The 130,916-nt window shown below is 41.7% G+C and overlaps 2 protein-coding genes across 3 annotated transcripts in view; both read left to right on the forward strand.

Moving 5' to 3' along the window:
* ak1 (adenylate kinase 1) overlaps positions 1 to 4,301 on the forward strand; it is a 12,996-nt gene extending 8,695 nt beyond the window's left edge. The window contains exons 3-7 of the mRNA XM_056290784.1: positions 429 to 464; positions 688 to 851; positions 1,235 to 1,351; positions 2,459 to 2,650; positions 3,202 to 4,301. Coding sequence (XP_056146759.1) covers positions 429 to 464; positions 688 to 851; positions 1,235 to 1,351; positions 2,459 to 2,650; positions 3,202 to 3,267 — 575 coding nt within the window. The 3' untranslated portion in view covers positions 3,268 to 4,301. The remainder of the gene's footprint in view (positions 1 to 428; positions 465 to 687; positions 852 to 1,234; positions 1,352 to 2,458; positions 2,651 to 3,201) is intronic.
* A 40,358-nt stretch (positions 4,302 to 44,659) lies between these two features.
* eng (endoglin) lies at positions 44,660 to 121,620 on the forward strand. Of its 2 annotated transcripts, XM_056290324.1 has the most exons (14): positions 44,660 to 44,727; positions 45,971 to 46,210; positions 64,022 to 64,164; positions 85,765 to 85,881; positions 96,873 to 97,047; positions 100,025 to 100,205; positions 100,768 to 100,873; positions 101,067 to 101,262; positions 106,773 to 106,924; positions 114,965 to 115,195; positions 116,257 to 116,323; positions 119,025 to 119,135; positions 119,247 to 119,294; positions 119,504 to 121,620. In XM_056290324.1, exons 2-14 carry the CDS (start codon positions 46,153 to 46,155, stop codon positions 119,623 to 119,625), a joined length of 1,707 nt encoding a protein of 568 aa, XP_056146299.1. In that variant the 5' UTR covers positions 44,660 to 44,727; positions 45,971 to 46,152; the 3' UTR covers positions 119,626 to 121,620. The 2 variants fall into 2 exon arrangements, with proteins under 2 accessions (XP_056146299.1, XP_056146300.1); XM_056290325.1 differs by lacking the exon at positions 64,022 to 64,164.
* Positions 121,621 to 130,916: the final 9,296 nt, after the last annotated feature.

Raw genomic sequence — 130,916 nt, forward strand, 5'->3', positions numbered from 1 at the left:
GGAGGAGAGATGCTGGGTATATTGGGAGAAGGATGCTGAAGATGGCGCTGCCAGGGAAGAGGAAAAGAGGAAGGCCAAAGAGGAGGTTCATGGATGTGGTGAGGGAGGACATGCAGGTGGCTGGCGTGACAGAGGAAGATGCAGAGGACAGGAGGAGATGGAAACGGGTGATTTATTATGGTGACCCTTAACGGGATCAGCCGACAGTAGTGGCAGTAGCAGTAGCAGTGTTAGTAGTAGTTGTTCCACCGCTGACACCAGTGTATGTTGTGGCTCCAAAGTCAGACCCGTAGATGGTTTGTAACTACATTCCTTGGTTTGAAAATTATGCTTTTGATTAGAAGAAAGCCTCATTTCAATTTTGTACCTATATATAACATGGAGGAAGACATTGCATTAACAACCTGCTCTGTATATGCTCGTTTCAGACAAAATTAAAGATTCCAAGATCATCTTTGTTGTTGGTGAGTAGAGTTCACATGTCGTACCATCAATGGTGAGACACCATTTAAGATACAGCTTGCATTAGTTGAATATTGCATTACTCTTAACCGTTAACAACAACAATTAGAGACATTTACGTGACAAAATTTTACGTGACAACATGTGCACTTACATTAATGCATGTAAATATGTGTACTTGTGGACATGTGTTAATTGTGTATGTGGAAATGTGCTCCTTTTTAGGTGGGCCTGGCTCTGGTAAGGGCACCCAGTGTGAGAAGGTGGTGGCCAAGTATGGATTCACCCACCTGTCATCTGGGGATCTGCTGCGTGCAGAGGTAGCCTCTGCCTCTGAGAGGGGCAAGCATCTCCAGGCTATCATGCAGAAGGGAGAGCTTGTGCCTTTGGTAAGACAGTGGGACAAAACTAGATCACAAAACCTTATACACATTATACCTATGATCACAACCAAATGACGTTATATTATCTGTACAAATTTAAGGCAAGAAAGATCAAGTATTAAGTTAAGCACTATATGCTTGATTCATTAAATAGTATTTACAATTATCTCAATCACCTCAACTTTAAATGTTCAAACCTATTGGTACGCTTATAGATCATTATTGCATTAATTAATCTGCATGTGTGGTACCAACCTGAGTTTGTGTTACTACACAAATGGAGGAATGATACAAATGTATCGTTCCTCCATTTTACAATACATTTTCCTCTCAATATTTGCCATTGTGATGTTGTTGATTTCAGCAAAGTGTTCGATGTCTCTTTTCAGGACACAGTCTTAGACATGATCAGGGATGCCATGATTGCCAAGGCTGATGTCTCCAAAGGTTTCCTCATTGATGGTTATCCCCGTGAGGTGAAGCAGGGCGAGGAGTTTGAGAAGAAGGTAGGAAAGGGATAGGATGCTAATAATAACAATAACGAACGGTGTCTGGGTAGCGTAGAGGTCTGTTCCGTTGCCAACGAATATGGGGTCGCCGGTTCGAATCCCTGTGTTACCTCCAGCTTGGTCGGGCGTCCCTATAGCCACAATTGGCCGTGTCTTCAGGTGTGAAGCCAGATGTGGGTATGTGTCCTGGTCACTGCACTAGCATCTCCTCTGGTCGGTCAGGGCGCCTGTTCAGGGAGGAGGGTGAACTGGAGGGAATAGCGTGATCCTCCCACGCGCTACGTCCACCTGGTGAAACTCCTCACTGTCAGATGAAAAGAAGTGGCTGACAACTCCACATGTATCAGAGGAGGCATGTGGTAGTCTGCAGCCCTCCCCGGATCGGTAGAGGGGGTGGAGCAGCGACCAGGATGGCTCGGAAGAGTGGGGTAATTGGCTGGATAAAATTACGGAGAAAAAGGGGGGAAAATAATAATAATGATGAAGTTTATTTGTATTGTGCTTTTAAAATCCATATTTGCTTTGTAAAAAAAGATTAAAATGTCATAAAACACCAAAAGAAGAGTTGAAAATGATATAATTACTTGTACTTTCAGAACTCATGGCTTTTGCGTACACAGGGCATGAAAACATTTTTCTAATTCTTTTCATGAAATGTCTCCGTAAAGAAGGAATAGAAGGCAATGTATCTATTCAAATGGCACATTACATAATCTTTTTTCCCCACAACCTTTTTATTGAAATTTTACAATCAAAATATTGTACATACATACATGAAAACAATGTTTATGTTTACATAAAAAGATACAACAACCAACATTCAATAGAGAACAAAGAACGAAAAGAAAGAAAGAAACAAACAAAGAAACAAACAAACATATAGCCAGGCCGCATAGCCAATTAGAAAAAAAAGACACAACTTGTATACTCGGGACAAACTAACAATAGTATATAAAAAATAAATTATAGACTTATGCAGAAAAAATAAAATGGCAAAAAAATAGTTAAGGGAAAAATAGTTAACCTTTTCAGGTTGCCATCACACTTTCAATCCATATTATCGACTTGTTGTAGTGATTTTCTTTCTCTTTTCCCCCACAAAAGATTGGCAAACCCTGCCTGCTGCTGTACATCGACGCAAAAGCAGAGACCATGGTGAAGAGGCTGATGAAGCGTGGTGAGACCAGCGGCCGTGCTGATGACAACGAGGAGACCATCAAGAAACGCCTGGACCTGTACTACAAAGCCACTGAGCCAGTCATTGCCTTCTATGAGGGCAGGGGTATTGTCAGGAAGGTGAGAAGATGAAGCCATGCGGGAAAATATATTATTTACCAAAAGTGTAAAAAATAAAAGCTTGAAAAAATTCTGTCCTGGGCATCCGGGTGGCATGACGGTCTATTCCGTTGCCTACCAACACGGGGATCGCCAGTTCAAATCCTCGTGTTACTTCCGGCTAGGTCGGGCGACCCTACAGACACATTGGCTGTGTCTGCGGGTGGGAAGCCGGATGTGGGTATGTGTCCTGGTCGCTGCACTAGCTCCTCCTCTGGTCGGTTGGGGCGCCTCTTCGGGGGGAGGGAGAACTGGGGGGAATGATCCCCCCACATGCTACATCCCCCTGGTGAAACTCCTCACTGTCAGGTGAAAAGAAGTGGCTAGCGACTCAACATGTATTGGAGGAGGCATGTGGTAGTCTGCAGCCCTCCCTGGATCTGCAGAGGTGGTGGAGCAGCGACCGGGATGGCTCGGAAGAGTGGGGTAATTGGCCAAGTACAATTGGGAGAAAAGGGGGGGGGGATTCTGTCCTATACTGACACGTTCTGTCTCTGTCTCTTGTCACGTAGATTAACTCTGAGCTGCCGGTGGACGAGGTCTTCGGCCAAGTTGCAAAGGCTATCGATGCTCTGTAGTGAAACACCTTGACTGGATGAACTTTGTCTTTGGTTGTTTTTTCTCTGTGTTCATCTCGTGAGAGAACAACAGCAACAATAAGGACAACGATAACAAAAGCAACAATAACAACCTTCCTGGTCATCCTGGTTTATCATGAAAGGCCATAAAGCAAAAGAGATGCCTTAGCTAAATTCCACTCCTAACCCAGCAACACAAATCTGTGGTGCAAGGCTCACCACCATCAATACACATCCATCAGTCTGCTCACGACAATATATCTTAAAATCCATTTGTATGTCCATGCCTATAATTTTTATGTGTGCACATATTCATATGTGTGTAGATGTGAGCATGCAAGTGACATCCTAAATTGATAGGCGCATTCAACATATTTTTTTTATAGTTTTACTCATTCATTACATTATAATCTCCACTGGACCCCAATATACCTGCTTATCCAGGCTTTATCTGACTGAGTTTCCACTAAAGCACACTTCACTGTGGTAAAATTTAGAAGAGGTTCGTGTGATAATGAAAGTAATGAGCAATGCACACAAGCGGCGGGGTGCTAATTTCAGCTGCGAGTAATTACACAAGCCATCGACAGCTCTGCTAACCAAGACACCTGAAAAGCTGAGAACCCATGACACTGAAGTCCAAAAGTACCAAGTCTGCACTTTAACAGCATTTTCATTTTCAATTACCTTCATGCTGCTGTTTACAGAGCCCAGACTCTTCTGGGGGTTGTATGTTATAGATATGTTATAGATATATAGATATGATGTTATAGATATTTGGTTATAAACTCAGCAATGACTAAAAACAACTTTTCTAATGCAGCAGGCATATTGGCAAATCATTGTTGAATATACTTTGCACTGTAATCCACATTGTACTTAATAATGCATTTATATGTATCTAGCAATCAGTTTGGCACATTATTTTCCTTCACACATCACGATGTATAGTATGTAACATATACATGGATATCTGCAGAGGGGTACCTGTAACACTGGGAATATAAGGAATTAAACAATGAGAAATAATGAAACTTCGTTTTGTATTAAATATTGAATTGTCTTAATCATGGGATGGCATGATGGCGCAGTGGTAAACGCGGTTGCCTCACAGCAAGAAGGTCCTGGGTTCGAGCCCCGGGGTACTTCAGCCTTGGGGGTCGTGCTCTGTGTGGAGTTTGCATGTTCTCCCCGTGTGTGCGTGGGTTTCCTCCGGGGGCTCCGGTTTCCTCCCACAGTCCAAAGCAGCCCAGGCTCACGGCAGTTCGTGAAATAGTCACAACATTTATGTGTCCATGGACACAAATTTTCCATTTTTTTTCGTGGCGCTCAGCATGGATTTAAACTCGCTGAGACTCATGGGTAGGCTAACGTAGCCTTCCACTATTGAAATTAACCCTAACCCTAACCCTAAAAGTTATTCACAACATGTTGTCCTCGTTTTTATTTCTTTATTTTAATTTTATCAGTCCGGTGGGCGGGCCGGAAAGGATTCATCGCATGTCGACCTGTGGATATTAAAGACATCTTTAACATTTCTCAACACAAAAAACGAAAGTGTCCTTGATACCTCAACAATTAGACCAGCTAATGTTACGCCCATCCGTTTTCATTAGTTCTCCTTCGATTCTGAGAAATCATGCTTGTTTTGGTCAGTTTCAGTAGTGGAAGGCTAAATTAGCCAACCCATGATCCTCAGCGAATTTACAGTGGCTTGCAAAAGTATTCATGCCCCTTGAACTTTTCCACATTTTATCACGTTTCGACCACAAACATAGATATATTTTATTGGAATTTTATGTGAAAGACCAACACAAAGTGGCACACAATTGTGAAGTACAAAGAAAATTATACATGATTTAAAAAATGTTTTACAAATAAAAAACTGAAAAGTGCAGTGTGCAAAAGTATTCAGCCCCCCCTGAGTCAATACTTTGTGGAACCGCCTTTTGCCGCAATTACAGCTGCAAGTCTTTTGGGGTATGTCTCTACCAGCTTTGCACATCTAGAGACTGAAATTTTTGCCCATTCTTCTTTGCAAAACAGCTCAAGCTCAGTCAGATTAGATGGAGAGCGTTTGTGAACGGCAGTTTTCAGATCTTGGCACAGATTCTCAATTGGATTTAGGTCTGGACTTTGACTGGGCCATTCTAACACATGAATATGTTTTGTTTTAAACCATTCCATTGTAGCCCTGGCTTTATGTTTAGGGTCGTTGTCCTGCTGGAAGGTGAACCTCCGCCCCAGTCTCAAGTCTTTTGCAGACTCCAACAGGTTTTCTTCCAAGATTGCCCTGTATTTGGCTCCATCCATCTTCCCATCAACTCTGACTATCTTCCCTGTCCCTGCTGAAGAGAAGCACCCCCAGAGCATGATGCTGCCATCACCATGTTTGACAGTGGAGATGGTGTGTTCAGAGTGATGCGCGGTGTTAGTTTTCCGCCACACATAGTGTTTTGCATTTAGGCTAAAAAGTTCAATTTTGGTCTCATCTGACCAGAGCACCTTCTTCCACACGTTTGCTGTGTCCCCCACATGGCTTCTGGCAAACTGGAAACAGGACTTCTTATGGTTTTCTTTTAACAATGGCTTTCTTCTTGCCACTCTTCCATAAAGGCCAGATTTGTGCAGTGCACGACCAATGGTTGTCCTGTGGACAGATTCCCCCACCTGAGCTGTGGATCTCTGCAGTTCGTCCAGAGTCACCATGGGCCTCTTGGCTGCATCTCTGATCAGTGCTCTCCTTGTTTGGCCTGTAAGTTTAGGTGGACGGCCGTGTCTTGGTAGGTTTGCAGTTGTGCCATACTCTTTCCATTTCCGGATGATGGATTGAACAGTGCTCCGTGAGATGTTCAAAGCTTGGGAAATCTTTTTATAGCCTACCCCTGCTTTAAACTTCTCCACAACTTTATCCCTGACCTGTCTGGTGTGTTCCTTGGACTTCATGATGCTGTTTGCTCCCCAATATTCTCTTAACAAACCTCTGAGGCCATCACAGAACAGCTGTATTTGTACTGAGATTAGATTACACACAGGTTGACTCTATTTAGTCATTAGGTCAACATTCGATCATTCAGCAATCATCAGGCAACTTCTGAAGGCAATTGGTTGCACTCAGAGAAAAGGGGGCGGAATACTTTTGCACACCGCACTTTTCAGTTTTTTATTTGTAAAAAAATTTAAATCATGTATAATTTTCTTTGTACTTCACAATTGTGTGCCACTTTGTGTTGGTCTTTCACATAAAATTCCAATAAAATATATTTATTTTTGTGGTCGTAACGTGACAAAATGTAGAAAAGTTCAAGGGGTATGAATACTTTTGCAAGCCACTGTAAAAGTCATGCTGAGTGTCACGAAAAAAAAAAGAAGGAAATTCGTGTCCATGGACACGAAATAAATAGATTAAATGCTGTGACCATTTCACGAACTGCCGTGAGACTGGGTAGTCCAAAGACATGTGGGCCAGGTGAATCGGTTGTACTAAATTGTCCCTAGGTGTGTGTGTGTGTGTGGGCCCTGTGATGGTCTGGCGGCCTGTTCAGGCGCCTGCTGCCCTATGACTGCTGGGATAGGCTCCAGCATCCCCGTGACCCTGACTGGGATAAGCGGTTTGGATAACGGATGGATGGATGGTCTTAATCGTTTCATGAAGGGGTATAAGGTGAGGTTCAGCACACATTTGTTTTTTTCAGGCTGGTTGATGAGATGACTGATCGCAGACACGAACCGGAGCAAATGGAAAGTACATAAGCAGATAAGCAAACACTTCTATGTACACACGTGAAATGCTTTCAGACATGTGAAGGAAAGGCTATTCATGCTGCTGTTACAGGGTCAAGGTGGCGTTCCACGTAGACACAACAGGAAACATGACACATTGCTGACATCATTACTCAGGGCTATTCCTGTCATTTTTCCTCTGGGCTCACAATTATCAACGGATCTTTTACTTTACCAATCCCTCGCTCTCTCTCTCTCTCTCCCTCTCTCTCTCTGTCTCTTGCTTTCTGTCTGTCTGTCTGCCTGTCTGCCTGCCTGCCTGCCTGCCTGTCTCTCTCTCTCAATTCAATTTTATTTCAAAGGCCTTAATTGGCAAGAAAGTTTTGAAAAACAATGTTGCCAAAGCCTCTAAGTGCAACTTGTCCAAATATTTGGACAGTACATAATAACACCAATAATGAACATCAACACAACTCTCTCTCTGTCTGTCTGTCTCACTTGCTCTCTCTGTCTGTCTTTCTCACTCTCTCTGTCTCTTGCTCTCTCTCTCTTTCGCTCTCTTTGTCAGTCTGTCTCTCTCTCTTTGTCTCTCTCTCGCTTGCTCTGTCTGTCTGTCTTTCTCTCTCTCTCTCTCTTGGTCTACTTGGTTAAAGGTCAAGTATATCTCTCTCTCTCTCTCTCTCTCTCTCTCTCTCTCTCTCTCTCTCTCTCTCTCTCTCTCTCTCTCTCTCTCTCTCTCTCTCTCTCTCTCTCTCTCTCTCACACACACACACACACACACACACACACTAAACATCCCATTGGTCTCGCAAACACTCTCTAACAGGTATCCGGACTATCCTCCAAGGAACTGTCTGATCATGACTCGGCGCGGTAGGGATGAGGAAGAGGAAAAGTGGTGCTGCAGGGGGACAGGATGTATCCATTGGAAAATCAATCAAGAGAGGGCGTCAGTAAGCACATTCATAAAGCTGGCTGGGATGAGGCTTGAATGCTAGGAATGCTGCCGTCTTATCTAACATGAAGGTAGGCTGCCAAACAAAGGAGAAGGAAGAAGCTTGTAGTGATATTTGTCACGTACGGAGAAGAAAGCGGAAAAGAAAAGATGTGTACAGGAGAGAACACCATGTTTCAAGACCTAACAAAACCTGGAAAATATATATATATATATTTATATCCATCTTATCTAGCTTGTGCTCGACTAGGTTTCCATAAAATTAAATATGATATCACTACACAAAAAGTACTAAGGGAAAGTCCAGTCCAAAAAACAAAAAAGAAAAAAAAATCCTCGAAATTCCAACGGGTACTATGAAAACAGTGACAACACCACAAACCCCCATGTTTGAAAGGCCTTTCATATCTTATCTTAAAAATCAAAGACAGGGGAAAGCACCCTTTTCCATGACAAAATGTTATCCAATTTTGTTCTCTATCTTAATTGGACACCCTATGCAGATGCCTTATCTCAAATCAACATCCCATGCTATTCAATTACGACTTCTTTTCCTGTCTCAGTGGGACATCCAAACTGTCATTTTGAGGTTTAGGACTTGTTTATATTTATCCTTATGCCTATTAGCTTTGAACAGTAAATGCATTTCATTTGAATGCAGCTGACATTGTGTGTGCTCCATGCTTGTGATTGTAACCACCTGTTCGGAGACTAGCAATGACATGGTGCTGAAATGACCCCAAGAAGCCTGCTGCCACATAGCCCAGCTTCTTGCTGTGTGTAGATGTCAATATGAGCTTATTCTGAGGTGTCCAGTCTTCAAAGGTAAAGACTATGAATGGTAAGGGAGCTAGATGCTGCCCCAACCTGCACAGGGAAGACCAGGAATCGAGGTAGCATTGGAGAAGGTGACGACTTATTTTTCAAATGTTGATAAACTCTTGACGGCACGGTGGCGCAGTGGCTAGCGGTCACCTCACAGCAAGAATGTCCTGGGTTCACGCCCCGGGGTAGTCCAGCCTTGGGGGTTGTCCTGGGTCGTCCCCTGTGAGGAGTTTGCATGTTCTCCCTGTGTCTGTGTGGGTTTTCTCCGGGGGCTCCGGTTTCCTCCCACAGCCCAAAGGCATGTAGGAGTCAGGTGAATCGGCCGAACTAAATTGTTCCTAGGTATTTGTGTGTGCGTGTGTGTGTGTGTGGGGCCTTGATGAACTGGTGGCCTGTCCAGGTTGTCTCCCCGCCTGCCGCCCAATGACTGCTGGGACAGGCTCCTGCATCCTTCAACCCTAAGCAGGATAAGCAGCTTGGAGAATGGATGGAATGGGTGATAAACTCTTGGACCTTGGTGAAAATTATCAGGTGGCTTGTGACTTACACAGATCATACTGCCCCACGTACACTTGGAGCAGTGGCTTTATTTTAAAACGTATGAAATTGACCATATCTTGGTTCAAAAAATTGTTTTTTGTGTCTTTTTTTTTTAACAGACAGAAACTGTGCTTAAGGAATGGAGACCCAATGCAAAATTGAACTACAATGACCGCGATGGGGTGTATGTGTGTGTATGTGTGTGTGTGTGTGTGTGGGGGGGGGGGGGTTCGGAGCAAACTTAAATCTAAAATGACTTACGGTCAATGGAGGATTTGCTCAAAACACAAATTATGACTACTTAAGTTATTAACATGAAAGTGTTGTGGGGTTTTTTTTCAAATAGCTAATAATTGCTCTCAAATTGTCAGGCTGACCTGAAAATAATCTTAGAATTTCGTCAATAAATCTATCGACCATGCACACATGCATTAACAGTTATGAGGACAATAGCCATTAAAGGTCTCAGTCCTCGTAGCATCCAGAAGACCAGTGCTACTTGGAATACAAATAAAACCAGCATGCATCTGAAAGTTTTAAATTCCAGTGAGATCATTTTGAAACTGAAACTGACAGAAACAATTGCGAAGGCTTGGATGCATGGCGGAGAAACTTCGGGTGGGAAATGTGAACGTCCTTGAACTTCCTGTGTAGACCTGGCAAAAAAAAAAAAAAGCAATGAGATATAATAATCTCAGCGTTATAATAGCATCTGGGCATCCGGGTAGCATCGAGGTGTATTCCGTTGCCTACCAACATGGGGATCGCCAGTTCGAATCCCTGTGTTACCTCCGGCTTGGTCAGGCGTCCTGACCCTACGCCTACGCCTGGTGACACATACTTGGGTACCAGGACACATACCCATCTCTTGGGTATGTGTCCTGGTGGCTGCACAAGTGCCTCCTCTGGTCTGTCGGGGGTGCCTGTTGGGGGGCGTGGTGACTCGGGGGAACGGCATGATCCTCCCACGCGCTACGTCCCCCTGGCGAAGCTCCTCATTTTCAGGTGAAAAAGAAGCGGCTGGTGACTCCACATGTATAGGAGGAGGCATAGTCTTCCAACCCTACCCGGATTGGCAGAGGGGGTGGAGCAACGACCGCGACAGCTCGGGAGAGTGGGGTAATTGCCCGGATATAATTGGGGAGAAAAGGGGCAGAAAATATCATTTATTAATTTGATACATCAAGGGCCCTATTTACATGAATAAAGGCACAGTGCAAATTGGCACCAACTGCGTGATGCACACAGCACAAGTGTGTGGTGAATGTACTTGTGGTATTTTTGTAGCAGGAGGCTCGCAGTACTCCTTGGATGCATTTGGGATCGGGGTGGCTAGGAGGAATACATCATCAGGAATGGTAGGGGCTGGTGTTAAATGAAACTGAATAAACCTCCTCTTGTCTATTTCTTTGAAAGGAGCATATTCTGTGCCGTAGCACCAATTCGGTGATGGAAGCAACAGATCACAGTTCAGAGCTTTTCACACAAAGGACGTTTCTCCCGAACTAGCGTACCTCTACGGGAAGAGCAGAATTGCCAGCAAAACTTCATATTTATAGATTTAAACCTTAAGAAACGTTCACTTATTTAAACTTTACGATATCACATTTCAATAAACAACAGCAATCGGCAAAAATTAGTTTTCATGGTGGAACTAGCAAAAAAAAAAAAAATCTGATTTGCTAGTTTAGAGGCCACTGATGTCACCAAACAAGATGGTTGGAGAAATCACATCCCTAAAACAGCACTGATATGGCTTGTTAACAGTCTTACTCAATATACCAAGGCGACATTATTTAATTCACCTGAGACGGTCGAAAGAAAGCCAAAGCTCAGAGCTTGAACACTTGAGTGTTTAGGATATATTTAGCAAGGGAAAACCCTCTCAACAACATATTTCAAAATGTGAGCCACTGATCATGAGAATAGTGTTTTATTTCTCTTTGTCTCACTCTGTTAGTCCACTGTCCATTTCTGCAATCACATCTCCTACGGATTACATTGTACATCTCCCCATTTTTCTCCCCAGTTGTACTTTGCCAATTACCCCACCCTTCAAGCGTGTGTGGTCGCCAGCCGCTTCTTTTCACCTGACAGTGAGGAGTTTCGCCAGAGGGACGTAGCACGTGGGAGGGTCACGCTCTTCTCCCCCAGTACCCCCCCCCCCCCAAAACGGACGCCTCGACTGAGCAGAGGAGGCGCTAGTGCAGCGACCAGGACAAACCCACAATCCGGCTTCCCACCTGCAGACACGGCCAATCGTGTCTGAAGGGACGCCCGACCAAGCCAGAGGGAACACGGGGATTCGAACAGGAGATCCCCGTGTTGGTAGGCAACGGGATAGACCGTCGCGCCACCCGGATGCCCAGGGCAGAATGTTTTAAAACTTCTTACATTTTTGATGAATAATCTATTTTCTTGCATGACCTCATCTCCTGACCTTCCTGACAATACCCCTGCCCTCATAGAAGGCAATGGCTGGCTCAAGTCCGGCGATCCCTGTGTTGGTAGGCAATGGAGTAGATTGCTACGCCACCCGGACGCCCATATTCGACAACTATTTTGCAGTAGCAATAACATTTTGCCCAAACGCTGGCCACAATGCATTTTTCTTCAACATATCAGCGATGACCATCTGATTATGTTTGTTATGATGTATCAGAGACATTCATAACAACAGCTTGCAACTGTGTATCCAACGTGTGTCCACACGCAATGTGGATATTTGATATTCTGCATTCAATCTTCACATCTAATTTAGATTTTTTTTTTTTTGCTGGAAAGATAGGCAATCAATTATTCTAATTACACAGGAAACACATTGCTGCTGGGAGAATAATTAAGTAGGCTGGGTTACATCCTAAAGCTCAGAAGCAGTGGCAGATTTGCATTTATGGCATTTATGTTCCAATCACACTAGTCAAGTCACGTTAAACTTTATCTATATAGGACGTTTCATACACAGAGCAACACAATACGCTTTACGTTAAGTGACAATACATCCATCCATCCATTATCCAGACCACTCAACCTGCTCTCAGGGTCATGGGAGACTATCCCAGCAGTCATTGGGAGGCTGGCAGGCAGACACGCTGGACAGGCCCCCAGGCCATCGCAAGGGCCCGCCCACACACACACACACACACACACACACACACACACACACGCACGCACGCACGCACGCACGCACGCACGCACGCACGCACACACACACACAAACAAACAATTTAGTCCAGCCGAATCACCTGACCTACATGTCTTTGGACTGTGGGAGGAAACCAGAGCACCCCGAGGAAACCCACGCAGACACGCAGAGAACATACAAACTCCACACAGAGGATGACCCGGGATGACCCCCAAGGTTGGACTACCCCGGGGCTCGAACCAAGGACCTTCTCACTGTGAAGTGACCGCGCTAACCACTGTGCCACCGTGTCGCCAGTGACAATACAATCGAAACATAATCACATAATCATAAAAGTGCAAATGTAGAAAATAAATATGTAACAGGTGTTAGTGCCGTTATACAGGAATCGGAGCAGAATATAAAATCACACACACACACACACACACACACACACACACACCAAGAACGTAGCCATAGGCTGTTGTGAAAAGTAAGGTTTTTAACCTGCTTTAATAGTATTCAGTGTGGGGGCTTCTCTCAGGTCCTCAGGCAGGGCATTTCATCTACTTGGGGCCTAAATACAAAAGGCAGCTTCCCCAGCTTTAGAGTTAGTTCTAGGGATGATTAAAAGACCACTGCCTTTGGACCTGAGAGTTCTTGCTGATTTGTATCTAATTAGCGTGTCTTTGCAAGGCCGTTTAGAGCTTTGTATACAAGCAACAGAATTTTAAAATTGATTGCAGTTTTGACAGGGAGCCAACGCAGAGCTCTAAGAACAGGTATAATATGTTCATACTTTTTAGTTCTGGTAAGAACATCTGCAGCCACATTTTGAATTAACTGTAGTTGCTGTACAACTGATTTTGGGAGGCCAGTGAATAGACTATTACAGGAGTAGTCTACTTGTCATTAATGCATGGGTTAATTTCTCAGAGTCTGATTTTGATAGAAAGCCTCCTAGTTTTTGAAATGTTTTTTAAGATGGTAAAAAACAGATCTTATGAGATAATGGCCCCGTAATGGACTCGCGGCCTGTCCAGGGAGTCTCCTCACCTGCCGCCCTATGACTGCTGGGATAGGCTCCGACCCTGAGAGCAGGATAAGCAGTTTGGATAATGGATGATGGAATACCCCAGGCAGAAAGGAGGTATGACATAGAAGGATGGGTCCAGTATCATTACCAAACCCTGTTGAAGGCCTACCAGCATGTGGTGGTCCAGGTGCAGAAGCAACAATGGGACAAGAAAGATATGACTCCATATAACACAGCCTGTCCCTATGCTCCCAAGAGAAAGAGTCCCCCTGTGTAACCTCTGGAGACAAGCCCAAGGAAAACTGGCAGCCCACTGGCAGCCCTGCCCCTTGTCATCATTGGCCAAATGGGGCCAATCCAGCTAGCCTACAAAATCTGCGCAGAAAGAAGGAACGGGCCAGAAAAGACTGCCCACCTGAATAATTTGTGGCTGTGATCCCTCAGACCTGACCTCCTCCTTCCTCCAGTCTGACCAAGAGGCAAGTGAGGTAGAACATTTTGAGAATGTAGACATGCCCAGAGCTCCAGCAATAGCCCCCACAGGCAGATCCAGAAAAAGGGCCAATAGCTGCTCCTGATCTAGGGCTAGTAACAGCACCAAACTGGGTGAAGAACCCCCCCCCCCATGTACCGCATACAAACTTAGAAGAAGGTGAGCAAGACATGACTAACATATTCATAAAACAGTAGTAACCAATTGTCACATTACCCTTTAGACATGCTGCGCTAGAAGTTGGTCCACCCAATGATCGGGTCCCCTGGCACAAACAGAGCAATATAGTGTACACAGCTAAGTGCCAGGAGGATTGCCGTGACTTATACATCGGTGAAACTAAACAGATGCTGGCCAAAAGAATGGCACAACACAGGAGAGCTAACACATCAGGCCAGGACTCTGCAGTCTACACCCATCTACAGGCCAGTGGCCACTCTTTCAAAGATGAGGATGTGCACATCCTTGATAGGGAGGAACACTGGTTTGAACAGGGAGTGAAAGAGGTCATCTATGTTAAGAGTGAACGACCATCCCTGAACCGAGGGGGGGGGGGGCTAAGTGTACATCTGTCACCATCTTACAATGCTGTGATCGCAAACATTCCCAAATCCTCTGTCAATAGTACACATAGCCATCGAAATTCTAGTTAATGGTCACACCCATGTTTGCATATGAAACTGGTCATTGGTTTCGGTCGTTATGCAACTGTATTGTGCTGCATTATTTATAAGGGGTGGGAATACCTGCAGTCAGTTTAGACTGAATATGTCATTTAGTTGAATGATGAAATGTATCTGGCAATTAAGGTTGTATCCAGATGGACTGATTCAACCTTCTTTGATACTCATTAGACAGTTTTGCCCCCCAGTTTTGCAGGTCTGATTCTTTGGTGCCAGTTGATTTTGGGAATCAGAAAATGTTTTCACTATATTGCATATAAATGGGCTTGAAAAACAGCATGTTTGTTATTCACACCTGCCCCCTTCGCCCATAGTTTGTTCCATGATGAAATAAAGAAATGTGCCCGGTCCCGCTCATTACAGCAAAGACTTTCCATCTCAGTTGTTATTGCAGCACAGTTTCTACACAGGCACATCTAATCATCCTCATCCCGAAGTGCCCTCGTGGTTGTTTCTTGTTATTCTCCAGCAGGAGCCAGACCAGCAAATTCATGTCTTTGCCTTATCTCCTCCACTGTGTATTTGGGTGCAAAATAGCAGCCTACCGTATCAAACTCGATTAAAATCTGATGAACTGTGTCCTCATTCAATCCTCAAGCTTCTTTGAAGCCATTACTTTCAAATTAGCAAACTCTGCTAGTAGGAGCTCGCAAACTGTTTCTCTCAACTCAGTGAAGCAGTTTCTTAGTCTACACCCTCTGAACATTTAGGGGGAGGCAGCTCCCCACATTGCTCATTGCAGTTATTCAACTCAGAGAAACGGTAGAGATGTATACGTACATCAAAATAAGGTACAACTTGACCAAAATCTTTTTTTTTCATGACAATTCTTTCCAGCGATTACTTTGGGGAGCCACACAAAGACACTTCAAATGTTTGGCATATTTGTTTAATGTTTGCATTGGAGCATCCCTTTAATAGACATATAAGAATTAGCAGGAATAGTGACATTAGTATTGAAATTTCTGGATCACTACACTGGGATACTCTCTTGAAATTCTGAGCAGTTGTTTTATAAAGTAAATATGTCTTTAGATATATTTTTAAATATTTATAAAGTGATGTACTACAACTTAATGTTACTACCAGATAGATATAAGGATATCTACTTATCCTGCCTATATTACTGAGCGAGCTAGCTATCATCTCTTGCATGGCTTAGTTTACTTGAATAACATAAAGAAAATAAATAATGGACACAGATTATAATGCGAGGACACATATTGTATTAGTCTATCATATCTATATTGCTAAAGCCTCTACTACTACTACTACTACTACTACTACTACTACTACTAATACTACTTTCGGCTGCTACCATTAGGGGTCACCACAGTGGATCATCCATTTCCATCTCTTCCCTGGCAGCTTCATATTCAGCATCCCTCTCCCAATAAACCCAGCGTCTCTCCTCCACACGTCCAAGCCATCTCAATCTTGCTGCATTGCTAAAGCCTGATATCTCATATAAAATAAAATGATATAGAGGGTGTAAGAATCTGATATGGCTCATTATATTAACTTAATTCCACCCTTAGAGACTGACTTACAAGTTTGCGGCTTTCATGCTTTTAGCTACAACATCCACTTATCAAGGGATGTGATGGCCTGATGGCCTGTCCAGGGTGTCTCCCCGCCTGCTGCCCAATGACTGCTGGAATAGGCTTCAGCATCCACGTGACCCTGAGAGCAGGATAAGTGGTTCGGATAATGGATGAATGAATGGATCCTTAGAGATGGCAGTGCAGTTTTAACACAATCTTGGAAAGTGAGAGGACGCCTGAGGAGTAGAGAAGAAGTATACTGGTACCGACTTTCAAGAATAAGGTTGATGTGCAGAGCTGTAGTAACTACACAGGTATAAGGTTGGTCAGCCACAGCATGAAGATATGGGAAAGAGTAATAGAAGCTAGGTTAAGAGGAGAAGTAATGATTAGCGAGATGCAGTATGGTTTCACGCCACGAAAGAGCACCACAGATGCACTGTTTGCTTCGAGAATGTTGACGGAGAAGTATAGAGAAGGTCAGAATGAGTTAAACTGTATCTTTGTTGATGTAGAGAAAGCATATGACAGGGTGCCAAGAGAGGCGGTGTGGTATTGTATGAGGAAGTCGGGAGTGGCAGAGAAGTATATATGAGTGGTGCAGGATATGTAGGAGGGCAGTGTGACAGTGGTGAGGTGTGCAGTAGGAATGATGGATGGGTTCAAGGTGTAGGTGGGATTACATCAAGACAGGAGGGTACCAGCAAGAGAGAAAGGGAAGGTTTATAAGATGGTGGTTAGCCCAGCTATGTTGTATGGTTTGAAGATGATGGCACTGATGAAAAGACAGGAGGTGGAATTAGAGGTGGCAGAGTTGCAAAGATGCTAAGATTTTCGGTGGGAGTGAAAAAAAATGGACAGGATTAAGAATGAGTATATTGGAGGGACAGCTCAGGCTGGAGGGTTCGGAGACAAAGCAAGAGAGGCGAGATTGAGATGGTTTGGATATGTACAGAAGACAGATGCTGGATATATTTGGAGAAGGATGCTAACGATGGAGCTGGCAGGTAAGACAAAGAGGAAGGCCAAAGAGAAGGTTTATGGATGTAGTGAGGGAGGACATGCAGGTGGTTAGCATGAGAGAGAAGGATGTAGCGGACAGGAAGAGATGGAAACGAGTGATGTGCTGTGGCAACCCCTAATGGGAGCGGCTGAAAGTAGTAGTAGAAGTAGTAGTAGTAGTAGTAGTAGTAGTAGTCTAAAACCTCCTTAATGGCTGATTAGCGGTCTATAGAATAGTTAGCATGTATGCATCTATGTGTCTATAGAGCAGTTAGCACATGTGTCTTGATTAAAACAACGCTACATTGGCATGCATTTGGGAATTTTAGTTGCAATCCTTTTTTCAAATTCTCAAATGGCAAACCGTTTTGTGCCCCAGGATGTTGGCACAATGGAAAGGGACATGTTGTTTTTTTTTTAAATTACATCCCATATGATCCTAAAAAAGGGAAATAATGGATTACTAAATTAAGAGGAAGTGTGTGCAAGTGGGTGAGTGTAAGAATTAGAGCCACAGAGTGACAACCACTCTGACTCTGCAGATGTCAGGCTTTTTGCTTCAACTGTAGTGTTTTTAACCTTGTGTATTTTAAACAGCTGTTGAGGATGTAAAGTAAGGGTCAGTGATATCTAGTCAATGATATCTAGATAAGGGTCAATGATATTCAGTCTGTTAAGCTTATTACTTTATTGATCAATGTCCTTTTGATTGAAGAGTGTCATGGACTCAAAGGGGTTGAAATTGATACTGGCACCGTTCATTTTGATTCATTTTACATGGCAGCATTCTTGCCAAAAAGGTGGCAGAAATAGGTCAACCGTAAATCTAGTCACGTGACATCCAGAGCTCTGTAGGGATCCACTAATTACCTTTTTACCCTGTCACTAGGGGCAGGCTGACCATCAGGAGTACCGGGCATTGACAATTGGGCCAAGACAACAGAAAATGTAAAAATACAGGTTAAAAAAACCCAACAACAACAACAACAATTTGAAAATCGATTGGTATGTGCCTAAAGGTTGACTGTCCCATAGGGCTGAAGGTATTGGCCCACACTAGTGGGGAGGGGGTGCTTATGTACATCTGATAGGCTATACTCTCCCCCTCCAACAACAGAACATCTCCCTACCTCCGCTTGCCAATTAATTTTGGTCCATGTGGGTCTGTCCCACCCCTTTCGCTTCCCTATTGACTATTGGACACTGCAGATGGTCACTTGAGTGGAGGTATGACATGTCAGACTGGAAACATATTTTGACTCACCAACTAATTTGTGTGTCACATCATGGGTTTCAGTCACGTGGTTTTTGTTGCTATGACCGCCATCTTGAGGACCGCGGTCCCCGGGAAGTTGGAAAGACTGTCCAGAATCGCCCACTTCACCAGAGGAGAAGCAGCGTTATCTGCAAAAAATCGAGTTTTTAGAATTGGATCCTCATCTTCTATCCAAATACCAATTAATCCCATTTCAGTCTGCTATAGATCGTCCTAATTTTACGTTTCACGACGTTTACGTGTACCTCGTCCACAATCCCTCGCCATACTCAGGCGAAGCCCTGAAAGCCTTCAAAAGTCTGTTGATAAATGTCATATTATCATCAGTGCACAGGACACATCTATGAAGCTAGCTAGCCTTGCAACAAGACTGTCTTGTTACAAGGCTATGAAGCTAACGCGGTAGCCAGCTAGCTAACGTTAGCTAGCTAACGTCAGCTACTTACCCGAACCAAAGTGCTCACTGCATAGCCTGGAGTGTTCTGTGGGAATCCAGTGGTCCCTTTTGATGGCTGCGATCCATTTATTTAAACGATCATGGTTTTTAGGCATTCTGTAAAATTGTAATCCATTTGTTTGTGACTTTTTGTGGTCACAACCCACAGCACAACAGATCGAAGGCATCTTGGCATCAGTTGGTCCTCAAGATGGCGGTGTGACGCACCACTCAAATGACGTGAAACCCATGAATAGGTGGTGCCGAAAATTTGAGGGAAAAGAGATTAAAATCCCTCCAGGCTGATGCAGCAAAATGCTTCAAATTGACAAATTATTCATTCAGTGGAGATGGCATTCTTATGGATGGCCCCAGTGCCGGCAATGAAATACATGGTTGTGAGAACAGCAACGACAGAGACAGCAGAGATGAGGCCAAAGGCAGAAAAGTAGATTCAGAGCCACTACATCCCCCAGAACCCTGCCAAAGCAACTATGAAGTGATAAGATGGATGACTATATAGCTATGCATATTGAGGTCTGTGTACAAACATTTGTGTGATCAGTCAAAAACACTTTATTCCACATTTACCAGGTCAAGTGCAAAGCTTCTATCTGGCCAGCAGTAAGAAACAACATCTTTTTTTTCTGTTCTGATGGCCAGGTGTCTCCAATGAGAACAAGTATTCCTATACAAATAGAATATATTAATAGAACACGTTCTTTTTGTGTAAGAGGGTAAAAAAAATCAATAAAAAGATCAATAAAACATTAAAAATAATGGTGTGAAATGCTTGAAAGTAATCTATAACCACAGCCATAAGAAAACACACACAAAAGCTTACAAAACAGGAGCTAAAACATAACTAAATTACATTTCTGAAATTCACCAGAAGCCACAAAATTGCACTTTTTTCAACTTCCCGGGGAGCATGCCCGCAGACCCCCTAGATCAGGGTTCTACAATGAGTTTCACCAAGGGCCAAATTATGTCATGCATTGCCAAGCCAAGGGCCAATTTTCAGGGATTTTTTCCCCCATTGAGCTAGCAAAAATTGTTTTATGTACAGATGTTGTTGCTGCTATTATTATTATTGTTATTGTTATTATTATTATTTATTAATATTAATATTGTTATTAGTGTTATTATTACTATTATTAGCAGTAGTAGTAGTAGTAGTAGTAGCAGTAGCAGTAGTAGTAGTGGTAATAATAATTCAGGCCTGGGATTCTCAAAGCCTGTGTTGAGGTTTACTCAAGAAAAAAAAAAGAAGCACTCTTGGAACAAAATAAGTCCAAAACCAACCATTTAATTATGGACAAACAGACAAAAATGAATTCAAATTCATTCACGAATCAATGAGATAAGTGAGAGCAACAGGATGAGGCATTCCTTCTGATGACAGGCCTGTTTTCTGTTGTGGCAATCCTGAGGCAATGGCCAATCTGTGCATTTGAGAGTCTGTTTCCTGGTTCTTGATCGAGTTCACTGAAGAAAATGATGACTCACATATGCAAGTGGTGGGGAAAATTGTGAGTAGGAGCATTGCAATATATTTTTGAATCAAGCTTGGGAAACCACGTTGATCCAAAAGTCACTAACCCCAGCATCCTTGTGTTGTGCTTTGAGCAAATCAGATGTTTCCATCTCCAAGACCTCCATCTGAAGAGTTGCGTCATCTATGGAAGGTACCAGCCTTTTGCCCTCTGCAGTCCACTGGCCTTCAGATGAAATGGGTGTAACCCGGGTGTAACCCAAGCCTAATTCCTCCTAATAATTTCAAAACTATGTAAATATGTGGAAACCAGTTAGAAAGCGAGAGGTTAAAATTTGTGTCCGTTCAAATAAATCAATAAATTAGTTCCTCGGTATTATTCAACTCCTAGTTTAAAATAGATGGGAAGGGTAGTATTTGTAGGGATATCGTGAACTCAATCATATAAAATGGTGCTGAGTGAATGGCTCGCAAGCAACCCTTATGATTATTGGTTGGTAAGTTCATGTGGTCAGGTATCAAGACGTTACATTGGCTGGGGGCGGGGCAAGGAGAAGAGAGGAAAAAAAATAAGACACGAGGAAGTGAGGGCAGACTAGAGAGCTCCTCGAAGTGAGAGGCTGCTTACAGTAAAAGGTAAATTTAGATAGAGAAAACTTAGATGTTGTGTGCAGTTAATGTCTATAGAAAGTGTCTGTGTGAGTAAGGGACTACGGATGTGTCATACACTTGTACCGTGTGTGTGTGTGTGTGTGTGTGTGTGTGTGTGTGTGTGTGTGTGTGTGTGTGTGTTTTAGTTCGCTTAGCACAGAGCTAATAACATAGCTTACTGCTACTGAGCAGCGTCTAACACTAGCCTTAATATCTAACAACGAGCAGAGTGCAGATAGACTTACTAACTGTATGATAACTGCTGGAAGCAAAGACCATATGCGCTCGTCTGTGCTAGCTAGCAAATGCAAAGTGAACTAGTTAGCGCCACAAACTACCGGGCACGTTTGTAGTTCCACTGAGTAGCCGACGGACGTGGGAGCAACGCCACCGGATGGCGCCACTGATGACCTGGAGAAAGCCAGTGGTTCCTACGAGGGAACACAATTTGGAGCAGCACTTCAGTACTGTGAGTACCGTAATTACTTATTACCGAGGAAGTACAGCTCAACGCGAACTGCTAACAGGCCTGCAACGTTTTTGTTTAGTGTTCTGAATACAGCCGGTATTTTTTTTTGTCCTTTATTTTCTGTTGCACCAGTGCAATTGTAGCCTATGAGTGTGCCATATTAATTTGAGAGGTTGACGTGCTTATAAGGTTTACTTGTTTTATTCCTGTGCCTGACGTGGAGGTCTAAAGATATTTTTCTTAAGGGTTATATTTCAGATTTGTTTGTAATTGTTTTTATTTTATTTTACATATATTCTGTAAAACTTACTTGCTGTTTATAAATCAATGGTGCACAGCATTTGATTTAACATATAATCTGTAGCATAACAAAAACACGTTGAGGTTGTCAATAAATACTTTATTTTGTTGTAAAAATTATTAGTTTGGTGTTTCTCCACTCACTGTCTTAGGTTGTCATATAAAGAGACCCAGTCATACCAACATTGTTTGGCTTAAGTTAGTCTTACTGTAGCGATCCCAGTTAAGGTCCATCTATTAACCTGGAAGGTGGTAGGAAGGGCTACATGGAGAACGGCTATCACAGGAAGAAGAGGATGTCACCTGAGAGTTTAGGAGAGCTTTAAAATATTTCCTTGGAAGTTTTCTGCCAGGCTTGTCACGACATCCTTCATCTCTGGATCCTCCCGCAATTCATGGGAAGTGCAACTTTCTCCCATGAAATTTTCCCTTCAAAAGGTTGAGTTTTGATGGGAAAGCTTTAACTGCATTGCACATGTCTGCAACGGTGTAATTCTTGCCTTGTAATTGCAGATTAAGGTGATTTAGATGAGACGTGATGTCACACAAAAAAAGTGTATATATATGCCATCATCTTATTGTCGCTAAGCTGTTGCCTACCAACAAGGGGATCACCGACTCGGATCCTTTTGTTACTTCCGGCTTGGTCGGGCATCCCTACAAACACAATTGGCCGTGTCTGCGGGTGGGAAGCCGGATGTGGGTATGTGTCCTGGTCGCTGCAAGAACACCTCCTCTGGTCGGTCGGGGCGCCTGTTCAGGAGGTAGGGGGAACTTGGGGGTATAGCGTGATCCTCCCACGTGCTACAACCCCCTGGTGAAACGCCTCACTGTCAGGAGAAAAGAAGCGGCTGGCGGGGTGGATCAGTGACCGGGAATGCTCGGAAGAGTGGAATAGTTGGCTGGATACAGTTGGGGAGAAAAAAAAAAAAGGGGGGGGGGAGAAAAAAACCCCTCTGATATTCTTGGGCTTTTTGGCTCCACAGTCCGGATGAAAATGGCACAAGCTCATCGCACAGGTCGCATACTCTCCAACTCATGGCCTTTGCTCAGCAAGCGAACATCATGAAGCAAAAGATCCTTGTGTTCTGCTGACATTTCTTCCAGCAATGCTCTGAAAAGGCTATGTTGCAGACTAGAACTCTTGTGAACGAAATTTACCAGTCTTGTCACAGTATCTAGCGTCTCTTTCATTCCCCACACAGTTTAGCGCACAACACTGATTTGTGAATAATTCAATGAAATGCTAAGAGTGCTGAGTTAACAGCATCAAGCCTGCTTGCCCCCTTGTGTTGTCCTAGCATTGCTGGAACCCCATCAGTGACAACGGACACAATTTTTCTCCCATCCAAGCCATTCTTCTCAAAGAACTGTTAATTCATTCAAACTAATTTCCCCAATTGTACGCCCAGGCAGAGGAAGCAAACAAAGCAGATCTTCCTGAAAGGTCTTCCCATCAAAAAAGCTTGCCAACACAGATAGCTCTTCCATATCGGTTCGGTCACAGGACGAGACTATGGCTAGTAATATTGCTTCTGCTTTCTTAAATCAGTGAGTAGATTGGAAAAATACTTCTGCACTAACAGTTCTACTCTTCTTGTGTCCATGTTAGCGGAGAATGGCACATGCTTTAATAACTCCACAACCGTTTTCTTGTTTTTCTCATGATTTTAAACATATTATATACATCATATATATCAATCACACACGCCAAAGTGTACTGAAGACCCAAGTATTTAGACTGTCTGTGTCTGCTACTCATCCATGGTGATTTTTTGGAGTATATCTGGGAAAAATTTCAGGTTGTTGTGTTGCTGTAAAGCCCCTTGAGGCAAATTTGTAATTTATGATATTGGGCTATACAAATAAAATTGACTTGACTTGACTTGACTTTATATTTCACCTCTTGGCCAAAATACGCAGTTATGGAATACATTTCCATTACTATGCGGATGATACTCATCTCTATGTGTCTATAAGGGCTGATGATTGTACTCAAATGACTAATTTAGAGGCCTGCTTGGTTGCTGTGAAAAATTGAATGTCACAAGTTTCCTGCTTTTAAATTCGGATAAACTGATGTACTTGTCATTGGTCCTGGTAGACACGGGCCAGTTTGGTCAAGTAACAATAAAAATCGACAACTTTAATTTCACTAAATGTGGCAGCCAAAAATGTTACATTTGATCCCAACCTTTCCTATGATAAGCACATTAAACAAATCACCAAGACTGCCTTTTTCACTTAGGTATCACAGCTAAAATTCCATCTTTCCTGTTCATGGCTGACACAGTTACTCTACTAATGCTACTACTACTACTACTACTACTTTCGGCTGCTCCCGTTAGGGGTCACCACAGCGGATCATCCGTTTCCATTTCTTCCTGTCCTCTGCATCTTCCTCTGTTACACCAGCCACCTGCATGTCCTCCCTCACCGCATCCATAAACCTCCGCTTTGGCCTTCCTCTTTTCGTCTTCCCTGGCAGCTCCATATTCAGCATCCTTCTCCCAATATACCCAGCATCTCTCCTCCACACATGTCCAAGCCATCTCAATCTTGCCTCTCTTGTTTGTCTCCAAACTGTCCAACCTGAACAGTCCCTCTAATATAATCCTTCCTAATCCTGTCCTTCTTCATCACTCCCAATGAAAATCTTAGCACCTTAAACTCTGCCACCTCCAGCTCAGCCTCCTGTCTTTTCGTCAGTGCCACTGTCTCCAAACCATATAACATCGCTGGTCTCACAACCATCTTGTAAACGTGTCTGTGAATGTTCTCATTCATCCAGGTCATGGTTATCCAAAGGAGTTGAATCAAGTGCAACTGATATACCATATATACCAAGTCCAGTTGCACTTGATTCAACTCCTTTGGACATCTTGTAAACCTTGCCTTTAACTCTTGCTGGTACCCTTCTGTCACAAATCACTCCTGGCACTTCTCCACCCACTTCACCCTGCCTGCACTCTCTTCTGCACTTCCCGTTACTTTGGACAGTTGACCCCAAGTATTTAAACTCATACGCCTTCGCCACTTCTACTCCTTGCATCCTCACCATTCCACTGTCCTCCATCTCACTCACGCATAGGTATTCCATCTTGGTCCTGTTGACTTTGATTCCTCTTGTCTCCAGTGCGTACCTACACCTCTCCAGGCTCTCAACCTGCACCCTACTATCACTACAGATCACAATGTCATCCACAAATATCATAGTCCACGGAGACTCCTGCCTGATCTCGTCCGTCAACCTGTCTTTTACCATTGCAAACAAGAAAGGGCTCAGAGCCGATCCTTGATATAATCCCACCTCCACCTTGAACCTTTCTGTCATTCCAATCACACACTTCACCATTGTCACACTTCCCTCATACATATCCTGCACCACTCCTATATACTTTGCAACTCCCGATTTCCTCATACAATACCACACCTCCTCTCTTGGCACCCTGTCATATGCTTTTTCTAAATCTACAAAGACACAATGTAACTCCTTCTGGCCTTCTCTATACTTTTCAATCAATATTCTTAAAGCAAACATCGCATCTGTGGTGTTCTTTCAAGGCATATAACCATACTGTTGCTTGCTAATTGTCACTTCTCCATTTAACCTAGGTTCTATTACTCTTTCCCATATCGTCATGCTGTGGCCGATCAACTTTATACCTCTGGAGTTGCTACAGTTCTGCGCATCAATGCAGTAACTCTCATACATGCATTTGTTTCATCCAGACTTGATCACTGTATTGTTCTGTTTTCAGGTCTGCAACGTGCTAGTACTAAAAGTCTTCAAGCAGCTGATTCAAAATGCTGCAACTAGAATCCTAACTACAACTGGAAAAGTTGACCATATTAAAGTTGACCATATTACACCATTTTTCTTGCCTCCCTGGATTGGTTCCCTATTCACGTTAGATCAGATTTCAAGGTGCTTCTGCTGACTTATAAAATCCTAAATGGGCTTGCCCCATCATAAGTGTCTGAATTCTTTAAACCGTATATTCCATCTCGATCTCTCTGCTCTGAAAATACAAGACTCGTGTGTACCCAAAGTTAAAAAATACGTCAGCTGGTAGCAGGGCCTTTTCCTATCGCCCCTGTTCTTGTGGAATAACCTGCCTGTGACGTCCAAAAATGTATGTACATATGCAGGAAACGGGATTAAAATCGATTTTTTTTATTTGTTGTTTTTTTGTTGTTTTTTATTGCTGCTCTCACATCTCACATATTCGATCGCTGCTTCTTCTCTGGTGATCTGTCCCTTACTCCCATTTTTACTGTTCCTGTTGACTTCTTTGTGATTGCTTATTTTGCTGTAACCAAACAACAGAATTTCACCATGAGCATTGTTATCATTATTTGATTTTTTTTAAACGTTTGAAGAATTATCTGAAGTTATTTGACTAATTTATAGGTTCTGCCTCTCCTTCTTTCCCATCCCTTAGCCAGTGCTATCATGTTAGCATGTGCTAAGCTAAATTTCACAACAGACAGAGAGGATCACTGTGGCCATTTAACACAATATTTCTTATTCTCTAGCTTAATAAGCAAACAAACGTCTGTGAAAGTTATCTTAACAAATATATCCCACTAACATATGAAAAACAAAATGTAAACACAGCTAATGGTACGCTTACTTATTGTCATTAAAAAGTGAGGCTAAGACATACATCATCCAGATTGAAAACTTTTTCGGTCTTTCTCCTGGATGCCATAACCAGCTGTGCAAAAAAACAACAACATTTGCTCCTCTATATGCATGTAGGTACAACTTGGTTTATGATTGGTCAACTCTGCATTCATTCAAGTTTATGATTGGATGGCTTACAGAATCCTTTAGGGCCCAGACACACCAAATTGACAAGTGGCGACCGAGGCCGACTTTTGCGTCGCCTCACGTCCCCTGCCATCTGGGCCAAAAAGTAGCACTTGAACAGACCGCAAAGACTACAGCCGACGGCCAACTAGCATGTATGTTCTGCACTGATTCTGTAAGCTGTGCAGCCAATCAGTGATCTCTCTCACCGCCGATTCAACATGCTGAATCGACTGAAAAGCTCCTGACTGGGGACCAACTAGTGCCTACGGACACACTGCAAAAACTAGCATCACAGACGCTCACCGACGCCCCGACATGTGTCATGGAGCTTTTGGAGATAGAAATTTTCTTTTTTTTTCTTTCAAATATTTAATTGAAAACCTGATGAATCGAAAAAAATTCAATTCAATTTAATTTAATTCAATTCAATTCAGTTTATTGTCATTAAAAACAATGTGCAGGCACATTTTAAAAATTAATCTAAAAAAACCCCCCTCATAAATAAAAAGTACCATCCACTGATTAAGTTCAGATGACAAAAGTCAAAAACACAGGCAAGGACAAAACCACGAATCACAATAACAAACACATTGGATTTGGGAAACATAACCTTGTCATCTTGTCATCACACCACTATTCCCATGCTGGAACCAGAAGTATACAAAGACTGCTCATCACTGCCAGCTTTTTCCGGCTTCCACCTTCATGAGATTTGGCTCACTGATTTCACGATTTTTGTGCTTAGTTCACTTATCGGTAGATTCTCTAGTTTTCTTTCTCAAACGACCCATGGTTGTGGGCAGCCTTTTGTAAAATGTTGTCTAAGTTTATTTACTAGCTTCGAGCTTAACCTACCTTAGAAGTTAGCTTTATTGCTTTTGCAGTCAAAGCAGCCTCATTAAAACGATGGTGTGTGGTGAGTGTTCCACAGTTACAGAGAGGTTGTCTCTACTAAATAGATGTGGGTTTGAGATAGCGCATCTTATTTCAGCTAGGAATACGTTAGACGTGACGGGCACTCCAGATAGCCTTAGCTCCGGGCCTGACAGCCGACCAACTATTGTTAGCACTAGCTCAGCCTCATTTGCGATGGCTGATATATCATACATATCATATACATATATGATGCATAATTCCCTTTACTTTTGTTATATTATTTATTCTGTGCGCCCCAAACCTGACCAGCAAATATGTATAACCAATGTATTTCCTTTAACTTTTAACTTAATGCCCTTTAAAATCCAAATAATCGGAACACGTGACAATACGGTTTTCCCTTTATTTCCACAGGTACCTAATTCCCGCAGGTAAGTTAAACACTTCAAGTCAAGGATATCACACAACTCAGGTATGTATAAAAATAATATGATTTACTTTGCAAATAATAGTAATAATGACAGTAACAAAAGTGTTCTCTCTCTTGTTCCTCCTTTTACAGGAAATATATACCCTTTAAAAAAGACAATAATACAGGTAAGTAACCCAAATAAAAATGCTTCTAATGAGTAAACACAAAAACTGTCAGGGGTTTTGATCAAAAATCCTTCCGAACAGTAATTGCTTAAAGTATTTGGTTTAATAACTCTTGTATAACTTTCACATTAAATGCACCGTTGCTACCTTCAAATTCGCAGTAAACACTGTAATAAACCTTAGGTACCTTTTAATTAGATTTGTGGGCCCACCTTAAAACAGAATTATACACCATAAATACCATAAACCTAGGTTGTGTCAAGCCGGCATTTAAATAAAATAAAACCCTCGTTGCAGGCCTGAATCGCTGCTTGAGTTCGGTGTGGCTGCAAACTAAAATGGCCCCTTTGCTCACTGCCGAGCTAGATAGTCCATGGGCCAGACGATATTTCGGTACACTCAAGGTGGCAAAACTTACTTATAATTTTTGAAAGGATCCATGTCTGTAGATGATATTTTGGTATGATAACCATTCCTGAGTGGCAGCTGTATCACAGTTATCAGCTCATGAAGTTAACCACCCGCTAAAGTAAATTGCATTTTAGACGCTGGTGCATATCCTGGTTTAGCCTCATGGTCAGGACATTTTTCAATGTTCTATAATATTGTCTTTGGTATCATTTTAAAGGGGACCTTCTTAGCGTTCATTCAAGCCCTGTTGTGGATATTTCTCACAAATATAGAGGTCACTTGAGCTCTTCAACCCGTCAATAACACACATCTTTCTGCAATGTTCGCCTAAACTATATACTTTCTTTTAGCCCTGTGGCATCTAGGAATATCAGGGACACAAAACACAAAAACTGGAATACTCACAGGACTGTAAAGATTCAGAAAATGTATAATATACCCATACTATTTCATTGTGTGAGGTGATTGTGAGCCTTAAATGAGAACTAGACCAAAGCCAGTTAGGTCACAAACTGGTCTCTATACATTTGTTTAAATACACAATCAAAATACATGATAAAAAGGAATACCATAGTGAGGTAATGAACTATTTTAATATTTTAAACAACATTGACATTTACATATACTTAGTCAATGATACATGTAATCCCATATCATTAGTGGGTATATGTAATGGTAATGGGTAGGGTAATGGGTATATGTGAATATGGTTACATTATTGTTATCAAGCTCTGGGTAACCAAGTCCAGAATCAACATCCTGTGCATCAATAGACTACTACCACAGTAATACCATCAGAATCATCACACTGTCATTCATCAAACTGCTCGTTTCTCTCATCATCTGACTCCCCAAGTTCAAAGTCCAGTTCTGGACCATCCTGCTGTTTTTGGTTACTGCAGGTCTGTAACCTGCACATGTCTGTGCATGGAAGTCCATTTGACAGGCACATGCAGCTTGGCATTTTGCATGAATGCACACACTTGCATGTTAGCATTTCCAAGACCACATCTGGTGCAGGTGGGGAGCGCATCCAGTAAATGGCCAGCTTGCCTCATTGTCTGTCCATCCATACTCAGTAGGGCTTGGCACCACAGGGTTAGCCTGCAGACAGCACTTCCATATTGCTGCCTGATAGTTGGCTCGTTGAACATGCATAAAGAGACAGTCTCTACATGGTGGCAGCTGGCTGGACTCAACCTCTCCCCTTTTGGTGCAGAAGAGCTGGTAACGCAGTTTGTTCACCTCAGCAGTGCTGCTATTAGCAACATACATCCGACAGGTGAACTGCTCAATTTTCTGGAACAGCTCATCACTCACATTCCATGTCTGTCCCAGTTGACTAAAAGTCTCTTGGCAGGAAGTGTGCTTTCTCACTATCTTCAGGGCATTCAGCTTCCCTCGACCAGCGAATGCACTGACAGTGTCGCAGCCTGTGAAGGCATGTAAGCCAATTAGGCTGTCACAGATGCTGTCTCCAAGTGAACTTGCCAGTTTGGTGATGTCGACAAACCGTGTGCGGTTCTGAGTCCCACACTTCTGGTAGATGGGACAGGTGATGTCCTTCTGGAAGCCAAGACAAAGCACCATGACATCAGTGTCCTCAGCTGTGATGATAACTGACTTTGAGCCCGCATTTGCTGCATGCAATGCATGCAGGAGCAGACGGGTGTCAGCTTCTTCATGTGTGGAGTGCAGTTCTGCTGCTTCCTCACACCCATCTTCTGTCAACTTGTAGCAGGTTTCCTCACAGGTCATGTACAACACCTTGCCATGCAGCATAGCTCTGTATCGTGGGAGTTTCCACTCTTCCACCAGAAACTTGATGAGACTGGTCTTGTTGGAGGAACTGCACAGAAATTTTCTCCACTGCTGGACGTGGTGTCCCCCTGCAAGATTCTTGTACTGGAGAGTGATGTCTCCACCCCGGTTCAGTCGTTCAGCATCTTTGATCGAAGTCTGGTGATAGACATCAAAAACAACATCAATCCTCCCACTCTGTGCTCCCTCATGGAGGACCTGGGTCAAGACTGACTCTGCCACCTGTGCAAAGGTTTTGTTGTTGCCATTCATTTTTTGGACCAGGCTCATCCCATCAATGATGGAAGTAGATGGGATTGGGATGTCTTCTGCAGGAGATACATTCTTTTCAAGCTCTCTGGCAAGTGCAGCCTTGTTTGTTTTTCGTAAGGACCCATCAGCATTTGCCAGTGCCCATGGTAGTGGGCCCAATGGGTAGGCAAGGACATCCTTCAGATTCACCTTCCTGCTTTCAGCCACCAGGATCATGTGACTGAAAAGGTTTCTTTCTGCCTTCAGAACCACATCCTGTGCTTTCTTTCCATGAGCTTGTTTTGTGCTGACATTGGAGAATGTTTTCAGACTTTGCTTGGTCATCTTGTCGTGGAATTTCACAGGTGGTGGGTCTGCATCTAACCTTGTTTGCTGGAATGCTTGGTAGGCCTCTTCTCCTTTCTCAAGAGCTCTCAAGAGATCTATGGTCACATCAGGTGGAGCCATATTGCCAGTGGAGAGGCGAACCAAATCAATCTCATCAGGGGACATAGGATTGAGCCAGTTATTCTCCATAAGTTCCATGAGAGACTGGACATCTGCTTCATCTCTCTTGATCCTTGGACTCTGTAGATCTGGATGAGACCATTTGCACCTGCCTTGACCTGTCAGGTCTCTCAGCTGTCTGAGATACATGCTTCTATACTCAGCTGTGAGATAATATTTGGTCACAGCTCCTGGCTTCAAGCTGAATCCCTTTGTCCCTCCAGCTGTTTGGGTGTCTTTGTTCACCGTTTCTTCTATAGCTTGGTCAACAGGGATTCGGCCAAAGGGATTGGTGGAGCCCAGTTGGACTGAGAAGCCTCCTTCCATGAATTCTGTGTACACATCTGGGTGTGTGATGGGCAGCTCAGACATCTGGGCGTAGTAGTAGGGGAGGTAGCGTGCATAATTCATCCTGTCATAAGCAAAGCACCATGGGATCATTGCTCGAATGATAGCCAAGTGTAGCATCCAGTCTCCCTCTCTGGATGCTCGGATGAGCCCCAACAAGATTTCAACCATGTCCAAATAGGACATCCAGAAGTTCGAGAGGCTGCCGTTTCCACCTCTAAGGAACTCACGGTAGACTTCAAATAGATCCATGATGCGTGTACAAGAGCTGTTCTCGAGGACCTCCTTCAAAGCATGTTATGAGACTTCTTTCCCAAGGCTGTCGATGGTCTTCAGTGTCTCATTCAGGTGAACCATGTCATTCCTGTGAGTTTCTTCCAACCAGGACAGGAAACCATTCAAGGTCAGTCGCATGAGAGCCTCATACAGGAGCTTGTGTAGTCGCACTGCCCTGTTGTACTTGCGGCCATCCATAACACCAGCAATTGAGCCTTCTGCAATCATGCCAGACTCAATGCAGAGGTCTTTGAGTCCAGCATCTTGGAAACGCTTTCCTATTATTGCCAGCAGTGTGCAGATGGTGTGGAATACCCCAAGCCTAACGATGATATCATGGAACTTGTCATGGTGTTTCCATGTGATCTCGACAGCCTTCGCATACAGGGCTTGGTCAAAGACACAGACAATCTTCCTCAGGCCTAAGCACTGCATGATGCTCAGTGACTGGTTAAGCACCTCGTTGACAGTAGACATTTGTGTCGCTGGAGCATTGATGGTAGGCAGATAGCCTATATTGTCGGGGATGACCGTCATCTCTCCTCGAGTCAGGATGTTGAAGCCTGTCCAGCTGCTGACTGACTGTTCTTCTTGTTGTGACACGCGTGCTAGGACCCAAAGAAGGTTTTTCTCTCTGGCAAGCTTAGTATTGGCTGCAGTATCGGCATCTGACTTTTTGCTTTGTGGTGGCCCTACCCGTTGCCCAGCATTGTAAGTTGGTAACATTGGTGGGGGTCCATCAATGCTTCTCTTCTTTGTTTTGGGAACAGTGGGCATGGGTTGGACAGGAAGTGGGTTGACTGGCTTTGCTTGCACAGCAATCCCATTGACTCTGTGAGATGTTCCCTCACCACTGACAGTTTCTTCAAGACGGTCGATATTGTCCCAGGCTAAAGTGGTGAATATGCCAGGATGGATGTTAGCTGGAAGGGCAATGCCACTCCCTGATGATGAGAGTTTCTGGAGACACAGGGCAGTGTTGATCTCTTCCATCTGTGAATAGGACACACTGTGACCAAGTCGGTTGAGGATGTTTATCAACTCTACATTTCCTGTCAACGATTTGACACTGAATGGCAGAACAATGTGCTTGGAAGGCTTGGTATTTCCACATGTCACTGCATATACTATGTCATGGCCAAATGACTGCAGAAGGCACTGCACTCTCTGGGATGCATGATCAGGATCATTTGAGCCTGTGAGTAGAGAGTACAGGAAGATAATGAGCGACTCTGGAATGGTAGGACATTCTGCTTCTGGTTTGACTTCAGGCGGCCAGGTTTGAGGAACATCTTGACTTTTAATGTCTGCTCTCAATTTGATGGCTGCTTTGGCTATAACATCTTGTGCACTGACACTTTTCAGGGTCTGCAGCTCCCTTTTGAGAGACTGATTTTCTTTGGCAAGTTCCCTCATGGACAAGTTATCGGGATAGAGGAGGAATTTTCCTTTCTCATCAGGGAATATCTGCAAGGCTCCAGCAAACTCACTCTCCAGGTTTCGCCTTATGTGCTTGGTTGATTCCTTGACTTGGGCAATGCCTTGGGAGTTCATTGAAGCTACCAGTCTAGAAGAGAGATCAGTCATTGTCATCACTTGAGGATTGCCAAAAAGCTCCATCCTGATGAAGAGGAACAGCTCATTGTATGCCTTATTCACAGCAGCTTAATACTGGGCTGCAGCATCATCATCTTCATTGCTGGCAACCTCTCCTTTGGAAACCTCTTCTTTGGTGTAAAGTCTATAGCATGACCAGTGGTAGTGCCCTTCAGCTGCTACAAGGTCTCTACTCACAATGGCAAGGATTCTGCTGTCCCTTTTCTTTGTGGCTGCACTCCTGATCTTTGCATCAGCTCGCAGTTCTCGACACTGCACCAGTACTTCTCTCGTATTCTGTCTCTTGGAATATTTGCTGTTTTTCTGACAAAATATGCACTCTGCATCATAAGTCCTAGATGTACTTGGAGCATGTCGAGCTACTCTCTTAGATTGTTTCTCTTCAGCAGAGACACAACTTTTCTTTTCTTTTGCAAGGAGGCCATCAAGAATTTGCTTCATAGTGAAGATACTGCGACACTTTCTGTGGTAGTAGATTGCTGGAATCTGTCCCTCAGGAATGTCTTTTGCCAGTTTCAAAACTGGTGCATGATTTCGTATCTGAGCTGCCCTGAGCAGAGTTCTCCATGAGTCGACACTTTGTAGTGAAACCAGCTTATCTGTATCATCAGAACAGTGGATAATGCACTCCACCCGTGGGCGCTTTGGTATTGGGTAAAAACTTGCTTGTTCACCAGTGGCCATATTCAGTCAGTTTTCACCTGCCACATACAAACAAATACATGTAACTTAGGTGTATGAACACTACTAAAACAAAGTTTACTTTGCTTCACCAGCGTCATATTACCATTATTTATCTTACATAGCCACAAATAGATACATTACCTAGTTGCTATGCAACAGCTGTATTTTGTCCACATGAGGCCGCTAAAATCAACACAAGATGAAAGTTCCTCGTAGCCACTTTAACTAATCATATTAACATATACATTAAAAGAACATGCTAACATTATGGGAAATTAGCTTACAATCTTCTCCAGAGTGAGACAAGAAGATAGATACCAGTTTCCTCTATATGTGTTTAGTAGAAAGCTATCTGGCTGCACGTTAGCCTAGCTTAGCACAATGAATGGAAGTACACAGTACTGGTTATCCTTGGTTGTTGGCCAACTAAGAACTGTCCCAGAGTCTAAGCTAGGCTAATCAGTACCAGGGGTGTTGAAATGCTATATTTGTAAAAATCTGGGCAAATACACAATCGTGAGAGGCACAGAAACAGGTTTCCTGAAAGAAAAATGAAATAGCTGCTCATTTGGAAAGGTTATCATGTATTATTTTACTTCTGTTAGTGTACCAAATAAAATGGCACCAGTGAAGTTGTGTCACCTTGGGTGATATCGATATCTGGTCTGACCCATGGACTAACTGGCTTTGGTCTAGTTAGTTTCTTAGTAATAATGCCCTTCTAATTTAAGGTTCACAATCACCTCACACAATGAAATAGTATGGGTATATTATACATTTCCTGAATCTTTACAGTCCTGTGAGTATTCCAGTTTTTGTGTTTTGTGTCCCTGATATTCCTAGATGCCACAGGGCTAAAAGAAAGTATATAGTTTAGGCGAACATTGCAGAAAGATGTGTGTTATTGACGGGTTGAAGAGCTCAAGTGACCTCTATATTTGTGAGAAATATCCACAACAGGGCTTGAATGAAAGCTAAGAAGGTCCCCTTTAAAATGATACCAAAGACAATATTATAGAACATTGAAAAATGTCCTGACCATGAGGCTAAACCAGGATATGCACCAGCGTCTAAAATGCAATTTACTTTAGGGGGTGGTTAACTTCATGAGCTGATAACTGTGATACAGCTGCCACTCAGGAATGGTTATCATACCAAAATATCATCTACAGACATGGATCCTTTCAAAAATTATAAGTAAGTTTTGCCACCTTGAGTGTACCGAAATAGGAAATTTTGGGCTCTGGCCCATGGACTAAGAGTAATAACTGCAAAGTGCCTTTAGTGATGGCGACCAAGACGAGTTGTTACCGTCTGTTCAGTATCAGTGCATGCAAGTCCAGGCAGGCAGCTGGTAAACACTACTGTGTGCGCAGATACAAGTCGATGTCCCTTTCCTCTGTTCTTGGGATGGGTGGACAGTGGGAATGACGAAATAGATCATCTTTAACTGCAAAATGGCTCACTGATGTGGCAAGCACCAGCTATCGATGACACCCACTTGTTGGGCAAACAAATGGAATAAATGGCGACTATACTGTTTGGCTAGCGGCCAAAGCTAATCGTCCGACCGTTTCCAACTTGACTTTGTCCAGTAATAATCCTCTTCAACAGTCAATGCACCTTATTCTCAAAAGTCCTACTGTTGACAACTCCAGAAACCACTGCAATAACCGTGCTTTTAGACTTAAACTTTTTTGACTAAACCTGCTTCCCATCTCTGCCTGATCACCACTCTCTCGGACAAACCCCCGTGCTGCAAAACCACACTCCTACACCACTCCCTCTCCTCATGCTGCGGCATTTTTTAACCAATCACACCGCTCTGAACTCCTTGGCCATGGATACTGTGGCACTTTTCAACCAATCACATCAAGGTAAGTTACATTTCAGTTAGATAATCTTTTCTTTGAACTGTGTTTAACCCGTTTCTCTTTTGTTAACTTTTTTTCATGTTACAGCCTTTAGCATATTACACACATACATTTATTTATTTTATTTTACCTTTATAACACACGATCAGAAATAACCGAACAGAAAGTCACCTTTTCCAAATAAAAGTCTTCTTTTCAAAATAAAATTATTTTCTTTAACTTTTTCAACTAAGCTTAAATTTCACACCGGGTTACATGTATATGATATGTTTTGCCCAATTTCCCCTCGGGGATGAATAAAGTATTCTGATTCTGATTCTGCGGATGCTGCGGAGTTTGTTTCCGACGTGGGGAGCCTCTCAAGAGCAAGTCACCAGTCGTGTGGCCTGGCCTGCAGTCACCTCTCCCGACTGCAAACCAGTTTTCGCCTCTCACCAGCCCTGTTGGTAGTTCTACCAGCCAACATGCCTCTCCCGCTCCTGCTGACAGAGTAAAATAATGCACGCTAGTGATAAGTGACTCCATCACCTGCAATATCAGTTCAGCTTCGCCAGTCTTGGTTCACTGTTTACCCGGGGCCAGTCTCCGACATAGAGGATAATCTTAGGGTGCTGGCATTACAGAGGGAGAATCAGGGAACCCAGGCACACAGTACCACTACTTCCAACGACATTGTTATTCATATTGGGACCAATAATGCTAAGATGAAGCAATCAGAGATCACAAAAGTCAGCCTAGTCAGGATGCTTGAGTTGGCGCAAAAGATGTGTCGCACTGATTAATTGTCTCTGGTCCCTTACCTGTAAGGGGTAATTATAAGATGTATAGTAGGCTCACCTCAATTAACCATTGGTTGGCTCATTACTGTAATGAGCAGGGATTCGGTTTTGTTGATAACTGGCCGTCTTTCTGGAGCCACCCTTACCGGCTGAAAGCGAACAGCATTCACCCCGCTGGGGACGGTGCCGCTCTTTAGTGGAGCTGTCTACGTGTAGTTTGACACCAGGGACTTATGATTCTGCAGGCTGCAGGTGTGGATGTGGAGTCAACTAGTTTAATTACTATGTTTAGTCAGGGAATTTATAGGTATCAGACTGACAACTTGGTCTATAACATTGAGACTGACTCCTTACCCCGCTATATTGCTCCTAAGATCTCCTCTCTTAAATGTGTGACTCACAATAACCTAATAATCATTCCTAACACTGATGGTGGTGAAATGTGCAACAAAGTAAGCTCTGATCTTGAACAGAGGAGATTGCAATCAGTTGGTGAGTAATTTGAAACCTTTTTGGAGTTTTGATTTGGATTTACAGTGCCTTGCAAACGTATTCAACCCCCTTGACAGTCATCACCAATTTCTGGATTATAAAATATACTCACACATCTGTTCTCGAACAATATTATTTTTGTGAGCCTATAAGCTCAGAGAGCATGTTCCCAAAGCCAGTCTGGCTCTAAGCAGAGTCACTCTACTGAGACTGCACTCCTGTCAGTAATGGAATCACTGCGTTTGGCTAGAGCTGCTGGTCATTCCTCAGCTTTATTTTTACTAGATCTGTTAGCTTCCTTTGACATTGTTAACCACCAAATCCTCATCTCCACACTTACTGAGCTTGGTTTCTCAGAATCTGCCTTCTGCTGGTTCATGTCCTACCTCTTAGGGAGATCTTTTAGATGAGTATCTTGGAGGGGAGAAGTGTCCAAACCGCACGGCTTATCCACAGGGGTGCCTCAAGGGTCAGTGCTCTGTCCCCTTCTCTTCTGAATATACACCACCTCACTTGGTGCAAGCATCCGCTCCCATGGTTTCTCACACCATTGCTATGCTGATGATACCCAGCTCTTCCTATCATTCCTGCCAGATGACCTCACAGTCTCTGCAGGGATATCATCATGCCTTGCTGATATCTGCATGGATGAAAGAATGCCACCTTCAACTTAACCTATCTAAGACTTAGCTCCTTTTCATCCCAGCCAGTCCATCCTTACAACAACAGATCAATATCCAGCTTGGATCAAGTCAAGTCAAGTCAATTTTATATGTATAGCCCAATATCACAAATTGCAAATTTGCCTCAGAGGGCATTACAGCATCACAACATCCTGTCTTTAGACCCTCACATCGGATAAGGCACAACCCAATTCTTGCCCACAAAGTCTGCCTGAAACCTGGGTGTCGTGATTGATACCAACTAACCTTTAAGGTTCTTGTGGCCTCGATTGCTCGGTCGTGCTGATTTTCCCTGTACAACATCAGGCAAGTTAGACCCTACCTGTCTGAGCATGCAGCACAACTCCTGGTACAGGCTCTTGTAATATCAGACATTGACTACTGCAACTCTTTACTGGCAGGCCTCCCTGCATGCACTTTCAAACCTCTGCAAATGATCCAGAATGCGGTGGCACATCTGGTCTTCAACCAACCCAAAACAGCACATGTCACTGTTCATATCCCTCCACTGCCTGCATCAAATTCAAAACCTTGATGTTCGCTTACAAAACAGCAATTAAAACGGCTCCCGCCTACCTGAGCTCCCTCATTCAGGCCTACACTCAGTCCTGCTCACTAAGCTCTGCCAATGAAAGGTGCATGGCACTTCCGCCATACCGGGGCTCTAATTCACTAGCCAGACTCTTCTCTTCTGTAGTTCCCCAGTCATGGAACGAGTTACCAAACTCCATTCGATCCACTTAGTCCCTCGCTATCTTTAAGAAGATGCTAAAGACCCAGCCCTTTCATGAGCACCTCCACACCTGATGGTAGTAATAAAAATAATAATAAAAAAAAAATGCTTCCGTGTGCCCTGTGCATTGTCTTTGTGCGCTGCCTGTTGACACCTGTGTCCTATGGACTTGAATTTAGTTTTTTGGCACTTGAGTTGTCTCCTGACTAGATCCTTGCTTGTGTTGTATTGACTCTCAGATGTACGTCACTTTGGATAAAAGTGTCTGCTAAATGAAATTGTAACTGTAAAAAAGTAATTAAGACTCTACAGAACCAAACATCTAATATTATCAAAAGTGTGACCACACATCGTTCAAAGCGTAGGTCTTCAAAATTGTCAACTAATAATACAAGGTGTCCAATTCCAATTAATATTTCATTTATTGGTAGCTCTAAATTTCTGCCTACTACTGATCAGTTTAACAAGATGCTTAAATTTATTTTCATAAATATCAGATCACTGTCTACCAAAACCTTACTAATAAATGATCTGATTCTTCAACATAGTTTTGATATGATTTGGTTATATGAAACACTGCTGAAACCAAAAATTTTCCTTCCCTTAAATTAAGTTTCCCCAACTGACTATACTCATGCCCATGTAGCTCGGGTGAAAAACAAGGTGGGTGTGTTGCCTTAATATTTAAGCCTATTTTCAATTTAACTTCTAAACTTAAATCTAAATTCCAGTCTTTTGAGGCTTTTATACAAAGTCCATCTCCCTCAGCCACGAATAGACTCTGCTCAGTCCAGATTCGACTGTATCGACCTCCTGGCCCTTACTCACTATTTCTTGAATAATTTGGAGAATTTGTCTCAGGTCCTGTTAGGCATTCTGATGAGATTCTAATTCTTGGTGATTTCAGTATTCATATGAATAAGGCTGCTGATCCTCTAAGTAAAGCCTTTCTGGTGCTTGCTGATACTTTTGGCTTCGCTCAGTTTGTTCAAGAGACGACTCATTGCAGTGGTAACACCCTTGATTTGGTTTCTGGATAGCAGTTTCTGTTCTAAATGTCTTGCCAACCACATCTGCTGTGACAGATAATTTTCTCGTTAAATTTGAAGCATTATTGGCCTGTGCTGTTAATGTTGGTATATATGTAATTGCCACTCGCCACATTGGTCCATCCACTGTAGCTGCATTTGGCCAGCAGCTGCCTAAGTCTTGGCTCCTTTCACTGTAGAGCCTGACTCTTGAAAATTTCACTAGTTACTTAAATGTGGCCCTCTCTAGTCTCCTCGATTCAGCTGCACCTCTCACTACCTGAGCTAGGCGACTAAATAGGCCTACAACCTGGTTTAATGGTAAGACATGTGCTCTTAATTAGGCCTGCAGGAGACTGGAATGTAAATAGTCAAAATCAAAATTGGAAGTTCTTTACCTATCTTGTCAGGAGTGTTTATTGAAATACAAGTGTGCTTTATCTGCTGTGAAAGCAGCATATCTCTCACTTGCTTAATCAATATTAATAAACATAATCCCAAATTTCTCTTGGAAACTGTAGCTAAATTTACTAAAAAGCAACCGTCTATTAGCTGCTCACGATTCATGGCCCATGAGTTTCTAGACTATTTCTACAATAAGTTTGCTGAGATCAGAAAAAACAGATCCTATCTTACCAAAATCATATCTATACAATGAGTCACTGATAGTACTTGTTATTACAGCTTTTGACACTTTAACTAACCTCGTGTCAGCTTCTAAACCAACTACTTGCCTCTTTACCAGCAAAACTTTTTAAAGAATTCTGGTCTTTTCTGGGACCTACAATGCTAAACATTGTTAATTCATTGTATACTACTAGCATTGTTCCCAGCAGTTTTAAGAATGGAACCTCTACTTACTCTACTCACATTTACTGGGTTGCGCTGTGCCCCAGTGGTTAGCACTGTTGCCTCACAGCAAGAAGGTCCTGGGGTCGAACCCCAGGCCATCCCAGGTCCTTTCTGTGTGGACTTTGCTTGTTCTCTCCGTGTCTGCGTGGGTTTCTTCTGGGTGCTCCGGTTTCCTCCCACCATCAAAAAGACGTGCATGTTAGGGTTAATACTCCTGCCTGTGCCCCTGACCAAGGCAATGGAAAGAAGCGCTGGAGTTGGTCCTCAGGTGCTACAGCTGCCCACTGCTCCTATCCAATAGGATGGGTTAAGCGCAGAGAACAAATGCCATTTTAACCTGTACAATGAAAAAAAATGAAAAGAGGCTTTTTTTCCTTTTTTCTTTAGAAACCACACCTCAATCCAGGGTCTCTTAATAACTATCGACAGTCTTTAATCTTTAATTCTTTTCTAAAGTACCAGAGAGTTGTGTATCGAAAAGTTTCGACCCATATACGTATAAGAAAACTATCTATATGAAGTTTTTCAGTCGACTTTCAGGGCCTGTCACTGAGCCAAATTTATAATTTGTGATATCCAAATAAAATTGATTTGACTCCTGAAAATAGGACGAAAGAAAAATGTCCGTTAACATGTGGTATCGTGGATTATTGAGCATGCATCAAGGGATGTGGCATTGTGTTTTCTGTCTTAATTCTTAATTGTGGTATATCTGTCCATTTTTAATCAATATTACTTATATGGTCATTATACTTATTATCATCACATATAGCAAAGTACAAGCGATATAAGTTTCCCTTAATATATTTTGAGAGTCTTCTGAATAATTTTATGGTAATATTTTATGAACAAGAGCTCACACACACACTTGGCAGTCACATAAATTCTAACTGTAATGTTTGGAACGTCTAGTCTTCTGTGAGGAAAGAGCAAAATGGGTTGGCTCAAAGGATGGTGCACTGAATCACAGCAAATGCATTTTAAAAGAACTAATTTTTCTGACTTTGAGCACACCAGCCATTGTTTAAAGAGCTCCCAGTATGCAGATGACTATTTTGACCCCAGTTTTAAACCATGCTTGTGTACTCTATGCACCCAGAAGCATGGTGCTCCATCATTTGGCACTGGTGTGTCAATATGCTAGTTCCTTCTTAAGTAGTCTGTATTGTGTTTGGATGGGAGTGGGGCAGGGTGGAACATGAAAGGACAGAGCTATGTGAAATAGGAAAACTGGGGTATGAAAAATATGACCACTTTGCCCTAGCTCAGACAAGTGTGTGTTATATTCATAGTTAATTAAGGAAAAGTATCTGCTTTTCAAAAATGTGTCAGTACAAAACTCCTTATTTGCATACAGTTTTGTAGTCGTTTTCTCTTAAATCAGGGTCCGTGTTGATTAATTGTGTTCTAGGCTTTTAGATATGAAGTGATTGACTTTGATAGAAGAGCTGCCATCTTTTAGATCATGTTGGTTTTCAGGTATTACTGGCTAAAAAGCCACAGTTGTGATCCTCCCTTGGAGCGCCATAAAGAAAAACGAGAGCCGGTGCACATGCTCAATCTCCCTTTTTTCAAGTACGGGCGTGCTGCTGCTGGCTGGTGACACGGAGACCCAGTGGCACCACGCGGGAACCCGTGTCGAGCTGTGACGACAGACGATGGTTACCAAGTGGCCGATTGTTTCCTGTTATTGAAACACTACTGAGGCACAAGGGGACTACTGCCGCAAAAGGGGAAGCTTCAGTTATACGGTTACATTTTAGGCGGAGTAGAAATGCCTTGCAGGGGAAAGGTGTATGTGAGGTTTGTTCAGCCTCGGATGTGGCGAGGCCCTTTTGAAGAATGGCTAATGCACCGTGCTCCTCATCTTGCACATTTTCCACATCAATTTACATGTTTAATTGGTGCAAAAAGTTTGAGTCACTCCATTTAAATAGAGGCACAGTATATGAGTAAATCATTGCTCCTTACCGCATGCATATCATATATTTGTTTTTTTTATACCTAGAAGTTTAGAGGCAAAACGGGCAGACCATAGCAATAATAACTACATTTTCTTGTTTGTGAAGCAAATGTGATGCAAAATGTCTATCAATTAGCAAGCGCTGACAAAAACCTTTTTTTTCAGTGACTGCAGGTTTGACGTTCATCAAGCTTGTATTTCATAATCACTAAAAAAAAAAAAAAAAAAAGCCTGTCATGAGATATTTTGCCTCTGCACAATAGGATGAAATCATGTCCACTGGTAAATTTACTGTGGAAATAAATCATGGTTGTTTAGTTGAGTCAAAGGATTAATTTGAGGAACATTGTTTCATTTTATCACAAGGAAATCAGACCTGATTCAAATGTGGTTTCTTTGTACAATAAATGAAACATCTGTTAGTAAGTGAGGGCAGCACGGTGGCGCAGTGGTCAGTGCGGTCGCCTCACAGTAAGAAGGTCCTGGGTTCGAGCCCTGGGGTAGTCCAACCTTGGGGCTCGTCCCGGGTCGTCCTGTGTGGAGTTTGCATGTTCTCCCCGTGTCTGGGTGGGTTTCCTCTGGGGGCTCCGGTTTCCTCCCACAGTCCAAAGACATGTAGGTCAGGTGAATCATCCATACTAAATTGTCCCAAACTGTGAATGTGTGGGTGTGGGTGTGTGTATGTCGGCCCTGTGTGACAGTCTGGCGGCCTGTCCAGGGTGTCTCCCCGCCTTCCACCCAATGACTGCTGGGATAGGCCCCAGTATCTCCGCGACCCTGAGAGCAGGATAAGGGGTTCGGAAAATGGATGGATGGATGGATGTCAGTAAGTGAATGTTTCATCAGGGTCATCCAGAATGAACACTCAGACCGAACAAATTAATGTATTAATGTGTACATGGACACTTACAAGTTATCAAGGCTGTGATAGATTGCATGTCTACTATTTAATAATTTGACTGCATATCAACCTAGTTATACACCAGGCCAGTTTTGCTAAGGTTCAAAAATAAACTGAGGTTTTCTATCAACACCTCAATTTGTTTTTGAATGTATACTTATAAAGTTTTTATATCCACTGTTATACAGAAATCTTTGCCTGAGGTCCATTGTGTTATGTCTAACGACTAGTGTGTTTTTGTTGTACTGTGTACATATCTTGTAATGTGTTTTATCTTGCAATTATTTCAGCACCGACTAATTTACCAGCAAGTGCAGTTTGGTGTACGACCATTGCGCTTGGTGATATCATGACATAAAGCGTGCAATGCAATGCTGAAGATGGTTGCAGTGAACATTTATGTGACAATTTACGGGGCATTTCTTTCTTCAGCCTTGGTTGCATGTTGAAATGTGCACCAATTGTATTAAAGGTAAAACCATGGCACCGTGTGTGTTTGTACACGTGTAGTTTGTATATGTGCGTCTGTGTTTGTGTTCACATACAATATAATTATACATAGCCTACACATAAATTGACATTTAGTATTACTGTAATTAAGGCTAAAATATGTTTTGACACCCCCCCTCCCCCCCCCCAAAAAAAAACGAAGAAAGGAAGGAACAAGCATCAGAGCACCAACACAATTATGGGATATTACTAATGTAGTCTAGTGTCTCGTGGCGTGCAGGAAAGCTGATGACACATTTTTTCCGAGTAGTCAAGTCTGATGCAGCTCTAATGCGGAAATGCTGTGTTTTATCCACCTTGGTAATATTTTAGGTATATTAAATATATTAATATGCAAAACGAAATGGTTCACTTACACAGTAAGGGGAAAGGAAAAACGAGTTTATATTTGGTGATGACCAGGTGAAGACCACACGCTATCGCACATTATTCACCACGAGGTCAGCGTACCCAACACTGGTAGAAGCAAGCGATCCATCATCACCATCATCATCATCACCACCGTCACTATCATCATCATCGTCTCACTTCTTAAAAAGTGATACTGCACTCTTCATACGCCATGCCTACTTTCTGCGTGCAGGCTACGTGAGTCCACACGATGTGTCCTGACAAACAACGAAAGTGTCACGAAACCAAACCGAATTGCTGATGCTTTTATGATTCACTCGCTGTCCAAAATTGTGGATTTTAAGCCAAACGTCTCCAACATGTTGGCTAGACAGTACGGAAAACGCTTGCGCAACGCTCAGAGCAACGTCAGGACAGTGGGCGTGGCATCAAAGTAAATCTGGACCCGCCCAGACGCGGCAAGGGAACTTTTTTTTTAAGAGTTTCATGAGTCTATGCAACATAAACGATCGTGGATTATATTCCCAATTTTAAAAAGAGACACAACTTTGAACTGTAAGTCTTACATCTACCAACTTTTTCTCCTATGTCTATCATGATTATCTTCGAGGGTAGAGCAATTTGCTGTCTCAATGTCTGATGTAGAATAACGGGACTTTTGTTTCTTAATTACCGTTATTCCCTTTGTGACAGTAAGAGAGAATAGCGGTGTAGGCAATGGTTGTCTGTGAGGACGTATTTGTCAAAAACACGCTCATTCAATTCTCGTATCCACTATTCTCTGTATCGTTACCTTTTTTCCCAGTTGATATGGTTTGCCGGCTGAATGATCATTTCGCTATTTGACTTTTGTTACGTTTTCCGGTGTCAGAAGTGCAACCTAACCTGGGTTATGTGAGACGACAGTCCACGATAAAGCAGGGATGATTTTCGGAGCGCCGGCGTGCGTGTGTGTATGTGTGTGTGTGTGTGTGTGTGTCGGAGGGGGGTGGGGGGTGGGGTACATCTATTTACAATAAGGACTCCATTTGGGGGGAAATAACGTGACTTTTTGTTTTTCTCTGGACGTGAATAAACAGTTTACACAGGCTTTTCCTTTAGCGCTATATAATTCATATAACATGAGCCGTCTGCAGCTTATCAGATCTCGTCATTGTGATTTTATTTAAAGAAAGCGACGCCGAAGCGTTTCCTGACCGAGTCGGTCACCAGTGACTGACCACCGGATAACCCCCCGAGTTCAGAGCGCGAACGTTGACTAGGAAGTCCAACAGTGGACGTCTAAATGTCGTATGCCCGTTTCGGGGCACAGTGTTCCCCCAATACAGAGGAAATAAAGCGGTTTCGTGAGCAAGCGAGACAATGCAGCAGCGTTCCAACACTCGCCAGTGACCTTAGGAGGAATCGCTTGTCAGAGAAAACTGACCGTCACATGCGTCAGAGATCGCCAAGTTCACCATTCGTGTTTGGTCATATTTATGCTTGATGCGGTCATCCTGTAAATGAACCCCCCGGATGCGAAATAAAATTCTGTCGTAAACTTTGAGAAAACAATTTGAGAGAGAGAGAGAGAGAGAGAGAGAGAGAGAGAGAGAGAGAGAGAGGAAGGGAGGCAGGGACAGATGGATGAGATAGATGCTGCTCCTCTCAGCGTTTTCCCTTTTAGCTGAAGACGATGTTAAATAGGATTTGTGAAATAAACATAACAACATTTCTGTTGTGCTTAATTTGACAGAGACTTCAATTAGCCGTTCATACCCCAGCATTGGTTCACCAGCTTTCTCTCCCCCCCCCCCAGGTGACCTTTTGACCTTTTAAGACTCGGGTTGTCCGCTTATGCCGTGTCACAGTCATTGCTGAAGTGTGATTGGACAAGGACTCCTCAGCCGCTCTCTAAGCATCTGCATAGTTGGGCAGAGGCGTCAGACCCAGATCAAGACTCAGCTGAGATCGACCCTTAAATCTCCAAAGTTTTGAGATATGGAGGGTTACAGAATGATGTTGCCCTTGCTTCTATGTGTCGCCATTTCAGCTTCAGGTAAGTTTAGCATTTTTATTATTTTGATCATTGCGAGTTGGAGCTGATGCTACAAATTTTGATTGAACAAAAGTGTGCAAGTCATATCAATATAGCGTGAAAACAGCTAATGTTTTAGATGATGTCACATGTTTTCTTGGAAAAGAAAGCTTAAAGGCAGTTTTCAACAAACTGGCCATGATTTTCTCATTTCCAGATCATGTTATTATTCGAAAGTAAAATCCCATTATTCGTCGAGGTGTTTTTATCCGCTTTGCAGACCACAGTGATTTGAAGGGTTGATAGTTGTCTGAGCAAAAGGGGGAATTCCTTTCATCTTTTTGTTTAATTTAAAAGTCCTAGACTCATGTTATTAAACACAGCTCAAAGGATAGATACTTAATTTCCTGCTAAACCTTTTTTTTTTAAAATTTAGTTTATAGTCCATCCCAGTTACAAATTTGTCAGTTTCTGTAACAGTAGCTACAGGAAACCTAGGTAGATCGACAGCGTTGGAGTCTCAGACCTAAGATCAATACTTAGGCCACTGCAAATAATTTGTGTTCACAATCAGTGTATTCTGCAAATGCACTTTCATGGCAATCATTCATTTGTGGTGTTTTAAATCATCTTATTAGTACTGGATTTATTTTTCATATAACTAATCCAGACAAATAAATAACAGCAGGATATGCGGAGACGCATATTTTGCAAGTGATTTAGACACCAAGTGCTCAGAATTCCTGTGTGCACCCTCCTTCACTTTTTTGACTAACTCGCTATGACTGCATGTATGAATTCACAATGATGTGTTGCAATACCAAGCAGCAAAGGGAGCTGGACCACTAAACCTCAAGGCAATGATCCGACCCTTCATTCTGACCTGGGTGCTCAGGTCTTCTTTCCCTGAAGCCATTCAACTTACTCCACAGGGCACAACTTGTGTCGTTTCTTGATCCCAAACGGCAAAAAACAAAAACAAAAAACCCCCCTTTTAACCAGGATACTAGGAGTTTTCCATATATTTCATATATTGTGTTATAACTTCAAATCTCAAAACTGAGTATATTTCTACTTATACGTGTGTGCGTATGTGTGTGTGTTTGTTAATTTTTCATCAGTTTGCCCAATAATAAATACAATTAATAAAGTCTGGAATGTATGCTCCACAAATTTCTCAAAAGCCCCATCTCCTTTGTCACGGCTAAATGTTATTTAGGTGTACGACATGGAAAATAAAACATTTTTGTTTTGATGGGCCGACAGGCCTTTATGTGGGTCTGATGCACAATTAGGACATGCACTCTACAGGTCCATGTGTACCAGGCTGTCTTAATAATAGTGTGCACACCCCCCAAGGCACCTACTTGTTTCAGGTCATCAGTGATAACATACTAATTAGGTAATAGTATAAATCCACTCTGCCAGTAGCAATGCTTTTTAAACAGCTGTTGAACTTACAAAAAATAAAAGTAGAAGTATAATGCCATATTTTGAAATGACAAATATCTTAATATCACATAAAAAAGGCATTTAGACTTATTTAATTTGGGAAATTATAAGTATTGATCAAGATGCAGGGCTACTTCCATAGACAGGACTAAAGCGGTTATAAAAAATATTGTGGTGACAAATGATGTTTTCCCTAGGTGGTAAGGTCACAGATTACCTACATATTTAGGTGGTCAGCTGTTCCCTGTTCCCCATTTTGAGATGTTCTGTACTGTTGCGGACTGGCTTCAAGAAATATCAACCTCGTTAAAATGCTAGTCTTCACATCTTTTAAAGGAATTGTATGATGCACAGTTTCTGGCTTTATTGCAACTCTGTAGGGGCAGAAAAGTAGTGGCAATTTTAACCGCACGGCCTTTTACTTAAGAAGCAAGTTTGGTGGATTTGAAACATCTTTCCAATTCCATAGTTTATACGGCGGGGACATTTACCCTCTTCACAATAAATACTTGTAACAGGCTATGTTGTTTCTCTGAGAACTATTACAACTGTGCAGATTTCAGTGTGGCTTTTTGTATCCCCTCCCCGAAGTAAAACTATATTTGGTGTGCAGATGTTCACTGACTGCTGACATCAGTGACGCATTTAGAAAAAAAAAAGGAAAAAAAAAGTTTATTGACTAGCACTGCTGTATTCTGCTATTATCTGTGATTCCTGCGGAACTCCCCAAGTTTCTAGTTAGCAGTTCTTTCCACTGCCCTCACTCTAGTAGCCCCATAGGGCCATAGCACAGTTCTTCCTGACAGGGAAGCTATGTTGACTATGTTCCCTCCTGTTTCAAGCTTCCCTGTGGGAGCCTGGCATCACGATGTTGACTGGCGGGCCTCCTGCTGCACTTCCGCCTACCCCAGAGTCCCTCTCCATGGGCAGTAGGAAAAGTACAAAAGCGATTAGCCAGCCGCCGCAGAGAGGTGGTGGGAGGGGTGCTTGAGCGGGGACCACAGTGAGAAAGCTGATGAGAGAGAGAGAGAGAGAGAGAGAGAGAGAGAGAGAGAGAGAGAGAGAGAGAGAGAGAGAGAGAGCACATCAGTAAGTGAGAGAGCCACCATTGGGACCCACATCCTCAGGAAGCCATGACAGAAACTGATGATGAGGAATGAGGATTGGGGACCAAGTGTTGGAGGGGGGGGATTATGTAATTGTAAGAGTGCATCAGTGGCACAAAGGGAGTATGGGGGGAATTGGTTGCGCTGACGAGGGGGTAAAAACAGGAAGACAAAAACTAGAGAGAGCGAGGGAGATAACCAAAAAAGGGGACATCAAGGGGAGCAAGAACAAAAAACAAAGTCTTAAAAAGCACGACCAGAAACTAGGCAGATGGAAAAAAAAGGGGTTAGAGAGATAGAGAGCAAGAGAAGGAAGAAAAAAAATGTCAGATAGACTTCTCCGCATGCCTGTAGAAGGAAAAAAAAACAGAGGGCAAAAAAACGCACCCCTCTTAAAATGGCTTTGAAAGTCTAAATAGTCTACTTCCCCCTTGTACTGTGTTGAGCCTGCAGTCAGACTGGGTGGCAGGGAGACGCGACCACTTGTCGCTCTCTCAGACCGATTTCTATCTGCTTTTCTGTTATGCCCCTCCTAAATAACAATCCATCTCTCAATGCCTTGTTTTTCCTCTTTTGAATACAGGGAGCAGTGTGGAGCCAGACTAGTGTGTGTTCCTCTTCTCCCTCAGTTTTCCCCAGAAGGTGGCATTATAGTAACTTTTGCTTGATGGGACATACATATAGTTCTGCTGTGATGTGTAGCTTATACATAGATGATCCTATAATCCTGTGATAGAGCTTAGAAGGAAATCATAGCAATACATCATGTAGGACTATTTTCACTGCTGAGTTTTGTCTAGAATGATGTATGATCTCAACAAAGCACTCCCCACTTGGGATAGGCCATATATTTATATATATATATATATATATATATATATATATATATATATATATATATATACACTGTATATAAAAATGTATATCTTACCCAGTAAATGAGAAGCAATCAAGGGTGTCACAATTTTGATTTTTTTTTTTTTTTGAATTTTCCCCCTTTTTCCCCCCCAATTGTATCCCCCACAATTACCCCACTTTTCCGAGCCGCCCCGGTCGTTGCTGCATGCCCTCTGCCGATCCGGGGAGGGCTGCAAGACTACTACGTGCCTCCTCCGATACATGTGGAGTTGCCAGCCGCTTCTTTTCACCTGACAATGAGGAGTTTCGCCAGGCGGATGTAACGCTTCGGAACATCACGCTATTCCCCCCAGTCCCTCCCCCCCAAACAGGTGGCCCGACCTGAGAGGAATAGCGTGACTCCCCCACTGCTACGTCCCCCTGGCGAAACTCCTCCCTGTCAGGTGAAAAGAAGCGGCTGGGGACTCCACGTGTATCAGAGGAGGCATGTGGTAGTCTGCAGCCCTCCCCAGATCGGCAGAGGGGGTGGAGCAGCGACCTGGACAGATTGGAAAACAGGTTAATTGGCCAAATACAATTGTGGAGAAAAAGGGGGAAATCCAAAAAAAAAAATCTCTTTTTCCTTGCATGTTAACAGTGATTATTTATCTGTACGAATGATGGTCTTGCGGCATGGTGGTGCAGTGGTTAGTGCGGTTGCCTCACAGCAAGAAGGTCCTGGTTTCGAGCCCCGAGGTAGTCAAACCTTGGTGGGTCATCCCGGGTCATTCTCTTTGTGGAGTTTGCATGTTCTCCCCGTGTCTGCGTGGATTTCCTCCGGGGGCTCCGGTTTTCTCCCACAGTCCAAAGACATGTAAGTCAGGTGAGTTGGCCATACTAAATTGTCCCTAGGTATGAATGGGTGTGTGTGTGTGTGTGTTTGCCCTGTGATGGCCTCGTGGCCTGTCCAGGGTGTCTCCCCGCCTGCCGCCCAATGACTGCTGGAATAGGCTCCAGCATCCTCGCGACCCTGAGAGCAGGATAAGTGGTTAAGCTAATGGATGGATGGATGATGGTCGCCTTACCCCAATTAATTATTTCTATTACCTTTTGCTGCAGCTGTAAATGAAGTCTGTGGTTATGCTGCAATGCAAGCTGGCTTGAACATTCATCTTTAACAACAACAAACGTTACACATGACGACCTATGATCAAAGTAACAGTTTAAAGTGTCCTCTGTCTTATGTATTTTTAACCATGAACCTGGGGTGTGTCTTATCTTAAAGCCTTAGCAACATCTCTTGATGGCCATGAGATCTTATGCCAGTCAGCCTGCAGCGGCATGAGCTCTGAACAGCTCATTAGTAGTTGGTGAGATAAATGCCTCGTCAGCATGGTGGCCACTTGTGACTCTGCCATCATGCTGCCTGTCTGCTCAGATAAGACATGGCATTATGTCCTTTTATCTTTATCTTGTCTACTCATGACCAACACAGAGGTCTACCCCCCAAAAACTATTAGTTGGCCAGTTGACATACCTCTTACATTAAATCAGTGCTTTCCAAAGGGAGGTATCAGCAAATCAATGTGAGCTCCTTACTTGATTTTTAATGTTGCATCTTTTAATTTTATTCCAAAATCCAAAACAAGGCGAAGTAGTTTAGAACATTCTTTGATAAGTGGCAGTAACAACAATTCTCTTAAATGGAAGAGATTGGGCACAAAAAAGCTTACTTTGAACTTTTCTCTATGTCAAAAAGAAATAATTATTGACTGGCCTACTCACCTCAGCATCATTTATATTTTAGGTCATTTAGTTTCAGGATGTGACCAAGTCAACTCAACTCAAGTCTCAAGTCAGTGTTATGTCTTGAGACACAAGTCTTAAGTCAGGTCCAGGGTCTAAATGTAGAATACCAAATCAAATCAGTGTCATTGGTGTCAAGTCTCAACTCAGGTCTCAAGTCTAAATGTCGAAAACCAAGTGAAGTCACAACAAATAAGAATACAGTACCAATTTAATGTCTCTTAAAATATCTTGAACTTTTTAATGGAAGATTATTTTTGTTAAGAAAATACATCTGTTTTATCAGTTTAAACTTTACAACTCTATGAAACAAATTTCCAACGCAAAGCATACATTAACGTACACTACCGTTCAAAAGTTTGGGATCACCCAAACAATTTTGTGTTTTCCATGAAAAGTCACACTTATTCACCACCATATGTTGTGAAATGAATAGAAAATAGAGTCAAGACATTGACAAGGTTAGAAATAATGATTTGTATTTGAAATAAGATTTTTTTTACATCAAACTTTGCTTTCGTCAAAGAATCCTCCATTTGCAGCAATTACAGCATTGCAGACCTTTGGCATTCTAGCTGTTAATTTGTTGAGGTAATCTGGAGAAATTGCACCCCACGCTTCCAGAAGCAGCTCCCACAAGTTGGATTGGTTGGATGGGCACTTCTTTGAGCAGATTGAGTTTCTGGAGCATCACATTTGTGGGGTCAATTAAACGCTCAAAATGGCCAGAAAAAGAGAACTTTCATCTGAAACTCGACAGTCTATTCTTGTTCTTAGAAATGAAGGCTATTCCATGCGAGAAATTGCGGAGAAATTGAAGATTTCCTACACCGGTGTGTACTACTCCCTTCAGAGGACAGCACAAACAGGCTCTAACCAGAGTAGAAAAAGAAGTGGGAGGCCGCGTTGCACAACTGAGCAAGAAGATAAGTACATTAGAGTCTCTAGTTTGAGAAACAGACGCCTCACAGGTCCCCAACTGGCATCTTCATTAAATAGTACCTGTTAGAGCCTGTTTGTGCTGTCCTCTGAAGGGAGTAGTACACACCGGTGTAGGAAATCTTCAATTTCTTCGCAATTTCTCTCATGGAATAGCCTTCATTTCTAAGAACAAGAATAGACTGTCGAGTTTCAGATGAAAGTTCTCTTTTTCTGGCCATTTTGAGCGTTTAATTGACCCCACAAATGTGATGCTCCAGAAACTCAATCTGCTCAAAGAAGTGCCCATCCAACCAATCCAACTTGTGGGAGCTGCTTCTGGAAGCGTGGGGTGCAATTTCTCCAGATTACCTCAACAAATTAACAGCTAGAATGCCAAAGGTCTGCAATGCTGTAATTGCTGCAAATGGAGGATTCTTTGACGAAAGCAAAGTTTGATGTAAAAAAAATCTTATTTCAAATACAAATCATTATTTCTAACCTTGTCAATGTCTTGACTCTATTTTCTATTCATTTCACAACATATGGTGGTGAATAAGTGTGACTTTTCATGGAAAACACGAAATTGTTTGGGTGATCCCAAACTTTTGAACGGTAGTGTATATTGAAACATAAACTTACACAACGATGTACAAAACACATGCATCTCAAGCATACTTGCATCGGAGTCTCTCTATAAATTTAGTTGCACAGCAGCTAAACTGTTACGCCGTTTGCCTAAACTTTGTCTCCTCTCTTGTGCACTGAGTCTTGCTGAGGAGTCAGTGCTGCTGCTTTCAGACCTGACAAATTAACCACATCTTGTTATTGATGTGACTAATGGTCTTAATATCGGGATAGGATTAGGCTGCGTAATGAAACACCCTCTGTTCACCTATCCTGTTTCTCATCCTCCTTGCAAACTGTCTTTTCGAAGAAGTCCGTATTTTTCAAACCACATCTTCAGTTTTTTCAAGCCTTGTCTTCACGATGTGAGCCATATCTTCAAAGTTGAAAATATTAAAATGGCTAAGCAGAAGGGAAGCTAGTTTGGAAAACATTAGAAGTGCTTGGATGCTTCTGGGCATCCAGGTGGCATGGCAGTCTATTCCATTGCCTACCAATGCAGGGATCGCCAGTTCGAATCCACATGTCACCTCCAGCTTGGTCGGGCATCCCTACAGACACAATTGTCCATATCTGCGGGTGGGAAGCCAGATGTGGGTATGTGTCCTGGTCGCTGCACTAGCGCCTCCTCTGGTCGATTAGTTATGACATCAATTTTAATGCCAATACCTCTATGATTTAAGTCTAGGTGGCACAGATAGTGATCAAGGTGGCTACAATGGAATGTTCTATGCAGGAAAAAACCTGGTTTTAAATTATTGAAATCCATGTTGGCTTCAAAAGTCAGTTGAACCGAGCGTCCGGGTAGCATAGCGGTCTATTCCATTGCCTACTAACAATTGTATTGCCGGTTCGAGTCCCCGTGTTACCTCCGGATTGGTCGGGCGACCCTGCAGACACAATTGGCCATGTCTGCAGGTGGGAAGCCGGATGTGGGTATGTGTATAGGTCGTTGCACTAGCGCCCTCTCTGGTCAGTTAGGGCGCCTGTTCGGGGGGAGGGGGAAATGGAGGGAATCATGTGATCCTCCCATGCGCTACTCCCCCTGGCGAAACTCCTCACTGTCAGGGGAAAAGACGAGGCTGGCGACTTCCACATATATTGGAGGAGGCATGTGGTTGTCTGCAGACCTCCCCGGATCGGCAGTGGGGGAGAAACAGCAACCGGGACGGCTCGGAAGAGTAGGGCTGGATACAGTTGGGGAGAAAAAGGGCGGGGTCAGCTGACCCAAAGTCAAGCCAAGACTCAAGCCTCTTCATATTGCAAGTCGAGTCTCAAGTATGTAAACTTGTGACTTGTGTCAGGCTCAGTTCAAGTTGTGACTCGAGTTCCCGTCTCTGTTTAGTTTGCAACATAGATTTGTTGCTTCATCAGAATGCTGCCAGCAACCAGACTAAACAAAAATATGCAAAACCCCGATAATATCCAACTATCAGTATTCACGTAAATTCTCTGCAAATCTGAACACCAGCAAACCTAACTCAAACCACTAGTGTGCTTTTTCAAGTCAAGTTAAAATTCTGACCGGAAATATACAATTGTTACAGAGAAAAATGCAATTTACTGTGTGGCTACTGCTGGCTTTAAAAAAAAGCATATTTCATGCGTTATTTTGTTAGATTTTTTTTTTTACAGTTTAAATACTGTTTACTTACTCACAAGTTGTCTCTAGTTGTAGGCATTCTGGATAGGGTAAGATTAGGTATGAACTTTTACTGTTAAAGCAGGTGCCTCACCCATCACTCAGTTCTCATGTGGTAGATAACCAACTCACTGCTTTTATGTCTGACTCTCTCAGTGTGTGTGTGTGTGTGTGTGTGTTACGACCCTCGGTCTGGAGAGGGTGCAACTATTAGTGTACTGAGTAACAGTGAGGTGAGGGTGCAACACAGTGAGACATAAACGTATAAATATAATAAATTTATTAACAATGACAGGACAAGGGAACCGAACGGTTGCCAAAACAAACTATTAACAAAAGTAACCCACCCTTGACAGTGCTGAAAAGCACCAAACCTAAAGACAAAAAGTGGCAACCGCTGCTAACCTAGTGTGTCTAACAGAGGTAAGCTACGTGATGGGGTGTTTGCCCATGGGCATCTTACCTTGATCCCCTTGCCCAAAAGAGCTAAACAACTAAACATAACTCAAAATAGTCAAAATGCAAACTAAACCAAAAAACAGGCCAGACATTACAAACACAAAGTAGCTACATCACACAAACTAAACTAGCTGGCCTCTGAACTGAAGACATGTGGGGGTTTAAATGGGAGACTGAACAGCTGATGAAGATTGGATTCGTTGACCGGTTGATTAGGTGATGAGGAGCACCTGAATGTAGAGTCAGAGTGATACAGGAGGCAACTCAAAACTATACGGACACACCCGTGGCCGTAACACCCCCTCCCATAAAAACAAGCCCCTACAGGCTTGTTAACAAACAAAAAAAACCCCCACAAGAACCAAAACAAGACAATGTGCTACATAACAGCAACATGTGACCAAACAAAACGGTGGAGCACCTCAGCCAGAACAAAGGGTCACCACAAGTAGCGCCGCTACATCCAAAATGTGACCCAAATATGGCCAGCACCTTCCCACCAACACATGGTCACCTACCAAGTGGCCCTCAACCACAACAAGTTACTGACAGACAACACAAAGTAGCGCACACACCGTCACGGTGGCGACCCACGCTAAATGACGTAGCTGCGTTCGACCCGCAGGTGAACCAGCTACAACTCGTGACCACACCTCGGTCACCGTGGCGACCCACGCCAAGTGACGTAGCTGCGTTCGACCCGCAGGTGAGCCAGCTACAACTCGTGACCACACCTCGGTCACCGTGGCGACCCACGCCAAGTGACGTAGCTGCGTTCGACCCGCAGTTGAACCAGCTACAACTAGTGACCACACCTCGGTCACCGTGGCGACCCACGCCAAATGACGTAGCTGCGTTCGACCCGCAGGTGAACCAGCTACAACTCGTGACCACACCTCGGTCACCGTGGCGACCCACGCCAAGTGACGTAGCCGCGTTCGACCCGCAGGTGAACCAGCTACAACTCGTGACCACAGTCACAACACAAGGTGTGCCAGCGTGGACCAGCTGGTGGTGGAAGCAAAGAGCGCAGCGCGCCCCGCACTCATAGCCTTAAAGGTCTACCGTCCGCAACTCCCCTCCAGCCTCTCTGCCACAAATCCCGCCCCCCAAATCTCCCACTGGAGACCTGACTCAGCCTGCCTCTCAGGCGGGCGTCAGCACCCACGCCGAGTGCAACACAGGGGACCAGGGATCGAACCACAACAGCCTGGCCGGCAGCTCCGCTCTAGCATCGGACCTCGTCCGCGTCGGCACGAAGCTCTGCCACCAGAACCAACACCATGGCAGAGGATGAAAGGAAGTGGACCAGCAGCCACAGCCGTACCCACCACCAAACCAAGAACACACCAACACTAAACAATAATGAACACTGTGCTTAACACCACCCAACACCGAACGCTAACACGGCACACTACAGGAAACAGCAACTAGCCAGACCAAAGCCGCCAATATCCCGGACGAGCCCCCATTTGTTACGACCCTCGGTCTGGAGAGGGTGCAACTATTAGTGTACTGAGTAACAGTGAGGTGAGGGTGCAACACAGTGAGACATAAACGTACAAATATAATAAATTTATTAACAATGACAGGACAAGGGAACCGAACGGTTGCCAAAACAAACTATTAACAAAAGTAACCCACCCTTGACAGTGCTGAAAAGCACCAAACCTAAAGACAAAAAGTGGCAACCGCTGCTAACCTAGTGTGTCTAACAGAGGTAAGCTACGTGATGGGGTGTTTGCCCATGGGTATCTTACCTTGATCCCCTTGCCCAAAAGAGCTAAACAACTAAACATAACTCAAAATAGTCAAAATGCAAACTAAACCAAAAAACAGGCCAGACATTACAAACACAAAGTAGCTACACCACACAAACTAAACTAGCTGGCCTCTGAACTGAAGACATGTGGGGGTTTAAATGGGAGACTGAACCGCTGATGAAGATTGGATTCGTTGACCGGTTGATTAGGTGATGAGGAGCACCTGAATGTAGAGTCAGAGTGATACAGGAGGCAACACAAAACTATACGGACACACCCGTGGCCGTAACAGTGTGTGTGTGTGTGTGTGTGTGTGTGCGCATGTGCGCATGCCCACGCACATGTGTATGAGAGAGAGAGAGAGAGAGAGAGAGAGAGAGAGAGAGAGAGAGAGAGAGAGAGAGGGAGAGAGTGCGTGAGCGATTGATTTTTTTTATTTTTAAAGTAACTTTTATTTAAAAAACATGCAACCATATTTAAAACACAAGCAAATAAATAAATACTTAACATAAATAAATGACATCAACTCTCCAGAAAAAAACCAACAAGTTGGTTGTATTTTACTGAGCACAGCACACCCCCATGAGCCAAGATAACATTGAATTGCTCAATAGCTTATATTTCTTTGTAATAATTATCATTTTAATCAGCATTCTGACTTTCACCATCCTAGTAAACAGCAATTTTACATCAATGTCTACTGAGTCAAGAGTGAGTGAGAGAGAGAGAGAAAGAGAGAGAGAGACAGAGAGAGAGACAGAGCGTGAGTGTGTGTGTGTGAGAGAGACAGAGACAGAGACGGAGACAAAGAGATAGACAGACAGAGAGAGACACAGAGACAGAGAGCGAGAGAGAGAGGGACAGTGAGAGAGAGACAGAGACAGAGCGAGAGAGAGAGAGATTTTGAATTTGAGAGTCCCCACTGGATGTGAAGCAACGCTTTTCATCTGTCCTTGTTCCTGTGAAATGTCAAAAAATATCAAGATGGCTCAAAGAAAGGGATTTCTTGTGTCTGACAGGATTTTAACTCGTAAGATGAATACAACATTAGTCAGACTTGGAGTACTTAATAATCTTTTCATACTGCCAGAGGGAACAAAGCTACACTTGCAGAACCGCTGTCTCACCGAAGGCTTGCACATTAATTTTAAGTGAAAAGCACGACATCTTTCATCTGGACTAGCACACAGATCTCCCCTCACTCCCAGGACGTTGGGAGTGTAGTGTTTAGAAATTCCTGAGCCTTCATTGATATTCCATTCTCACATCAGAGGACATTCATTATTTTTTTTTTATCAGGCAAAATCAGTCAAGAAAAATGAGCTAATCTTTGCGGGTTTTATGAGAATCATATGCTTTGCAAAGCTACATCAATCTTGGAAGGATGGGGAGCAAACAATATGCGATGAATCGCTGATGCCTCCATCCTCCTCGGTGGCACGTAGTTAGCAGGACGGTCGGATGATTAGTCTTCACTTTCGAGACCTGTGCAGCTAATTAAAGCAAAGACGACTAATGAAAATTTGCCTGCATAAGTGCAATAAGTTAAATTCTTCACATTGCGGTAGCAACCTGACATAGAGGGCTGATAAAGGACTAATATACTTGAGTGAATGGAATGAGCATACTGTAGACCTGCTGCCATAACTAATGCTGTCTCGTATATAACACATGTCTTTAATGCACAAGGCAGCATGTACGTCCCAGTCCATCGCTACATCTGATGTCTTCCTGGTTGCAGGACAACTTACCATGAAGCAAGTTTGCATTAAATATGTGGCGTGCCTTTATTAGTTTGAGCAGACTGGCCATGAAGTATACAAGTGAATGAGTAAGTTAGTGAGCCATAGACCTTCCATGCACCATTGGATTTGTTGTTTCACCAACTTCCGACACGATGAAACAACTGACAAATGGTTCCCAGAGGTGTAAACAGAGCTAGTGTGAAGACAAGCTGTCTCCAGACTAGCTATCACATCCTGGCTACCTCAACAGCACACAAGACTCAACAAGCAAAACACGCACTCAGTCTCTCTCTCTCTCTCTGTCTCTCTCGCTTGCGTGCTCTCTCTCTCTCTCTCTCTCTCTCTCTCTCTCTCTCTCTCTCTCTCTCTCTCTCTCTCTCTCTCTCTCTCTCTCTCTCTCTCTCTCTCTCTCTCTCTCGCTTGCTCTCTCGCTTGCTCTCTCTCTCTCTCTCTCTCTCTCTCTCTCTCTCTCTCTCTCTCTCTCTCTCTCTCTCTCTCTCTCTCTCTCGCTCGCTCGCTCGCTCGCTCTCTCTTGCTTTCTCGCTCTCGCTCTCTCTCTCTTGCTCTCTCTCTGTCTCTTTCTCGCTCGCTCTCTCTTGCTGTCTCGCTCTCTGTGTCTGTCTCTCACACACGCACGCACGCACGCACGCACGCACGCACGCACGCACGCACGCACACACACACACACACACACACACAGAGGCAGTTAAGTCACACATGTACTGCCCTAAGCCAGGGCCATAAAACTGACAAAACTAATCAGTGATTTTTGAATTTGGGGATCCTGGGACTCATGAAAACGATGTGAGATGGTGAGGAAGCTCGTGTATACTATACAATATGTTGTGTGCAGTATGCAGGGGTTAGAGGCTAGGGGACACTGCAGGCCCCTGCAGAGCACTGATAAGAGCTTGTTTACCTTCCTGTGGATGGTCAGGCCTCAGTCTGCAGCTGCGGAAACGCTCGGACAATAGGTATGTGTGTGTGTGTGTGCGTGTGTGTATGTGTGTGTGTGTGTGTGTGTGTGTGAGAGAGAGAGAGAGAGAGAGGGAGAGTTTGTATGTGTCTATTTGTCTGCGTGTGTAGCCAAGAGAAGCTTTTGGCCAGCCTTGAAGTCCCCCCTTTTTTGTGCTCCCTCATGTCTTTCTCCGCCAACTCTGATAGAACCGCCACCCCTTTCCTCCCCCTTCCCCTCCGAACTTCGTAGTTCCAACCCTGGATACAAACAGTTTACCCCTCCCTGAGGGACCGAGGGAGACAGTTGGTCTTGACGCTGCCCTCCCTTTTGCAGGGTTTCCCCTAGGACTGAACAATAATATCATTTATCATCTGTCAATTGGCCGAAATGTGGATGTTATCACATCGTGATACACAATTTTGTTGTCTTAATTGATAAGAAAGATAATCTATAACCTAGAATACCTCACAACATGTGATCTGACATATTTGAGAGAGAAAGCCTATTATTTCAAAACTAGTTTTGGTTTGATGTTATACTGCACAGATTGGAAATATGATTTTCAATATCATGTAAAATTCCCATTGATTATCAAAATACTTTGATTATCATAATACTTTCGAGGTTAAGGTTGGTGCTCCAGGAAAGGAGATGTAAGACAACTAATTTTCATTTTGTTCCCAGAATGTTGATGTATGGCTGAGGAGTCTTTAGGGTTGCGGTAGTAAACATTTTACCTGACCTAAAAAAAAAAAAAAAAAAATTGAACATAATTTTCAGTGTATGTTGACAAAATGTATTGTTAAAAGGGGATTTTTTTTTTAAATTCCCCCTTTTTCTCCCCAATTGTATCCGGCCAATTACCCCACTCTTCCGAGCCGTCCCGGTCGCTACTCCACCGCCTCTGCTGATCCGGGGAGGGCTGCAGACTACCACATGCCTCCTCCAATACATGTGGAGTCACCAGCTGCTTCTTTTCACCTGACAGTGAGGAGTTTCGCCAGGGGGATGTAACGCGTGGGAGTATCACGCTATTCCCTCCAGTCCCCCCCACCCCAAACAGGTGCCTCGACCGACCAGAGGAGGCGTTAGTGCAGTGACCAGGACACATATACCCACATCCGGTTTTCTACCCGTAGACATGGCCAATTTTGTGTGCAGGGACGCCCGAACAAGCCAGAGGTATCAAGGGGATTTGAACTGCCGATCCCAGTGTTAGTAGGCAACAGAATAGACCACTTTTTTGCACATTCAGGTCAGTTCAGTACCTTGACCAGTTCACACTGGAATCTGATATGGCCACATTTAAAAAATAAAGTGATCAGCCAAAAAAAAAAAAACAGATCTGAGAAATAAATTAGAATCAAGCACTAAGGCTTGCAGTCTGAACATAGCTGTTGAAACTGTCAGGAGACTCAGTAGAGGAAGGCCCTAAGTCCTGGAAGAGGCTTTTTTTTTTTTGGCTGATTACTATGCCAACCTGTTTCTCCTCTCCATCCATCACATTGATCATCAGCGTTGCGTGACTTGGATGTGTAGCTACAGTAATCTTCTCACCTGACAGATGTGAAAATACTCCAGCTCAGTGTCGTATGCGTTTTGCCCCTCATACCAAAAACAAGCATTAATGATCTGGTAAACTGGACGTGACTAAAGGATGTGTCATATAAAGTGTTTCTTTTTTCTAAGAAGTGCAAACAGGAAGGAGCCATGAAGGCTCCTTGTCATGACACATGATGCCTTTGTTTACTTTGGAAGGATGTCTTTCCTCATGTCTTTCCTCCTCTTACAATCACATGAAAGTAATGTATTTGAACTAAAATATACTGTATCCCACACATTATTTTATAAAATATACACATTTTGCCGCAGCTGAGATGTATTACTTACCCAGGATTTGTCAAAACTCTTATCAACATGTCAGTAGTGTTGGATTTTGCATGTGATAAAAGACAGTGTGGCCCTAAACTTTGGCCAGTCTGTGTAAATCTGAATATATAAGAATGCAGTAGTTAATGCATTAATTCCTCAAATTTCATCAAAATGCTATCAGCTGTGCACACATGGGATATCTGTCACAATGACAAATGTGCACAGGAGGATCTGATTCCATAGCTTTGGCACTGTAAGGACTGTGATACCTATGGGGACACCCTTGATGCGCAAGGGTAATAATTTTCTATAGGCTTATCTGTCCGTTTTCCTACTGGATCCTTTTCACAAACACCCCACACAACTAAGATCAAGCTAGAAATAATCATGGACACTAAACATTTCTTCTCATGGAATGGGAAATGGATGGGTCTGATAAAAATAGATAGAGCAGAGAGGATGAAACAGCGCTTCTATACCTCATTTACCGCCAGACCACTTAGTGAGACCATTGGCATTTCCGGGGTCAGAAGTGAAGAATGAATATGGCTTATAGTGTGTGATGAGCAGTTAAAGAAACCCATGGAACAAATATGCATATTGATAATAGGCATACGCGCGCGCACACACACACACACACACTTATACGTACACATATATAGCATTAGTGTCTCCCGTCGTAGGCTGTCGAACGAGGGGTCAGAACAGAGTCTGTATGAATGTAGATGTCAAGCAGCAGACAAGCAGCAAACCCACTAGAGCAGAATAAAAGGAAACCTGCTTGGACCTTCTGGGTAGGAAAAGAAGAGAGGTATAAAAAGGAAGCTGCTTCTTTGCTGTATTCTGTAAAAAAAAAAAGGAAAAATAATACATTCACTCACTGAGAAGATTAAAAAATGACAGATAAAGTTCATTATGTAACTTTATACAACATACATCTCACTTGTAGTCCCCATTTTTGGTTGTTCTGTCCTATTTATCCATCTCTCTTTGCCCTTCCCATTCATGAATTTGACTCAACCAGGGTCTCCATTAGTGCCAAATATGGCATACCCTGTTTACCTTTGCTAACTTTGTAATTTCCCTTTTTGACCCTGAGCCTTTTCACCCTCTTTCTCCCTTCCTTCCCCATCTTACTAAAACACTCTAAGGGATTGTCCCTTGTTATAGAGTTGTAGAGTTAAGAGATGTATCCTTACCAAGTCTTATCTTTAGTTTAGCGGGTGACCATGTGCACATGCTATTCTGCTCGGATGTGTCTGTCTGGTGGTTATTGCATGACGGAATAGTTCCTGACTTTGATCGTATCTGAATTAAGTCTCCCAGTGTGAGGAGACAGACAGTCTGAGCTCAGGAGGCTTTAAGGCTTGGCTCCGAACAGCCAATCCAGATCACAGAACGCCTCCGCCATGATGTCTGCCATCTAGTGACGCCACGCAGCTCTGATAAAGCCCCAATCAGACCCTCTCATCTCTCATCAGCTAGGGAGGGATATGGGCCAGTGGTGAGGCTGATGATTGGGTAGGAAGTGACAACTGGCCCTGCACATCCTGAGGAAGGGGGCATTCCATTGGTAGAAAATATCTAGTGACCACCAGCAGGGCAAATACTCCACCTTAATGCCAGAAAAGGGAATATGAAAATCTACTCAACTGAACTTTGAGTACATTTTGAAATTATTTTGATGAAACACACACACACACACACACACACACACACACACACACACACAGAACAGACAGGAAGTAGATTGAAAAACAAATCGATAAATTACTAAAACTCGTTTTTGAAGATGTAAGGTGTCAGAAAAATGTGACTTGCTTCTCTTGTTTATCAGTTCAACCCACACATTTACCATCTAATACTCCTCAAGGTCTGATGAAAAGAACAGGGGAAAGAATAACTAATAATAGCTAATACCCCTCCTACACCCTCCGAGGCAAGGATAAAAAGAGTGTGCAGTAGGCAGACATGAATGAAACAGGAAACCAACACCCAATTATAGGGCATATTTTAGCCCAAGACTGATTGAATTATGCTTTCAAACTATGCATGATTTTGGTGCTGGTAGCCCATGTATGTCTTTTGAATGTGTGTGAATTCTCTGCTCTTTATTTTATCTTTGTAAAAAAAAAACCATCCTTGATAATGTATAATTTTCATGATAAATGAATAAGTCATGTGCAATATGTATAATTTATTGTGCACATGTTTTCACAAACTCTAGGATTTTATTGTTGTATGTTGTTTAGTTCTTTAATCATGGGTTTCATGTTGATGTCATTACAATAATAGTCACAAAGCTCCTTGTAAGACTTTATTAGTAAAACAGACATGTATGTTAGGGTTAATACTCCTGCCTGTGCCCCTGAGCAATGCAATGGAAAGAAGAAATGGAGTTGGTCCTCAGGCGCTGGAGCTGCCCACTGCTCCTATACAATAGGATGGGTTAAATGAGGAGAACAAATTTCATTGTAACCTGTACAATGACAAAATGAAGTGGCTTTTATTTCATTCATTAATTATTTAGTTCAAAGAATCATACAAACTAGACAATCTAAATAGACTGTTACATAGATGCAAGGATCAAATGTTCAGGCCAGATGTTGCTTGCCCTGCTTAACAATTGGTGTTTTCTGTCACTTAGCCTTCAGTCAGACATGTGACCCAGTGAATGTTCTGGACCCCCCTTTGGTCCAGGTGAGGGAGATGCCCATTGGCTGTTGGACCAGCTTCCTCAGTGAGGACATGAGAGAGGTCCACATTTTTAACCTGCACTTCTCTCAATCAGTAAGTAACTCGATTTCAAATACATGTGAACTTGTCATAAGTTTAGTGATAACAAAGCCCACCCATTTAGAGGGAAAATATGATTTATCAATTTTACTGTCATTTGAAATTACTCTCATTGAATTACTATTGCATGCTACTGGAGTTCACGACCAGTTCTCAAGTGAAACCAGTTTTTTGGGGCTGCTTATGAGATATTAATACCAGATGACCACTTAGATAACAAGTAAGCTAGCTTCCGCCTGTGGTAGAATGTAAACAGCATGGCAGCTAGCTGTCAACACATGCCAAAGTGAGCAGATTGACTGGGTAGCCCCTAAGTCCACTGGGGTTTCTTATGCTTATTTTCTTGTGTGAATACTAGTGGGCTTTATAAAGTCTTGAAAAAAAAATTCAGATAAGCAAACCCACAAAGTTTATTTTGCAGATTACAAATTGTGTCACACTGCCTAAAAATACATTTAGCATCATGGAATGAGAAAACTAACTCCAGAAAACATTTAATCAGGGGTTCAAGCCAGGAGAGCTGAAACCCTGTTGTTTTTGGGCTGGTTTATATTTTTTCCTCAGAAATGTTTACGCAAATTCCCATGAGATAGTAAATGGTAGAGATATGATACCCATTGATTGGAAGTGTTGTGCAAGTGCTTCCCAAGATATATGATCCCAATGGGCTTGAAAGGGGTGCTATAAGTAAAGGTCAAATTGGAAAAGTCATTGGCCCTGTGATGGCCTGGCGGCCTGTCCAGGGTGTCTCTTCGTCAGCTGCCCAATGACTGCTGGGATAGGTTCCAGCATCCCTGCGACTCTGAGAGCAGGATAAGCGTTTCGGATAATGCAATGCAATGCAATGCAGTAACTCATAAGCCTTAAGTCTGATTTACACGAAACTTGGTACAAACATCCATCTATCCTAACTCTACAAATTTGCCTCAAGAACAACTTAAGTCCACCTGACCAGATTTTCTGTCATATTGACGTTTTTGAAAAACATGTTTGACATCTCCTGAACTGTAGGTCTGATTGCTACCACATTTTATGTGGATCATTATTGGACCAAGCTTATCAAAAGTTGCATAAAGCTTTTGATATCTTATTCAGTTTTCAAGATATTCCACAATGACCTTCAAAAGGGCATGGCTCAGCACATAAATAGAACAAAGTCAACAACCATTGAGCCAATCATCACAAAACATGTTGGATATAAGTACCTGAAACATAGCCTGAAACTGTCAATCAAATCTACCACTAGGAAGCACTACAAATGCAAAAAGTGGAAGTGGCATAACACAAATCCAGACTTGAACCCAGGAATCGCCACTTGTGGCTATATTTTATACATCGTTATTGCTATGCAGCCTCAATTTTTTACTGTCCGACACTGGCCAGCTAACATTAGTCATTTCTTTATCAGTGCACACTCATTCCTTACTACCAACCCCCCCCCCCACTTTGTTTCTTTCTGCAGTATTTTCACTTATCCCATTAAAAATTTTTTTTTTTTCACTCTTATTTTTAGAACTTCCTTGTCTTTTGGTTAAGGCGTAGGTTTTAAGGGGAGAGGAGTGAGTTTGCTTTGTGCACCAGCCTAAACACCATTAAAAGATGATACAGTACATAAAGATGCCAATCTGCATCCCTTACTTTTACTGGTGAAAGACTATCAAGGCCTGGAGGCCAACAGCTTGTAGGAAAACCATTGTGAATCCTCATGTCTTTTTCTTAAAAGGACCCTTTATCAATTACACAACTGGCTCACCAAAACCTGAGCCAATCAGTATACTTTTTGGTTTGAGAGCTGTTTTGCTTGAATTTGTCCTTTGAGAAAACTGATACTAATGGTGCTCTTTAATTAACACTAATTAAAATAACATGTTTCCGATTGAAGAAAATTAATACTATGTAGTGTTAAAGTTTTAATTAAACATGACAGAGGGAAGACATATGAAAAAACTGATGTCAAATCACTCATTAAACCTGGCAGTTCAGCTTTATGATTTATCTGTGTCAGTATACCCCTAAAAATGCAGCTACAGCCTCACCTTGACCCCTTTTCTTGACCCTTACTCCCTCCAGCATCAGTACCCTCCTCTACCACACCTTCACTTTCAGACCTGACATTTACTGCAACCTGTTAGTAATGTGAATTATGCATTTTAATGACTGGAAGGCTTATTGCTAATGATTTGAAATAATGTTGCACCGTCTAAACATTTCACTGCTCATTGTACTTGTACATGAAATATGTGAAACATGATTTTTTAATCGTTTTTATGCATGGTCAATAATCCACTGACTGACTGATTCAACTTTCTTTAATCTTTTAATCCTTGAATATTTTCACCTCCTATTCTGCTCTTCATCTTCGCGAGCTCTCTTTTATAAAAAGAAAATCTGTGATTTTACGGGCTATGTGTGCAAAGTTGCAAATATTAGATGTAATATTGGATGTAATTTAGGAAACTCTTATTAAACTATTTAGGCATGCTTGGGTGCAGAAGAAAACAAGTTTTGCTTATCTGCTCACAGCCATCCAATTTTGCTGTGACGTATTGTCCTGGGCACAGAAATGAGCTCATTTTTCTTTGACAGTGTGTTTTGGGATGCACTGTGCTGATTACGATATAGCGCCACACTGGAGTGATGCCGCCATTGCAGTTATAAACGATGAGCACAACGGTGGTCTTAGCAGATGGTCTGTGAGCATGAAAACCGTGTTCTGCCATGCTGACAACTTGTGTGCCAGTGGCACACAAAGGATTCAAAGGTGGTCGCTTTCAAAGGTGGTCAAATTCAAAGCATGGCACACAGTTTTGGGGAAGGCAACCACCTTTGAATTCTCTCTGCAGGAATTACCCTGAACTTAGTCTAAATGAACGAAAACCCAAATGTTGGCATATTCATAAAATTAGTTGCTTGATTACTACTACTATTACTACAATAGTGAATCCTTTGAGGTAATTAAATATCAAAGGATTTATAGAGTAATGGTAAAAATGTTAAGAACATAAAACTGTTAGGTGACTAGACAGAATTTAGACATGTGAGACAAAGAGACGTGCCTTTATTTCCTGTAAATAGCAACTAAACTCTATACTACTTTAGTGAGTTTGCTACAATCTCATGGTAGCACGTGTCTGGCTGACCTCAGGACCAAGTGATGTAGGCATAGCAGGATAAACATAGCTACATATAATAAGATTAATAATGGGTCTGTTTGTCGGAACAGTCAATCTTTTTGTCAGTGCTCACTCATTAGCACAGTTACTGGATACAGATACTGCAAATCCCAGCAAAAAGTACATGATCCTGAACAGGCAGAAAGCATTCAGGTGCAGGTTAGACTTTCCGATTGTCACAGATTTAGGCGCAACACTGGCAAGATGTACTAGCGGTTACATACACATTTTGAGAAAAGAAGACTGATCAATTATATCAACTGACGTATTCAACAACATATCAATCCCTATGAAATGTCAAATTAAACCTAATTACATGTTAGATTATGTTTAGCTTTGTCTTTTATTGTGTATCACTTTCTCTTCTGCATTCAACATACAACTTTGTTCCTCATCATCTTCTTCTCTTCCGTTTGTGCCTGACTTGACACATTGCCTGTGGGCATCATTACATCTGAAAACTCAGCGGCACCTGCTAGTACCAATGAAATAACATATAGAGGGGCAATTACAGAATGCATTGAATGGATGCATTCTGTCAATTAAAGCATAATACGTAGCATGGTTGTTGTTCCAAAAGTGAGGACGTGACAAGAGTGATCAAATATAGCATTTTTCAACGTAAAAATACTCCAGATAATATTTGAATAGACAGATATAAACGAGAACATGCACTTTCCAATGAATCAAGTGAGTGTGGAAACAACTAAAGAAAAACAGCTTTTTTCTTTCACAACGTTCCAGTAAGTGAGATGTAGTAAGGAAAATTGCCACTTGTTTTGTGAAATAGGAAATTTGTTAATAGGTTTTAGGAGTGGGGTTAATGGGGGTACATTCCATAGAGCTAGCATATCCTGTTCTCCTGTGGGACTGTACAAGGATGTTTTGCGAAAAGAAAAAAAGAAGCAAGGGGTCATAATATTTCTTAACACAGCTTCCTTATCTTCAGTTGACTGCATGTGTTTGAAGCAGAGCACAGATTATTCACAAAAGATTTTTCTTATAAACACAGAAGGGGAATGTCTTTATCTCCTGCCAAAAGGTTCAGTTGGATTCAAAATGTGCTCATTTCACCTCTCCCTCATATACTCTCCTCTTTTCATGACCCTCTCCCCCTTTCCATTTTATTTGAGATTGATTTAGCTCTTGTCAGTGACAGCTGACTCCCACCTGCATGTGCTTTGACTCTGACAGACCATTTCTCATGTTATCCCAAACAAAAGCAGATATGTGACCCCCAACTCACACCCTCAGCCCTCATCCTCCGGCCTACTCTCCAGGATTCAACCCCAGTCATAATTCATAGCCACTCAACAATATAAACAGCTATGATGAAGTATGTCCTTCAGAGTAGTGAGGTTTGGACAAAGGTGCTCCAAGGAAGGGAGGAGGTTGAGGGGAAGTGTGCCTGGTTGAGACCCTTTTCCACTGAAGCCAGTTTCGACAGCAGAGGGGAGGGCAGACAGGCAGAGTCAATGGGCTGCACAGGGCAGAATAATTTATAGGGAGGAGCTGCTATTTGGATGAATTGATGTCACACATTGGCATGGATACAGGGACTTGACACAAAGCCAAGACTAGACCACCGGAGCCGACTCAAGTTAGGAGAGAGAGCCAAAAGAATAACTGGAAACCACATCAGCAAAGGCCCGCCAGCAAAAAAAAAAAAAAAGGATAAAAAATAGTTTGAAGAGGAAAACAATTGTATCTTGAAAGTACAGGAACAAAAATAGCAGGGGTGAGTGATCAGGGTCAGCGACATTCATGTGCCGTAGTTAAAAAAAAAAAAGAAATCATATATGAATGGAGGGGGAATGCGGAAAATGGACAGAGGACAGAGACAGAAAAACTGAGATGTAAATGAGATGAGATGTAAGTATTGTACAGGGTTATTTATAGAAACATATTTGTGAAATTATTTAAATGGATTCAGAGCTGCTATAGTAGTTAGTTACTTTTTAATTTAGCATTTTGATTAATACTGTCAAATGTAAGCACTCCTGGACACATTACATGAGGATAACAGAAAATTTTGTTTATTTATTATACTCATTATTTTCTCATTAAAGTGGCGGGTAACTGAGCTCAAATCTGTGTTTTGGGATACCCATACCCCAGGAAAACGTATCAGTAACCACCCAGCCAATTCTGTATGATTAAAAATGTTGCGAAGTATATAAAACAAAGCTTCAAAAACGTGTAAAAATTTGCAGTGTCCACAGGTTTCAGACTCTGGGGGCGTAGCACCGAAAGGAAGACGGTGACGTCACCAAGGAAGCCGGCCAAAAAATCAAGAAAGGAAAATGGGAAAAATACCCCAAACGGTCTAACTCCGCAAATCAGTTCTATACATGGTTCAACACATTTTAACATGTCAACAGCAATACATCTCCCACATTTATAAAGTATTTTGAAGCAAATCTGTCAATTTGGTTACCCTGCTCTTTAAGTGTATTTTTGAGTGTCATCTATTTTGTTACGGGCGGCACGGTGGCGCAGTGGTTAGCGCAGCCACCTCACAGTAAGAAGGTCCGGGGTTCGAGCCCCAGGGTAGTCCAACCTTGGGGGTCATCCTGTGTGGACTGTTCTCCCCATGTCTGCGTGGGTTTCCTCTGGGGGCTTCGGTTTCCTCCCACAGTCACAAGACATGTAGGTCAGGTGAATCGGCCATACTAAATTTTCCCTAGGTATGAATGTGTGTGTGTGTGTGTGTGTGTGTGTGTGTGTGTGTGTGTGTGTGTGTGTGTGTGTGTGTGTGTGTGTGTGTGTGTGTGTTTGTGTGTGTGTATGTCGGCCCTGAGTGATAGTCTGGCGGCCTGTCCAGGTTGTCTCCCCCGCCTGCCGCCAAATGACTGCTGGGATAGGCTCCAGCATCCCCGCGACCCTGAGAGCAGGATATATATATCTATATCTCTATATATCTATATCTATATATATCTATATATATATATAGATATATATATATATATTGTGGCCGGATGAGGAAAAACACAGGAAACGAAGGCGAGTTTGAACTTTATTCCTCAGCTCCAAAACCAAACTGAAACAGGAAGAACCTTGCACCAGAGAGCCCGGGAATGTAAGCCACACCCCCAGCTCACAGCCCTGCTGGGTGCGAGGCATAGCCTCTAGTGTCCGCCACACAGCCTCCCCCTGAAAACCCAGAAGGGACTGCTGGAAAGAAAATCAGTTTCTCACTGGAGGCTTAAGCAGCCTACCATAACGGCTGTGCCGTCCCTCAGCCGAAACAGTAGGTGAAACACAGTCCAATGCCGGCTGAGAAGCAGAATGCTGAACCAGTGAAGACACTGCCGGGGTCCTGGAAGGAGGGCGAAAGGCCGCCACAACCCATCCGCCTTGGGCACCATGTGAAGCGGCGAGGCCCACGGGCTGTTGGAACGCCTCACTATACCCAGACGCTCCATGATGGCGAAGTCTTCCTTAGCTGTAACCAATTTTACCGTGTCGAGGCGCCGCGCGCGCGCAAAAAGCAACAGTCCCACCGTGGGAATGAAATGTTCTACCCCGTGTTTAGTAACCGCGGTGGAAAAGGCAGGCGTAGTCACCGATGGAAAATCCGCCAGCAAACATTGAAAAACATCACCTAATGCTAAAAAGTCAGCGTGTGTTAACGGCCCGGCTTCCCCTGTCTCGCATGGAAAAGTGGCGAACGACACAGCATCAATTAAACGGCGGTTTGCAACATCAACCAGCAGACCATTAGCACACAGAAAATCCGCGCCGATAATAGGAACAGTAATGACGGCCACTACAAAGTCCCACTCAAAATGGCGCCCGTGGAAACAAACAGTCACCAACCTTGTGCCAAACGTCAGTATGGACGAACCGTTAGCTGCACTCAACTGTGGGCCGCCGCCTTCGGCTGACATGTCTGTGCTAACTGGAGGGAGTAGGCTCTTTTGCGAGCCGGAGTACACCAGAAACCGTCTTCCTGACATTGAGTCCTTAATGAAGAGCAGCTCACTATGTCCGCCAGCGCCCACAGCTGCTATTGAGCACTGGCCCTGGAGTTTCCCGCCGCCTCAAACGTGCACGGAGGGACGCAGCGCCTCGCCTTGCCGCCGAACCACTGGTGGAAGAAACAGAGGCCGCTCCCGCGCCGGCAGTCACTCCAGCCACCACTGCCGGGTCCGCGTCCTCTGACGTCGGCTGCAGAGGCTCCGATGCCACACTCTGCCCAGAGAACTGTCTGGTAGCCAGCAGGACCTGATCGGCCTCCTCAGCCAAACCTCGGCAGTCACCAGCGGCCAGACACGGGGAGTTAGCTAAAGCCGCGCACACAGGAGACGGGAGCTGGCGCAGGAAAACGTGCGGGAAAAGGAACCCACCTTCCTCCGAGCCTAGCAGCGACAGCATATTGTCCATGAGATCCACAGCCGTCCCGTCGCCCAAACCGGATAGGGAAAGGATTCTATCTGCCCTCTCCGCGGCAGATAGGCTGTACCTCCGGAGCAGAAGATGTTTGAGGGCGACGTATTTACCGTGTAGCCGGGGGGGGGGGGGAGGGCACAACAGCTGCATGGCACGGCGTGTGGACTGCTGGTCCAGCGCAGCGACGACCAAATAGTATCTGGAGATTCCACGCAGGTGGAACAGCGCCTCGACATGCTGGAACCACGAGGCTGGGTCGCTCTGCCAGAACTCTGGGAGCTTCACAGCCGCGGCGAGAACGGCCAGCTGTGAGAGTTGGGGCGGCGTGGCCGAAGTGGATTCACACTTCTTCTGCTCCAAACATGTTCAATTCGGGGTCACCAATGTGGCAGGATGAGGAAAAACACAGGAAACGAAGGCGAGTTTGAACTTTATTCCTCAGCTCCAAAAACCAAACTGAAACAGGAACAACCTTGCACCAGAGAGCCCGGGAACGTAAACCACGCCCCCAGCTCACAGCCCTGCTGGGTGAGAGGCATAGCCCCTAGTGCCCGCCACTATATATAGTTTAAAGTAAAATCTCAAGATTGGGATATACTACAGGATTTTTATAATTCTGTTAGTCTGTGTGAAGATCAGGCATTGCACAATTGTAATTTTCAGATTTATAGTCTTTCCAATCCGGTGTATACCCTTAACACTCACACACACACACACACACATACACGCACACACTCACACACACACACACACACACACACACACACATATATATATATATATATATATATATGTATCATTGACAAGCTCACACTACACAGCTTGTTTAGATCTGAGTAATATAATTTAAACATGTTTGATATGATCATCTATGGCTCAATTAGAGGGCAAGACATCCTAAACGCCTGCACACTGCAAGATAACAGGTGACTACTTTCACTGATTGGTGCAGACTTGGGGCGTCACAGTGACGCAGTGGTTAGCGCGGTTGCCTCACAGCAGGAAGGTCCTGGGTTTGAACCCCAGGGTTGTCCAGCCTTGGGGGTCATCCCAGGTCATCCTTTTTGTGGAGTTTGCATGTTCTCCATGTGTCTGTGTGGGTTTCCTCCGGGTGCTCTGGTTTCCTCCCACAGTCCAAAGACATGTAGGTCAGGTGAATCAGCCGTTCTAAATTCTCACTAGGTGTGAATGTGTGTCTGCGTGTGTGTGTGTGTGTGTGTGTGTGTGTGTGTGTGTGTGTGTGTGTGTGTGTGTGTGTGTGTGTGTGTTGGCCCTGTGATGGACTGGCGGCCTGTCCAGGGTGTTTCCCCGCCTGCTGCCCAATGACTGCTGGGATAGGCTCCAGCATCCCGCGGCTCTAAGTAGGATAAGTGGCTAGGATAATGGATGGATGAATGATGCAGACTTTACAATTTTGGAATTTGGGGTCTTAATTGGCCTTTAAATAGTCTCGTGTGTCCCCTCTGGTGCCTGTTTTCATGGCCTTCAAAGTTCAAAAACCTCTCAGCTGCATTGAAAATGATCCACCACAAATAATGCAACCAGCTATAATTCTATGTTTCATGTTTATTTAGTTCTCCGGCCAACACCATAAAAAACTGCCCAGTTTGGTTGTGAATCCACCCAGTCTAGTATAACTCTGGTCCCTGTCCTGGCTGCAGGAAGCCATCACGTTGCATTTTTCAAAGATTCAGCTTTAGATTCATGTATATATGTGTTGATGCCACATAAGCTCGTATTTTCCAGTTCTAGTTTTAGCTCTTTACAAGTTTCAACATTAAAATGTAATAGTAATATGATATACATATCAAAGATTATTGAATTTTACTGTTTTATATATCTTCATTTCATTTGGATTTTCCCAACAACACGTCACTGGCAATCACAGGACATAACAGGAATGCACTTTACTTTAGATTTCCTGTCAATAGGCTCTGACAGTTTCCTTTCTGTGAGACTAATTAGCAAAGGGTTTATCTCTGCATCTGAGAGGAGACAGATAGAAGAGAAGAAAAGTATGATTTGAGCATAACACAGACACTGCAGGGCATTGAAACAAGTATTAACATTTGGCTTGATATTCCCTCTGCTTTAATCCAAAGCAAGTACGTGATTGTTTTTTCTCATGAGGATAAGGGCTTCCAGACACTCTCTTACAATCAACAACCATTATTTGCTTGCACTCACACTACCACTAGAAACTGTTAATGCTCTTCATCCTCTTTATTCCTAGCAGTCTTTTTCACCGATGGTGTCAGTATATTTTTGTTCATTTGTGTGTGTGTGTGTGTGTGTGTGTGTGTGTGTAAAACTACTCATTTCCATGCCTGTGAATGACCATGACCCCCCCCCCCCGAACTTTGTGCCCAGAACATTTGGTGTCTTGTTTGGTAACTTGTCTTTGTGCATGTATGTCTCATCTCTCTTCGTATCCTCACGTAGTAGCTGCCTGCATAAGAAAATGCACTTAAGTTACCTATGCAAACCCATATTAACACATGCACCCACTGTATCCTGTTACCTCTCATAGGCTACTGTCTATGCCAGGGGTGCCCACAATTTTTTGACTCGTGAGCTACTTTTAAAATGACCAGGTCAAAATGATCTACTCATATTAAAAATAATAATAAAAATACTCAATACATGTTTTACATATATATGAACATTTATATGCAGTGTGTGTATTTATATACATGTTGTGTTGCATATACAATATTGCAATGGATTTGCATTTATATTGAACCTTACACAGGCAATAATCGTACCAAGCATTTGCTACTACACTGTTGAAATTGCATCACTGCATGAACCTTTACAGCTGTGGTAAATAGATTTGTGATCTCTACCTCTCTACTCTGAGGATGACCTGCACTGGAGGGAGTCAGACAGGGTTGCATAGTTCGGACAGTAGCTGCTGGTAGCCAGCCTCAAGCAGGCCTCCAAATGATCATCGGTACATGTGAGAAAAGGCAGACTCACACAAATAAGTAGAGCCGAATAATGCCGTCAAGGAGGTTGCGCATTTCCTCATGTTTGGTACTTGTCCTCTGTAAGTAAGTTCCAAAACTCTCCATGCGCCCTGGACTTAAGCTGAATGTCAGCCTGTACTGTCAGCATCTCATCCTCCACTGCAGACGAGTTCAGGTGAAACAGTGTTGCCATTTTTGAGGCGAGGGAATCCACCTCTGTATCTTCCCCAAATGCGTAGCACATAAATGTAGCGATTAGCTCAAGCAAAGCAAAGTCTTGAAACCGTTTGTCAAAGTCTGACCGGACATTTTCAATCTGCTCTGTGTAGCGTGCACTGTCAAGTTGCGCACATGCCCTCCCTTGCTTCTCCAGCTCTGCTGCGAGGTTTCGCAAGTTTCCCAAATCACGGCGCTGCAACTTTGAGGACAGAAGTTGCATTTTCCGTTTGAAAGCGTTAACTGAGCTGATCATGTTTACCACGCTTTTGTCTTTTCCTTGCAGCTCTAAATTAAGCTCATTCAACATGTTGGTTAAATCATTTAAAAACGCCAAGTCTAGCAGCCACTGATTGTCATTAAGTTGCTTGTGTTCCGCATGTTTAGTGATAAGGAGAAACTCCTTAATCTCCGGACAGAGCTCTCGAAATCTCTGCAAGAATCTCCCTCTACTAAGCCATCTCACGTCAGTGTGTAGCAAGAGGTCAGAGTAGTTACAGTCAGCCTCTTCCAAATGTGTACCAAACAACCGTCTTTGAAGAGACCTCGCTTGAATAGAACAGGCGGGTTTGGTTGCCACATCCATGATCTCTTTCATGTTTAGCATTTTTGCGCATAATGCTTGTTGGTGTATTATGCAATGGTAATTAAGGAAGTCAGGGAAAGCATCGTCCTCCCTGCACTTGGCAATAAATCCATTGGAGCGGCCCACCATAGCAGGCGCACCGTCCGTGGTGATTGACACCAGTTTACACACTGGGAGCTGGATTTTATCCACAAAGTTTTTGAAGATCTGAAAAATGTCCTCTCCCCGCGTGTCTTCCTTCATGGGTAGTATTAATAGCTCCTCTTTTGCGGTCATATCTTGAAACACCATGCGAATGAAAACGCACTATCGGGCCGTATCACTGATGTCCGTAGACTCGTCCAATTGTAGTGAGAAACACTCGCAGTCCACGATGTCCCTCCAAAGCTGCTGTGTCAAATCATCGCCCATCACTTCACAGCGCCTTGTGACGGAATCTCTTGATAACTGGAGAGCTTTGATTGAAGATATTATTTCTGATTTGTTTTTAAAGTCCCGAAACAACGGATCTGCTGCCTCAAGGAAGGCCTCTTTCATCATCTCTCCATCTTGGAAGGCTTTCTTATGCTTAATGATGGAGTGACTCACCCGTAAAGATGCTTCGGTGGCTGCCTTTGTCTTTGAATTCAGCTGCGGGAAAGTGACTGCTGGGCGATTAACTGCGATTTTAGTTCCCTCACCTTTCTCTTTCTCAGCTCGCTTTTCGGAGGGAAGTCATTGTCATAGTTTTTATGAACAGTTCGAAAGTGCCTCTCCACATTTCCTTTCTTTGGGATAGCAATGCTAGACTGACAGATGAGACAAACGCATTTGGAATAAGACATGGTGAAAAAAAAGTCCTCCTCCCATTCCACATGGAAAGGGTACGTTTTTTGTTTCTTGCTAGGTCCGGCTCCCCCACTCATTTTTGTTTTGTTTCACTTTTTAGTAGAATTTTTTTTAGAGAGTGGAACTAGCTAGCTCGATACAGTTCTGCATTAGCTCACGTTGTGGGCATGTGAACTGCAAGGTACGTTCGAGAAGGGCTCTGGTTGTTATGGTAACCTAATGTAACCAAGTTTTAGGTTCCGCTCTAGAATCTTTGGTTTTAGGCAACAGCAGACTGGCCGTCCTTTACGTCAGTCAAAAGGCAAATGCCAAATGGAGGACAGATGATAGGCTAATTAATGTCTTGAAAAAAAAACTTTTTTTTTGGAACGTCATGGAGATCTACCAGCACTGCCTTCGCGATCTACTGGTCAATCGCGATCGACGTAGTGGGCACCCATGGTCTATGCCTACTTCTAAAGGGCTGCGCTCTTGGTTTGAACTTTTGTCTTACCTAAAATGATGTAATACATTTCCCCCTCCTATCAGAGCTGTAGACCTGTTAATTTCATTTTAGAAAGGCTAAATCCTTCCTTTCTTTATGGTCTTTAAGAATGATACAGATATGGATTTGTGCATTGTTCAGCTAATTTGGAGTCTCCTATGACTTGCATCACTATTGGTGATGTTGCACTTGACATGGCATGCACTCTGGGCTATGAGTCTATTACTGTTCAGTGCTTTAAGTTACGTGTAGCTTGACACAAATATATCGGTTAATACTGACTCTTGTAAGTCACTGTGGATGAAAGCGTCTTAAGGATTTCCTTAGGCCTTGAAAGTGTCTATTCCCACAGCATACCCAGGCTTGAGTTCATCACAGTTTTCCCATATTACACATAACCAAAAGCAGATGGAAACGAAATAAGTTTGATAACAAACTAATTATTTAACTATCTCATTATTTCCCCAAACAATCCACCTTCAAATTAGCAAATAAATTCAGAATATTATCAAATAAATGATGTCAAAAGGCATCACAGGTGAGCAAAATGGAACATTTGCATTTATAAATGCCTAATACGTACCAAAGTGTCTTTCAGAGTAGTATTTTATAAAGGATAGTATTCTTTTCAGAAGAACAGACGTTCAAAATTAAAGGGCTCCTAGGGAAAAGTCGGTATGTCAGTGAATCTACCATATATATTAACTCTTTAATTGTTATCTTAGATAACAATTAAAGAGTTAATTTACTTTGATTCTAACTATTGTGATGATACATTAAGTGATTCCCACAGAAATGATCCTTGTCAAGTTAGATTGTCATTGGGACAGGAGGGAGGAATGGGGTATAGGCTTATAGGCAACATATAAAATGATTAATGCTTGTTACCTGCATCCAGCAATTATCTGTGTAACTCAGGAATAAATGTTTGTTACCCCTGGGATTGATAGCTAGTAAGTGACAGTGTGATCCCCCCACGCGCTGCATCCCCGTGGTGAAACTCCTCACTGTCAGGTGAAAAAAGAAGCGGAAGGTGACTCCACACATATCGGAGGAGGCATGTGGTAGTCTGCAGCCCTCCCTGGATCGGCAGAGGGGGTGGAGCAGCGACCAGAATGGCTCAGAGAGAGGGGTGATTGGCCAGGTACAATTGGGGAGAAAAGGGGGGAACCCCCCCCCCAAAAAAAAAAGAAAAAAGAAAATAAATGAATATGCCCTGGTTCTCTCAGTCCTTAAAACTATATTTAAGGACATAATACATGAAACAAAAACAATAAAATAAATCAGAAATCCCACAAATAGAAAATCAGCGAAAGTTATATAAGGTGCCTACTGTTCATTATTTTGACCAAGCTCTAATGCTCTGTAAGCATTGTCCTGAGGGAAGGAGGGAGACCCAACCACGTGATGGGTGGCTGGTGTCCTCCGTGATACTTAGGGCCTTCCTTGTGCAACAGTGGGGGTAAATGTCCTGAAGCTGTGACAGTGCTGTTCCTATGATTTTTGAAGCCATTTTTACTATCCTTCTCAGTTGTTTGTGATCCTTTTCAGTCAGGTTTCCAAACCACACCAGTGTGCTTCCAGTAAGGATGCTCTCTATGGTAGTCTGATGGAAATTGATCAGAGATTTTGTGGACAATCTGAAAATTTTAAGACATCTCAGAAAGTACAGTCTCAGTTGTGCTTTCTTAATGACACAACTGTGTTTAGAGACCAGGAGAGGGAGTCTGAGATCTGAATGCCTAAAAATCTGAAGTTCTTCACAATTTCAACAGGGACACCATTGATGTAAAATGGTGTTTGGACAATTTTGGACTTCCTAAATTCAACAATGATCTCCTTTCTCAACATTGAAGGAGAGGTTGTTATTTTACCATATTGATAGGTTCCATCACCTCCTTCCTATAGACATCTTCATCGTTGTCATTTATCAGTCCAATTCCTGTGGTGTCATCTGCAAATTTCACTATGCTGTTATGATATTTGGAAACTCAGTCATGTGTGAACAGACTGTAGAGTAAGGGACCAAGGCAGCAACCCTTCTGGTGCTCCTGTGTGGATAACTATGGTAGATGAGTAGCTGGTACCTGCTCTCACTGTCTGAGGTCTGCCTGTCAGAAATTCATATAACTACTTACAGATTGATTTACATACACCAAGGTCCCTAAGCTTTAACACCAATTTATCTGGTACAATGGTATTAAATGCCAAGCTATAGTCAATAAACAACATTCTGACATAGGTGATTTTTACTTCAAGGTGTTTTAACACTTTATGCAGAGCCAATGGCACAGAACTATTTGACCAATAAGCAAACTGTAGCCATTAAAGGTTGGCAGGAATGTTGAGATTTATGTGTATCTTACCAATTTTTTAAAGTCTTTCATTATTACTGAGGTCAAAGCAACAGGTCTGTAGTCATTAAGACAGTATACAGGGGATTTCTTTTTGGGGTACAGGCACAATAAAGGTTTTTTTTAAAGCATGTAGGAAGCACACATAGTGACAATGACATGTTAAAAATGTCTGTAAAAACATTTGATAGCTGACTAGAGCAGGTCTTAAGGACACGAGATGGGATACCATCTGGGCCGGCGGCTTTGTATGCTTTGACAGATTTGAAAACCTTACTCACATCAACCTCTTGTCACTTGATGTGTTACTTTGGTGAGTGACTGCCTCACAAGGTTCTGTGTATTGTCTGGTGGTCATATTCAAAGTGGGCATAGAACCTGATCAGGTCATCCGGGAGTGAAGCGGTTGTGTTGCTAAAATAACCTGGCTTGGGTTTGTAGTCCATTATTACTTGCTGTACCTGCCACATGGGTCTGGAGTCCCCACCATTATAATATAGTTCTAGTTTATCCTGGTATTGTTTTGTGGCTGACTTGATGGCTTTCCTCAGTGTGTACCTGGCTTCCTTGTCTTGGTCCTTATCCCCGGCTTTAAAAGTGGCAATCCTTTCTTTTAGTCTCAGCTGAATGTTGCTATTAATACAAGGTTTCTGATCCAGATAGGAGCAGATGATAAAGGTGGGAATACAGGTGTCCACACTGAATTTAACAGTCAGTAACTGTATCAGTGTATTCATTCAGGTTCAGAACGTTCCTAAAAACTGAACAGTCTGTTGAATCAAAACAACCCTGAAGTTTGAGCTCATTTTCTGCTGACCCAGAGCTGTACTGTCCTCAAGGTGGGTTTCTGCATGTAAACAGGTAGCAAGAGCATGGTTGAACGGTCCGATTTCCAAAAATGAGGGCGTGGAATAGACCTGTATGCTCTCTTGACAATGGAGTAGCTGTGATCCAAGATCTTTCTTATGTGCTAACGTCTTTGGCAAGACCGCTGACAATTATTGTTAAAGTCAAGTTAAGTCAAGGCAAACTTTATTTTTAAAGCACATTTCATACACAGGGCAACACAATGCATTTTACATAAATATGGCTATTAACAGGTATTAGTGAAGTTATACAAGAATCAGTACAGAATATACAAATATTAAAATCTACAAATCACACACACACACACACACACACACACACACACACACACACACACACCAAGAAGTTAACCATAGGCTGTAGTGAAAAGTAAGGTATTTAACCTGCTTTTAAGTGTTCAATGTGGGGGACCTCCCTCAGGTCCTCAGTAGGTTGTTCCATCTACTGGTAGCATATACACAAAAGGCAGGTTCCCCTGCTTAAGAGTTAATATGAGGGATGGTTAATAGATCACTGCCTTTGGACCTGGGAGTTCTTGATGGTATAGTTTTGGTGAGAACATTTGTAATCACATTTTTAGTTAACTGTAGTTGTCACAAAACTGATTTTGGTAACCTAGTGAATGAACCATTACAGGAGTCTAGTCTACTTGTCATTAATGCATGGGTTAATTTCTCAGAGTCTGATTTTGATAGAAATTCCCTTAATTTTGATTTTTTTTTAAGATGGTGGAAGGATGCTCTTGCGAGATGAATGATGTGGCTCTTAGAATTTAGATCACTGTCTATGATAACACCCAGATTTCTAGCTTCACTTTTGCACTCCAGAGACAGAGAGCTAAGATGAGCTGCAATTCTCTGTCTCTGAGTCTGTACCAAAAATGAGTATTTCTGTTTTGTCTTTGTTCAGTTGTTAAAAGTTCTCTAACATTCATTGATTAATATCATCAATATACTGAGTTAGGGAATGTATGGGATCTAGGTCATCAGGAGATAGGAATATGTACAGTTGTGAATCATCTGCATAGTTATGGTAATTTGTCTTGTGTTTCAGTACAACATGTGCGAGTGGGAGAGTATAGAGATTAAATATTAAAGGTCCAAGAACCGAACCTTGGGGTACCCCACACATAATACCCACTTTGTAGGAGGCAAAGTCTCAGATGGACACAAATAACTGCCTGGCCTGTAGATAGTAGGTTCTAAACCAGTTCAGAACCGGGCCAGATAGGCCATTGTTGAAGGCAGCACTGAGATCCAGGAGCACAAGAACAGATAATTTATTAGAATCTGTGTTCATATGCAGATCATTCACATCTTTTACAAGTGCTGTTTCTGTCCTAAGGTGAGATCGAAAACCTGATTGATGAATGGCTAAAAGGTTGTTTGATGTTAAATATTTATCAAGTTGAGAATAAATAGTTTTTTTCCCCAACTATTTTGCTGAGGAATAGTAAATTGGAGATGGGGCTATAGTTGGCAATAATTGTCGCAGGAGGGCAGAGGGCAGCCAATGATTTTCTGTGCAGTGTTAATGACCCTCCGAAGAGCTCTCCTGTCTGCGGCTGAGCAGCCGGTGTACCATGCTGAGATGCAGTACACCAGTACCCTCTTGATAGAAGAGCAGCAGATGACCACCAGCTGCTTTTCTTCCATCCTATTTTTCCTGAGCACCATTAGGAAATGTAGTCGCTGCTGTACCTTCTTAACAACCGCTGTGGCAGCTGACCAGGAGAGGTCATCAGAGATGTGAGTTTCCAGGAATTTGGGGGTCGGAATCTTTTCCACACAATCCTTGTTGATGTAGAGTGGTTCCTGTGCTTCCTGAAGTCAATGTTGAAATCCGATTTGGGCGGCCAAAGCGTCTGGACTGAGACACATCTGTAGAAATCCGATTAGAATCACATTTCAAACCACCTTCAAATGTGGTTTAGATCCAATCTGTAAAACTCACATTTCATTTAAAAAAAAAAAAAAAAAAAATTTTTTTGCTAAAATCAATCTGGATACAATTTGGACTTGCCAGAAAATGGATCTGGGCTGGTAGTCTGAAAAGGCCAAAGAGGCCATCTATGTGAAGAGGGAACGACCATCCCTGAAGCGAGGAGGGGGCCTAAGAGTATATCTGTCATCATTTTACAATGCTGTGATTGCAGTTATTCCCCAATCCTCTGTGAATAGTACACATGGCCATTAATGGTCACAGTATTTGCATGTGAAACCAATTGCTGGTTTCGGTCATTATGCAACTGTGCTGTTTATAAGGTTGGGGGGACACCTGTAGTCAGCTAAGACTGACAAATGAACAGATTCAATTTTCTGGGATTTCCTTACTTGGACTATTGAGCATGCATCAAGACATTTGTATAATGACATATGTGTGTGTGTGTGTGTGTGTGTGTGTGTGTGTGTGTGTGTGTGTGTGTGTGTGTGTGTGTGTGTGTGTGAAGGGAAGGGAAGGGGAGGGAAGGGAAGGGAAGGGAAGGGAAGGGGAGAGGTCATCCATACATGCCAGTGATTTTCTGTTGGGGGGGGGCAGCCAGGTGGACATGTTTACGCAGCAGTCACCTGAAACCACAACACAGATTAAGAGTGGATTTGAATAAGCCTCTCTCTCTGCCTACAGTCACACAGCAGCGGAGATTTAGACCATGCCAGGCCCCACTGATGTGATACTGTTTAGTATGAAGTTAGATTAGTTTCAAAATGTGGGTCTGGTTTGTCAAGGGATTTGACTACTAATTCTTGATATATTTACAAGCGTTAAGGAGTTAACCTGTTGACATAAACTGCCACGCAGTTAATTTTCAAATAGTGTGGGTGAATTACTGTTTTAGATAGTATACTCTTGGGTCAGCTAGTGATGCAGGACTGGATCTTTCACTACTGAGGTATGGGCACTTAGCTGTTGAGCTTGTTTTTCTTTGTTTCAGAAGACTGATTAATTTGTTGATTAAAATGTATGATATTTTTTGGATTTCTAATTACCTCTTAATGGAGCTGAAAAACAAGGTAGTGGATAAGCTAATTTTGGAGAAGTCCCCCCCCCCCCACACACACTTTTTCTCTCCAATTGTATCCAGCCAAAAACTCCACTCTTCTGAGCTGTCCCAGTTGCTGCTCCACCCCCTCTGCCAATCTGGTGAGGGCTGCAGACTACCTCATGCCTCCTTCGATTCGTGTGGAGTCACCAGCCGCTTCTTTTCATCTGACAATGAGGAGTTTTGCCAGGGGGACGTAGCGCGTGGGAGGATCACGCTATCTCCCCCAGTTCCCTTTCCCCCTTGAACAGGCGCCACGACCGACCAGAGGAGGTGCTAGTGCAGCAAACAGGACACATACCCACATCCGTCTTCCCACTCACAGACACAGCCAATTGTGTTTGTAGGGACACCCGACCAAGCCGGAGGTAACACAAGGATTCAAACCGGCGATCCTCGTGTTGGTAGGCAATGGAATAGACCGCTACATTACCCAGACGCCCATTTATTATTGTTTTTAAGTCTTGACTTTGCTGACTATATTTAACTGATTATTTTAAGGGTAACCTATCGTAATCAGTTTTTGTCTATTTCTGATGACCATTTACTTTTTGCACGTGCTATGAAAGAGATCCCAAAATAAATTTCCGTGCCTTCCCAGGGTCTTTCTACACCCAGATCAGTATTAAGAAATGAAACTAAAAATATCAAAATTGAAATTTTACATGTGCTCACTTGCATACTCGGCACATTTTGTGGTGTCATTTTATAGACAAAGATGTTACTGTGTCACAGATTGAAACAGCTGAAAACAGCCTAAAGGACTAAAACAGTATTGCTGGTAATAGCTACGTTAACACATAACATTATGCTTATTCATCCAGAGAGACCAGCATCATAGCATGTTAAGAAAAAAAAAAAACAAAAAAAAACTGCAATATAGACAACCTACAACAATTCCTTTCCATATATTTTCTGTATTTTGTTTCTTTTGTACAGTTGGTCACTTGGTCATATTGTTTTATAAATACTGGAACAAGAAAATTATGAGCTTGTTTGACGACAGCGTTTTACTCTGCCTTCACAATTGCTTTAATCATTGACAAACAAACAAAAAGGTTTAATTGACACAGAACTAAGTGGTGTGTGTGAAGAAACAGAGTTTAAAATATATGTTAACATATGTTTTAAAATATGGCTGAACCCAACATTGTTTGCTGGTTTGGATGCATTTTTTGATATAATGTACACATGCTTTTATGTGTGTGTGTGTGTGTGTGTGTGTGTGTGTGTGTTTGTGTTAAGCCGTCAGCCATAAAAAAAGCTGAACTTGGTGTATGCATGCTTTTAGACAAAATGTCTTTATACTTTCCTGTATGAGTTCTTGTGTATTTTTATATGAGCAATTTGTGTGAAAAATTACTTTTCCCAATAAAAATGTATTCTGATTCTGGTTCTACAAACAATAAATTAATAATAATAAATTAAACTTATATAGCGCTTTTCTAACACTTAAATGATTCTCTCTAACAGAGGTAGCCTGTGTTACTTTGTGTGCCAAAATGGAATGTGTGTAAAAATGAGCAAAATAAATGCAATATTTTGTGGTCTACCAACACGGGGATCACCGGTTCGAATCCTTGTGTTACCTCCGGCTTGGTCAGGCATCCATACAGACACAGTTGGCCGTGTCTGTGGGTGGGAAGCCGGGTGTGGGTATGTCTCCTGGTCACTGCACTAGCGCCTCCTCTGCTCGCTCAGGGCGCCTATTCAGGGGAGAGGGGGAACTGGGGGAAATAGTGTGATCCTTCCACGTGCTGCGTTCCCCCGGGTGAAACACCTCATTGTCAGGTGAAAAGAAGCAGCTGGCGACTCCACATGTATTGGGAGGAGGCATGTGGTAGTCTGCAGCCCTCCCCGGATCGGTAGAGGGGGGTGAAGCAGCGACTGGGATGGCTCAGAAGCGTGAGGTAATTGGCCAAGTACAATTGGGGAGAAAATGGGGTGGGGGAGATGTAATATTTTGCATTTCTCTTATAACACTACTGTACTAATATCTTGCCTCTAGAAGGATATTACTCACATCGTCACCTTCTTAAAATAATGGCCTAAGTCATATTTTCAAGTTTTTCAAAAAACAGAATACACTGAAACTGAAACAAAATTTGTCAGTTTATTCTGTTGTTTGAAAAACTTGAAAATATGTCTTAGGCCATTAATTTAAGAAGGTGGCGACATGCTTTTTCAGCTGGGCACTGCATAGAGTGAAAAGGCCACTTTCTTGTATGTTTTCCATAAGCCATCTCATTTAGCTAGGAGCTACAAGGGTGCCAGAGTGAATGTGTCTTTGCAGCACACTGCTTCTCATCCTGAGAACTATGCCGCAATAGAGCCATATTGATAGCAGTTATTAAGGGAATTATAGGAATTATTTCCTCTGAGCTGTGTTTCTCTTTTACATGCTGTTAAAAGACGATGAAATCACTCATCATCAAACTCAATGCAAGTTACAGTTACAGCTCTTTCATAAACTGTATTGTTTAGGCAATATGAACTTAATGTATGTAGATTATATGAGACCCTTTAATTATTGGAATATGTAACACTCTTGTTCACATTTCTCATGAACACTGAACATTACTGAAGTGATTTTAAAGAAAATGCTTTACCTTAACAAAACTTCATGGTTGTCCTGATCCTAAATTGCATGTTGGGTAATAACTGTTAATCTCTTGTCTCCTGCAGCCTGTGATCTTTAGTGTGCATATGGTAACTGCCAAGCCAATGAACATCATCCTCATGATACATTCATCAGAAACCAGTTATGTGGCATGCAACTGTAACCCAAATGTCACCATCTATGTAAGTACAACCTCTTCTGCATTTTGGTTTTGTGAGTTGCTATTTGCTTGTTTTAATGCTAATTGCTTGTTACTTGCATTTTATGAGGTGACTGCCTTAAGTACGCAGTGGAGGTGAAAAAATAAAACATATTGATACAATAACTAAATGATAAAAATTGGAGTATTTGTAATCCAATATATAAGTTGAATAAATGGCTCGGTAGCTAAAATCTCCTCAAAGTTAGTTTTGGGAATAATTTGAAAAGTAAATTTTTATTGTGTATTCTTTTGTTAATATCAATCAACCTTGTGCGTGGGTAGGTTGCAACTGCTCCTGATTTGAATGCCAGATGGGTGGCTAGATTTAAGGCATGCCAATGCTTACTTGCAAATTTTGCCTTGTATTACCCCTTTCACAAATGAAGCCATATTCATATGCCCAAAAGGTATTGTTCAATAATAAAAGTGCCAAACGTTTACTTTTATTAGTTAACAAAACTTACAGCTGGTTTATGACATGCTTTTTAAATTCTGCTTGTATTGAAGACAGAGTTGTGGACTCGAGTCACATGACTTGGACTCGAGTGCGACTCGAGTCACAAATTTGATGACTTGCAACTTGACTTGCCAAAATGAAAATTACTTGACACTTGACTTGAGACTTGACATCTATGACTTGGACTTGGACTTGGACTTGAGCTGAATGACTCGAGAGAATTGTTTGAGTGTTTTCTCAATGTTTATGCGGGATGCACCTCTCTCGTATTTTATTTATTTTAGTTTGTAATCATTCTTCATTTCCAGCGCGCACACAATTACCTACGTACACGCATCGCTTAGGGCCAATCAAACGTTTAGATGGGCGGGAAAACAAAAATACTCAAATCTAATTGGAGGTACCATGATGCTACTCAAAAACTAACGTCAGCTCTACTCAACATGAGCGCGGAGAGCTTGCAATCATGGCAAGTGCAGCTGCTGCTGGAACGATTCCAAAAATAATTATTTACGGCTATAAGAACTTCGAAGTTGTTGGGAAGAAAAGGACTGCCGTTTGTAAAACAGGTGCAGCAAAATTATCAGATGGGATTCCAACAACGTCAAACTTTGTGCGTCATCTGAAAAGCTACAAAGAGAAGTCAGTTTGTTTGCTAGGCTACAGGTACAGTAGCATGTGAGTGGTCAGACACACACAGACCCAATCTGCCCGTTAGGAATACGCCAGCCAGGCTATATCGCCCGAACATTGTCCCAATCTCATCTCGAAAATACAATGGAACGTATTGTTCTGTTTCAGAACACCTAACAGCGAATATTCAATTATGTTGGCCCAGTGGGCAAACGATGTCTGGCCGATGTAGCAGTCAGTGGAATTAATTAGCATAGCCCCTGTTGCCCCCTGATAATTAGCTAATCACACACTGTTTCAGTGCATGGTTTCACGTATCATACTATAATATAATATGATATAGTTTTAAATATGCGTAATATAATGCGGTTCTCGAGAAAATCAGCCCATTCCGAACGGGCACTGAACTAGCGGTATTCAATCGTGATTATGTTTACACTGTTTTTAATTGAGCATTTCGACTTGATGCTCCGAATTATGTGCTACCGACGACTCCTGCCGAGGGGCTACAGATGCAAATTAGCTTATAGCTAATTCTGGTGCAATATATTTATTGTGCATTGTCCCTGTCAAATAAACAAATAAATAAAAAATATTAAAGTATCTCCATGATTCAAATTAATCTAGATATATAATGTCTTTGGAAAGATTTTTCTCCATTGAATTATAAACATTTATAAATACATTTACTTGTTTCATGAAACCAAAATTAATACCTATAATTTCCTATATTACAACACTTTTTGTATGGCACAATGGCAATTGAAATAATGCTCAGAGCATGACACACAGTGCACTGCACCCAATATGAAACATAGCCTACTAAGCATAGGCTTAGATTAGAGCCATGGGGTAGTAGGTTATTTCACAAAGCTGGCTAACTAAGTAAGCCTCACTTCTGCGCAGAGTGAACCCCGGAACAGCTCTTTTTACTTCAATCCATGTTCCGGATCTGAAAGGTTTCCAGGGTTTACTTTGCGCAGATGTCAGGCATACTCAGTTAGCCAGCTTTGTGAAATACTCCCTTGTGTCTAGTCCAGTGGTTCTAAAACCTCCATGGCTGTGACAAAAACGCACCCCTATATATTTTAATGTACGCTTATTAAGTACACATCATCACATACATCGGTACTTAATAAGCGTACATAAGTAGGGTTTGCCTTTCGTCACACACAGCCCATGTATTTATTGAATTATACCAACAGCACCCCTGATTCTACTAATCTAGGGAGTCAAATATACTGCTCAAAAAAATAAAGGGAACACCTAAAAACACAATATAGACCTCGATGAATGAAATATTTCAGCTGAAAATCTTTATTTATTAGACAGAGGAATGTGTTTAGAGCAAAATAACCTAATAATGATCAATGGAAATCAAAATCATTAGCCCATTAAGGTCTGGATTCAGAATCATACTCAAAATCAAAGTGGAAAATGAGAACATAGGCTGATCCAACTTCTGTGGAAATTCTTCAAGACGATTCAAAATGAGGCTCAGTAGTGTGTGTGGCCTCCACGTGCCTGTATGCACTCCCTACAACATCTGGGCATGCTCCTGATGAGACGACGGATGGTCTCCTGAGGGATCTCCTCCCAGACCTGGATCAGGGCATCGGTCAACTCCTGGACAGTCTGTGGTGCGACATCGCGTTGGCGGATGGTACGAGACATGATGTCCCAGAGGTGCTCGATTGGATTCAGGTCTGGGGAACGTGCAGGCCAGTCCGTAGCATCAATGCCCTCGACATACAGGAACTGCTGACACACTCTGGCCACATGAGGACGAGCATTGTCATGCATGAGCAGGAACCCAGGGCCCACTGCACCAGCATATGGTCTGACAATGGGTCTGAGGATCTCATCCCGGTACCTAATGGCAGTCATGGTACCTCTGGCTATCACGTAGAGGTCTGTGCGGCCATCCAAGGATATGCCTCCCCAGACCATCACTGACCCACCGCCAAACCGGTCATGCTGGAGGATATTGCAGGCAGCAGAACGTTCTCCACAGCGTCTCCAGACTATCTCACGTCTGTCACATGTGTTCAGTGTGAACCTGCTCTCATCTGTGAAGAGCACAGGGCGCCAATGGCGAATCTGCCAACCAAGATGTTCTCTGGCAAAGGTCAATCGGGCTGCACGGTGTTGGGCTGTGAGCACAGGCCCCAATTGTGGACGTCGGGCCCTCATACCATCCTCATGCATTCTGTTTCTCACTGTTTGAGCAGAAACCTGCACATTAGTGGCCTGTTGAAGGTCGTTTTGTAGGGCTCCGGCAGTGCTCCTCCTGTTCCTCCTTGCACAAAGGACCAGATAGCGGTCCTGCTGCGGGGTTGTTGTCCTCCTGCGGCCCCCTCCACGTCTCCTGGTGTACTGGCCTGTCTCCTGGTACCTCCTCCATGCTCTGGACACTGTGCTGGGAGACACATCAAATCTTCTTGCCACAGCACGCATTGATGTGCCATCCTGGATGAGCTGCACTACCTGAGCAACTTCTGTAGGTTGCAGATACCGCCTCATGCCACCTCTAGTGGTGAGGGCACTAGCAAAATGAAAAACTAACCAAAGATCGGCCAGAAAAGACGAGGACAGGCAAATGGTCTGTGGCCACCACCTGCAAATCCATTCCTTTTATAGGGGTTGTCTTGCAAATTGTCTAATTTCCACCTGGTGGAAATTAGACAATTCACCGACAGGTGAAATTGATTCACAAATCAGTGTTGCTTCCTAACTGGACAGGTTGATATCTCAAAAGTGTGATTGACTTGGAGCTACATTGCATTGCTTATGTGTTCCCTTTATTTTTTTGAGCAGTGTAGTTAAAGGTAGGGAAGGCGATTTTTTTCAGAAGCACTTTTTGTTATATTTTTTGCAATTCTCTTTACATCCTGACAGCAATCAATAAATAAAATGCTCTGACACTAAATTAAAAAAATAAAAAGAGTAATCTGTGGAAGTCACATGATCGTTATAAACCCATCCAATCATTTTAAGGTGTCCGGTTAAAATGATTGCATGGCCTACCTGCCTGTCAACCTATCTATCTCCAGCAGTAGGCTAGTCAGGCAGTGCGTGTTTGCGTGTTTTGGAGGAGTGGCTTTGGAGGGAGGCGATAAAGTCCTAGCCAACTTGATATTTTGCAAGTGCAATGAATTGTAGGTCGAACTAGACAAGCAGAGAGAGTGTTTGTTTATTGTGTATTGGAATGATCAATATGTTTTGTATTGTTATTAAGAGTTGTGCGCTCATTTGTGATTTAGAGTGTGCCTTTTATTATTTCTTAAATGTAAAACAAAATCCAACTGTTCTCCAAATTTGAACACAATAAAATAACAATTATTTCTAACATTATTTGTGGTTTATTTATGTACTATTGTAATGAAACAATTTAATATTACCTGAATTTAAAAAAATGTGTTAAATTGGTATAAAACACCCTACATTTGAGACTTGATGACTTGACACCTGAAATTAGGGACTTGTGACTTGACTTGACCTGAGCTCGGTGACTTGGGACTTGACTTGAGACTTGCCCTTCATGACTTGGGACTTGACTTGAGACTCGAAGGTTAAGACTTGAGACTTACTTATGACTTGCATAACAGTGACTTGGTCACAACTCTGACTGAAGATTAAAAAAATCAAAAACAAAACATGTCATTCACAACTCCTGATGAGCTCCTACTGTGCTCAGTAGGCTTTATTTGAGAATAAAACCACATGTTCTGCTCTTCACCTGTATTCACTCAGGATTCAGCAAAATTGACATAAATATTCACGAGTCATAAAATACCACACATGTATGTTATCAAAGGGGATATATGTTTGAGTTACAATGTGCTAAACATTATTATTATTATTATTAGTAGTAGTAGTAGTAGTAGTAGTAGCAGTAGTAGCAGTAGTAGTAATAGTAGTAGTAGTAGTAGTCATAGTTGTATAATAGTAGTAGTTGTTGTGAACATAAAGGGTTGTGATTTTGAGAGTTCCAAGAGTACTTTGGTTGAAAGCTCCCCAAATGTACTTTGATGCTATTTAGTGCAAACTGCTTTATGAGTCAAACCACCACAGCTGTGCAGTCCTCTGGGCCACTTTTGAGATATGATTAACCTTGTTTGTTTACTCTGACACTCCCCAAGGGCTTCTCTATGTGACACAGTTTGTGTTTTATCACTGCATACTATAAAACAGATTGCAAAGTGGAGTGCTAACGTGGCTAGAATAAAAGGGACCAAAAAACAGCATCTGCTAAAATATTTATGTTTCAATGAGAATTGAAATTGTGACACCCAACATTAGTACAAAACTAGATTTGGTAAATCACAAACACTACATACAGTGCCTTGTAAGCGTATTTAACCCCCTTGACAGTCATCACTAATTTCTGGATTATAAAAGATCCTCACACATCTGTTCCTGAACAATATTATTTTTTTGAACCAATAAGCTCTAAGAGCATGTTCTCAAAGCCAAAATATGTTATGTTTTGCTGACTTTTTGTAAATAAATTAAAAACTAAACTATAGTGCTTGCATAAGTATTCAACCCCCACATATCAATACTTTGTAGAGTACCCTTTTGCTGCAATGACAGCCATGATTCTTTTGGGGTAAGTATGTACAAGCTTTGTACATTCTTCCGGAGTAATTTTTGCCCATTTTTCTCGGCAGAATTTGTACAGGTCTTGCAGGTTGGTGTGATGGTGCCTCTGTACTGCGATTTTCAGTCTGTACCACATTTTTCAATGGGGTTGAGGTTCGGACTTTGTTCACCTTTTTGTTGCTGAACTATGCCATTGTTACTTTAGCCTTGTGCTTAGGATCATTGTCCTGCTGGAAGGTGATTCTTCTCCCAAGCATCAGTTTTACTGCAGACTGCAACAGGTTTTCTTCCAATATTTCCCTGTATTTAGCTCCATCCATTCTTCCCTCAGTTTGAACAAGGTGCCCAGTGCCTGCAGATGAAAAGCAACCCCATAGCATTATGCTGCCACCGCCATGCTTCACTGTAGGGAAGGTGTTTTTTAGGGCATGAGCAGTGTTAGGTTTGTGCCACACATAATGCTTTGAGTTTTGGTCAAAAAGCTCAACTTCAGTCTCATCTGACCACAAAACCTTTACTCACATCCTAACTGGGTCTCTCATGATTGATAGTAAACTCCCAAGTGTGCTTTTATATGCATAGTTTTGAGTGAAGGCTTCTTTCTTGCCACCCTCCCATACAGGCCAGATTTATGGAGAGTCTGTGATATTGTTGACTCATGCACATTTACTCCAATTTCAGCCACTGACCTCTGGAGCTCCTTCAAAGTGATTGCAGGATCATTTGTGGCTTTCCTCACCAGCCCATGTCTTGCTCAGACACTTAGTAGCTTTGAGGGACGGCCTGTCCTACAAAGCGTCTGGATGGTCTGATCCAGCTTCCACTTCCTGACAATGGATCCAACAGTGTTCCGTGGGACATCCAAACACTTGGATATTGTTTTGTATCCCTTTCCTGCCTTCTGCATTTTAATCACTTTGTCTCTTACTTCGGTATTATGCTCCTTTGTCTTCATTTTCTGATAGAGTTTACGCCCGGCTAATGAACTTTACACAGAGTGCTTTTTATACCCATAAACGAGACCATTACTTTAATATCTTACAGGTGAATGGTAAATGGAGAATATATTATATAGTGCCTTTCTTGTCTACCGACCACTCAAAGCGCTTTACAATGTATGCCTCACATTCACCCATTCACACACACATTCATACACTGAAAGCAGAGGCTGCCATGCAAGGTGCCAACCTGCTCATCAGGAGCAGTTAAGGGTTCAGTGTCTTGCTCAAGGACACTTCAACACACTCTCCACAGGAGCCGGGGACCAAATCAGCGACCTTCTGATTACTAGATGACCCGCTCTACCTCCTGAGCCAAGCCACCCGATGCCCAATTGCTTCAACCTGAGTTTGTTTTAGGAATAATTTGTCATTTGTGTAAACTTGGAGCTTTTAGAGCACAAGGGGTTGAATACTTATACAAGCACAATATTTCAGTTTTTAATTTATCAATAAAAAAGTCAGTGAAACATAACTTATGTTGGCTTTGGGAACATGCTTTTAGAGCTTATGGGTTCACAAAAATAATATTGTTCAGGAACAGATGTGTGAGTATCTTTTATAATCCAGAAATTAGTGATGACTTTCAAGGGGGTTAAATACTTTTGCAAGGTACTGTACTTTGCCCATTCTCTCGTAGATTGTAAAGGCAAGGTTTTAGTGAAGTAGATTGCTGCTAAAAAAAAAAAGAATCTGAGAGAACTATATTTACATTTCAGTAAGTGTAATCTTCCAAAATGTTTTCACTTGAAAAAGGACATCTTTACTGAAGGGAGTTAAGATTTGAATGCAATGATCTTTGACCAACCCAATAAGTGTATATATTTGAGTTTTCAGTTTTTTCAAATTGTTATATCGTCTTTTACTCCTGAAAAATAAGTGAGCTCTTCCACACCTCATAAAAGATATGGCGTTGAAACAGTTGATATACCACTTTATACCTAAATATTTTTGATTAGTAACATTTTTTTTATTAAGGTTTGGGATTATCATAAATAACTCAGATATCAATAGTATAAAGTGTACGAAAACAACTATAGTCAGCATGATCAAACTACTATTCCTACATCATGTATCTCCAATTTTAAATTGCCAATAATTTGTTCCCAGATTAGAAATACAGTTCTCCTTGTTTTTTTTTGTTTTTTTTTTATTTCTGATTTTTCTCCCAATTTAGTGGCCAATCGATCCCTATTTTAATTCAAACACCCACCCTCGTACTGTATGCGTTCGGCAACTGCATCTCTCCGGCCGGCAGTCTTGAAGGAGACGCCTCGCCACTTCCGTGACAAGGCGAATCCAGGCCGAACCACTGCTTTTTCCGACACACACAGAGACGCATTCATGTGACGAACACAAGCCGACTCTGCCCCCCTCCCGAAGACACCACTGCCAATTATTGCTGCTTCATCGAGTCCGGCCATAGTCGGATCTGACGAGATCGGGGTGCGAACCCCAGTCCCCAGTGGGAAACTGCATCGACACAAACCCGATGCTTAGACCGCTACACCACCGCGGACCAGTTCTCCTTGTTTTCTACCACTTTTTGTCTAAGGATCATGGAAAGTTTATGGGGCAATCATGCGTCGGATACACTGACAACAGTTTGATACCATATCCTGTATCGTGTCTTTCGAGGTTCTGGAGAACATTGCCGTGACTGCAGGATGTTTTTGTGGGATGAGCAGTATCACAGGGGAAGGAATAGTGCTTAACTGCATGCAGACTGAAAACAGCAGCATCTGTTCTCTGTCTAAGGAAATACGTCACCAGCCTGACAACTCGGCCGGGGGAATGCCCAGTGCGCTATCCAGCTGTGATAGTGACAGTTCCCCTTGGACTCCCAAAGGCGACCGGAGTTCACATGGCTACATTCAAATAGACTGCAGCTCAGCAAAATTTTGTGCAACCTCTTCGAATCTCGTTGGGCCCCATTTTTCAGCAGAAATTGCAAAACATACAAAGGGGATATTTTTCTTGACTCTGCAACTGACTACATTCACACATTCTATTACATGCTACATTTACAGATATTATGACATAAAGCTACAGACAAACAGCTGAATGGCTTTAAAATCTGGCCTAATTTATTTGGTAGTTTTTCAAATACCTCGCTGGTATCACCAGCTCAGACTACTAGATAAAACACAAAAATTAGAGTCATGATAATTGTGTCTGGTCAGCATCAGACGTAGGACATTTTATTGTTGTGAAGGAGTACTTGCTAGGGTAAAGAGGCATGAAGACCATGCAGGGCTTTATATCCATGTGAAGTGTGATCTACTACTCACTTTAATCCCAGTAAAATTCATTCTAATCACAAAACCTTCTAGGACCTCTTTTTTGACAGAGAAGTGCTTTTCCCAGACCACATCCTCTTGTAGGATTTGATGAAACTTGACCTGAAGTTGAAAAAAAAACTCTAATTAACCCTGCAGTGACTAATTTGTGTCAACTTCTTTTAGTCATTCACTCTGGATACATGTCCTTCCACTTTTGCTCATCCTTTTAAAGCGTCATCTTTTTCTTGATCTCTGTGTGCCAGCTACTTCACATAAGCACATAAACAAACACACACACACACACACACACACACACACACACACACACACACACACACACACACACACACACACACACACACACACACACACACACACACATGTGCATGCTCAGCCACAAATGCACATTGTCACACACATACACACAAATACCCACCGATGTAAACTCATGCAGACTTTAATCTTTCAGTCATGCATATAATTACATATACTTTTGATGACACAGTGACTTAAACTGAACACAGATACTGATTTTCTTTCCAAGGTTATAAAGCTCACTACTATCCCCTTACACCAAAAACCATCATGGCTACAAATCTTCTAGCATAACTGTTCTGTCCCCATCTAATTTGTTTAACACAGCATTTTAGATTAGATTACTGTTGAATGTTACAGCTTTAAAATATAAACTTACTTGCCTGTGGTCACTCCTAGACCAAAACAACATAATCGGCTGCATACCGTATTGTACTTTATGGAATGCCTTTGAGAATGCTGATGAGAATGTGGCTGTGACTTTAAAGCAAGTCCACTGTTGATATCCAAAGATTAAATAGGCATCAGACTATCTATCTCCTGTGTGAGTTAAAGCAGACTGCTCTCTTGATCATTCTATTCCATCTAATGAGTTTCCCTTACCAAAATGAATTGTCCCTAAGTACTGATTCATGGCACTGACCAGTGCTGTTCAGTTATGTGCCATGTAGGGCCATGTATGTGCAGGTTTTCTTTCTAGTCAAGTCAATTCAAGTCAATTTTATTTGTATAGCACAGCATCACAAATTACAAATTTGCCTCAAGGGGCTTTACAGCAACACAACATCCTGTCGTTAGATCCTCACATCGGATAAGGAACAACTCCCTAAAAAAAAAAAAAAAACGGAGAAAAAATAGGAAGAAACCTCAGGGAGAGCAACAGAGGAGGGATCTCTCTCTCAAGACGGACAATGTCTAGCCCAAAACTATACAAGCTGACTTTACTGATTAAAACACCTTCAACCAGACAGGACAGGACTAACCAATGATGCTAGCTGGTTAAGTAGGGGGGTTGGAAAAATAATCTGCATGCACATGGCCCTCCATGGCACATGGTGGAATACCACTGCCCCAGACTCTTTCATTCATGAAGGCCTTATCCATTATTTCCCATTGGAGCCAGACAAGGAAACAGTTGAGCGCCTGGTCATCAGGCTGGATGTATATATTTATACTTCGTATAGGGCCAGATTCCAGCCGACTCTGCTGACGCACAAAGTTAAAAAGGTCCCATTTCCCCGGCCCCACTCAGGAAGCAAAGGAAAGACCTTGGCTCCAATGATGTTGTGCAACTGGGCTCGTGGACACTTTACCATAATAAACATTCCTTTTCAAATTGACCCTGCGAAGAGAATAGGGAGGGGGGAGGATTTTGATGGTTAAGTGTTTAAAAAAAATGCTGTTTAAGCGATATAAAGAAAGAGAGTGTGAGGGGGGATGGGCACACTTTATATTTTTACAAAAACAAACAAGCATGAGGTAGAGTTTTTTAGTTTAAAAGAAAAGCTGACTCACTCAATATTGCTTGGTGACAGATAGGACTGCTTATTGCTGGTTTACTACCTTCAGTGGTCAATGGTAATTTCTTAGGTACCTCACCAATAAAGGTGATCCTGGCTATAACAGGTAAGCAAAGCTGGTTAAAGAGACTAATCAGCATGATTTCATTCATACTCTACAGGTGAACAACGACTCTTCAATTAACCTGATTGGTTTAGAACAAGAAAATGCCCAAAAGCAACACTTGCCTATTGAAAATAAGGAGCTGGTCAAATGGGCAACAGAGAAGTTTGGTGGTGTGACCTCATTCACCACAATCCGAAACCCCAGGAACATCACCTCTACTGGACGAGAGGGTGAGTCTTTGGTGCAGACCAGCACATTGGATGTCATTCATCACTGTGTTTTTAAAAATGTGTGTATATTTTCTTGCACATTTTACAATATGCTAAGAAGCATAGGTTTCATTCATATTCACATCTGTATGTCTGTAAATGCTAATCACTTGTAATTAAACACCATGTTTATGCCACAAATTATTCCTGTAAAATCAAGCCCATTAATTCTTATCTTGAGTCAGGAAGGAAGGTCAAAAGAGCAGAATGGTATCCAAAAAGACAGTCAGAGGACTGTCAGAGATCAGCATTATTTTGAACCATAATCCATTTCAGAACAAAGTTTATTTTGTGATGTTATAATGGCATTAACACAACAGGGTAAAACAATTCTAAAGAAAAAAATACCAACAGTTAATGTAGTATCCTAAACAAATTGCAGGATTGCTGAGGTAAAAAATAAAATTGACTGCGTTGATGATATAGTTTTTTTTTTGTATGTATGGGATTCATTTCACAATAATTGTGGGATTTAATTATGCATATTTATTAAGGGTGAAGGCATGATTTCATAAACCTCACAGCTTGGCTGTCCAAAACTTTTCCCACATGCAACAACATTCATGATCAGCCAGTGTACGGAGATATAAGCAAGCTTTCCCAATACTCAAAAAGGTATTTAAAGCATTATGATGAATTGGCTTGCTGTAGATTTTTATCCCAAACAAATTCCTACTCATCCCACAGGTGTCCAGCTGAATGGAAATCTGATGAACATTCAATGATTTTGTGGCATGCAGCATTATCCTGCTGGGGAAAAAAAAAAATCCATGGAGATGGTTAAATTGATGCAATGAAGGGGTGGACCTTTTAGCAAGGATTTTGTGATATCTGGCATTTCACCATTGTTTTACTTTTGTCAAGGGGCACAACATCTACCATGAAAACATAGCCCAAAACATCAGAGCAACGCCACTGACCAGCAATGTAGACTCATGGCATGGTAGACTCGTGGATTTGTCCATATCCTTGCCCTCCCATCAGTATGAAACTGGGAGTTATGAATTCAAAGCAGCCAATGTTTTCCCAGTCCTGCAATATACAACAATTTTTATCTACTATGTCCAGTGCAAGTAAATATTTTTGTTTGTTGTTTGTGCTGAAAGTTGTAGGGTTGTTGGCTACCTCTGTTGACCTATTACACCAATGGGCTGGCCTGTCATTGGTGGTTATCATTTCGATGGTTTAGATCTCCAGATTCACACAGGATGCTGATCAGTGTCCTGTGTTTGCAGGACAATGATCCAAAGCATCTCAAAATATCCTTGTTCTGGGGCATCTCCGTGGCGTGGCGGTCTATTCCATTGCCTATCAACATGGGGATTGGTGGTTCGAATCCCCGTGTTACCTCCAGCTTGGTTGTGCATCCCTACAGACACAATTTGCCTTGTCTGCGGGTGGGAAGCCGGATGTGGTTGTGTCCCGATCACTGCACTAGTGCCTCCTCTGGTCGGTTGGGGCGGCTGTTTGGGGTGGAGGGGGAACTGGGGGGAATAGCGTGATCCTCCCTCGCGTTACGTCCCCCTGGTGAAATTCCTCACTGTCAGGTGAAAAGAAGCGGCTGGCGACTCCACATGTATCGGAGGAGCCATGTGGTAGTCTGCAGCCCTCCCTGGATCGGCAGAGGAGATGGAGCAGTAACCGAGATGGCTCGGACGAGTGGGGTAATTGGCCAGATGCTATATACAATTGGGGAGAAAAAGGGGAAAAACACATAAAAATACATATATACTTGTTATTCATAGCTTCTTAAATATAACACAGAATATAGATTAGAATTAAATTCTCGACTCAACCGCTAAATGCAAAGCCAAATAACTGCAACTACAATAACTATAGGGTGACCATATTCCCAGAGGCTGAATACGGGACATAATATCAAAAGTAACGTATCCAAATGCAATCCATTTAAAATACATAGCGGCTACTATAATTTACACAATATTAACACCAGATTCATGTAACTCTTCTTTATTAATCCAAATACTGGCATTAAGGTATTGCTAACATTCAGTAGGCTATAGAGCAACATTCAACACTGTCAATATCATAGCATTTTTAAACTCACTGGGTGTCCACACAAAGAGGAGGTTCAGACATATTCACAGAAGGACATTTATTCCCCTTTTTATTACAGTTGCGAACCCGTTCTAACAGCGATTTACGCACTTAATTTGGGTCACCCTAACCCCTCCCTCTCACTTGCTGTCACCCAGCAAATGAACAGTCTTTCATTGGCTCTGCGGTAGAAACATGAAAATGATGTGAAAAATCATGATGCTTTTTTGTCCGAAGAGTGACATCCGTACGTCCCCCGTGAGCAATCGAAAAATAAGCTCCACACGTTTGGCAAACAACCTTACTCTTATCCGCTACTGACAAGTCTTTTTTGAGAATTTGAACTGTTTTTGAAGATGTTCATTGAAGAAACGCGCTCGCTTTTGTTACATTGCACTACACTACTGCAACCTCCAATGTTTCTTTCGCACTCAGCTAAAAATTGTGGTCATTGTTGCTTAGAGCGACAGCATCGCGAGGTGGACAAAATGATGATTGATACGTTTGGTGGTTGTAGCAGGTATTATAGTACGTAGGCTATTCTAAATTGCGGAATTCACTCTATTGTCCTTTAAACGATCACAATAACACTGCTAATACACATACAGAATAACCATGTAAATCACCAGGCACGAAAATACGGGACATTTAGGTCATTTTTGAGAATAAGTCGGGACACCTGAAAGTAGGCTGAAAAATGGGGCGTATGGTCACCCTAAATAACTGTCAATATAACTTGGAATATTGATGAATATTTCAGAAGAATGTGATAGTCTTTTTCTACAATGTATTACAATTTTTACCACCTGTACTTAAAAATATTTCCCCAGGAACTCATATTAGCAAAAATATGTTTCTCCAAATATTCACAATTTTATAGGAACCAAACCTGGATCAAGTGAATGCACTCTTGAAAATGAAGATCCATTAGTGAAGCATTTTTTGAAGTTTGAAGCAGCACCTTCAGCTTCTTCATTCAAATCGTGCTCCCTACAGCCTCAAACCCCCAGTGATGAAATGGAGCTCCACATCATCAACATCCCTGAAAATGCCAGCATAAGGTAACAATATGAACATTGGCTAGAACTGGTGCCATACAGTATTTTGGTTCGGTTTTCCTATGGTAGTTGACAAAATATTACATTGCTCTATAACAGTTGTAGTGAAATTCATTCTGTATGTGCAGTAATAATTCATGACAATGGTATCCTAAGAAAACACTATTTTGTATGTAACAAGTCACAGAAAAACCAAATAACATAAGATCACAAGATTTTTTAAAATTAATTAGTAAGACATTATTTAGTTGTGAATCAATTCCACAACAGTCAGACAACCAGGATTATTTAGAGTCAAATTGGCCGAGTTTTGACCATTTTTGTCAAAATAAGTAAATTTAAGATACGTTAAAATGGAAATGTTATTCGTGTCAAAAGCAGGACTGAAGTCAAAAAGAGTAAGTTCACTAGTTTAATGTTAATCCATGGTTTTACCATCAACAGGTAGGTAAGAAGGTATGACTTTATGTATCTGTGTATACCACATAGATTAATGTGTTGTATGATATGCAGCTGTCACAGAGCAAGCTAAAAGTTCATATTTTTTCTGTTCTTTTTGTTTTAGCAATGTATCAGTTTATTTGGATACAGAGAAGGTTATTGGTGTGTTCCTCAGAGGTCCTCAGGGTACCACATGGAGTTTCCACAACCCAAGACATGCAAAATTTTGTGTAAGGAACATGACCCACATTTTTTGTAACATGTTTATCATTGTAACAAACTTTTGTTCTAGAACCAGATCATGAAACCATAATGTTTTTGTTAACACAATTTCATCATGGGGCTAAAGACTTCTATTGTTTTGATTTAAATTTCTTTCCAGCCCTTTAACTAGCACAACTCTTTATTTTTTCTCTTTTACAGTCTAATAATGAGATCGTGCTCAGCGGCATTGAACACAAGCTTCTGCCGGCAGTAACAATGACCAGTGACAATGCAGAAGATGTGCAAAAGAAGGCCTTGGATTATTTCAAAGCCAAAACTTTCACCATCTACACTGAAATCAGACCAGAGGGTTCTATGGTGTTAATGGTACTTCGGAAAAGAGACTACCCTACAGGTACATATTAGAATATGAAAAATATGAAACTCAAAAGCATATATAAATGAAAGGAAAAAAGTATTTTGCTTTAAGCAAGCACAAGACTATGAGAACAGCTCTGTTTTGCTCCTCGGTTAACTTTGATCTAAGAAATCAGGCGGCAGTAAATTATTTCCCTGTACTTATGCCCTCTTGGAATAAGTATGTGTGTATACACACACATACACCATTGACGGTTTCGAAAAAAAACCCGCCATATATATATATATATTTGAAGCAACACGAAGGAAGATTATTATTCAACAGCCTGACTGACATAACTTACAAATTGCCTTCAGTGTTCTCACAATGGACACAATAGTTTAGTCTACAGGTTGACGTGAGAGTGTATTTCACACCCCAATACCGTGACTCAGTAAAATAAATTCTTCCGTCCCATCCTGCTCACAGGATGATAGTAGAATTGACTCCTGTGCCCCAGGAATTCTGCAGGAATACTGTGACCCAGGGGACTCATGACCAAATGTATATGTAGTAGAGATTATTTGTACCAGTGGGCACATCTTACTGGACCAGACAGACACTCACTTTACTAAGTTAGGGTGAATTTTCCAGGTAACACTTTATTTTAGGGGGTCGGAATTACCTTGTAATTTCCTAGTAATAAGGTGGTAGTTTTTACAGGTAATTTTACAGCTAACCCTAAACCTAACCCTAAGCCTTACCCAAATTACAAGGTAATTTCAACCTTATTTCTAAGAAATTACGTAATAATTACCGCCTTATTACTAAGAAATTACTAGGTAATTTCTGACCCTGTCCGACCCCCTAAAATAAAGTGTAACCATTTTCCATACTTCATGATGAAGGCAAATTGTCTTTGATTTGACTCAAATTCAACAGCCACATATTGGCATTTTTTCTGATTAAATTATTCAGAAGGTTGCATTCATTTAGTTGTTGCTGTTGGTTTAGCGATTTATCTCAGCGGGGTAAAATGCATTGGATAACAATCATCAAAATACATTTGGATACATATAGCCATGCATCCTGCACCTGCATTTGCACTTGGACATGGTCTGAGTTGGCATAGGCTTGAGTGCAGTTACAAACCTAAATTGATACCAACATTGTACTGCACCACTGGATCTGTATTAACACACCCTCAGCTGTCCCAACCCACCCATCTCAGTGCAGGTGGGTTTCTTTCAAACCATGAAATTACCAAACAAGTGTAGGCAGGGAAAAGTCACCTTTTCACTGAGGAACTTACCAATCAGCCTTCATTCGTGTCTCTGCTGGCCCTGCGCCAGCCCAACAATGGAACCCTATGTCTGAGATCATCTTTACACAGTTTAGATGCAGTATTACCCCAATCTAGCCAAAAGAAATTTAGTGGTAGATAAAAAGTGATTGCACATTATCAGTAGTTCTAGGGCAGAGGAAGCAGGTGCCAGAGATAAAATATCAGACTTGGTGCATGGTAAGTAAAAAAGCCAAAGAAGGAAAGAACAAGAAGAAAATATACCTAGAGGAAAATTGGCCAGAGTTACTGACAGGACTGAAGTGAAGCTATTCACTCTTACTTTATAAAAGAGATTGAAAAACTTAAAGGAATAGCTGAGAGAAAGTGAAGTTAACATTGAAGCAGCACATCACAGTGAAAAAAATGACTCATTCTCAAACTGAGAAATTCTGTTAACATTGTCAACTTCCTTTGAGTTGCTTGCTTATTGCAGGAGGGACAATTTTATTAAAGAGTAACTAAACCCCACACCATTTTCGTGAGTTTGCTGATTTCTGCAGGCTAAAAAACATGTAAAGGTCAAAACATGCCAGGCCAGGCTTGGCTGTGGTGTAAACATAGCAGGATAAACACAGCTGCAGCTATTGACATTAATATTTTTTTGATTTAGGTGTACCAGCACACCTATCAGCACTGACAGACAGAAAGACAGAGGCAGCACTAGCAATTGCCAATAGTACTGCCAATGCTGGCTCTTGACACACTTTTCTATATTTCTGCATAAATATGACCTAAAACATCATCAGATTTTCACAAGTCCTAAAAGTTTATAAAGAGAACTCAGTTAAACAAATGAGACAAAAATATTGTACTTGCTCATTTATTTATTGAGGAAAATGCTAGTGTGACCCCCCCCCCCCTTGTGCAGCAATAACTGTGACTACAAATTTCTGGTAACTGTTGATCAGTGTGCACATTGGCTTGGAGGATTTTTAGCCCATTCCTCCATACAGAACAGCTTCACATCTGGGATGTTGGTGGGTTTCCTCACATGAACTGCTCTCTTCAGGTCCTTCCACATTTCGATTGGGTTAAGGTCAGGACTTTGACTTGGCCCATTCTTTGGTAGAACGACTTGTGTGCTTAGGGTATTGTCTTGCTGCATGACCCACGTTCTCTTGGGATTCAGTTCACAGACAGATGTCCTGATATTTTCCTTAAGAATTCACTGGTATAATTCAGGATTCATTGTTCCATCAATGATGGCAAGCCGTCCTGGCCCAGATGCAGCAAAACAGGCCCAAACCATGATACTACCACCACCATGTTTCACAGATGGGATAAGATTCTTATGCTGGAATGCAGTGTTTTCCTTTCTCCAAACATAACACTTCTCATTTAAACCAAAAAGTTCGATTTTAGTCTCATCCAGCCACAAAACATTTTTCCAACAGCCTTCTGGCTTGTCCACGTGATCTTTAGCAAACTGCAGACAGGCAGCTATGTTCTTTTTGGAGAGCAGTGGCTTTCTCCTTGCAACCCTGCCATGCACACCATGGTTGTTCAGCGTTCTCCTGATGGTGGACTCATGAACATTAACATTAGCTAATGTGAGAGAGGCCTTTAGTTGCTTAGAAGTTACCCTGGGTTCCTTTGTGACCTGGCTGACTATTACACACCTTGCTCTTGGAGTGATCTTTGATGGTCGACCACTCCTGGGGAGGGTAACAATGATCTTGAATTTCCTCCATTTGTACACAATCTGTCTGACTGTGGATTGGTGGAGTCCAAACTCTTTAGAGATGGTTTTGTAACCTTTTCCAGCCTGATGAGCATCAACAGTGTTTTTTCTGAGGTCCTCAGAAATCTCATTTGTTCTTGCAATGCTACACTTCCACAAACATGTATTGTGACGATCAGACTTTGATAACTCACTGTTCTTTAAATAGAACAGGGCCCCACTCACACCTGATTGTCATCCCATTGACCGAAAACACCTGACTCTAATTTCATATTCAAATGAATTGCTTATCCTAGAGGTTCACATACTTTTGCCATATTGGATAATTTTCCTCAATAAATAAATGACCAAGTATAATATTTTTGTCTCATTTGTTTAACTGGGTTATCTTTATCTAATTTTAGGATTTGTGTGAAAATCTGATGATGTTTTAGGTCATATTTATGCAGAAATATGGAACATTCTAAAGGGTTAACAAACTTTCAAGCACCACTGTAAATGTTAAACAAAAGCGGTCCCAGAATGGAGCCTTGGGGAATTCCACAAGTCATTTTTTGTGTTTACTCTGATTTGTAATCACCCATAGAGTCAAAGTAGTCCCTGACTTTTAAGTAGGATTCAAACCAGTTTAATGCTGTGCCAGAAAGTCCCACCCAGTTTTCCAATTGGTCCATTAATATGTTGTAGTCAACTGTGTCAAATGCAGCACTGAGATCCAATAATAAATCCTACCATATACTAATAAATAATACCATGACTGAGATTCTGCCACTGTCTGTGTTTAAGCAGATGTCATTAAAGACCTTAACAAGAGCAATCTCAGTGCTGTGGTCTTGTCAAAATCCTGACCGGAAGACATAGAAACTGTTGTTTGGTGCAAAAAGGTGGTGAGCTGCTGTAAAACCCCTCTTTCAATTATTTCATTCAGAAACCCGGAGTTTGATATGCGCCCAAAACTGTTCATTAGTGAAGATTCTAGATTATTCTTTTTTAAGAGTGGCCTGATGACTGCAGTTTTCAAGGCCTGTAGGAGGAGACCTGAGAGAAGATATGTGGTGACAATTTGTAGAAGATCTGAGGACATGCGATTAGAAACATTTTTGAAAAGCCCTGTTGGTAGAATACCAAGGCAGTAGGAGGAAGATTTCAGATGTTGTATAATGTCCCCCAAGTTTTTATTGTTGATATGATCAAATTATGACATGCTATTTGAATTGATTTGGGGTGGACTTAGGGACAACATATGCTCTGTACCTAGTATGGGAGCACTGGCATCCTGTCTAATTTTCTGAAATGTGTCATCAAAGAAGGAGGCAAATTCATTACAGGCCTTGGTAGATAGAAATTCAGATGCTACTGCCACTGGGGGGTTTGTTACCCTGTCGACAGTAGAAAACAATGCACAGTAATGTCAGAGAAGTAAGACTGCCTTGCGTTTCTCAGTTCCAAGTTATAAATGTGCAGTCTCTCTTTATAGATTTCATAATGAACAGTAAGATATTTTTTTCGCCACCTGCGTTGAGCTTTATGACTCTTTTTTAAAAAAAAAATTATTTTGACCAACGTGGCACATTTCCATGGAGATCTTTTCTTACCAGAGACAACATTTACCTTAGCGGGTGCAATAGCATCAATAACATATGTGCAAATAAGTGTGCAACTGTGCTGCCTACATTTTGGGCTGGTGCTGTAGCACTTGATAGAGTATGCACTAGTTAGTGAAAAGAGAGAAGCAAGTAAAGCTGGTAAACTGATTTGTTAGGAGATTTCTATTCTTCACATGTCTGAGATTGAAACTGCATTATGCATGTGAATGTTAGGTTGGTAGTAGATAGATGCTAGATTGATATTAAGTGAACTTTCACTGGAATGTTGGTATACAAATGCAGATGGATAACACTGCCATAACTGTATGTTGTGTCTGCTGACAGGGGATTTGGAAGTGGTGGATCAAATATGCTGGCATGCAGTGTAACACTTTCTAGCGGTCTTAAGAACCCAAGTCAGTCAAACACTGGTGAAGGAAGTGGCCACTTCATAACTGTAATGATATGCCTAGACTCACAAATTTAACCCTGTGGGACAGCTGGTTTAGGTAGTTTAGTAAATGACACTGCTGTACCTGGGAGATGACTAATTGATGTTCTATATAATTCTCTAACTAATTGGCTAATGAATTCTTCTAGGACATAAGTGCACCAGGCTAGGCCTCACATAGTGTATCATGTGTATTCATATGGTAATCATCATCTTTATCATCACTGTCACCACAGCTGTCATAATAAACTTTTTCTTGTGTTGTTCTATGCAGTAAAGCAAACTATTTCTTTAGGAATATGAAGATTTTCTAGGTTCGTTAATGTGTCTTTTTCAAAAGTATTTTATTGTATACCTGATAATGCTACAAACATAAGAGAACAGTGCATTTATATGATGTTGACTGAAAAAAATTAAATCTTATATTATTACAACAGTGATATGCAGAAAATGTCATATTTTTATTTACTTATTTTTTTTCTTTTTTGCCTTTTTTGGTTTTAGTCACAGAACCAGTACAAAAACCAGTGAGCACAATTGCCACCAGGGCCCCTCAACAAATGCCCCTGTTGATGCTGCTGTACACCTCCCCAGACTACCGTTTGCTCCTGAAGCCCAACACAACGGTGCAGAATGACAAAAAAATCTATGCAGAGGTGAGAATCCTTTTAACGGCAATACAACATCAAATTATTTTCCTCTCTTTACAGTGTCCTAATTATCTCACATTTAAAAACAAAGCAAAAAAAACCAAATACCTTTACATTTGTTGAGGATATTGGCAGAGGTAGGATGAAGTCCTTGTTTTCCACATCACAAGTAGTAAGTCTCAAGTGCTGGCAGTCAAGTCCCAAGTCATCTCAAGTCCTAAACTTTGAGTTTCAAGTCCTAAACTAGTTAGTGTGTGCTTTTCATCAAATTTAACATCAGGGTAATAGTTAATATTCTAAATTTTTCTCAAATTCTGAATGCTTTTTAAAATTTGAATTCATTACAGGTTAGTTCAAAGTGGAGCTGTATTTATGGAAATGGAGAGTTGATTGGCTGCACACTTTTTAAAAGCATTTTATCTTTGGGTTTGGAGAGGGTATCAAGACATTCAAGTCAAAAGGCTCAAGTCCAATTAAAGTCATGAGACATCAGTGTTAAAGTCAATGTCAAGTTTTAAATCGTGTTCAGTTCTTGCAAGTCAATCCTAAAGTCATCACATTTGTGTCTTGAGTCTCTAAGCCCACACTTATAGATATTATCATGGTCATGGATTCTAACCATTCACATACTGTAATTGTTTTTTTTGCAAATATGAATGTGCCAGAGTGACGACATGTTTAGGTTGAGATAGAAAGTAATCACTAAACCCAACAGGGTTATCAGTTCAATAAAGTAAAGTTGGATTTATGAAATTCTGGGCAAACATTAGGAGCACAAATTAGGACTACTCAAAAATAAAATCAATAACATATAGTGTCAATGGTTCAAGAAACACAAATGTGACGATAAACATAACAAGAAAGTAAATTGAAACAATTTCTATTAGTCATGGAACATTTTCAATGAACATTCTCAATGAATGCACCATATCAGAGAAACTGCCAAAATATAACATGGATTGGACTAGCATAAATGAATATGAATAAACAATCTGCTAAATCATAGCATGTTGATTTTATTATCATATGCAGCATGCTAACATGAACTACAATAAATGAGCATTCACACCCTGATTTAACCACTTTCATGTTTATGAATATATGTTATGCTCTCCATACACAAGTAAAGTATGTTGTAATTGATTTCTGAGGGGCAGGGTGGTGTGTAGGAAGATGTGCGAAAACAATTTATTTTGCATATAGCAATTAATTTTCAGTAGCTCTGTCATTATTGTCACAAACAGTGATGGACACAGCTGACAGTGTCCTGATTTTGCTCTACTTTCCATACTCTATGTGCTCCTCTGATCAGAATTGTAGGATTGGGATTTTGACAAGGGCAGTGAGCCCGCTGTTTATTTCCTGCTCATGGGTTATAGCGGATCTACACTGGAGTGATGACACATGGCAGACCAGAAGCTTTGTCACAACAGTGAAGGCTTTGCTCTTTGCTTCCTTACTCAGTACATATGCTTCAAAAACAGTCTATAAATCTACCTCGGGGGATAAACGAAAAAGCAATAAGTAGTGCATCACCTGGCTTCTGAGTTATCGGCGACTCTTAATCTCCACTAATAAAAGACAGAAATTGTTAAATGTCTTGCCATGACTCCATACTGCTGACGCTAAATGCTTCAGAAATTTCAAGGCAGACTAATGTGTTTTTTTTTGTCCCCCCCCCCCCACAATAGAGCTATCTATGCTTGATTGACCATGAAAATCGAGTTTCTATATTAACTTCCATTACACCAGCCTGCTTGATTTTGGGAACTAATTGTATAAGATTTTGGCTTGGTTTGATACTTGTTGCTTGCCTTATTAGAATTGAAATGTGTAATGATATCTCTTGTGGTCAGTTCATCATTATATCATTGGTGGGTTGATGCATGTGTCAGAAAAAAAATTATAAATAAGCAAAAGTTGTTGAAGATGAATGTTACAGACCAGTAAATAATCGATAAATCAACACAATTGGAGTCTTTGGACTACTGATGACATTCAAGCTGTGACAATTAGTCAGTTATTGGCAGCCCCATGACACATTAGCTCTGTATGTATTGGAAACACATCAAGAAGCAGCTGGGGTTTATTGGACCCAGCCCCGCACAGCCCAAAAGAGCACAATTTTGGGTAGTGGAGATGGGTTATAATAGTGACCAGCTGGATTTATAGGCGACAAGTCAAGTCAAGTCTAGAATGGCTATTTAGCCATGACCTCTGCTGGACGATCAGATCAACCACAACAAGATAATTAAAAACATTCAGCAAGACAAGTTGCAAATGATTTCACAAGTTTTATGGGTTATAACATTTTGTTCTGAAACATTTTGTAAAAGCAAAATGCTCTTCGGTAGTAACTTCACATTCTTAATAACACACCTTTAACACTTCCACCTTTCCACACAGCAAATATTTTTTACAACTTTCATTTATCATTTAAGATTTTATGAAATATATGATGACTTTGAATTTAAGCTGTCATTTATAATTTGATTTCATTTTTTATTTTTCTTGAATTGCAACTTTATTCGTACTCATATGGTGCAATATCTAAAAAAAGATTAATACAAATTATACATACATAAGGGATGTGTTTGGCTCTGAGTAGCTTTAATCAGAAACACAGTTTTACTTATATTTCCTGAAGAAAATACTATTTAGGCTAATGTGTTGGTAAGAGGATGATTTATTAGTTCTTTGATAAATGTGAGCATCCAATAAAAAGCAGCATTTTATGGACCAATCTCCTTGTAAGACTTTCATAGCATACCATCCAGCATCCTATCCGTCTTTGCATTCATTTATATGGCAAATTAAAACTAAAATGATTGCATTGTAAAAAGTATAATACAGTATAACAGTAAGTACAGTAGAGTATTTCTTTTAAAAATTAAAAACATCTGCATATCTCAATGTCTTGGAGAGTAGATTTATAAAATAAAGATGTGTCATCTTTCAGTCAAATCGCTACTTATTATGTCCAGGCAAAAGTGGAATTATATTTTTCCATATCCCATAATTTTTGTATTCGGATATTTGCATCCCCATCCATGCTTAAAATAAACAATTCACTTTTCATTTACCTATCTATACTTAGATTATACTTCTATCAAATTATTAAGGATGAAAAGTGATGTGCTGATTTTACCAAAGAGTACTTTTGAAGTGTGGGGGGAAAAACAAAAACCAACAAAAAAAAAAACAGCTCATTGTTCTTTGACAGCTGGAGCTTTTTCATTCTCTTTGCTAAGCCGCTGCCACATATATGCCTATGTGGCTTTTTTTTTTTAATTTATGAAATGGGCTTGGTTGCACCTGGGATGATGTGGATGTTCTGACCATGATGGTTTTATGTATTTACTGTGCAGTAGGCCATCCGTATAAGTATGGGGCAATTTCCCATAATGTTCAGTTACTTTCTAGTAATTTTTGATTGTGTTCCTGTTTTAAACTTGAAACTTCCAGTTTCCATAGCGAGTTAAGGTTTAACTTGTCAGTGCATTTACAATACTATTTTTTCTCGTTATTCAACTTTTGATATTCATGTATTAGCAGGTTTAGATTTATTAGTCAAATGCTCTTAGTGCTATAGTAGCTTGCGCACATGCACATGAGCATGGATTTTGTCAGAGCACCATTAGTTTAATGCGAAAGAGAAGGATAACCTTGCAACACCTGTAAATATAGTCGAAAGGATTATTGCTCATTATTGATTTCTTTTCCTTCCTTGAGTACTTTTATTGTATTAACTATTGATCAAGTATATGATCCGACCTGAAGTGTGACCCACGTGAATCATGTACATACGTATTTATTTATTCTTTTAATTTATTCTTTTTTTTGGGGGGGGGTGAGCTGTCCGACTGAACTGGAGAGGATTTGAGGACATCTATTGGCTGAAGTGCATGAGGATTTTTTTTTCTTTTCCGAAGTATCCACGAGGATGTTTGTTTGCGTTGAGCTCGAGCTCAACATGCTCAATTCCACACCTGCGTACCACACCTGTTAGTGGCAGGTCGTCAGTTGACAAGAGGATAGCCGTTTCAGATCAGATAATTCAAGTATGTCAAGATTATTTCTTGTGATGTGTCTAATATATACGTATAAGATGCAGGTCTTTGATTTTGTTGTCGATTGATCAACCAGATTATCCGTTGTTGATTGATTTTCACTTACCGCAGTGTCCCATGGCTTGCCACTTTGCTTGTTATGTCACTGTTTTTATGTAACTAAATTACTAGTGTTTGCATATCTGAAAACTTAGCCTGCTAAATTAATAAACCAGCCAGCTGTAAAGCCACATGCAACACTTGGCTGTATGAATGGCTGCTTTTCAAGTCATCCTTATGTAAGAGGTTATGGCACATTTCTTACATACAAACCCCAATTCCAATGAAGGTGGGACATTGTGTAAAACATAAATAAAAACAGAATACAATGATTTGCAAATCCTTTTCGACCTATATTCCATTGAATACACTACAAAGACAAGATATTCAATGTTCAAACTGATAAACTTTATTGTTTTTTGCAAATATTCACTCATTTTGAATTTGATGCCTGCAACATGTTCCAAAGAAGCTGGGACAGAGGCAACAAAAGACTGGGAAAGTTGAGGAATGCTCAAAAACACCTGTTTGGACATTCCACTGGTGAACAGGTTAATTGGAAACAGGCGAGTGTCATGTTTGGGTGTAAAAGGAGCATCCCCGAAAGGCTCAGTCCTTCACAAGCAAGGATGGGGCGAGGTTCACCACTTTGTGAACAACTGCATGAGCAAATAGTCCAACAGTTTAAGAACAACGTTTCTGAATGTACAATTGCAAACAATTTAGGGATTTCATCATCTACAGTCCATAATATCATCAAAAGATTCAGAGAATCCGGAGAAATCTCTGCACGTAGGCGGCAAGGCCGAAAACCAACATTGAATGCCTGTGACCTTCAATCCCTCAGGCGGCACTGCATTAAAAACCGACATCATTCTGTAAAGCATATTACCACGTGGGCTCAGGAACACTTCGGAAAACCATTGTCAGTTAACAGTTCGTCGCTACATCTACAAGTGCAAGTTAAAACTGTGCCATGCAAAGCGAAAGCCATATATCAACAACACCCAGAAACGCCGCTTTCTGGGCCCAAGCTCATCTGAGATGGACTGATGTAAAGTGGAAAGTGTGCTGTGGCCTGACGAGTCCACGTTTCTAATTATTTTTGGAAATCATGGACGTCGTGTCCTCCGGGCTAAAGAGGAAAAGGACCATTCAGATCGTTATCAGCACAAAGTTCAAAAGCCAGCATCTGTGATGGTATGGGGGTGTGTTTGTGCCCATGGCATGGGTAACTTGCACATCTGTGAAGGCACCATTAATGCTGAAAGGTACATACAGGTTTTGGAGCAACATATGCTGCCATCCAAGCGACGTCTTTTTTGGGGACATCCCTGCTTATTTCAGCAAGACAATGCCAAGCCACATTCTGCACGTGTTACAACAGCATGGCTTTGCAGTAAAAGAGTGCTGGTACTAGACTGGCCTGCCTGCAGTCCAGACCTGTCTCCCATTGAAAATGTGTGGCGCATTATGAAGTGCAAAATACGACAATGGAGACCCTGGACTGTTGAGCAACTGAAGTCTCACATCAAGCAAGAATGGGAAAGAATTCCACCTACAAAGCTTCAACAGTTAGTGTCCTCAGTTCCCAAACGCTTATTGAGTGTTGTTAAAAGGAAAGGTGATGTAACACAGTGGTGAACATGCCCGTGTCCCAGCTTTTTTGGAACGTGTTGCAGGCATCAAATTCAAAATGAGTGAATATTTGCAAAAAAACAATAAAGTTTATCAGTTTGAACATTAAGTATCTTGTCTTTGTAGTGTATTCAATTGAATATAGGTCGAAAAGGATTTGCAAATCATTGTATTCTGTTTTTATTTATGTTTTACACAACGTCCCAACTTCACTGGAATTGGGGTTTGTATTTCTTGTGAATGTTGTCCAGTAATGTTAGGAGTTCACCCAATGTAACCCTGGTTTACATTGATTTACTTGATAATCGGGTTAAGGCTGTTTTTTAAGGGTGGCAGTGTGGATGTGCAGTGCATGCGGGTAAGTAGGTGTGTTGTTCTGCGCACGCGCTTCCCGCCTCTGCTCTAGTTTCTTGCCCTGTGCAAAGCGGATAGTCACAGAAATAGTCAAACAAACTAAATATAAACATAATTTATAGTATCTTCATCATCTCAGCAGCTTATTTGTTACTGAAGTGTAGCTTAATAAACTATTTACTGTTAATCATGTCAATATTGCCAACAAGTCAGGGACATAAGGGAGATCGCACTGTGAAGTTCCATCCGCAGTGGAATTCAGCCCCCACCCAGCTTGAGTTAATGGTTTAACGTTAAATCACTCACTTAGGAGATAGAAAATTATTTCGATATTGAGTAGATTATGCAAGTATAGCACTAGAAATAATTTATCTTGCTTTTCTCTGTCAGACCACTGCTACTACTACTACTTTCAGCTGCTCCCGTAAGGGGTCGCCACAGCGGATCATCCGTTTCCATTTCTTCCTGTCCTCTGCATCTTCCTCTGTCACACCAGCCACCTGCATGTCCTCCCTCAACACATCCATAGACCTCCTCTTTGGCCTTCCTCTTTTCCTCTTCCCTGGCAGCTCCATATTCAACATCCTTCTCCCAATATACCCAGCATCTCTCCACACATGTCCAAGCCATCTCAATCTTGCCTCTCTTGCTTTGTCTCCAAACGGTCCAATTAGAGCGGTCCCTCTAATATGATCATTCCTAATCCTGTCCTTCTTCATCACTCCCAATGAAAATCTTAGCATCTTCAACTCTGCCACCTCCAAATCCACCTCCTGTCTTTTCGTCAGTGCCACTGTCTCCAAACCATATAACATAGCTGGTCTCAGAACCATCTTGTAAACCTTCCCTGTAACTCTTGCTGGTACCCTTCTGTCACAAATCACTCCTGACACTCTTCTCCACCCACTCCACCCTGCCTGCTCTCTCTTCTTCACCTCTCTCCTGCACTCCCTGTTACTTTGGACAGTTGTCCCCAAGTATTTAAACTCATATGCCTTCCTCACCTCTACTCCTTGCATCCTCACCAGTCCACTGTCCTCCCTCTCATTCACGCATAGGTATTCCATCTTGCTCCTACTGACTTTCATTCCTTTTCTCTCCAGTCCGTACCTTTCTCTGTCAAACCAAATGAAGGGAATTGACTATTCTTACATTCTAAAGATAATATCCATTATTCTTGATTCCCAGCATACATGGAAAGAAATTGGCCAAAGATGCCATTGTGGCAGCAGCTGTGAATGCCAGACACAATTTTCAGAAGAGGCGTGTGCAGCCTTGCTAAATGCTGCAAATGCTAAAGAGGCATAAAAAAATGAGGCCTTCTTTTGACTTATTAAAAGTTGCTTGTGGCACATTTAAATTTTGAAGTTGGGTTTTTAAAACTTTAAAAAGAGATCAAGATCATTCTAAGCTGCGTCTGCTAAGTACATAAACAATGTAAAATACATTAAAATGATTTTTTTTAAAGTTCCTGTCATGGGTCATACTTCACCATCCTCATGCTTTAGAGCTGCCACCAGTTTGGGCTTACCTGTTTCTAAGGACAGGTTCTGGATCAGCACTATGGAGCAAACTTGTGGCCCTAGATTTCTGGAAAAGGTTTGAAGTGTCACTGTGTGTGTGTGGGGGGGGGGGGTGCTGCCACGCCATGCACTTCCCTCTGTATATTTTTCTGTTTTTTTTTCTTCTTTGGGTTTTTTTTTCTGTTTTTTTCTGTTTTTTTTTTTTTTTTGGTCCTTTGCCATTCACATGCCTGTATGGATAGTTAGAATTGTTTTAGATAAACAAACAGGACCATTGAGGTGCATGTCACTCTTCAGTAGCACAAAGACAAGAGAGGTAACATATGGAAATCCCTAAACCTTATTTAGTGGCCTTTTGGCTGATGCAAGTAATTTCCATCACTTCACTAATGCATATTTTATTTGTCCTCTGTTTCGTTTAGATCTTAGGGGATACTTTAGGGGAGCTTGTCCTAATGATCAAGGTAATCCGCTGCTCTATGCGCTCCAAAAGCTCATGCCCAGTGGAGAAGGAGATGCCTTTTGTCAGCCAGGACTGCTCCTCAAGAGTCTGCGCTAATCGTGCCCGAGTCATCTTCTCTTTGGACCAACTTCAGGAGTTAGGCTCTTCTACCTGGGAGCTGGAATGTTTTGTGAATCTTTGCTACAATAAGGTAAGAGAATATGCTCATGAAAGGCATGGGCAAAATATTTTTTTTTAATTAAGACTCTTAGAAAATTGTACTTGCTTGTTTTATGTATTGGGTACGATAAAATTTGCTCTAGCAGTTTAACCAGTTATTTTACTTCTGTTTATAAGGTTTTGTAGAAGGTTCTCTTCAATTAAGAAAATGGAAGTAAACAAAATAGATAGGGGCCACACAGTAGCGCAACTGTTAGTGTGGTCGCCTCACAGCAAGAAGGTCCTGGGTCTGAGCCCCGGGGTAGTCCAACCTTGGGGGTCGTCCCGGGTCGTCCTCTGTGTGGAGTTTGCATGTTCTCCCCGTGTCTGCGTGGGTTTCCTCCGGGGGCTCTGGTTTCCTCCCACAGTCCAAAGACATGTATGGCAGGTGAATCGGCCATGCTAAATTGTCCCTAGGTATGAATATGTGTGTGTGTGTGTGTGTGTGTGTGTGTGTGTGTGTGTGTGTGTGTGTGTGTGTGTGCGGGCCCTGTGATGGCCTTCCGGCCTGTCCAGGGTGTCTCCCCCGCCTGCCACCCAATGACTGCTGGGATAGGCTCCATAATCCCCGCGACCCTGAGAGTAGGATAAGTAGTTTGGATTAGGTATGGATGGAAAATAGAGAAGTAGTTGTGATATAGCCATAATTTGAAGTGGCATCTGCTTTTACTGAATTTAATGATTACTACAACAAAATAGAGCAAGAAAACATTTTGTCAAAATTAATTACATCATAAATCAAACTTCATTACATGTCGCACATATATTAGTTTTTTTACATGTTGATACAGCTAACTACTTTTTATTTTTGTGTCTGTCTTTGCTTATGTGCTCACTGCATGGCGGAAATTTAACTTTTTTAGTTTTTACAAAACATTTAATGAATATTATTTGGCTTAACTCAAGCAGTAAATTTGGAAATAATATTTAAAGTTAACCCTTCGCTAAATGTTGCTTACATTTTATAAGCTTCTGCAATATTCAGGCTTTCAAGGTTAGTTGATAAATTGCCAAGAAGATTTAATGGTCTGTTTGCTTCGACCTTCTCTCTAGAATTGTAGCGATGGAGGAAGTGTGAAAAGAAATCTGGAGGTTACCCAGCCATGTACATCACCACCATGTGAGTTCAATTTTGAATTCAAAACTATCCCTTAAGCAATTTTCAGGGTCATTCACTCAGTCCAGCCTTACCAACCTAGTTGTTATCATTTTCTCATTTGCCCTGGCACCAAACTTGTGCAGATGTAACTTTTGCTCCTTAGAAGTTGAGATTTATATTCACATGGTTTTGGGTATGTTTTTTTGACAATACGACTTTCATATCCAAACTTTATTGGTGTTTTCCTGATCTTTGATAGTCACCGTACAGCGCGATTGTCAATACTTTCAAACAAGACATGACGGTAAACTAATTTCAAATTAAACGTGTGAAACCTAACATTGGTAGACTTATTCAGTTGTTCAAGTATGACATCTAGCAATTCAGCTTATTTCCATTTCTATTTGAACACAAATCTCATACGAGGTTACTGGTTCTTCCTTGTTTTCATTCCTACTGTGTTACTTTCCATGCACAACAAAGGCCGTGCAGTCTGTTGTCATGGTGTTGAGGTCAGGATATGCAGTGGGGCCACTGAGGGGCTGCGAGGTGGGGCCTCCTCCTTTAGGAAGGTCTGCAATCTGACCTTGTGGCCACAATCAGGAGTAATGACCCCCAAGGGAGGGGGCTGAGGTCCTTTGTGTGTCTAAGGGGGTCTGGCTGCATCGTTATCCAAACACAGGCTCTGGGCCCGGTGCTATTGTCAGAGTATTCAACACATTTAACACAAAGAGGGGAAGGTGTTGCTCTTCAAAAAGAGGACAATTTCAGGGCAGATGAGACAGGAACAAATCTCACATTCCTCAGTGCCTGCACATCATCATCCAGAGGAGGAGCCCATTATTTTTCATTTCTTTGCACAAAGGGAAAGAAAATGTTGCTCAGCCCTAGGCTTATGTTTTAAATAAGCACACTTATTTGCCAGACTGAGAAAAAAAAAATGTTTTTTTGGCTTCCTTTTTCCTTCATTTCATATGGGAGTAAAAATATTCATCAACTCATCAATGTTGTGATGTTGGTTGTAGGGAAACCACATAGTTCACTGATTCATGCTTTCCTGTGTCCGTTTGCTCACCATTTTGTCCGTCTTGCCTTAAATCTTTTAAAAGAGCTTCAAGTTTGTGGACCCAAGGATGGATGAAGGGAAATTAAAAACAACCCCTCAATGACCTAAACTTTAATTTCATGTTTGCCTGCCAAGTAAGAGCAAACACCATCAGTTGACACCAACTCTGAGTTCACCTGGTCAGTTAAGTTTATCAAGGCTTTTCCATTTACTGATCAGTGAGTGCAGCAGGTCCCAAATGTTGCACAAGCAAGGGTGGATAACTGTATGCTGCTGGTAGCCTTGCCTCCCTTGACTAGGCAGGACTGGGCTTCCTCTTCAGTAATCCTACCTGTTCAGTAGCTGTCCACAGAGGAGGCTCCTGGGAGTCATAGCCCAACTTCCTCTCTTTCCCTCTTTACTACCTGCCATGCAATGTCTGTTTCCGGTCCTTGTTTATTCAGTTTTGGCATTCAAGGTGCACATTGGCAAACTAACACATCAAGTGACAATGGAAAAAAAAAATATCCAAGGAGCCAGCTTTAGACATTTTTTTCTGGTCCATTCGTAATTCAAATCTAGTGTAGTGAGCATCGCTAACTAACCAGTTAACTCACTGAGCTGTAGCAGGATATGAATTCCGGCAGCCAAAATGGCCACATGGTGTCACTATTGCTCAATATTTTGGGTCCAAAATGTGCTTTAATCAATCCAGTGGGTCGAGCGACTGGATAAACCAGGATCTTGACCTTGATACTCTTGAATATTGAATCAATATTTCATTCCAGTCTCCTGACATTATATTTTACTCAGATAACAAGTGCTAGACTCATATTTACTGTATTTGGCTTTAAATAATCACACTGTTCAACAATTGCACAGAACAATTCTGCTTTAGATGTTGTATTATGACATCTGGATCAAGGATTACGCCCCCTCCAGAGAAATTCAAACAACTTGAAAACAGTAACAACCAAGTCAGGTCAAGGTAATTTAGTTTTGTTTTTTTTTGTAAAGCACAGTTAATAACTTACAGCTGAGCAAGTATTTGAGAACAAAAAACAAAACAAACAAAAAAACAAAAAAAAAACCCATAAAAAACAAAACAATAGAAACAGAGATAAGATACAACGATGTGTGCTTTGCTAATTTGTTTGATGTCTTACAGTTTTGTGTGTCTATAAAATAATATTTCAGAGGCTGTTCAACTTTACCAATTTTTGTATTTGTTAATGGCACTGATTTCAGATCTCGTTCTACAGAGAAGGATTTTTGCATCTTTTGTAGAACAACTGTTTTTGTAATGCCGCTGATGACCTGTGTGTGTGTTAAATCCACTCATTCTGCCTAAAGGGCACCACTGGTGCCAGGGTTGACTAAAATCAAATTTAGATAATTTGATTAGTACAAAGAAAATTATAAGCCATAATATGTGATTACTCTCACAAATACGCTTTTGCCCTTTTGCCCTCAATTAATCTTTCACCTACGGTAACAATAACGATAAGATGTATTGCAGTGCTAATTGTATGTGTGTAGCACTTTGTATAAATCTACGTGCTTGGGCAATGAAAATCAAGTTAAAAAGTAGACCTTATAATTAGTTGTATTGTTTATGATATGGTATTATGATAACATGAGGTTTTTCTACATTAACTTTTTATATGTATATTACAGCTACCCCATGTTTTGACTTTGGCCTACCTGCTGTGCTGGGTATTGCATTTGGGGGGTTCCTGATTGGAGTACTGCTTATTGGAGCCTTGTGGTTTATCAAGATCAAAACTGGTATGTTTCTGTTCATGGATTTTACTTTTGAACTCTAAAATATTTAATATTAGATTGCCATACTATTTCACTGGTTTAAGAACAACTTTCATTCTCTTTTATTGGATTCAGGGTATCCATCTGGACTTGACATGAGCTCAACTGCAACAAATCTTCCTGGTGAGAAACTAAACCAAAATGTCAAAATTAATTCCTTTTTAGTTTTTTTTTAATATTTTTTTTTATGTGCATCATTCATTATTATTTTCTTTTAATTTTTGTTTTTATCATTGTTCCTTATTGCTAATTTTGTTTTCTTATTGATGTTGTTTTTTCTTCTTTTTTTTCTTTTTTTTTTTTTTTTTGGAATTTGTCTCCTCTGCTTTCAGGATGTCCCTGCTCTCTGACAAAACGACAACCTGTCTCCACTAACCCATCTCCATCAGAAAACAGTAGTGCCAATGCCAGCATCGGAAGCACCCAAAGCACACCAACCAGCAGCATGGCATGAGATCATTGTCATTATCATCCCCACCACTATCAGTGCTCCCACCACAAACTCCCTTGAAAGTCACTTCTATGGGTATTATGCTTTGGATTTTTCCTTGATAATGCTTAAGAAGCATTGCCCCCCTTCCTCAGAATCCAACAAAAGCACAATTCTCATCTGTGACCCACCAAGCCAAAAATGGGTGTGAGCTGGGAATGGTAGGGGAGATGGGGAGGGATGAGGGACAGCCAAAGTCACTGGCTTCTGACACTCACCTTTCTGGCTTCCTTGTAAAGCAAAGCTCCCTGACAGGAAGTTAAAGAGGGCAAGAGAAAAAAATACATTGGCTCCCAACAACAGGAAAAACAAAGCATATCCCTCAAGAACTAACAGGAAATTCACGGCATTCTTTTCAATGAATTGTGCTTGTTTGATGGTAGCACAATAAGAGAAAGTCAGGGGAAAAGCCAGTCAAAGAGTGACTTATGAAAACATTAGAAGATTTGCATTCACATCCATGCTAAAGAATGTAAGGGGCTCTTGGTTAAGACAGTACAATAAGTTCGGCATTATCAGCAGCATCTTGGGGACTGAAAGGGTCACAATTTTAGGGCCTTAAATAAGTCAACAAAATGTTAATTTCCTGGTCCAGGGGCTATATGCTTAATTGGATTTAGAAAACAATGGCTGAAGGCTACCTCCTATTATTTAGAAGTATGAAGTTAGTTTAAATTTAGGTTTCTTTGGTGAACTTTTTTTTTTTGGTTTCCTTTCCATTACTTTTAATCTGTTTCACTTTGGTTGCATCATATAGCAATGCTCCAGGTAATTTTAAACTCTCAAGAGAAGTTTATAACTACATTTCCAGGGTATCCAATAGCTTTGTCAGGGAAATTATGTCAAATATTTTTTTATGTGTGTTAGAAATCAGAGAGAAATATATATTTTTTTCATTAACAGCCAAAAAAACCCCAAAAAAACTTAAGTCATTACATCAACCTGAAGTAATAAATTAGGATGCATAAACAAATGGGGTGGCTTAATTCATGTTAAGAAACTAATTATAGCTCTATATTACCATTATTATTGTAACCTTAAAATAAAAAGGACTTAGTACCAAATGCTTAGAAATTGGGAGTACTAATTAAATTGTTCTGGAAATACCACTTATTAACTATATACAGTGTGCCCTGCATGCAAAAGGGCAATTTTTAGTTAATTTAATTTTTGGCCCATAAAAAAATATTGGGAAAAAATTCAATCTAATTCTATTTAAAATTGCAAAATGCATGAGGGATGATTTGGAAGTACTCATTTTTGAGAATGAATTTGTCTTACAATAATAATTTTTCTGTACCCTTTATTGTACTTCCTACATTTAAGAAAGGATATCCTGCATCAGCCACTGCAGTGCTAAGGCTGCATACAGAAAATACAGAAAAAGATGTATGACGATACATAAAGTAGGAATATATGCATTCACTTGTCTCTGTAAGTCATTGTAAATTGACGGTTGAGCCGTAACTATGAACCCATTCTTGGTTTAAATATACAGATGTAAATGTATTCTATATTCTTTATTGCCCGCCTCTCTTTTACCTCTGAAAAGATTGTGACAACACACCAAACCATTCGGTATAAATGGGCAGAAATTCCTTCTGAAAATTCAGTTACACAGCCATAGCTCTGACAACTCTAGCACTGACTTTTTATGATTTTGATATATTTGATACACCTTTACTATTTTGTAACCACACTCTAATTAGTCATCTGAGTCATGTAGATTTCTTGAATAATTTATTCATTTCAAAATTTAGCATCAAGCTGTTGAACACATAAGCTTTTCTGAACCTACACTGCCTTTGTAAAATGGCCATGTTTCCTCATTGTCAGTATTTGATCTATGTGGCTTATTTTTGCTCTCTCTCTCTCTCTCTCTCTCTCTCTCTCTCTCTCTCTCTCTCTCTCTCTCTCTCTCTCTCTCTCTCTCTCTCTCTCTCTCTCTCTCTCTCTCTCTCTCTCTCTCTCTCTCTCTCACATATTCTCACACTTTATCTCTCTCTCTCACTCACTCACTCACTCACTCTCTGTATCTCTCTCACACTTCCTCTGCCTCTCACTCACTCACTCACTCACTCACCCACTCACTCACTCTGTGTCTCTCTTTCTCTCTCTCTCTCTGTTACTTCAGGTTGTTCTGTCTCACCCTTTCACACGTCTCTTTCTGTTTGTTTGCATGTGCATCTGTTGTTAATGCGTGCACAATTGTGTGTATGTGTGTGTGTGTTGTGTGAGCATCCATGTGTACACTATGTGTTTATGTGTGGTAGAATATGTGCATATGTGTGATTTGTGTCTGGGTGTATTTGTTTGCAGTGTTAAGATGCATGTGGATATGATTGCTATTATTTTTTTTAATTTTTATTTTTTGGTGCATACCAGATTGTTTTAATGTGTGGAGAGAAAGAGAAAAAAAAATGATGTGAGACGGATAGGAGAAATTGTCGAGTATTTTGTGCAATATAATAGGGTAAACGTCTGTACTGTCTATATGTAGTTTATTTTACAAGTGTTTTTTGACATTCTTATTCTTCCATATTTGTCTCCTAATTTTCAATGTTGAAGAATTGGCACAAATCCCTGTATTGGCACTTATCAAATGCACAAAGATTTGTTTCGTTTTTTTTCATAAGGTGGTTTTCTTTTGATTTTGTCCATTAGATTTAAGTTCACAGTGTCTTTGTGTAGATGAATTGTGTCACATGTATGTCATGGACACTTCTGCTGCTTCATCTCCCCCAATTTAGGCGAATAAATTCAGATTCTCTTGCCTTCCAATAACAAGAATTATCACTTCTGGTATGAGCCATCCTGACATTATGTTATGCTCTCTTCTCTATTATCGACCGCTTGTATGATGGGCCTATGCAGTGTTAACTGTCTGAATCATTCAAAATAGATTTTTTTCATAGTATTTTGGAATGTTTAGCATAAAAACTTAATTTTCTTGCAACATTCACCAAGTTAAATCAAAATAGCTGATTGTTGGTGACGTGTTAGTGCAGAAAATGTATTTATTGGCACTAGTGAATTTAGAAGAATTGTCTGCAATTTCTGTGACTCGTGTTTAAAAAAAGCATTTTGTACCATACCTGTTTATTGTCTTAGTTACTGCCGAGTTCTCTCTGCACAATGACAGAATGCGATTGAGTAGGATGAGCTGTCAGATAATCCACTTGTTAACCCTATGGATCTCTGCCCAACCTCTGACAACACACTTCCTCCTCAGAGATAAACTCATGCAAAAATGTGTGTGTGTTTGTGTGTGTGTGTACACATGGAGTTGAAAGAATTGTGAATTAAAGATTATAAGTGAATACTCACCATTCAACACTGTATCAGTTGTGTGTTGTAGGATAGCACTGATATGAATGGTGGCTCATTATAAGTATCTGAAGTGCACGGCAGTAACAAACGAACGTTGAATAACTTACCTTGTGTGCATGGTTATGGTTATAATGCATCTTCAAAGTATGTGAACTATTAAGATTGATAATGATGTTCAGAATCCAATGACTTAAAATGATTTCACCGGGTTTTCACAAAGTGTAAATTGTTACTGTAGCTGGGTGGGGGTGGGTTGGGTGGGTGGGTGGGGATTTATATTATGCCTTTAATGACAGTGTGTCTTTGGGATGAGACCAAATTCAAGTGATGTCATCTATTTCTATACTGACTATGGAGAAATATGTGTTTGTGTAAAATTATCTTAATAAAATAAGTATGCAAATTTTTTTACATGGATTAATGAGATGATTGTTGAGTAATTCATGTGAACACTTAGAAAACTGAGACAATTGCAAGGGCTGAAAATGCAATATACATTAGTGCAGCAAAACGGCCATTGTGCAGCACCCCTCATATTGCAGGAAAAAATGACATTGTTTGAATCATTAACTTTAACACTTATAATAAGATCAGAAAAATAATGCAGAATGTTAGATTTTCTTTATGAATAGAGAGGATGAATGGTGAAAAAGTGTGGACTTTCTTAGTGCTTGTGAGTGCACAGACAGCAAGCTGACTTTTCTGTCTCTTTGTGTTGGTCTGGCTGCACTACACAGGGGTCTTAGCTCACCTTAAACATGCCAAACTATTTGCAGTCACAAATTTAGATTCACAGCTGTAACTGTTTATTTGCAATTACTGACAATGAGGAGGTATACACAAGATGCACAAACACCCATCTACTATCAAACCAATGATGTATTCCAGGTAATGAGGCAATAGTTGAATTCAGAACTGATAGATAAAAAAAAAAATAAATTAGATAAACAAAAAATAAATAGATAAAAAACAAAAACATGAAAAATCCTACAGCTAGCTCTCTCTCTCTCTCTCTCTCTCTCTCTCTCTCTCTCTCTCTCTCTCTCTCTCTCTCTATATATATATAGCTGTAGGAGTTTTTATTTGTTGTTAATGTATAGTTCAATATCTTAATCATATTTTGTAATGGTTGGGTTGGTTTGAATTTGAAAATGGCACTTAATTGTGAAATCATTTGTTAAATTCTCATCAACCAATCGTGCGTGAGTTCATGTACCGTAGGCGTTTTATCTGATTCACTGCCTGGCTTAGGCTGTAGATAACTGACAGCGAATGGCTTTCTGAAATGTGATAGCTTCACTCTGCAACACTTTCACTCACGCCTGAAACAAACCATGAGAGAAAAGGTTTTTTTTTTTAAACACATATTAGGTCACATTTCTGAGTGTGTGTGTGTGTGTGTGTGTGTGCATACTTATGTTTGTGCATGTACACACGTTCATGCTGGTGCATCTTTAAAAAAAGAGAGATAACAGATAGAAAGTCTTTCAGAGACACAGATTTTCCCAGTGCGACTATGAAATGTTTTAATGTATGAGTTAAATAATCACCAGACAGGCCTGTATGAGCTGTATTCAATGCTGCTTTTTAAATTTCCTCTGAAAACATGTACTTCCATTTTCCAATCTGTGACGGCAGACTGGATGTAAGGCCCTTGGAAAAAAAAAGCCTGTTTGTTGCCAAGGAGTTGGTGTGCAACAATATACCTCCTAGTGTTTTGCTAGGCTCTCAAGGACAGCCAATTCAGTAAGACGTTAGTATTTACCAATAGAGCTTTGAGAGTACCTTTTTTTTTCAGCAAATTATGTTGTGTTTAATAGGACTCAGGAGAACAATTATGTCACTAAAATTAATCACAAGGCCCCGTTCCAATTGGTTATTATCAGATACCTATCAATTTAAAGTGGAGATGCTCGTGTACTTGAATTATGCTGAAAGATCAATTTTCTAACTCAACAGGAGCACATGCTTTTCAAGGTCTTCCATTTCCCTTTAAAACTATGCAGTCTCATTAGGAATTGCCCCTCTGTTAGATTTGTTAGATTATCTGCAATATGAATGTGATTAGCTATGCTGATATAAAATTAATATTGCATTAAACCTCTGGCTCATACGGCATAGGAGGTGCTGAATCCTGAAATTCTCACATTGAAAGGTTGACTCTATTATGTATGGTCATGTGTTCATTCCTATGTCTCTGAACAGCTAAAAAAATGTGTATTCCTAATGATTTCCTGCTGGATATCGAAAATAATGAAATTAAAAGGCTATATTAGTCTCACCTTGCTTTCATTTTAGTGCTAGATTTTCTGGTGGCGCCACATAAGAAGCGGATGCAATTACATAAATACGTGTAGTTTCACAAGACTACCACCAGATACCGCCATATTCCCCATTTTACCTATATGCATGTTCCTGTTTGTTGACGAAAAGACACGCTTAATGTCAAGCGATCTGTCAAGTGTTGCATGATGAAATAAGGGAATTCAATATATAGACTTTTAGCTACAATTTATATAAAATAAGTCTTCAAATGCATAATGCATTTAACTGCACATATAAAAATAAAGATGAGGTTAGTGTTAAGCCATTTCTGCTCTTTCATAACTTTGCAAAAATGGAAATAACGATACCTGTGCCAACGAGAGAAGACAAAAAACAGTTTAAGCAGCTTTGATTTTTTTAAATCAAATTTTAACATAGAATAAAGCCATTATATATTTGATAAGCAATAGTACTTGTATGATTTCATATAAACTACACCCTATATTTACATACTCTACTAAGAACAGGTTTCAAAATCTGTGCTTTCTCCTGACCTGTGCAGCCTATAAAACCACGAGGGCACTTTGAATTCAGGAAGCGACATGTGAGCATGACTGAAGGTACTTTTTCTTGGACTAAGCTGTCTCTCCCTCAGACTTTCACACCCTGAGGCACTGTGCAGCACATAAGGTTGTTTACACACTTTGGGATTGTGTACAAAGTCACATGCGCGAGCGCGCGCGCACACACACACACACACACACACACACACACACACACACACACACACACACACACACACACACACACACACACACACACAATACTCTCTTACACTTCACTGAGCAGCCACAGCCCGGACCGAGGTAATCCTCTAACTTAAAGGCTGTGTTGTGTTCTCAAAGCAAATCCCATTCCTTCAAAATACAGAGACCTCTGGTGTCGACGTGTGACCCAAACGCTTCAGGAGCGATACAATATAGCTTTTTCTTCTTCTTCATCTTCTCCCCACTGTGTTCCACCTACTGTTTTCTCCTTTTAGGCTAAAATTGTACTCTATTTAAGGTCTCACAAGTCATACAGAGACTGAAGCTATTTGTCATCACACTCAAATGATCTGACTTCAGGTGCAAATATTTGTATTCAGTATTATCCACATATTACATCATACAGACTGGATATATGAATGATTACCTGTGGTGTGGTAATACACTTGTATATAATAAAAAAGTCATTAAGGTGAAAATAGAGTTAAATATACATATATCTTGTGTTTTGTATTTGTAAAGATGAAAAAAAATGTTCACGCTAAAATATCTACAAAGTCATATCTGGTGCATTAAAGGACATTTTCGTTGTTTATTCTTACTCTTACAATTTTTTTCCACAATATTTTTTTCTTGGTTTGACTATGTGTGTAAATGCTCTATAATAATATATCTGAGGTATGACTCTAGTTCTTTATAGTGGATATTAAAACACACAGCCCCAACCCAAATAATCGGTCGTTTTCTCAGATAATCCTATGTGTCTTGTCTGTTTTTATACCTGTTAGCAAAGAAACTAACCCGGTATGCAACAGACTGATTCACAGAGAGGAAGAAGGAGCAATTAAAGCAAATGTTAAAATGCCCTTACAATTTTCACACCTTTGGGTGTTATTCACCAAAATAAAAATAAATAAATAAATAAAATTATATATATATATATATATATATATATATATATATATATATATATATCCCCTTCTCATGATTGCTAGAGAGCATGAAAAACAAAACAAAAAGTACTCCGTACCTAACCAAGCCGCAATGTTCAGAAGAGAGCTCAACCTCCCTGAAACACTGCAACCTAAAAATGAAGCTCCAACCATCCACGCCCAAAACGTCATACAAAGAGCAAAGTGTCACGCCCAAGAACAAATGAAACAAAAATGGGAAGGAAAACAAATGCACGGGCAATACCCAGGAAGAGTAGGTGAGAAAGATGTAGACAAACATATGACCAACCAATGGCTCAAAACAGCTGGGCTGAAATCCGAAACAGAGGGCTTTATCATCTCTGCCCAAGACCAGGCCATCAAGACCAATTATTACCGGAGCAAAATCCTCAAAGATGGCAAAGACCCAGCATGCAGGATATGTGGTCAATTCCAGGAAGCCATTGACCATATCGTGGCAGGGTGCCCTGAGCTGGCCAAAACTGAATACCTACAAAGACACAACAAGGCTGCCACATACCTGCACTGGAACATCTGCAAAAAATTCAACATCAACACAAAAGAAAAATGGTACAAGCACGAGCCCCAAACAATAACAGGAAAAGATGACATCACAATCTTATGGGACATGCCAATACAGACAGATCGTGAGATAAAGGCCAACAGACCAGACATCATCATCAAGAACAAAAAAGAAAAAAGCTGCTTTCTCATTGACATGTCCATCTCGACTGAAAGAAACACCTCAGTAAAAGTAACTGAAAAACTGTCGAAATATAGAGACCTTGAAATAGAGATTGAACGAATGTGGGAATTGAAAAACGCAACAATAGGAGCCCTGGGACTTGTAAAAAAAGGGATGGACAAATACACCTAACGGATCCCGGGTAACATCAGAATACAAGAACTACAGAAGATCGCACTACTTGGAGCATCTCACATCCTAAGAAAGGCATTATCCATCACATAGACTTCTACCTCATTCTAACCCTAGGCCCAAGGAATGGGCCTGGTTATTATGTTGTATTATGGCATGAAGCTAAATGAAATTTGTATGATAACAATAATAATAATAATAATAGTAAAATTATATCATGAGCTGGGCAAGAAGAAGCGATCCCCCCTCCTTCGGAAGCGTTTCCTGAAGGAGGGGGGTAGTGTAACAACCACGAATAAGTAGACTCGCTTAGCCCTTGGCTAATGGGTCAGACCCTTTAGTCGACAGAGGAGACACAGAACCCAAAGAATTACAGACCCATCACCTGCCTACCATCAATGTACAAGATCATCACCTCCATCATCACAGAGAGGACCTATAGCTTCCTCGACAAAAACAACTTGTTACCAGCAGAACAGAAGGGATGTAAGAAAGGTAGCTATGAATGCAAGGACCAGCTACTCATCAATCAAGCCATATCGCAAGAGGTCAAATAGAAGAAAAAAAACTTGTCAACAGCATGGATTGGCTACAGGAAGGCATTTGACAGCACGCCACACTCCTGGATAGAGAAGAGCCTCAAGATCTACAGAATCTGCCCAACAACTGTCAAATTCATCACGGAGAGCCTGAAGACCTGGAAGACCACCCTGAATCTCCATCATGCAGAGGGGTCATTAACATCGAGACCGATCAACATCAGAAGCGGAATCTTCCAAGGGGACTCACTATCACCACTGCTCTTTTGCCTTGCACTAGCGCCTCTCAGCAATCTACTGAATAACAGCAGCTATGGATACAAATCACAGAATGGCAAACTGACCCACCTGTTCTACATTGACGACCTCAAGACATTTACCAAGGACGACAATCAGCAGAAGGTTCTACTCACCATCGTCAAGACCTTCAGCGACGACATCAAGATGGAATTTGGAATATACAAGTGTACCAAAGCCACTTTCAAGAAAGGAAAACTTACCAAGACTGCAGACTTAGACCTTGACACTGACACCGTAATCAAATAGCTAGACCAAGATAGCACATACAAGTACCTAGGAGTGAACGAAGGAGACGGTATAAAACACTCAACCATGAAGGAGAAGATCCGGAAAGAGTACTGCAGGAGAGTGCATTTGGTACTGAAGAGCGAACTCAATGTGGCTAACAGAATTGAAGCTATCAATTCCCTAGCGATACCTGTAGTGACGTACAGCTTCAACATCATCAATTGGAAACTGAACGACATCAAGAGACTAGACACCAAGACGAGAAAGATGTTGTCGGCTGCTCTGATGGCCTAGCGGAATAACCCGCCGTTTTTGCAACCCGCTCGTCATGTGGCTGGGAGGTTCGTATCCCAGACTCGCCATAACCGGTCAACGCCAGAGCGTCTACGGGGTAAGGCATTCATTAGGCCACCCTTACCCGAGGGGTAGTGGGTGTAGATCAGTGTAGTGTTCGGGGACTCGTCGTTCTCCAGCGACCCCTCTGGCCCACCCGGGCACCTGCAGCCAAGCAACCGAAAGCATTCTCCCTACGTCTCCTTCGCGGCCTGAGGGTAATACAGTCCATGCTAGGCTTCAGCGTGTAAAATGGCGAGAGCAGCCGACAAGAGTTTGAAGGAAGCTGGTGTTACAACTATTTCCTTCCTGTGGAAACGTGAGCCAGGGGAGTTATTTGACAAGAGTTCCGGCCATATGCCATTGGGTTAATCGGGTGGGATAAGGGGAAAAACTAGAAATAAATTTATAGAAAAAAAAGAAAGTCTATGGAGAAGATGCACCACCTGAAAGCAAGTATTGACAGGCTGTACCTACTAAGAGCTTCAGGAGGATGAGGCCTAGTCCAACTCTAACTGACCTTCAAGACTACCACTATCGGGCTGGATGCATACCTGACAAAAATAGATGACCCACTCCTCCGAATAGTAAAACATCAGATCTACTCCATCAATAAAGAAGCTGCATAATTTAAGAAAGAGCTTGACATCCCAGAAACCCCACCAACAGAAAATGAGGCAACTACCAACTATGCCAAATGAGTGAAGCAGAAGGCAAAACACCATGGCCAGCGGCAAATGCAAAAAAACCTGGGAGGACAAAGCAATGCTCAGGAAGTACCCAAAAAGAATGAAAGATGCAGACGTGGACCAACAAAAGACACACCAGTGGCTGAGGAGCACCGGGCTGAAAGCAGAGACAGGGGGCCTGATAATCGCTGAACAAGACCAGCGCCTGGCAAACAGATCCTATCACCATCGCATCATCAAAGATGGAACAGACCCAAAATGCAGAATCTGTGGAATGTACAAAGAAACCATTGACCACATTGTCTCAGGCTGCCCGGAACTGGTAAAGACCGAGTACATGTACAGGCACAACAAGGCAGCAGCATACCTACACTGGAAGATCTGCAGGAGTTACAAGATGAAGATGAATGAGAAGTGGTACAAACATCAGCCAAAAGCGGTCACTGAAAACAATGATGTCACCACCCTCTGGGACATGCCAATCCACATTGACAGACAGATAAAAGCCAACAAGCCCGACATTGTTATCAAGGACAGGAAGCAAAAGAGGAGCATGTTCGTCAACATGGCAATACCATCTGAAAAATGCACCTGCGTAAAAGTCACAGAGAAACTGACCAAGTACAAAGACCTGGAGACTGAAATCAACAGGCTGTGGGGAATGAAGACTGGAAACTAGTCAGCGGAGCTCTAGGTCTCATGAAGAAGAGAATGGAAAAGTTCACCAACCATATCCCAGGAAACATCAACATCTGTGCAGTCCAGAAGATCGCCCTACTCAGAACATCCCACATATTACGACGAGTACTGTCAATCAAGTGACATCTGCCCTATAGTGCCTCAGGTCCATAATTTGGACCTGGCTCTACAGGATGTAAAACAGAAATTTTATTATTATTATTATTTTTATTATTATAACATTTATATAGCACTTTTCTAGATAGCCAAAGTGCTTCACATTGAAGGGCGTAACT

This window comes from Lampris incognitus, chromosome 12, assembly GCF_029633865.1.
Source record: "Lampris incognitus isolate fLamInc1 chromosome 12, fLamInc1.hap2, whole genome shotgun sequence".
Lineage (NCBI taxonomy): Eukaryota > Metazoa > Chordata > Actinopteri > Lampriformes > Lampridae > Lampris > Lampris incognitus.

Bases quoted from the DNA above. Each gene is read 5' to 3' on its own strand.
- eng (XM_056290324.1), top strand. From the start codon at position 46,153: ATGGAGGGTTACAGAATGATGTTGCCCTTGCTTCTATGTGTCGCCATT. The intron at 46,211-64,021 runs GTAAGTTTAGCA...TCTGTCACTTAG, and splicing joins TGTCGCCATTTCAGCTTCAG to CCTTCAGTCAGACATGTGAC. The intron at 97,048-100,024 runs GTGAGTCTTTGG...ACAATTTTATAG, and splicing joins CACCTCTACTGGACGAGAGG to GAACCAAACCTGGATCAAGT.